Raw genomic sequence first — 122813 nt, forward strand, 5'->3', positions numbered from 1 at the left:
GTGTTTGCTGTGCAGAGGGAACCCCGAAGGCACCATAGGGGACCCTGACTCTGGGGTTGGGGGGGCGGGACTCCCGTGCTCCATCTGTCCTGACTGCTCTAACAGAGCCCTGAGTTAAATTAGAAGAGGCCAGAGGTTTATAAGGCCCAGCCAGCCCCACTGTTTTCTGATTTCATGTGAATGATGGGTTCACTGGTGGTGTGGGCTGCGTCTGCAGTCACTGAGCCCACGAACACTCGGCAGGCTCTCGGTGTCAGCCATTACTATGGAGACAGGAGCTGTGTTTAACCGAAGAGGGTGTGACTTGTATTACAGAACTTGTATTACCAAGGTGAGATATTTTAGCCCCTGTACTAGTGTTCTAGGGCTTCCATCACGAAGTACCCTAGGCCGGGTGCCTTAAACATCAGAAATTTATGTTCCTACAAACCTGGAAGCTGGAAGTTCAAGATCAAAGTGTGGGCAGCATTGGTTTCTTCTGAGGCCTCTCTCCTCGGCTTGTAGATGGCCACCTTCTCTCTATGTCTTCACGTGGTCTTCCTTCCTTCTGTGTGGTCTGCACCCTAATCTCCTTTTCATATACTAATCATATTAGTGGATTAGGGCCTACCCATATGACCTCATTTGAACTTAAATCCCTCTTTAAAGACCCTGTCTCCAAATATGGTCCTATCCCAAGACACTGGGGGTTAGAAATTCAACATTTGAGGGGGTTGGGGTTAGGGGGTGAATTCAGCACAGATCAGCCGCCATTCCAATAAAACCACAGTCCACATGAAGCTTTGAAATTAACAGTGCTCAGATTTGTGTCCACAGACGGATAAATGAAAGAGTGGGAACCAGCCTCCGTGCAAACTCATTCCTGTCACACTGTCCTGAAGATGAACCACTGCGGGCTGTCTGATGTCTTGCCTGAAAAGAATAGGCTTCCACGGTCAGTAGCAAAGGAGAGGACTCAAGATAACACCGGCGGAGGGGATGAAGGCAGGATACTTGTTGACTCAGTTCATGAAGTTTTGATAACACAAACCAACAGGAGTCTTGAGGAAGATTTCATGGGTTCATCCATGGGTTCATCCATGGGTTCATCCAGGCCAAGAAGGAAACTGACAAGCTGCCCTGCTCTTTGGCTGGCTTGACCTATGTTTTGTTTTTTGTTTTTTTCTGGAGAGAACTTTAAAAAGTCACTCCGTTTTTTGGTCTTGTTTTGTTGTTGTTCTTTTTTTATAGAGAACTCCGGCCTCTCGATTTACGAAGCAACGGAAGAAGTGTTTTACAAACAGAATCTGAAATTTTGCCTCCCTAATTTCTGGCCCTTGGCTTCCCCTCGTGTTCTCTCCTGGGCACGGCCCCTTAAAGCTCTCACCTACGACCTGCCCTTTCACACCACGGCTACGTGCGCCCCATCACAGAGCAAGAGAGGACAGGGGCTCGTGATCTAACTAATTCCTCTTTCCAAATTTCCCTCAGTAGGTTTCAGATGTCTGCTCAGGTCCCTTTTACCTGTTTAGACTCTCATTTTGGGATTGGCTAATTATGTCGCTACAAGGAAGGTATTCGAGCAGCGTCTAATTCCATTACATATTGGTCGCCACATTGCTCGAGCATGAAGCTTTCAAAGAAAAGTAAAGTGAGAAAAAATAAGATCTGGTATTGGTTATTAACTCTGCCTCAGGGTGACTTCTCTTCAGGGACAATTAAATAGCAGCTCTGGGCTGTTAAGTTTACTGGCTTTCCTTGTAGGTGGCTCCTCTTCTTCAAGGACAACTTTGGCTCAGATCTGCTTTCATTGTACGTGATAAAGCTGGGGCTGCCGCTGCAAAACCGGAGTTTATTTGAAATTGTAGGTGTGACCAACCACATACATGCGCTCTGACCTTCCTTCTTTAAGAAACCAGTTTTGCATTACCAGGTAAATGCCCTTTCCTGGGGATTTTCATGGAACACTGGTGACATCCTGTGGTCAGTTTGGTTTAAGGCAACGACTATCTCGGGGAATGAAGGAGTACATGTCCCACATAAATCCTAATATTTTGCAAAATCAAAAGGAAAAGAGAAAAGACAGTTGTATTCTTCATCTTTTCTTTTCTTTTTTTTCCTTTCTTTTTCTTTTTTCTTTTTTCTTTTTTCAGAGCAATGCAAGTTTCGAGCCAATGTGGACCAAGCAGTTTCTGGGAATGAGGGTTTTTGGTAAGGAGAGATGTTTCCTGGAAACAGAATACAGCTTCATCAGAACGGGGGATGAGCACTGCGATGTCAGCCCTCGTTCCACGATCCTACCTGTTTCCCACCATCTGCTGTGATCAGTTCTCCGTACCTTGGCTCCTCTTCTAGTCCTTGCGGGAGACAGCTTTCCGCAAAAGAGCACGCAGCGTGGCTTAAAGGGAAAACAGTGGGTATTTTGGCATTTTTACATCAGTGACAATAAATTGAAGCCATTTAGTTGTAAATGTGATATTACACTTGACGGTTTCCCTGGCAAAGCACAGAGCGGCCCATATTGGAGAGAGGCAGAGCGATGGGACTGGGGGAGCAAAGCCAGTAGCCAGAGTAGCCTACCAAAGGGGCTTGTAAAAGCATTTGTCAGTCGTTTAGAATCATAACTCAGCTCAACACTCCTGGTACCGGGAGCGACCGGCTGGGTTTAAGCTGCAGAGCGCGGGCAACGGAGTTTATGTTGTTCTTCTGTTTATTAAAAACGGATGGGAGCACTTGACAGAAAAATCAAACTTCTGGCCATGGCTCATTAATCCCTGTTGTATCTGTCAGGGGTGTGTGTGTGCGTGTGTGCAGTTCCAACAAGCCGCCAGGAGTAAAACCACTCCTGAGCTTGGGTACGCTCTCTAATTTTGAGCAGAAAAAGAGATGCCAATCACCTTGAACGGGAGAAAATAGGAGGTTATTTTTAACCCACCAACTTTGGTGGACATTAAATATAAGTGAGTTGGCTTAAGAAAAAAATGATTATGGTGGATAATTTTATTGCCAATATTTGTTGCTGAGCTTTCTCTGGGAGAGGCAGGAATGGAAAGACGAATGCAGAATAAAATCTAACGTTGTGGTTCTTCTCAAAAGCGCAGGTTGTGGAGAAAGATCCTTCGGGGGGAAATTTGCAGGTTCCTTCTGCCTGTATATATGGTCATCCAAGTACATTCGTCTATGAACTTACTGATCTGCAGGCATCAGCTTCCCCACTGGACGCGGAGAATAGACTCTGGTCAATTCTGACTGTTTACGTCAACCCAAAAGAAAGAACCAGCAGCATTCCAGTCCATCTGTTGAGAACAGCGATTATTCATAAGAAAATGTATGTTTCGTGACTTTCACTCTTCCTGATGCACCCTGAGATTGAGAAAGACCACAGGACCGGGGGAAATGCTGCTTTGCTTGCCAATGTGGGGCTCAGGCTCTGAGTCTTGTTTAAGCCCCAGCTCCCTTGGGCGTAAAGGTTTATCATAAGGACCACAATCAAGCATCCGCCCCAGAGGCTTTCCAAAGGAAAAATTAAATGAGATCGTGAGTGTGGGTCCCTTAAACGCAACACCTGGCTCTTGGAAGCACTCAGTAGAAGTTGCTCCAGCAATGATCAACAGTGACCCCATCGTCATTTGCATGGACGCCATTGTTTGCGTTCTGTGGCACCTTCCCCATGCCACGTTCCCAAGCAACATGGCAGGAGCAGGTGACGCGAAATCAGGGTGAGGTCGGAGAAGGGTCCTGCTAGGTCAACTTACTCCACTGGTAGGGGTGATTGTGAAGCAAATAATTTTGAACTACAGTCTGAGTTAAGGGCTGTGACCTATACAGAAAAGTTGTAAATGTAGTTTCTGCATTCAATAAACTTAAATCAAACCCATGTTCATGGGTACAGGAAGTTTTCTTGGGCAGGCAATCTTAAGTCAATAGCTTTAAAGTAAAGGAGATGAAGCCCCTGAAGGGGACCCAGGGCTAAGCAGAGCAAGAATTCCGGAGGGAGCAGGGGGTCAAACCTAGCACCTGCTACTCATTTGGGTTCACCCCCCTAGGAGCCAAGGACAAGCTGGAATCATGCACTCAAGGGTTTCCACCAGTGCCCCAGCACCTCTTTGTGTATTCCTGGTCCTTTTTCAATTTGGCTTTTGTTTAGAAATGTACCTGGTGTGTCCCTCTCTTTGGCTCGTATTCTCTGCCAATAGGGAGGGAAACCAAATCGTCTGGGAGAGGAGCAAGTCTGAGATAGAAGTCAGAAGCTCTAATAATACCTTTCATCATGGTACCTCCTTTGTCTATCACCTAAACACTAAGTAAATCCTTCTTAAAATAGTTACTGAACACCCACGATGGCGAGTGAAAACCTTGGTGCCAGACCTGGGGGGAGTTGCCCAGAAGGCATGGCTCTCCCATCAGGGGACCCGCACACCAGGCAGAAAGGAGCCTCCCATCCACAGAAGAGTACAATGTAAACCAGTAAATGTTTGTGACTCACCTAAGCCAGCAAAAAGGGACAGAGCAGAGAGGGAAGGGAGCCTATCTCCTGAAAGCCACCTGGACAGCCTTCTGAATTGAGAGACTGTGTTGAAGCCGGACCTCAGAAGGGACGATTAGTATCGGAGTGGGGGATACAAGTCTCTACAGAGGGCGTTCCAAGGAGATGGACCATCATGGCAGAAGTCTGGGGCCAAGACAGGAGTCGTTTATACAGAAAGGACCAAAGGAAACCTGCAAAATATCCTTTGGAACTCTTTTCTTGGTAAGAACAAACGAATATATTTCAAGCAATGCTTTGCACGGGAAGCTTTATCCCACTAATCTCGTCGGAACCAGAAAATTCCACCCAAAGAGATGACTCAAGATTCAGGGATCTAATTAACCCTATGGTTTTTATTTATGTGATAACTCAAACCTGGCTGTCCCTTCCTTTCCCTCCTGGCCAGAGCCTGCACCTCTGAGGCCCGTGGGCAGCAGGGTCATAAAAGAGCAACAGGGCTATGAGCCGTATTTTCAATTTTTATTAGCATTTCTTATTTGCCCACAGCCTGATTTCTTTTAGGCTTGACATAATTTGCATGATTGAGTTAATCCAAGTGTGAAATGCAGTAGAGGACCGATTCAGTGGGTGGCTGGGAAGGCAGCATTATGAGGACGGAAACTCCTGAGCCCAGCCCGGCCTCTGCAGCTCCAGGTGCAAACAGACTACAATAGGGACACTCGAACTGATCTGCAGGATGGAGAACACTCCAGAAGGATAAACTGTGTGCGCTCCGCATCAGAAATGCATTGTTCAAGGCGCTCCTTCTCAAAATATTTTCCAGGCGGGGCGCTGTATTTGCAGTGGGCAAACAGATGCTCTCCACGTGGCATCAAAGTCTCTGGCCTTCTTGTCAAAGGGACTTTTTCAGCACTTTATTTACTTTTTAGCCTTATATATTTCCTTGATTTTACATTGACAGGCAAGGACTACAGACAGCTCCATCGACCCTTCACCTCCCCTCCCCTCATGTTGACATATTACAGAGTAAACTTAAAACTGTAGACTCCGTTCGGACCTCCCGGTTTCTCCACGAATGTCACTTTATGCATTTTGAACAAGATGTGTCATCCCTCACTGATCTGGGTGATTTTCGCCATCAGAGAAAGACATTCTTGATTCCATTTTGCAAACGGATGGTCCTGCTTGAGCTTTGGGCCGACCGGGGGACAAAGCGCACTACCCACAAAGCTGAGCTGATCATTGGATCCCCCACGGGTGCCCTATGTCCTTCCTGGAATCTGGGAGGAGGACAAGTTTCTGCTCAGCCATTCCTAGGGCTTTGAGGCTGCCGAACACCAGCTCCAAGGAGCAGCTGTTAATTCGATGGTGATCAATCGATTCTGGCTACGGAATATTGGTGCTTTGCAGAGATCTTCAGACCCCAAGGAAAAAATCTCAAAGCATATGGCACAGGGACACTGAAAGAGGGGGCATTTGGTGGGGTCTTACCAAGCAGTGGTTCTTGCCTTTACCCTTTTTCCTGCAAACCCCTTTAACAGTAGTATATAATCCCTTAGATCCTGGATTTATTTTTCCAAATAATCTCACTGTTCTGTGATTTTTCCATTACCAATGTTTTATATCAGTCTTCTCCTCAGAGTCGTATTTTATGATCTTTACTTCTTATTACCTATGAAAAAGATTAAGTTTATCAAGATGCGAATAGCATAGGATGTTTCACTTTGAAATACCAGTTTGAGAACTGATTGATGAATTAATTTGGTCAATGAATCAATTTTCAAATGATGTATTTTCCCAACCTTGGAGACTGAATGTATATTAAAATGCAGGTTGAAATTTAACAACACATTATGGTGTCAGGTGGACTAAAAATCTATCCCATGGCCCAATAGTTAGAAATCTTGCATATTGCTCTTCAAAAATTTACTGGCTTGTGTTTATCACTTTCACTTTTTTTCCCATCCATGACAAGGTAAGAGAGAGCATCTCACACTAATATTTGTCAAACTTTGCAAACAACACATTGACTATATAAATACTTTCACATTTTTAATTCCCAGTAAATTAAAAGCCAAATGGGATATATTTTCTCTTTTTAACATTGAATTTTGAAGAGCTCGTGACATAGTTGTGTGCAATACGAGACATTCTATAGGTCGTATCAAGAGAATTTGCAGACTCATTGCCATTTTATGCTTATTAGTAACTATTTTGCAATGTCAATATCTGTTACACTTCTCTTTCCACGCAAATGGCCCAATGTAAGTTTAAACAACATAATGTATGACTAAGAACAAAAATTAAATCTGTGCAGTGGTGAAAACCATCCCGGAGTAGGATGTGTCTAAGTGGGTGATGTATCAGTTGGGTCAATTACATGTTCATGAGATCCCAAGTTTTCCCAGGCAGGCTCAAAGTGTCAAACCAGAAAAACCCTCCAAGAGTGATTTCTTCTAGTTAATCCATAGAACAATCTGACATTCGGGGACAACTGTCAATCTATCTCATCCCTCAATTGCAGAAAGATCCATGAATGGGGACCTGTGGACATCTGGGGACAGGGAAGGGAAGAATGTGGAGAGAAGAGAAGGATGGAAGTTATGGGCTCCCTTCACTTTCATCACCTTTGACCCCCTTACTTCCTGGAGTTCCTGTATCTGAAGATCCTTATCCTCCCCAACTCACAAGAATTTCCTACCAAAACTTTCTGACAGATCTCTCCACATGGGGAAGGACAGGTGGCCAGGTGGGGAGAAAAAGAGAAGAGAGAAACTTATATACTCAACAGAAAAACTGAAAAACTTACTATAGTCTCTAGCTGGGGGGGGGGAATATATATATATATATGGAGCTCAATCTGGTAGCAAAGGCTTAAATACCTGTGTAACACTAGACAATAATGAAATTGTCCATTGTCATAAACAGAATGCTATAAGAAGTGGGGTTATAGAGTTTGGCACTTTGATTTTGTTTCTATTTTTATTTTATCAACAGAAAAACCCAGATGCCAGTTCTGTTATCGTCTTTCTCCAAAATACAAGCCAGTATTTGAATCTCCAGGTTTTACTGCGTTCAAACTGTTAAAACTTCCTGCATAAAACTTCATAAAAGCATGTGATACAACTTTTAGCAAAATATACAATTTTTCTTTTTTTTTAAATCTTTTTTTTAAGATTTTATCTATTTATTTGACAGAGATAAACACAGCAAGAGAGGGAACACAAGCGGGGGGAATGGGAGAGGGTGAAGCAGGCTTCCTGCCAAGCAGGGAGCCCAATGCGGGGCTCGATCCCAGAATTCTGGGATCATAATCTGAGCTGAAGGCAGACACTTAATGACTGAGCCACCCAGGAGCCCCACAACTTCTCTTATGTTACAGGATTTAACGTGCAGTCTCTGGTAAGGAATTGTAAATGGGGAAACATTTGATTTGGGAGAAATTATAAAAGACATTTTTATATTTTCTACTCTCTAATCCTCAATAGCTACGTGACTTTGGCAAACTCAGGCCTGATCGTTAATTTCCATCTGGTATTTGAGTTGAGATTGGGCTACCGGTAGGAAGACAAATCACGGGCGTGTCTCAGGAGAGACCAGTAGAATAGGAACTTCCCAGGACTACCCTGGACCCTTCTATGCCCTCCTCACCCACTCATTGTTTGGGTTTGGGACCATAGGTTTTAAGAGGGCTCAGCCCTTGCCTGTTTTGCTCACTACTCTATGGCCAGTGATTAGTATTTTACTGGAACAGAGGACAGACTCAGTAAATATTTATTTCATAAATGAGTAAATCTACACATGAAAGGAAGGGTAAAAATGATGAAATCTACATGTCAAGCCAGTCGGTCACACAAAGAAGAAACTATTCAAAGGGCTTCACCCTTTCAAGGCCAGTCAATTCATAAATTCAGATCTGCAAATGCTATTAAGAAAAGCACAAACCTGCAGTGCACCTGCCTTGTGGACAGTGGGTAGGAGCAGATTTGTAGGAGAATGCTTTCTTCTCTTTTTACACATTTCACTTTTTATTATGGAAATATTTAAACATACACAGAAGTAGAAAAAAATAATGGAATGAGCCCCCAATCTACACATGACCCAGCCCCAATGCTTGTTATATAAGACCATCTGTTCTCCACTCACTCACCAACCCCCAACCTGTACTGGATTATTTGAAAACAAATCCCAGACATTGTATAATTTCATCCATACATAGTTCAGAATCTATACCCGTTACTATTATTATATGCAACAGAATTAATAAAAATTCCTTTATACCATCAAATTCTCAACCACCATTAAGATTTTCCACATGGTCTCATAATTTTTATTAAAACTTGATGTATGTAATGTTATAAAATGTTTAGAATTGTTGAATCACTATATTGTTGGGGCGCCTGGGTGGCTCAGTTGGTTAAGCATCTGCCTTTGGCTCAGGTCATGATCCGCGGGCCCTGGGTTTGAGCCCCGCATCGGGATCCCTGCTTGGCAGGGAGTCTGTTTCTCCCTCTTTCTCTGTCCATCCCCCCTTTCTCATGCTCACTCTCTCTCTCTCAAATAAATAAAAAGCTTTAAGGAAAAAAAAAAAAAAAAACCTCTATGTTCACTGTGCTTGAATTAAAAAAGGAAAAAATAAAACATTAAACTTAAAAAAAAACTTTGTTTAAATTAGGATTGAACAAGATCCTATCAGCATTTAGCTGATAAGTCTCCTAAATTTCTTTTAATCTATAAGTTCCCCCTTCTTCTTTTTCCTTTTTCTTACCATTTATCTGTTGAAGACAGCAGGTTGTTTGTTTGTAAAGTTTCCCACATGTGGGGTTCCATTGCATTCCCATAGTATCTTTAACGTATTCTTCTGCCTCCTGTATTTCCCATAAACTGGTGGGTAGAATAAGACACTTGACGAGACTCGGATTTACATTGTGTACCTCTTAATATATCACATCAGGAGGTGATGTTACCCAGCCGCCTCTCTTTTTCATGATATTAAGAATGATTAATAGGTTCAGGCATTATGAAACTGACCAGCCCATTGTTAGGTTTGTCACTAGCTGTTCACCTAGTGCCTTAGTCACCCCTAGTGATTATTAGCTAAGTACGTTCTTTTATTTGGGGTTTTTAAATAGTGATATTTTATTTTCTACCTTTTCTTACAAAAATATGTTTTTAAAAGATTTTATTTATTTATTTGTTTATTTGAGAGAGAGAAAGAGCATGCGAGCAGGAGGAGGGGTGGAGGGGGAAGGAGAGGGACATGTGGATCCCCTGCTGAGCACAGAGCCCAACGCAGGGCTCAAACTCAGAACACTGAGATCATGACCTGAGCTGAAATCAAGAGTCAGATGCTCAACTGACTGAGCCATCCAGGTCTCCCTGTGAAAACACATTTCTTAAAAGCAAGGTACTATTCTATGGGCACCTAATATCTCATATATAACATGAGAACAATAAGACGCACTTTACCTACCTCACGGAGATGCCATTGGGTAGCCACATGAAGCATTTGGTAAACTGAAGCCACTCTACAAATGTGTGGTAGACATCAAGAGCCTTTGTGCTTTAGAGGAAGCACAGACACGTCGTGCTGGTCACTGCCTTGAGAATGGGCTTGTCCCTCCATCCTTATGGATGAGCCATGAGGAGAACCTTCCCAAGAAGCTCCTGGGGAGAGGTTTTTCTTCTCAGATGGAACCAGAGGACATTGTTTCTCCTAAACAGTGTCATATCTGGAATGTCACCTGGAGTGGCTACTGGTACTTGCTACCAGCCTTGCTACCCCCACTGAGGAGAGATAGTGAGCACCTAGATCCTCGGTGACACCATTAATTTGCTGAATCAATTATCTCAACTCTGCAGCGCATCTGCAGAATGTCCTCATGAGATATATCGTATGTATGTTGACAGCTAATTTGAGTTGGGGTTTCCATTGCAATGACACTCACCCTAACTAGGAAAGGAGGTCAGGAATGATCACGGTGATGATGATAAGTCTCGCATTATAAAAAATCACCGAGCAGAAGGCAGTATTGGAGGTGTTGAATAGAATTTGACCATGTAAAATTCAATGTGAGCCAACACCTACTGTGTATATACTCCATACAAAACCTTGGACAGAATGCTGATCTAATTTGACAGAGATTTCAAGAAATGATCTACACATAATTTCTTAGGAGTGAGCAGAGACACAATCTGTTGCTCCTTTTGTGCTTCCCGTCTGAGCCCCTCTTGGGCAAAGCTCTTCTCCTTCTTCCTGGGACAGTGAGTTCTTTGCTGCCAGCAGCACGCCAGAGCTCAGCTCAGTGGAAAGGAACCACAGGCCAAAAAAGGACAACCTCTTCCTGCTTCTGCATCTTCACATTCTTTTATCTGGATGTCTGCTGGAGGTTGGCACACCCTGACTCTCTCACCTTCAACCGGACTCCCCAGGGCCTCTGCGCTGACTTCTAGGAGACACTTTGGTGCTCTTAGATGAGATCAAAGATTCCGTGGTGAGCATTCATCAAAAGATAATCCTCGAGCTTTCTCTTGCAAGCAACATCTGGGACATGGGTCTGCAGGCAACTGAGTTCTCAAAGGTCTGGTTGTAAGGGTCTGAGTCCCCTCTTCCTAACCTACATCAGGCAATCTCTTCAGGTGGCCCAGAGCCACCGGTGATTTCAAGGATTATTTTCATTTGTACTGTGGATACCATTCTTCCCCTTGTTCCCTCACTCAACAGATATTTATAGTTTGCTAGGTACTGGAACTGTACTTGTTTATAAGAATAAATAAAGCCACAGTATGTGCCCAAAAGAGCTCCAGCTCAGTTTGGGAAATGGAAAAGTCAACAACTGCCTGGAACACAGCGTTCTCAGGACCCAGAGAGCCTGGGAACAAAGAGCCATGGGAAGACAGGAAAGGGAGCGACTGATTCTGCTATGGTGGGGACCGGGATAGGGAGTCAGAAGAGGCTCTCAGAAGTGGTGACATTTTATTTGAGTTTTGAAAGATGCATGGGATTTTACCAGGCGAAGAAAGGAGACAAGGACAAGGACCAAGAGAAGGCTGTGAACCAAGGCATAAAGATTCGCCTCCGCCAACCCATCCCTAGTCCTTGTCTTCCGTAATCTCTGAACATCGGAGCCCTTGGGCCGGAGTTTTCTTCTCTCCTCAATCGTATGTTCTCATCAGTAGGCTCATCTGATCTCATGCATTTCAACCTCTGTGCTGGTATCTCTGGAGCTCTCCTCTGTACTCCAGCTCATTAGTCAACTGTGGCCTTGACGTTTCCCTCCGAATGTCCACAAGCTTTCAAAGATCACCCCACCCAAAAGAAATCCAAGAGGCTTCTCTCACTTCCATCCCAGTCACCCTCACCCCAGCCAATCTACCAGTAGGTCCTGCCGGCTCAACTGTCAAACTCCACCTTAAATTCACTCCTTCCTCCCCATCTCCACTGTCACTCTAAGCCACCTTTGTGTCCTGTCTGGACCGTTGGAACAGTCTGACAACTGGCCTCTCCAATTCTATTCTATTCTCCATACGGCCTCCAGGCTGAAGTAATTAAAATACAATTATTTACTCCCCAGTTTAAAATCCTTTAATGATTTCTCATGGCACTTAAAATAAAACCCTGCACTCTCCCGCCTGCCTTACAAGGGCTGCAGCATCTGGACCCTGCCCATCTCCACCAGTGCCTAGAACCTCCAGGATTCTTTCAGCTTCAGGGTCTGAAGGGTCTCCTTCTCCCTTAGCTGTACGTGGCTGACTCCCTCTTGCCCCTCGTGTTTCCTGTTCAGAAGGACTTTCCTTGACTACCTTGCCTAAAATACCACCCCCTCTGCTTCCTCTCCATACTATCCCCTTGTTGATTTCCTTCTTGGAACTCACCACAACACAAGCAGTGTGTGGATTTTTGTTGTTGTTGTTAATTTTTTTTAAAGGTTTTATTTATTTAATAAATAACAGAGAGAGAAAGAGAGCGCAGAGGGAGAGAAGCAGATTCCCCACTGAGCAGAAAGCCCCACATGGGGCTTGATCCCAGGACCCTGAGATCATGACCCGAGCTGAAGGCAGACACTTAACCACCTGAGCCACCCAGGCACCCTAAGGATTTTTAACTTAACACTTATCCTGTGTCTCCCTCACTAGAGGGCAAGCTGTCTCGTGCTCTATCTTCTTCCTAGGGCCTGGCCCAGTGCCTGACACAGGACAGGCTATACAGAGATGCTCCTTTGTGAGAGAATAAGTGAATGAATAATGGTTTTCTCTCTCCAGGCTGGCTCTATGCCTTCCAGGAGCATCCTCCTGGAAACTCAATCCTGTACCAGGTTCTACGCTGACTGATCAAGGAGGAACGGCATTCCTTCCAGTTTGCAGACAGGGGACTGACGTCACACATCACATTTGGAGCTCAAAACTTCTCCCTGAGTCCCCTTTATTGCCAAGTGAGAGAAGACCCAGTGCTGGCGGGGTGTCGATGGGGTGCTGATGGCGGGGGGCGGCAGTGGACATTCTCCTGAGTTTGGTTTGGTTTGTTGTTGTTGTTTTTTTTTTTAATGTAAGTCAAACTCTCCCCCAACCCTGCTTCTACTTCTCTCCACCCTTGTCCACGATGGCTCAGAGCCAGGACAGACCTGCTTCCTCCCTTGTACTTCGGATGCGTTAGATCGAAGTGCTTTTGACGGGAGAGGTTGAAGGAGCTGGTGAATTGCCTGCCTACGGAGTCAAGTCACACCAGGCGGTTGGACCCTTCTGACTCCTGCCCTTTCCCTGACCCTGCTCAGTGGGAAAGGAAGGCAAAAATAAAGATGAAACATGAGCAGTTAGAGCGGGAGAGTGAATATTAATATAATTATTTGTTCCCCTAGCAAGACCGAAGAACAGCCTTCTGCAGTTTCCATTTACACTCCTCCATTTTTTTCAAATTTACTTTTAATTTTCGACATGATCCTAATGAGTTGAAAAGAGAGAGAGATCTGTTTGGGAAATATGTAATTAAATACAGGATTTAATCTAACCATTAGCTGATATTCTCCTTTCTCAATTTATGTTGATTACAATCCACTTACTGTATGTGTGTGCAGTGTAATTTATGATGGTTCAACCTTTCCTGGATATATATTATATGCTGGGTAATAAGCATATGAGCCACAAGGGATCCAAAGATGAATTAGACACCCTCTCTGTCTTGAAGGAAGTTCAGAGGGTAGGCAAACATGTAAACAACTAATTAAAACAGTGTGATGTTTGCAATGGCAGGGTGTAGGCAAAAGAGGGAAGGGGGCGTGTATTTTGCACACAAGAGAGAGAGAAACAACTTGCGGCCACAGGTCAGACCGTGGCTGTTTGTAAACGTGGCCAGGAATCCTGAAACTTCTTTTAGGGAGAGATGGTACCTGCATTCCGTGCCCTTGAACCTGGGCTCTGGAACTACGGGACTGATAGAGAAGGAGCCCCCCAATAGAGACAACACGGGGTGTAGCCCTCAGCTTTCATGAAGAGAGAGGAAAAGAGAGAGAGATGCTGGCCAGAACCCCACCTCTCTGTCCTTACCTCCTGGGATCCCAACCACCGTCTGACTCAGTTCCACCAGGAAGTTCTCCTGCTGATCTAGCTGGAGTTTCTCTGCCACCGCAGTCAGTAAGTGGCTGGGGCTGCGGTCATCTGAAGGCTTGACACAAACACTAGGGCGGCTGACCTTTCCCCCTCTCTCGGTAGTCTCTCTGCCTTTCCATGATCTCCCTTTGCCTTCCTCATGGGGTGGTGGTGTCCAGTGGTAGTTGGACTTTTGACGTGGGCAGTTATCTTCCCCCAGAATGGATGTTCCAAAAGAATGAGGGAGAAGCTGCAAGGCTTCCTGTGACCTAGCCTTCCAAGGCTTGCTCTCAACCCAGAGTTGGCACCAAAGGGACCGCAAAAGGGTGATATGGCTGACTGTCAGCGACATCTCTGAAGATCAGATGGGAGCCTAGATATTACTTTACAGAGAACTGGGAGTCATTGAAGGTTTGAAGCAGAAGAAGGATCTGATTTGAGTTTTGTTTAAAACACTGATTCTGGGCCGCCGGGGGTGGGTACAATGTATGGGTGGCAGAGTCCGTTGAGTGTCAGACTCTTGGTTTCAGCTTAGGTCGTGATCTCAGGGTTGTGAGATTAAGCCCTGCGTTGGGCTCTGCGCTCAGGGCAGAGCTGGCTTCAGATGCTCTCTTCTTCTCCCTCTGCCCCTCCCCCCACTCACACACATGCCACCTGCCCCCCTTCAAATAAATAAATAAATCTTCAAAACAAACAAACAAAGCACTGATTCTGGGACCCATGGACTAGATCAGGAGGAAATGACCTGTTTCTCTTCTGGGTGAGACACCATGGCTGGGGGGCCTCTGAAATGCCTCGAGAAGGTACAGACCTGGCTGGAGATCCCGTGGTCCCCACAGCAGAAAGCCTCGGCCCAGATAAATTGGGCTGTCAGAGCCACCCGGACAGAGAAGCTTCAGGATGATTGAATTCTCTCTGCCACGTTGCAATGTAACTTCCTAAAGCCCCAGAGGAAGCCAAGAAATGGATGACGGATAGAAACAAAGTGGGATGTGGAACCAGCGGCATAAAGTTTAAGAGGCATGTCTTGGTTTATCTTTGTGGCTAGCTAGTGTGAACACCATAATTACCGGGGCCTGGGCTGGGGGTGGGGGAGCTAAGCTAAACACTGAAAGCAAAGGGTAATTGTGGCTCTTATCAAAGACGGCGAGAGTACTGCCATCCTCACCCCAACCCGGTCGGTTTCGCCTTGGAGGAGCAGATGCTTGGGGAAGGAGAGAGGCTGCCAACAATGCCGTACCTGCACTGGATGCCAAGCTTTACAGATATTATCTTATTTAATTTCCAGACAGTCAGTCAAGGCAGAAATCATCATTGTGTTTTTGGAGATGAGGAAGCCGGAACATAACTCAGCAAAGATCACTAAGTCTTAAAAAGGCTGGAGACAAACATAGAAACCATGGCTTTCTGACCCCACCTCCGTGCTATGGATTGTGTGTTTTTTTTTAATAAGCTTCTCTTTAGCATTTTGTTGCCAGAGTGTCTAATGTCTATAAACGAAGAAGAAAAGTACTTTACTGTTGACCATAGTTCCCTGAGTTCCAGATGTAAATCTGGCCACACGTATAGTAAGAGGGTAATCTGGGGCTTTGAGCTGCAGTCACTCAAACCCAGAGCTGAAAATTGTTTTATATTATCAGTTCCCTCTAGGAAAAGAAATCTCTGTATTCTACTATTTAAGAATTCTCAGGAGTGTCCAGCTGGAAGAATCGGCAGGTGTTTCTTCTACAGCTTCTGGTTCTATCATTTCTATAATGTTCCTATGGCATGGACCTTTTCAGCCTGTTAGATGAAAACTGAAGCTTGGCAGGACACAGAGGTTCTCAGCCAGCAGTGACCGCACCAGGCTGCGCAGTCTCCATCATCACAGATCCGTTCAGGTCACGTCTCGGCGACACAAGTCCTGATCCATGTAGTCTCGGGATTCAGAAGAAGGCTGACCTGTCAAAGCCCCACAGAAAGCAGTCAGTGGGTTACGAGAACTTATGTGTCCTTCAACGTCCAGCCAGGAGAGAAGACTACCTCTGAGACCATCTGACGTTAACAGAGATCATTTAACAGAAAGAAGCGTTAGCTGGATATCGAGAGTGGCAAAGGCAAAAAGGAAACACTAAGATAAGATAGCGGTAGCCACTGCAGGTTGTAGTCCCCTCCCCCCAGGGCTGGGGGTTGAGATGATTTAAACCTAGAGGCTCCAAGAAGAGGCTGTGCAGAGCTGGGACCTGGTGGTCTGAGAAGGTGCTGGCACTGTCCACGGGCGGGGAGGTGAAGCTGGTCCTGGGGGCATGAGCCCCGCCAGAGGTGATTCAGCTGTTACTATGTGAACGAACATTAGTGTGAGCAGAGAGGTGAGCCTGGGCGAGGCGCCACGGTTGGTAGATCTGCAGGCAAAGGCCAAAGAACCAGGAACCCTCTATACCTCCAAAGCTCCCCCCTCTTCGAGCGCCCCCTGTTGGCAAAGTCTATCCCGGCAGCTGCGGAGTTCCAGCCCCAGTATCCTAAAATATTACGCAAGTGGGTTTGCAGAAGTGGGCCGAGACACAATAGCTTAACACTTGGTACATTTAGTGAGACTTTGAAAATACAGTTGACCCCAGGACCCTAATCCCCCATCTCCCCGAAATCACAACCCTAAAAGACACGCATTCGGGAAAATGTTTTGAATTTAACCACTTGCTTTTTACATTAAGCGATTGCCTTGGTACTGGAAGGGGGAAAAAAAGTGTTACATTATTATTGGAAACCCTGCATTGAAGTAATGCAAATCTGTCTTCAAGTTCATTTAACAAAGTGACATTTAAATTACTAAGAAGAATGGAATAAACTCTATGTTATTTGCACTCTCCCAATACACTGGGATGAAATTGTCCTGGGATCAGCAACTGATTAAGCTGATTATATACCTCATACATGTAGGATGTGGTTTTCAACCGGCCACAATCAAAATACAATTTACTTCTGTTAGTATAATAATGTAGATGCTATAAAAGGCATCTTTTGGTAAGTGGTTTTCATTTACATTTCTCCTACCATTAGCAGGGTATTTTCACAGCCTTGCTCTCATGTTTCCCTGCTTCAATTCCAGATTCTTACTGGGGAATCTTTTGGCCCTCCCTGGGTCAATACGGTAAGGGAGCTCGATGGGAACAGGGTGGGGCCACGACGTAGGAAACACACACACACACACACACACACACACACAGGCCAGCCTGGCAAGCAGTGATCAAAGGTGGGTAGCTTCCAAAAAGCTGTTGACGGCAAAGGTGTAGACCAGCAGAGCAGCTCAAACAGCTCCTAGTTGAAATGGATCCACCAACCACAGCCATTCTCTGGGAGCATGTGTTCTAAAAGGAACGTGGGCACGAGGGCAAGGTTGCCCATGCACAATGGCTCGTCAAGAAAGAAGTCAACCGTATTGACTCACTCACCAGCCAGATGCCTGGACCCGAGCTTGCGGACTCTCCTCCGCTCAGCATGTCCAAGATGGGTGTCTACCCACCTCCTCAGATCACGGGAGAGCTGCGGGGCGTGCGAAAAGTGTGGACGGCTCATCTCATGTGTTTCTGGTCGGTCATGAGGGAACACACGCGAGCCATCTGTCTGTGTCCACTGTCACGACCCAGTCCGTGTGTCATGAGTCTTGCCTATTGCGTCATCATCCCGTCCTCGCCCCCTTCCAGTTATTCTCCATAACTCAGCCAGAGCGAGCTTTCGAAAGCTCTGGCTGGATCGTGCCCTTCTCTCATTTAAAAGCTTTCAGAAGTTTCCATGTCTTTGAGATTGAAATAAATTTTTTTTTTAGTAGAACTTCCAAGGCCCTGCATGATCTCATCACTGCTAAACCTGATGACTTTGTTTGCTGTAGTTCTCTTCCCAGCTCAGTCAGCTTTGGTTGTGTGTCGGTTGCTCCCCCCGGATTTCCTGCTTTCCAAAATGTTCTTTCTTCCATGTTTTGTGCATGTGACTCTTGCACTTTCTTCATCCCTGAGTTCAGAAGTCACTTCCTCAGAAAAGCTTCCCTCGTTCTACCTTTTACCCAATTTAGGGAAGATCTCCCACATTGTTCCTTTTCTTCCAGATTGTAATTATAACTCGTAATCCAAAGGCGTTTATCTAGTGACTAGCCTGTTTCCCATTAGATGGCAAGTCCCAGAAGGTAAAGACCTTGTCTTTTTCTTTCTTATTTTTTAGATTCTATTTCTGTATTTGAGTGAGAGAGAGGACAAGCATGGGGAGCAGCAGATGGAGAGGGAAAAGCAGGCTCCTCTCTCAGGGAGCCCGATGAGGGCCTCAATCCTAGGACCCTGGGATCATGACCTGAGCCGAAGGCAGCTAGCTGCTCCACTGACTGAACCACCCAGGCGCCCCCTCTTTTTTTTTTTTATTAAAGATTTTATTTATTTGTTTGACACAGAGAGAGATCACAAGTAGGCAGAGAGGCAGGCAGAGAGAGAGAGGGGGAAACAGGCCCCCCACTGAGCAGAGAGCCCTACAGGACACTCGATCCCAGGACCCTGAGATCATGACCTGAGCCGAAGGCAGAGGCGTAAGCCACTGAGCCACCCAGGCTCCCCACCCCTCTTTTTCTTTTTTAAATTAATTATTGTATTCCTGGAGCCTAACCCAAGGGCCGACATGCAACAGGTGCTCGATAAATACCTACTGAACAAATTATTGGTGTAATGACAATACAGCTTGACTTAGCAGCCCTCAAAAGTTTTGCCATCCACTGCTGTGGAGACGGCCAAGTTTATCCTTTTGTTCCCATGCTGTTGGTATCTTTTCAAACCACTTGCCCTCTGGGCCTTCCCTACGCCTTCCCTCCCCTCCCTGGCTGCCAGCTGCTAACATCCAAAGTCATACTAATGTATTCTCTGCCTCAGGTACACTTTGCACTTAAGCGGACCCCACACGAAGCATCCAACTTGCTTATCCACATTAAAAAATTGCTAAAGGAGGGGAGCTTGTGTGGCTCAGTCGGTTGAGGTTGAGCGGTTGAGCGTCTGCCTTCAGCTCAGGTCATGATCCCACTGGTCCCCGGGGTGGGCAGGCTCCTTGCTCAGCAGGGAGTCTGCTTCTCCTTTTGCCCCTCCCCCTCTGCTCCTGCACTCTGGCACGCTCTCTCTCTCCCCAAAATAAATAGGTAACATCTTTTAAAAAAAAAAATGATGGTTATCTTCCAAGTTTACTCTTACTATTTACTCTTACTCTTCTGGCCTCTCCCCATTACCACCTCTGGAAAAGCCCCCACATTGAGAATTTGTCCTCTAGACCAGGCTCCTCTAACACTGTTTCTATAAGTAAAGGCGTAATGGGGTATTGTTTGTACCTTTTTTTTTTTTTTAAGATCTTTCCCTTTTTTAATACCCAGGACAACCTCTTTAACTCACGCAAAAATTTTACTTCCCATTACACGTGTGCTCTAATGGATGGCGTCTAAACCCAGTCAGCTAGACGCTGGTCAGAGGAAAGGGATTTTTGTCTCTGAACTGACAAAAGCTTAGCCATTTGAAGGTGGATCCTGGTTCACTCATTCAAGGTGCCAGGCACGATGCTGATGAACCCCACAGACCTGACCACTGCCTGATCCCGTCCACCGTGTTCCAGTGAATGATGGGATAAGGAGAGAAGCTTCCCTCTCCTGAGGACTTGGTAAAAATGAAAAATCTGATTTTTTTTAGCAAGGAATTGATTACACAGTGAGAATTCCCTAAAACATACCAAAATATTTAAAAATTAAGGGCCCCAGGCTTTATGTCAGGAATATTTTACTTCTTATTTCCAAATATTCTAGTTAATATCGATGTTGTGGAGAATATTTGATCCCGGATAAGGAGATTTACAGTTCCATGAATACACATAAAAAAAAGTCCAAAAATACCCAAGAGAGACTCTAGTACTTTAACGATGACAGCAACGTCTCTGGTTCTGAAGGTGGGTGGCAGGATGACTTCACCTCCAGAAAGAAGAGGTTAAGGTCATGAGGGGAGGGTTTTATAAATTAGTAGTCAAGGCAGAATTAACACTTCAGTATCACCTGACACTAAACGAGTGATCATTGCTTCAGCGAGAATCAGGCTCTCCCCTGCTGACCCCGAGCAGGTTGCAAATGGAATGCCATCCTGGCCTCGCAAGGACATGAGCAAGTCCCTCCCGGAGAGAGCTGATGGCTCTGCTTCCCGATCCCAAGCACCAGGGAGATGGCACCGGCATCCGTCATACCTAAAAACAGAAGAAGGATACGCCATCACGAAGCCACTATAAAATAGAAACATTTGGTGCAGCGACTTAAAAAAAGCCAGGGAGTTTTCACTGCTACCAAATGTAAGCAGTTTGGCTTTCTTTTTTAAGCTGATATACTTAAAAACAGAGAAATCTGATCCGAATGGGATAATCATAGTTGGAGCTTCCATAAGTGCCTTTTTTTTTCCCCAAGGCTTTTTGCTTTCTTTACTCTATTCTGAGCTCTGTGTCGGAAAGAGGAGCAGAGAGAAAACCAGTGGTCTTTCCCAGGTCATTGGTTATAGGCTGAACCCAGGACTTGTCATCTTTAAGCAAACGTACTACTACTGAACCTACAATCCCCAATTCCGTGGCATTCCAGGAGGAGAAAGGGGGCCTTTCACATTTGAGCCCAGGAGAGGCCTGAGTGGTGCGTGGAGGCTGGTTAATTCCACATTGTGCAATTTAAAAGCATTTTTTTAGAGATTTTTTATTAGGAGGATTCTTGATCTAAAGAGGTACTTCAGGAAGTAATCAACTGTAATACTACCAGATTGAGATAATAGCTACTTCTCAGTCTATATAAACTTAAATAATATCCACATCTTGGCCTAAGCACAGGAGAATGAAGCATTTCAGAACAGACTGATGAGGAAGGGCTTTTTACAGCTCAAAACCCACAAGACTCACAGAGCGGGGGAGAACACATACTGATCAAGCAGATGAGATAAGAGGCAAATTTTATCGACATCAGTTTATTTCTTATTACTCAGTAAATGAGAGAGAGAAAAGGAGAGTAAGCAAAAGGAAATGAGAGAAAAAAACAAATGGGGATATAAAAGAACCAGCCCCAGGCTCGAATATAAAGCCTGTCTTCATTATTCCAAAACTTCAAGTTAGTTTAGATAATTTACTCAGTTTTAAAAAGTTATTTTTCAAAAAGATTTTATTTATTCATTTGAAAGTGTGCAAACAAGTGAGGAGAGGGGCAGAGGGAGAGAGAGACAGAAACCCAAATGGACTCCCCGCTGAGCACAGAGTCTGGGTTCCATCTCAGGACCCTGAGATCATGACTGGAGCCGAAATCAGGAGTCAGATGCTTAACGGACTGAGCCACCCAGGCACCCCTGAAGAGTCATTTAAAAATACTTTTGTTGGTGTGCTTCCTTTACTGACGATTTCATTTTCTTCTTTTTTTTTAAATATTTTATTTATTTATTTGACAGAGATCACAAGTAGGCAGAGAGGCAGGTAGAGAGAGAGAGAGGAGGAAGCAGGTTCCCCACCGAGCAGAGGACCCTATTTGGGGCTCGATCCCAGGACCCTGAGATCATGACCTGAGCCGAAGGCAGAGGCTTAACCCACTGAGCCACCCAGGTGCCCCTCATTTTCTACCCATTTCTAAAATAGGCCAAAATACGGAGACCTGGAAGTTGGGCTCTTATGATGTTTCATCATTCAGTAAAGCTGGCCCTTTGGGGTCAGCCCAGACCACTTCCATGAAGCCATAGAGGGGATCTGTGGATCCGTGTGGACAAGGGTATCACCTTGCAGAGGCGTTTCCAGCAGAAGCCTTTGATCTCTGTTTCCATTCTTAGAATATGTGTTGAGTACACTTGACATTACATTGTAAATTTCTTTCTCAGATTTTAAAATATTTTTACCTTTCTTAACATCGGTTTGTAAAACACGGCAGCATTCTTACAAAAGAGCTGTAATTTTTCTTCTTCATATTTTGCATCCTGAAAACTGAAGAGTGATGGGAGTTCCTTGAAATTCCAGAGAAAATTAAGGACCAAGGCAGAAGGGGATCAACCCAAACCAAACAAACAAAAATTCCTTTCCACCAGTGCACCTTACCTTCCACACTAATCGCATCATTGAAATTCCCTTCTGAACTGAAGCTAACATAAAATGAAGAATTCTACGCTTAGGGAGAGCTTTGAAAAATTAAGACACATTTCTTACTAGATTTAAAAACTTCCTAAAAGTACGGAATTGTAAGAAATGTTTTCGCTCGTTTTTCATTCACTGAGTAATAAAAGTGGAAGGAAGACAAATTGATCTAATCAAGCCATAAACTCAAAAATAAGACTTATCCTGCCTTTCAGGACCTATAGACTTCCTGCCTGTGCCTCTTTAATTACCCTTCAGCACCTAGATGAGCAGAGTTTAGTGCAAGTAACTACCTTTCTTTCTGATGAAAATGATGTTTACTTCACATTTTGAGCTGTAGTGTAATATGTCAGTTGTATTTACGGCAACAATCTTTCTAAAGATTTTGACTTAAATTTTCCTAGCCTTGGAAACGTTTTCAAGAGCATAGTTAGGCATTTATCTCTCATTTGCATGAGGAGGGGCTATCAGTTCAGTCAAAGGAAACAGGATTTCATTCACTAATCCATTCATTCATGTATTAGAGCAATGTCTACTACGCTTGCTAGCGGCTAAGGCTATGGCAGTAGGGAGAAAAAAATCAGTACACTCATCAGTGCCCTACATTCTAGATGGGGAGATGGGCAATAAATCAAGCAAATAAATATATAATAAGAAGATGATGGGGGTGCCTGGGTGGCTCAATGGGTTAAACGTCCAACACTTGATTTCAGCTCAGGTCATGATCTCAGGGTTGTGAGACAGAACCCGGTGTCAGGCTCAGCCCGGGGCGTGGAGCCTGCTTGAGAGTCTCTCTCTCTCTCAAAAAAAAAAAAAAAGATGAAGATGAGTGTTTTGAAGAAAAATGAAGAGGAAAATGAGGATAAAGGCTCAGGGCTGCAATTTAAATAATGTGGGCAAGGACGAGTCATTGAGAGGGGGACATTTGAAAATACTCTTGGGAGTGTCATAGAAGTAACTGTGGCAAGGCGTGAGTATCTGGGGTGTGAGGGACCCAGGATCGGGGAGGAGCAAGGGACAGGGCCCTCCATGGAAGCATGTTCAGCATATTTGAAAAACGGCAAAAAAAAAAAAAAAAAAAGTGGGCGTGGGGCGATCGGTGGCTCAGTTGGTTAAGCGTCTGCCTTTGGCTCAGGTCATGATCCTGGAGTCTGGGGATTGAGTCCCACATTGTGGGGGGCGGGGGCGGTTCTCTGCTCAGCAGGGAGCCTGCTTCTCCCACTGACCTCTCTCCTCTCATGCTTTCTCTCTCTCTCAAATTAAAAAAAAAAAAAAAAACAAAAACAAAAACTTTAAAAAAGAGTGGACATGGCTAGAGCAGGTGAGCAAGGGGACCCCAGTGGGGGAGGTGAATTAGAAAGGAAAGTGCAGGCTGGTGGGGGTAGGGAGTGGGGCAGACAGATCCCGTGGGACAGTTGTAGACATTGTAAAGATTTCCCTTTTACTCTGAATGGAATGGGAGTCATTGGAAGGTTTTGAGTGGGGAATGACAGGGTCCCACTGACATTTCAAGACAACAGAAGTAGAAGTAAGAATGTCATTCAGGAGGCTCATGCAACAATCTAGATGCGTAGTTTCAGCCAATTTGTGGACAGTGGAGGTGGGAGACATGAGTCAACACTACTTTTTAAGGTAGAGGCAACATGATTTCCAGATGGACTGAATGTCAGCTGTGAGACAGGAAGTCAGGAGTGCCTGCAGGTGTCTAGGAAGAGTGACTGAGCAGCAGGGCTGGGGGAGGGGCTAAGGTCATCCCACTCTGGGGAATGGTAAATTAGAGATGCCTACCGGACCCCAAGTGAGGGGCCACGCAAGGCAGTGGGAATTGCCAGCGGTGTTCTGACCTGAATATTCAAATTTGAAATTTGAAGCCATAAAAGTGCATGAGATTATCAAGGGAGGTGAGTGAAGCTGGAAAGGCATGCAGGTCTCAGGGCTATGCTCTGAGCACTCCAGAAGCAGAGAAATGAGGAAGAATGGGCAAGAGGAGGAGGCAAACCAGGAGCTTGAGGTAAGCTGGGAGCCAAATGAAGGCTGTTTCAAGGATGGGCCAACCAGCTGTGCCAGGTGCCGTAACATGTCACCACTGAGAATCAGTAATGCATTTAGCGAACTGGAAATCAGCATGGGCCTTGCCAGTAGAATGAGTTTAAGACGGGATGGGAGGAGAGCCTTCGGCAAATGATCCAGTGAAAGAGAGCAGAAAAATGGCACAGTGGCTCATAGGGAAGTGGGACCAAGGCAGGGGATGGTATGTGTCACACTGCCTACATGAGGTCTCTGTGAGAGTTTCCCGTAGATTTCGGTATATTTCGACATGGGTGGAACCAAGGAGCTAACGTGCTAATAACATTTTTTAAATATAGACTTTATTTTTTAATTTTTTTAAAGATTTTATTTATTTATTTGACAGACAGAGATCACAAGTAGGCAGAGAGGGAGGCAGAGAGAGAGAGGGAAGCAGGCTCTCTGCTGAGCAGAGAGCCCGATGCGGGACTCGATCTCAGGACCCTGAGATCATGACCAGAGCCGAAGGCAGAGGCTTTAACCCACTGAGCCACCCAGGAGCCCCTAGACTTTATTTTTTAGAGCAGTTTTTGGTTCACAAAGAGATTGAGCAGGAAGTACAGAGAGTTTCCACACTTCCCTGCCCCCACACAACTCAAAACGTCCCCACTATTAACATCCCACGCCATGTGGTACATTTGTTACAATTAAGTCACCAAACTGACACATTATACCCCAAATCCCTAGTTGGGGGTTTGCTCTTGGTGTCGTACCTTTTATGGGTTTTTCACAAATGTACCAACAGTCAAGGTAATTTAAAATAAATGTATGTGGCAATGACTTTTTTACTGTGGTAAGACCACTTAACCCAAAATCGGTCCTCTTAAATTTCCAAGTGCACAGTACAGTTTTGTTGTACAATGTTGTAGAGTAGAGCTCTCAAACTTGTTCATCTTGCATCACTGAAACATGACACCCCTTATACAACAACCCCCCATTCCGTCTTCCCCTCAGCCACGGCAACCATCCTTTTAATCTGTTGCTGGGAGTTTGGCTATTATCAAAAAACAAAAGATAACGAATATTGACGAGGATATGGAGAAATTGGAATCCTCATACACTGTAGGCGGGAATGTAAAAGAGTGCAGCCTCTGTGGAAAACAGTATGGAGGATTCCCCCAAAAAATAGAACTTCCATAGGCTCTGGTAATCCCACTTTTGGGTTTATATTCCCCCTAATCAAAATCAGGATCTCTAAAAAGGAGCCCTCCTATGTCCATTGCAGCAAGCCAAGATGTGGAAAAAACCCAAATGTCCATCAATGGGTGAATGGATAAAGCCAATGTTGTATAAACAAGCAGTAGAATACTATTTAGCCTTTAAAAAGAAGGAAATCTTGCCATATGCAACAATGCAGACAAACCTTGAGGGCACTATGCTAAGTAAAATAAGCCTGTTACAAAAAGACAAATACTGCATAATTCCACTGACAGGAGGTTTCTAAAGTTATAATAGTCAGAGTATCATTTTTAAATAATTAAAAGCATTTTAAAATAATGCAAGATAACATTTAAAATAATAACATTTTAGGGACGCCTGTGTGGCTTAGTCGGTTAAGCATCCAACTCTTGGTTTCATCACGTGGTGACCTCAGGGTTGTGGGATCGAGCTCCATGTGGGGTCTGAGCTCAGTGTGGAGTCTGCTTGTTCCGCTCCCTCTGCTCCTTCCCCCCACTAGTTGTTTTTTTTTTCTCTCTGAAATGAATAAATTATTTTTTTTAATTTTTAAAAATAAAAGATCAAATAGTAACATTTTAAAAAGTGGTCATTTTATCATACACTGTTCTATGGGCTCATCAGGATAAATGTCACTGACTAGAGTTTATAATTTCAAAAACAAAAGTACAAGCGTCCTGCCCTCAACCCCCTCAATCCCCGAACACCATATACTGAGCAGACAATGCAGTTCACCATGCTCTGTCCCCATAGAACCCACTTAGGTGTCGAACTGCCATACAGTGCTTCTGGCTAAGTGGTTATCAGCAGTACTAATGAGCCTAACAGAATGTAAGCACTAGTTCAATGTACAAATAAAATGTTTTACATAGAAAAAGAAAATTCTAGAGTACACAACTAAAAGATGAACTATACACATACATACAGGCATATTCTGGGCGAAGTACAATTATAATTATACCCACTATTTATGACACACTGACACACTATGTGCTAAGGAATTTACATTCTTAGTGCTAATTATCACCAACCACTTGCATTGTTGGGGCTATCGTCCCAGTGACACAGATGTGAGGCTGAAGTTCAAGGAGCTAGAAAGTGGCCGTGGTGCATTCTGGACCAAATTGTTAGTGTCTGACAGCAAAGCCCTTGTTTTTTCCCTCACACCCTGGTATCTCACCTAAAAAAACAAACAAACAAACAAAAACAGAAATAAGTAACTTTCTATTTGTGACACAAAAATTCTCCTGGGAAAAATGAGAATTGCACATTTAAAGAATAAAATACTACTTAAAGGCAAATGGACAGGGGGAATTCAGCAGTCTGTAGTGCCGAATGCATTCTATTCTTTCTGGAAAATACAAGACAGCTCAAAGGAGGCCCCGGACACAGTGGTTCACAAGAGGAGATGTTCACATACTTTATGAACTCAGCTGGTAAGATGGTAGGTATTTGAACAGTTTCATGCTAAGATTACTCTAAAGTGTGACCATGTCAGAGCCAAAGGAGCAAAGTATACCTTTGCTATATATATATATTTTTTTAATGCTTTGCATGATTCTGTCGTTTACCCAGAGAAACAAACATAGATAATATTCAGCAGTGTACCAAAAATCTAGACAGAATGGGTCAAGTTTCCACCATCATTATTACACCACATCATATTGCCGCTTCAGCAATAATGTCAGTCATTACATACCGGCTAAGGGACTAAATCCTGGTTCGCATCTATAATTTAAATACATATCATATTAAATAGTGTCATTGTGCAAAGCCATGAGGTATTCAGTGGTCGGTGTTTTTTCCCCTTCCTGAGACACAAAGAAGCTTATTCTGTCTCCAGAATGCAGGTGTAATGTTGGAAAGTGTCTTGAACATTCCACTTGTGCATTTGCCTGGGAAAATAACTGATTTTTTAAGTTGTAAAAATATACGGGCTTTTCCATCTGAGTCAGCGGATGGAAATAGGTGGAAATCTTTCATTTCCAGCTGATACATTTATGTTATTGAAGCCTTGAAAGCAGTTCAAAATCAACAGCCGTAAATAGTTAGGCTAATAGGCCAAAATGTTGTCATACTTATGTTTTGCCTTGAACCTTCACTCGTACACAGGAAGATAAGATTAAGACCATTTCAGTACATTTGCAACTTGTCTTTTCAAAAACTTATTTGCCATGGATGCAAGGAAAAAGCAAATGTCTTCTTAAACTCAAGCACAATAAATTCGTGGCGACCAAAGAATTTCAAAAACGCATGGATGGGAGATGGTAATTGTGCAGCAAATGCCTCCTCTCCCCGCACTCAGTGTTAGACAAATGGAAAATAGTATATAGCATCTGCATATGGTATCAGTGGTTGAACTTGAATTTCATTACAAAATGGCCTTGGTCACAGCTTGGGCTATTTACAGAAAGCCTATTTCAGTTCTCCTGGGCCCAAATTAAACAGTCCTAGAATGCGGTACTTATAAAAGGAATCAAAGGGCGTATTTATTTGATACTGTGCACCAAAAAAAGAAGACATAAATTGCATTAATCTCTCATCTTTCTATTCTCACTCCCTTGGTCCAAAGCAGCACTGCCTTCGTGATCTGGGCACTCTTACTCAGGAGGATTGTAAGTGGGCAGAGAAGTGATTTAACAACCTGTCTTATAGTCTGGCTTGGCTCTTCCTGGTTCCCTATTTTCTGTCTCTTGGCTTAGTCTCTTGGGGAAGATGAGAAGAAGGCATTTAGGTTAAAGCATTACTGAACATAGTCATAATTTGCAACTGCGCTCATTGAGACCTGAAGTGCGTCTCTCCAGCTCTTCAATTCAGGCTGTCTGGGACCGGCTCTGAACAACAGAATATAGGGAAGTGAGGTTGTGTGCGTTCCAAGCCCAGGCGTCAAGAGGTCTTGCTGCTGCTTCTGTTGCTGTAGGGAATGCCTTCCTTTTTTTTTTTTTTTTTTTTAAGATTTTATTTATTTATTTGACTGAAAGAGACAGCCAGAAGGGGAACACAAGCAGGGGGAGTGGGAGAGGGAGAAGCAGGCTCCCCGCTGAGCAGGGAGCCCAATGTGGGACTCAATCCCAGGACCGCAGGATCATGACCTGAGCCAAAGGCAGATGCTCAACGACTGAGCCACCCAGACGCCCTGCTGGGAACCCTTTGGCCACCATGTGGATAAGCCCAACCTGGCCTGCTGGACAATGAAACAGCATCTGGAGCTGGCCTCGCAGCTGTCCCAGACTTCCAGCTGAGGCTCTGAACACAGGAGGGTGTTTTGCCAAGAAAAGTCAAGCTGGGAACAGACCAGAGAGGCACCCCAGTGAGCTCAGCCCAAATTGCTCAAGTTTGGGGTGGTTTGTTACACAGCGGTCGGTAGCTATTACAAGCCCTACAGGCTATCACAGCCCTCTCAACCGGGATTCCCTTTCCTTAGTCCTTTCTACTGAAGGGAGGTTGTTTCTAACAGACCTTAATCTGCCAAGGGTGATTATATCAACAACTACTTTATCTGTCTTAAAAAGACAAGCTTCATTGTGAAAATCAAAAGGTTTCTCTAGATAAGGTATGCTGGTCAACAAAGAAATTAACTCTAATCTATTATACAAATTAAGTTGCAAGAAAAGCATTCCCCTGGGTTGAAAGAACTATAGCTTAAAAGGCCCCAGTGACAAGAATCTCCAAAGAATTAACAGAAATGCCCCCAAAATTAAGACTAAACTTGATAACTTCCAGGATCAGAGGGCAGCATACTGTCCTAGGAAAGTCGCAGTCCGATGCTTCTCCTCACTTACCACTCTTCTGCTCCCTCCTCCCTCTGCTTTGATGGGAAAATGGGGAGCAGAGCCAGGGGAAGGGAGAGGGGGCCACACTCCGTTTCCTTGGGCCTCCTCCAGAAGACACAGCTGGGTAGGGGAGAAGTTTGCAGCTAAGTCAAATTTAAAGTCTCGATTATTGCAGATAGAGTGGTACGTGTACGAGGATCTAATCCTTACCTTGAAGCTAGAAGCTCCCCATAGAGGGCCAGAATTTGCGTAGGTGATAACCAAGAACTGCTGTGATACTACATTCAGAAGGCAACTGGTGTGCTAACCACTTTGACTCACCTTTCCTTTCGGCGTCGTAAAAAGACAGTTTGAAAAGAATCAGAAAATCACTTGGCTCAGAGATAGCAAATTAGTTCTAAGCTTAATAGCTTCTAAAATGTTCCTAGGAGTGGTGCACCTGGCCATCTTGGGTGAAGGAGCATGGGACTTTTTATCATGGGATCATGAGTTCCAGCCCCACGGTGGGTGTAGAGCTTACTTAAAATGAATAAAAAAAATTTTAAAAAGCATTCCTGGGGGCTACATGTATCCATATGTCACATCAGTCCTGTATGTTGGAGAACTAGGCAGGAAGAGGAAGGAGAAGGTAGTGTGGATGCCCCCTGTGTTCTACTAGTGGTAATAGTCATGGGCTAGTATTAGTAATATAACTTACAAGATACGCTAGTCTTCACTTAGCAGCAAATTCAGTTCTTTATAAAAAAAAAAAAAAGATATGAATGGACCTGAATGTAAAATATAAAACTTTGGGGGAAAAAAAATAACATAGGGCAAAGTCTTCAAGTTCTTACACTGGACACCAAAGTTTGTGGTGTGACCTATAAAAGGAAAATGTAACAGATTAGAACTCAACAGAATTAAAAACATTTGCTCTGTGAAAGGTCCCATTAAGAGTATGAAAAGACAGGGGCACCTGGGTGTGCCAGTTAAAGGTTCCAAATCTTGATTTCAGCTCAGGTCATGATCTCAGGGTCGTGGGATCAAGCTCTGTGTCAGGGGTCCCAGGTCAGGGGAGTCTGCTTGTCCCCTTCTTCCTCTGTCCATCCACCCCACTTGTGTTCTCTCTCTTTCTTTCTCTCTTTCAAGTAAATAAATCTTTAAAAAAAAAAAAGAATATGAAAAGACAAACTACATAACAAGAGAAAATATTTGAAAACCACATATCCAACAAAAGACTTATATCTAAACTGTGTAAAGAAGTCCCAGAGCTCATCATAAAAAAAAATTCTTGTTAGAAAGTAGGCAAACTACATGAACATTTTACTGAAGAGGATACACAGATGGCAAATAAGCACAGAGAAAACTGTTCAATTTCATTAGTCATCAGGGAAATGTAGATTAAAATCACCACAAAATAGCATTACACACCATTAGTTGTTTAAAGCAACAATAAAAAACATAATGTTGCTCTGCCTACTTGTGATCTCTCTCTCTCTCTGTCAAATAAATAAATAAAATCTTAAAAAAAAACATAATATTGACACCAAATGCTGGTGAAGATGTAGAGAAGCTGGATCACTCAGGCCTTGTTGGTGGTAATGTAAAATGGTACCACTGCTCGAGAAAACAGTTTGGTGGTTTTTAGTAAAACTCACCCTGTAACTATTGTACAACCAGTAATGACATTCCTGACATTTATCCCAGAAAGATCAAAATTGACGAACACACAAAAACCTGCACATAAATGTTCATAGCTGTTTTGTTCACAGTACCTTAAAACTGGAATCAAACCAGATGATGGTCAATAAGCAAATGGTAAACTACCTGTGGTATGTCCAGGCCATGGTATACTATTCAGCGATAACAAGAAGCAAACTTTTGACCCACACAACAACTTGCATAAATCTCCAGGGATTCATGCTGACACACACACACACACACACACACACACACACACAAAACACTCAAAATCTTCACCTCATTCCGTTTATATAACATTTTTTAAATAATGTAACTATAGAGACAAACTAGATTGACCATTGCCAGAGGTTAAAGGGGTGGTAGTTGTGAGTAGAAAGCAGGAGAGAGCCTTTGTGGTTATGGAACACTTGTGCGTCTTGACTGTCGTTGTGAGTACCTGAATTTACACAGAACATACACTTGGACGTTACACACTCCCCTACCCCTCTGTCTCTCTCCCTCCAAGATCCCCGTTCCTTAAAATGCGTGTAGAACTCGTAAAATCTGGGAAGCTCTGTGGATTGTCAATTTCCTGGTGTGACATTCTTCTATAGTTGTGTAAGATGTTACCATTGAGAGGAACTAGGTGAAGGGTACCTGAAACCTGCAAGAAGGTTTTCTGCAACTCTTTAATCTGGAGCTATTTTGACTCTTTAACACTTAATTATATCTTAAATTTTGGCCACTCTATAGTGATTTCAAAGTAAAAATTTTAAGTTTTTGTGGGTTTTTTTGTCATTATTGTTGTTGTTTTTAGAGAGGGGGAAGCAGAGAGTGAGCGATTGAGAGGCAGAGAGAGAATCCCAAGCAGACTCCAATCCCCAACATGGAGCCAAACTCAGGGCTCGATTTCACAAACCTGAAATCACGACCTGAGCCGAAATCAAGAGTCAGACACTTAACCGACTGAGCCACCCAGGCACCCCTCAAAATAAAAATTTCCAACAAAACTAACAAAGAAGATTGCAGGATGGGTAATGAGCACAGGCAGTAAGAGCCAAGATGAGGTCTCGTCAAGGCCAGGCACAGGTTTCCAAATCCTGGTCATTAAGTCAGGATGGGTCCCCAGAGAAGGTGCTGAGTGGGGGTAGCTCACAGAAGCCTTCACCTGGTTAGATGTGTGCCTCTCATTCTCCAATTCACCAACAGGGGTTGTTCATCACTCAGTAAGTGATCTCAACAAGGCCCTGGTGCTAGTGCTGGTACGTAGACCCAGGCTCAATTCTATTTATCTTGGATCTCATACAGGTATCCTCCTGACGGATTCCTACATGTATTGGAAAGGGCGTTCAATCAACACCGCTGGCATCCCTAGGGGAAGCTAGCAGAAAGGCCACACAATTCACTGGTCCCCATCCTTCCACCATTGCAACGCCACGCAGTGACATTTACAGATAGCTGCCAAACACTCAGAACTGGGCCATGCAGCGAATTCAATCTGAACTCCGGAATATAAATGAGAATGAGATTCTAGCAAAATAAAAATGACCGATGCCTGGGGCCTAGGGAAATCTACACATCCTGTTAACTGCTAGGAACCAAGTCTTAGATGGACTCTTTCTCATTCTAGTCCAGTGTGTATGTAAGCACGTGTGTGTCCATGTGTGTGTGTGTGTGTGTGTGTGTGTCTGTACATACTTTTTTATTGCTCATTAGGGGATACAGAGCATAATTCTCAAAATACAGAAGGAAAACCTATTTCTGAAAATGACTGTAGAAAACAGAAGAAAGTTTAAGTAACAATTATGCATCTTATCAGGGTGAGAAAAGACAACTATGTTCTCAGTGATGAAAGAAAAAATAAATCATAATAAAATGCTATCCACAAAGCTAGGAGAGATCAAGATTTGTTAAAGGAACTTAAAGAGCCAATAGCACATTTATGACTTCAAGTTCTTAAATGGTGGGGCAAAGGGTGCCTGGGTGGCTCAGCCTGTTAAGCATCTGTCTTTGGGTCATGTCATGATCTCAGGGTCCTGGGATCGAGTACCGCATCGGATTCTCTGCTCAGCGGAGAGCCTGCTTCTCACTCTCCCTGCTTGTTCTCTCTCTCTCTCTCTCTTTCTCTGTCAAATAAATAAGTAATCTTAAAAAAAAATAAGATAAATAGTGGGGTAAAGAGGATTACCCTTCCCCGTCCTCAAAAATCATGCTGGAGGACGGGGAAAAAAAAAAAAAAAAAGGTACCAATGAGAATATTAAAAGAACGAAAAACAGAAGAAAAATCCATTTCCACTGAAATGAGGACACCTTTGTAACCCTGAACCATAGCGGTGAGGAAGGGCTGGCAAAGGTGGGGAAGGTGAAACAGAACTGGGAAGTGTCCAAAGATCCCCAGTGACCCACGCCTATCATGAAGCTGCTCTCAGCTTCCCACTCATCCTGTAGGGCTGGCATATTTCTCCTGCTGGAGTCTGCCACTAGGGGCGCGCTAGAAGAGGAACAAAAAGAGGAAAGGGTCTGTCCAGGGCTGGGGTTCATCCCAGTAGTGGCCGTTGGGTCCACAAAGAGTTGATTTCAGTCTCCAGATTTTTCTGCGTTCCTAGAACATCATGTTATCCCCTCTAAAATAGCAACCAACTGGCTGACATCCGTCTGCGGTCCGTGTCCCCCGCCCACCAAGCTCCTACGCTGTGATGACCCCAGGCTCTCTCCTGACTTCCTCCTGTGCTGAGAGTGGTAGGTGCCTCCTGCAGTTCCTATTGCTATGTTAAGTCGGTGTCCCTTTTCTCACTTTCCATCTTCCAGTATCTGTTTAATCAAGCTCAAATATTAAACTCACTCTGCTGAAATAACTGGTGGAATTCCGTTTTCCCCACTGAATCCTGATTGAAATAAAATCGCCATCCTCAGAAGTAAGTAACACACTCAGAGGGGCAAATGTAATCATTCTGGAGAGCTGTTTGTTGCGATGTCCCTGGCCTTGGTTTGATTGGAAGCTTTGAGAAGCAGGAAGAGTGATACTGGATAAACCATCACATAGATCACTGCTGTAGGAATTCTTGCCAGCCTGGAACATGACCCTGCCTGCTGTCTGACATGCACTTCCCATAGATAACTGGTCCAGGAAGAACTCATCTCATTTAAAGGTGAGCAACAACCCAAAATGAACTCGCCCTAAGTTATATGCAGACACATACCATGTTCTGCATGAGAAAACAATAGCATAAGAATAAATAACCAAAATTCTAAGAAAGATATCAGCATATATAGTCAAGCAGTAAATTTTACAATGATATAAAATAACTAAATAAGATTTATTTTTTGGATTGATAAGATGCTTCAGCATTAAAAAATTTAAAATGTGGGGCCCCTGGGTGGCTCAGTTGGTTAAGCATCCGGACTCTTGATTTCTGCTCAGGTTATGATCTCAGGGTCATGAGATCGAGCCCCACATCTGTTCTGTGCTGGGCATGGAGACTGCTTAAGATTCTCTCTCTCCCTCTGCCCACCCCCCCAATTTTCACACTCTCTTTCTGTCTCTCTTTCTCTCTAAAAAAAGTAAAATGTTACATTAATAAATCAAAAATAAAAGCCAAATAACTGGTAGTGATTTTTATAGGTACGAAATATGAATAAAATCCTATATCCATTATAAAAAATATGTAACAAAAAAAATTTTAAATACTACTTAAAGATATGATTGTCTACTTAGACCAAAACCACCTGAAATGAATATAATGTTACATGTCAATTGTATCTCATAAAGAATAAGCATTTTCAAGTTAATATCTTTTTTCTAATTAGCCATAAATAGTTAGAAATGAATTGAAAACAAAATCCCATTTGCAAAAATGACAACTAAAAAATTCAATAAGAAAAAAATATATATATATATGAAACTGTTAAAAAAACAAACAAACTATGCAGCTTTATTGATAAACATGAAATAAGGCCCCCACCGAATGGGAAAACCCAGTACTTTTAGATAGGAAGACTCAAATAACATAAAGATGTCAATCATCCCAATGCCATATATAAGCATCATGCTTTTTCTATCAAAATACCAAAGGAATTTTGAAGGAACTTAATAAATTGATCTTAAATTTCATCTGTATCAGTAATTCCATGAGAATTGCAAAGAAATGTTTGAAAAACTGAATAATGAGTAGAGATGTGTCTTATCAAATATGAAAATGTCCTCAGAAACTATTACAATTAAAGTAGCATGTATTATGCCAGTAATAGACAAATAGTTTATCATATCATAATATAATTCAGAAATACATATCCATTCGATATATGAAATATGTGACATTTTAAATCAGTAGGTAAAGAAGGAATTATTCAATATATGGATATGAAACCACTGAATATCCATTTTAAGTAAATCAGACTTAGATTCCTGCATTGTGAGATACGTATATCTCTATGTACATATGTGTATTTATCTGTGATGGTTTACAAAATTATTAGAGAAAATTTTAAAGAAAAGTTTTATTAAAAATCTTTATGGGAAAATGACCTTCTACATAAAATCCAGAAGCCAGAGAAAATTGAACATAATTTTTAGATTTTCCCGCTAAAATTTAAATTTGCTCTATGTCGAAAAAATACCATAGACAAAGTGAAAAGACAAAATGGATTAAGAGAGAGTGTTTATAACTCAGAGAACAGAGACGGGCCAGCAGGGTGCTGCGTTCTACCTTCAGTCTGAGAGCTTTGGTGACCTGGTGAGCCTAATCAGCAATTTTCAGCAGCTCAGCAGATAGGGGTGGAAGAAAAGGTCCAAAGTGGGGGCTAAATAGGAGCCTATCTCCTACCCCGCCAACCTGGAACATGAAAGGGTGACACTCTCACAGTAGAGTTAAACTAGAAATAACACTTCCTCTATTCATCGGACTGGAAAGACATGGCCAATCTCAAAAGTGGTTGTTGAGCAGCAAAACTATTATGCACCCTTAAGGCAATGAATGAAACAGCCTGAATTCATCTTCACTAGGGCTTTCAAAAAACCTCAAGGCAAGAATTTAATCTAGAATGGTCTGGGAGTGGAAATCTAGCAAAAGCAAACACAAATCCTTTCTTCAGAAATGCCCCTTTTTCCCAGGTCCCCAGAATTCCCCTCCCACTTCCAAAAAACAAAAATAAAAAAGCAAAAAGAAACAAACAAGGAAAATGAGTAGCTTTCGGTCAAAACCAAACCAAGCCACAAAAACACAAGCATCATGAGAGAGAGCACCAACCAGAGCCAGAAGAGCCTGACCTACAAATACTTCAGATGAGTTCTTCTCAAAACACAGTCCCTAGACTAAGCAGCATCAACATCACCTGGAAGCTCTTGGAAACAGAAATTCTGGGTTCTGCCCCAGACCTGCCAATCACAAACTCCAGGGGTGAGGCCCAGCCATGTGTGATTGAACAAGTTCTCACTTCATCCTGATATACGTTCAAGTTTAGGAACCATTGCCTGAAATATGAAATTTAGGTGCCCCTGGGCTGCTCAGTCGGTTGAGCGTCTGCCTTGGGCTCAGGTCATGATCATGGAGTCACAGGATCGCGGCCCACATCGGGCTCCCTTGCTCAGGGGAGAGCCTGCTTCTCCCTCTGCCCCTCACTCTACTTGCACACTCTACCTCAAATAAATAAAAAAAAAAAAAACAGTGTTAAATTTAAAGATCCAGTGTGTGGTGCAAGTGTTTTTGATGAGTTGCTCAAGAAAGAGTTGGAAATATGACAAAAGAGCAAACAATTCTGAATAAAGCCAATCAGGGCTTTCAGAAGGGAAGAACACAGTAAGCAGGATTTAAAATTCAACTGATCCAGGGGCGCCTGGGTAGCTCAGTGGGTTAAAGCCTCTGCCTTCGGCTCAGGTCATAATCTCAGGGTCTTGGGATCGAGCCCCACTTCGGGCTCTCTGCTCATCAGGGACCCTGCTTCATCCTCTCTCTCTGCCTACTTGTGATCTCTCTCTGTCAAATAAATAAATAAAATCTTTAAAAATAAATAAATAAAATAAAATTCAACTGATCCAGTTAGCAGCGGGTCAGCTCTCTTTCTCTCCTTCTCAAATAAATAAAATCCTTTAAAAATAAATAAATAAATAAATAAACAAAAATAAAAGATTTTACTTATTTATTTAATAAATAAATAAATAAGAGAGAGAGAGAGAGAAAGAGAGAGCATGCAGGTGTAGGGAGAAGGGCAGAGAAAGAGGGTGAAGCAGACTCCCCGCTGAGCAGGGAGACCAATGTGGGGCTCCATCCCAGGGCCCCAAAATCATGACCTGAGCCAAAGAAAGACACTTAACTGACTGAGCCACCCAGCTGCCCCGAAATGTCAAATTTCAATCAGGCTTCAAGGAAAAAGGCAGACTAAGTAAGAGTCTCGGCACTATGCTACAAGAGAATTCAAGACATTTATTGTCTAATAAATTGAAGAGTGTGAATTAAAAGTTGCCCATGGCAAGCAATTGGTACCAACAGTACGTACAAACAGCATTAGTCTATAACATGCAGGTTTTAGAAACTATATGGTTAAAACTAACATCTAACTGTAATGGGAAAATAAAAACTCTTGGAAAGCTAAAAACAGAATACTATCTCCTGGACATGATAAAAAATATCTAACATAAGGGGTGCTTGGCTGGCTCTGTCAGAAGAACGTGCGACTCTTGATCTTGGGGGTCATGAGTTTGAACCCCACACTGGGTGCAGAGACTACTAAAAAATAAGTAAATAAAACTTTTTATGAAAAAGACTACCGAACTTAAAACAATGGCCAATACCATACTTTCACATTATCATTATTAAAGAAGAAGAGGAAAATGGCTGCTATTTACAGATTACTCCCTTTTGAAAGGAAAACCAAGAAAACACACTAAACTTTCTTCTTGTCTTTTGAGATTCTCAATTTTACCATACTCTACTCGGAGGTAGAATTGATTTTATTACCTAGCCTGTGAACTTTTCCAACCTGCGGTCTTTCATTATTCCTTTCCTCCTAGAAAATGGAATATTAAATTCTATTTAATAACAGGCAGTTATTTTAAAAAAGAAACCAAGTGGAAATAATAATTGAAAACTGTAATTGCCTAAATCAAGAATTGAATGGGTGGAGTGAAAGTCAGCATGGATTCCACCGAAAGCAGATTTTTATGAGCAAAAGATCAGGTCGAGGAACCCTCCCAGCAGAAATTAGTAATTCTACCTCTGAAACTAATTTTAAAACAAAAGAAAGAAAGTAAGTAGTAAAGAGTCGATGTGCTGGTAACAGGAGTGCCGAAAGGACCAGGGGAAACACAGAGGGGAAGCATTTGAAAAAGAAAATTATGACTGAAAATTCTCAGACCTTTACAGAGAAAAAGCAAATCACATAAAAAGGGACAAAATATATCAGATTTTCAATATTGCTGGCATCAAGAACATAGGAATAACTATTAAAGACGCTCAAAGAGGATAGCTAGCCAGGCCTGCATTTCTTTCTGACTCTTGAGAGGCAGGTGGAGAGGAGAAGGGGAAGGATGTGGACGGAGAAGAGGGTGGGGGAGAGTGAGTTCGTCTAGGCTGGAGAGGATGCAGTGAAATGCAGCGCAAAGAAATGTACCACTTGGTTAAACAGCCAAAGACTATTTAAGGACAACAGTTGTGAATAACTCTGCCACAGTTTAGAAATTTACAGTAAAATATTTTCTGCTGAATGCTTTCTGTGAGTGAGTGAGTGTATGTGTGTGTGTGTGTGTACACGCACGTGCATGAAATGAACTCACAGAAGCAGCTGGATGTTCCATCCGGGTTGATGTGTAGCAGGTAAGATAGCCTCACTGAAATGAGAAGCTTGGAGACAAACGTGACCAAAGGGAAGTAAGCTCTCAGGAATTTCTAGAAATCTTGGAAAGCAGGGAGGGTAGGACATCCACAAAGCTTTGAGTCAACCCCGCTGGGAGAGCCAGGGTCTGGGAGACTTCCTTCCCGCTGACACCTGGGGTTCTAGCCCTTCTGCTTCCAGAACAGAAAGGTGCTCTTCGGAGTCATTCCTGCACCTTGGGTGCTCTCTGCCTGAGTCCCCGACAACCGTCTTCCAGACCTCTGGGTTCTCAAAACGTCCGGGGTTCAGTCCCTTGTACTCAGCCTGTCTGCTTTATTAACTCGCTTTTCCTTCCTTCCGTTTGTCCAAACAGCATTTTCCAAAGTGCCCTGGGGGCGCCTCTTTACCTTCTCCAGCTCACGGTTCCATGAGGTCACCCCCGCCCCAACCCCAGCCCCAGAAGCCATGGCTCCCAGAGTTCCATTGTAGGTGTACGTAAGTCACCTTGAACTTGAGGGTCCTGAAAGGCTGCAAGTTCATCACCCGCTGGGAAACACTTTGTTTAATATCCACTTCATTTCAAACTTTCCAAACTTTTCCTGTAAAGTTTAGGAACTATTTTAGATTTCACAGGCCATATGGCCTCCGTAGCAACCATGCCGTTCTGCCATTTTGCATGAAAGCAGCCCTAGATGATATGTAAACAAATAGTTATGGCTGGGTGCCAATGACATTTTATTTACAAAAACAGCCAGTGGGAAGGAGCTGGCCCACAGGCTGGGGTTTGATGTAAGCAAGCACTTGCCAAAATGAACACCGGGTCCGGATAAATGGCTGGATCTGGGTAATTTTGGCCCGATCTCCTTGTGGGTGTCCAGTCCCTCACCCCAGGTTTTTATGGATTTCAAGATTTCTCAAGGTGGGGACGCCTGGGTGGCTCAGTGGGTTAAGCTGCTGCCTTCGGCTCAGGTCATGATCTCAGGGTCCTGGGATCGAGTCTCGCATCGGGCTCTCTGCTCAGCGGGGAGCCTGCTTCCCTCTCTCTCTGCCTGCCTCTCTGTCTACTTGTGATCTCTCCTCTGTCAAATAAATAAATAAAATCTTAAAAAAAAAAAAAAAGATTTCTCAAGGTGAATTTTAGTTCTAGACCTTGGCTTTGTCTGGGTTTCCTCTGTTCTATACCTGGTCTGCCCTGGTTTATGTACATAAGACATTCACTGATTTGTGTATTTGTTAAACTATTCCCACCATATTTTTGTGACTGTATCATTTTGCTAGGGCTATCCCAGCAAAGTACCAAACACTGGGTGGCTTAATAACAGAAATTTATTTTCTCAAAATTCTAGAGGCTGGAAGTCCAAGATCGAGGTGCCAGCCGGGTTCATTTCTTCTGAGGCCTCTGTCTTCGGCTTGTGGATGGCCATCTTCTCCCTGTGTCTTCACATGGCCTTCCCTCTGTGTGTGTCTGTGTCCTGATCTCCTCTTCTTAGAAGGACACCGGCCATACTGGACTAGAGCCCACCCTAATGACCCCATTTTAATTTACCTTTCAAAGATCCTGATTCAGATACAGTCACATTCTGAGGAAATGGAGAGTTAGAACATCAAGCCCCCTACAATAGAAATTTAGGGATAACACAATTCAGCCCACATTTATGAGAATATAAATTCTATAAAGCCTTGTGATTATAAAATGGGGTCTTCATACGCATTACACAGCAAAGTTATTAAATTGTGTGTTAACTGTAAGGGCCTGGTTGGCCAGAGGGAGCCATTTTGTTGCAGTAAACTTAGATTGACCCTATGCAGTAAACTTAGATTGACCCTGCCCTTCCCAGAGGAACTTACTTGCAAAGCCCAGATACAAGGGCGGGTCAGGCCAGGTGAAGACATCCAATCAGTGGGGCGTGCATATATCTACTAGGGTAAATTGAAATTCAATTGGCCACCCGTGTGTTACCTAGCAGTTTTTTTCTGTGTGTGGCAGACTTAGCATGACTGTGTAGTTTTCTCTGTGTTTTGCAATCTCATTGGCCACCTGTGTATAGCCCTGCTAAACTACCTCTATAAAAGTTAGTCTGTGAGGCTGGGAGGGGTCGCCTCTTTGCAAGAGACGGCCCTGACCTGTCAGTTTAATTCTCGATGCTTGGCACGAAATAAAGCTTTGCTTGACCTTCGCTTTGTATCAGTCTTGCTCCTTTGATTACGGACCCTAACATTAACCATTTCTATTGTTAAAACCTTTTTATAAGGTTTTTATTTATTTAAATTCCAGTTAGTCGGGGCACCTGAGTGGCTCAGTCGGTTAATGTCTGCCTTTGGCTCATGGCATGATCCCAGGGTCCTGGGATTGAGCCCTGCATAGGGCTGCCTGCTCCATGGGGAGCCTGCTTCTCCCTCTCCCACTTCCCCTGCTTGTGTCCTTTCTCTCGCTGTGTCACTCTCTGTCAAATGAATAAATAAAATCTTTTTAAAATAAATCAATAGATAATTAATTAAATAAATAAATAGATTCCAGTTAGTCGACATACAGTGTAAGATTAGTTTCAGGTGTACAATGTAGTGATTCAACACTTCCATATAATACCCAGGGCTCATCACAAGTGCCCTCCTTAATCCTTATCACCTACTTAACCCATCCCCCACACACCTCCCCTCTGGTAACCACCAGTTTGTTCTCATGTAATAAAGAGTCTGTTTTGTTTTTTGGTTTGTCTCTATCTTTTATTCCTTCATTTATTTTGTTTTGTAGCTTAAGTTCCACATAGGAGTGAAATCATATAGTATTTGTCTCTGTTTGACTTATTTCACTTAGCATAATACTCCCTAGCTCCATCCACATCATTGAAAGAGGCAAGATTTCATTATTTTTCATGACTGAGTAATATCCCCACATATATATATATATATGTACTTTTTTAAGACACATCTATTCAGCTTCATGATCAGATTGTTCTATTTAGCAATCAATAGCATGGATGGAAAAAGAAAAAAAGTCTACCTTAAAACCCATTGTTGGAATGCATTATGCTTCCCACAGAACAGAAACTAAAATAACTTGTACAATTAGTCACAAATCCAGTCCTCAAGTTTTTTGCCAGAGCAGGTAGTATTGTCTAAAACCTGGCTTCTTTGTGGCAGCTAGGCCCTGCCCCCACTTGCTTGACAGAGTTCACCAATCTGTCATAACCGATGACTTTCCCATCCCTTTTCTGGCTCTCCTATCTTGCTAAGCTTTGGTTCCTGGCAGTGATTAAAACCGCCCACCACTGCCATCACTATTGCTATGCTGAAACCACCACAGCCATCTCAGTTTCGTGGTTTGGCAAAAAGTATTGGCCTCCATCCCCATAGGGGTCAGAGCTTCTACCTCCCAAATGTCCTCCTTTCATGGGTCCAAAATTTGAACATTGACTGCTGTAATTGCCAGAATCATTGTAGCTCCTGCAACCTCCATAGCTGATTCCATCACTATGAAATCCGTTATAGTCATCCCCACTGCCACCATATCCACCACCACCTCAACTGCCACCAAAACCACCTTGCCCACTGAAGTCTTCTCCATGACCAATGTTATCATTCCCACCAAATCCACCTCCACAACCACCACCAGAGTTTCCAGAACCACTCTGACCTCTTTGGCTGGAGGAAGCCCTAGCCATCTCTTCCTAAAATAGGGCTTTCCTTACTTCATAGTCGTGGCTATTCACAGTATGGGCTTTTTGAATGACAATCTTGTCCACAGAGTCATGGTCATCAAATTATAAAAAAGCAAACCTCTCTTCTTGCCACTGCCTTGGTGAGTCATGATTTCAGTCACTTTGATCTTCCCATACTATTCAAAATAATCTCTTAGATGATGTGCTTCAGTGTCTTCTTTAAGGCCACCAACAAAAATCTTTTTCAATGACGTGGGCACCATGTCTTCGAGAATCTTCTCTTGAGACTGCCCTCTTTGGTTCCACAAGTCTTCCATTCCCCTTTGTGTGACCTTGCATTTGTGGCTGCATCCACCTTCTCCACGGCGGCATACGTGACAAACCCAAAGCCTCTGGAGCGTTTGGTGTTTGGATCTCTCATGACCACGCAGTCCATGAGCGTCCCCCATTGCTCAGAATGACTCCTCAGACTTTCTTTGGTTGTTTCAAAACTAAACCTCCAATGAAAAGCTTCGACACCTGTTCAGGCTCTTTGAGAGACTGACTTTGACATGATGGCGGTGGGACTGGAGACTTTAACAATTCTTACCTGGTGGTGTCCACAGGCAGAAAGGACCATATCTTCTTTATCCATTCATCTGTCAATGGACACTGAGGCTGCTTCCGTAATTTGGCTGTTGTAGATAATGCTGCTATAAATATAGGGGCACATGTATCCATTTGAATTAATATTTTTGTATTTTTTTTTAAGATTTCATTTATTTATTCAAGAGAGAGAGAGTGAGAGCAGAGGGAGAAGCAGAGGGAGAGGGACAAGCAGACTCCATGCTGAGTGCAGAGCCCAACTTGGGGCTCAATCTCAGGACCCTGAGATCATGACCTGAGCCAAAACCAAGAGTTGGACATTTAAATGACTGAGCCACCCAGGCACCCCGAATTAGTATGTTTGCCTTCTTTAGATAAATATCTAGTAAGACTACATTGTAATATAGCTCTATGTTTAACTTTTTGAGGAACCTCCATGCTCTTTTCCACAGTGGCTACACCAGTTAGCATTCCCACCAACATACAAAGGTGTAAAAGCCTTTTTTGAACCATTCTGGATTTTAATCAGTTTCTGTTCCCCAAGAGGTGTCCAGATTTTCACCATCCAACTAGCATTCCTTTTTTTTTTTTTTCATCTCCTTCCCAAATCCCCAAATCCTTACCTCCTTCCTTATGCATGTGGTCACACAGTTGGCCTCAAGACTAAGGTCAACCTCATGGTGATCAATCAATCATGCCTATGTGATGAAGACCCAAGAAAGACCCTGGACACTGAAGCTCAAGTGGGCGTCCTAGAATTCATTGGACCTAGAATAACCAAAATGATATTGGAAAAGATGAGCAAAGATAAAGGACTTAAATTACCTGGGCTTTTAAAAATTAATTAATTAATTATTTTGAGAGAGAGAGAGAGAGAGAGAGAGAGCATGTGCCAGCAAGGACAGGCAGAGGGAGAAGGAGTCAGAGAATCCCAAGCAGTCTCAGCACAGAGCCTGATCTGAGGCTCAAATCTCATGACCCTAAGATCATGACTTGGGCCAAAATCAGGAGTCTGATGCCCAACAAACCGAGCCACCCATGTGCCCTTTAAATTATCTGTTTTTAATCTTTATAATAAAGTACAGTAGAAAAATAGTGTGGTATTGGTGTTTAGACAAATAGATCAATGCAATAGAGGTTCTAGAAATAGAAGTATACATATATGGTAAATTTATTTTCAACAAAAGTGCCAAGGCAATTCATCAACAAAAGGATAATCTTTTCACCAAATGGTGCTAGAATAATTGGATAACGATAGGCAGAAAATAGCCTCAATCTTTATGTCATACCATGTAAAGATATTAACTTGAAATCATGTATCTACACATAAGAGCAAAAACTAAAACACAACCAGAATAAAAAAAATAAGAGAAGACCTAGTGACCTTGGGTTCAACAAGGAGGTCTTAAATATGACACTAAATGTATGAATTATAAAAGGAAAAATCAAACCAATTGGACTTCATTGGCATGAAAAGTTTTTGTTCTTCTAAAGGCAATATTAAGGGGTTCCCAGGTGGCTCAGTCGGTTAAGTGTCTTCCTTCTGCTCAGCTCATGATCTCAGGGTCCTGGGATGGAGCCCCGCATTGGGCTCTCTGCCTGCCTCTCTGCCTACTTGTGATGTCTCTCTCTCTCTCTGTCAAATAAACAAATAAAAGCTTTAAAAAAATTTTTTAAAGGCAATATTAAGAAAATGAAAAGGCAAGCCACATACTGGAAGAAGTTACTTGCAAAACATATATCTGACAAAAGATAAAGGATAAAGAACTCATAATTCAAGAATAAGGCAAGCAATTTTTTAAGGGGGCAAAGATATGAACAGAAGAAGATATACAGGTGGCCAATAAGCACGTGAAAAGATGCTTTGTATTATTAGTTACTAGAGAACTTCAAATGAAAACCATGAGACACAACTTCATAGCCACCACATTGCTAGCCATAAAAAGACTGACTACACCAAGTGTTGGAAAGGATCCAGAGCAACACTCACTTCCTTAAAAAGTTAAACATTTGGAAGCATATGTCTGCACAAGAACTTGCATTGTATTTATAAATGACATACATATGTATATTTATAAATATATAAATGTTTGTTTATATGTATGTATATTTATAGATATATAAATACATAAATATGTATTTGTAAACTACATATATATATGAATCCAAGTGCCCATTAACATTAAGTGAATGGATAAACCAGTTGTGATTAATCTCTACCAAGGAATATTACTCAAAAATAAAAACAAATAAGCTATTGAGACAAAAGTATGTGGATGAATGTTTAAAGAGCGGAGTTAAAGCAATCAGAGTTCTCTCTCTGAGAAATGAGTATATACTGCATAATTCCATTTACAAAATATTCTAGAAAATTCTAACTCAACTCTAGTAACAGAAAGCAACTCAGTGGTCACCTGGGACTGGGGTTGAATGGAGGGATGACAAACATTTGGAAGCATATGTCTGCACGAGAACTTGCATTGTATTTATAAATGACATATATATGTATATTTGTAAATATATAAATGTTTATTTATATGTAAATATAAAAAGAAACTTCTGAGCACATAGATCTGTTCATTATTATGACTGTGAGGAGATTTCACAGAGGTATACATATCTAATAATTTATCAAGTGGTACACTTTATAGAAGTGCAATCTATGTGTGTCAATTATACCTCAATGAAGCTGTAAAAAATTATTAGTCCTTCATATCCGGTAAAAAAATTAAAATAAATACAGGCATCATTCACAAAGATAAAAAAGATGATATCTCATCGTGGTGAGTGAGTGATGAAGAAGCCAGTTCTGTCTCTAAAAACTCCTGGCCATGGTGAGAGAGCTATTCATGGTCTCTAAGAATGAACCCAGAACCAAATCAGTGTATTAGAGAAGAGAGGAGATGGGGTCGAGGAGGGGAAGGCGCACCAGTCCAGGAAAGAGGGACGAGCTCAGGGAAGAAGCCAACAACCCAAATGAACCCCGAAGAAGTCATACTGAGTGAGGAAGAAGGAATGGATGCCAGAGAGACTCAACAGTCCGAACAAATGCACAGACTTGGGTGTGCTTTGGGGTGGGGCTCCCGAGTAGCATCACCTCTTCTGGTAGCATGTTTTCCATATGGATATTCAGATCTGTAGACATACTACCAATCAGAGAAAATAGCGTCTTTCCTAACGTGAGCCCATTTTGCGCATCCTCGTTCTTTGGAAGAGTCCAGCCCTTTGATAAGCATTTCATTGTTTATGTAGCAAGCACTCTAATATCCACTCACATATCCATAGGACCCCAGGGCTGGGGAAGTTCTTTTTAAACGGAAGGTCCTTTCAAGACAGTTAAGAAAGACTAGTGCTCCTTTGGCTTCTGAAGGTACACTTGTAGCATCCTTGAAGTGCTCAAAGCCTTTTCATATAAAGTTTATTTTCTCAGTCATGTAAGAATCACATGTTAAAATAAAATACCTATGATATACAGGAAGAAGGGGAAAACTCCCATGGTCATGTCACACTAACCATCCATTGTTAACATTTTGACATTTCCTTTGAGGGTTTTTTTTTTTAAGATTTTATGTATTTATTTGAGAGACAGTGAGAGCACGCACAGGAGTTGGGGGCAGGACAGAGGGAGAGGAAGAAGCAGGCTCCTCCCTGAGCAGGAAGCCAGAAGTGGGGCTCATCCCAGGACCCCGAGATCATGACCTGAACCCAAGGCAGATGCTCAACCCACTGAGCCACCCAGGCACCCCTACTTGGAGGCTTTTAAGGCACTTTTTAATAGAGGGGTGACTAAGATATATATATGTTGTTGTTTCTTGCAAAGGTATTTTTTTGGTCCATAAAGGTAATTAATTAGCCTGGTGTATTTCTACTTTATATCTGGGAATTACATCTGCTCAAGTATAAGAAATTTATCCATTATTTACATTATTAAGCGATGGCCTGCCGCTCTCACACGATGCTTGTCAGTTGCATAAAGGACAAAATCAGTTACAGACGGCATTCACCAATAACATATTCAATACTATTCAATAGTAACTATATTAATATGCTCCTTTTTAAATCAGCTAATGGAAAGTTAAGTGTTAGCAGGGCCTGTTCCCAGATTGAACAAGAGTCATCAGCTTCCTGGTAGTCAACTTTTGGGTTGGAGAGGGTTTTCAATGGAAATGTGTGCATCTGATGAATGCTAATTACATGCTTCCAAATCTTCTTTAGCCAATCCGTTTGCAGCTGTTATCCAAGTTATTTTATAAACGTCTGAAACAGCTGTCAACATTCTGAGGGGGAAGCTCTTCAATCAATGAATTGACAGAAATGCAATACTTAGATTTTTCTGAGCAGAAGGCACGAGAACATAATATACATCTATTTAGTGATGTAGCCAGCAATGAAAAGCAACGATTGATACCGTTATTGTGTTTTAAAGTGTTGAAGAAAATTTTCATGCTCATGGGCATGGAAAGTACATCGTAAGAGTGCCCTACTTGGGGGGAGGCCCACAAAGTCAAATGGGATGTTTGAGTGTCCTAAGGATACAAACAATGCAATCTTATTTCCTATCAATAAGAACGCTTCTAGTGGTGTATCGCAACATTGTAAATCATATTTTAATTAAAATTTTAGTACTTGTTGATGTTATTTGTTTATTGTCTCAATAAAACATTTTTAACAGATGACATCTGGACATTTTGCTTAATTTCTCTTTTTTTCTTTCTCTATAAAATTCTTTAGTAAATCTAATTGTCGAGAAATGCATCAGACTGACAGCTCTGGAAAATGAAGCCTTTTACTAGGGCTCAGAATCTGTGTATTTAGAAAAGAACTACCTCCATGCTGCTGTTGGTCTCAATTCCTTACTGAGACTTGAAGGCTCAGGTCCCTTTTGACCTTCAGGTTGCATTCACTTCTTTGCTAAGGTTACAGTCTTCAGGGTGGAAATGAGCATCTCTTATAGAAATGCTTATGTGGCAGAAAGAAGATTGAAGCCCACTATGCCTTTCTACCTGCAACTGGTCCAAAATGATTCTTGAGCTCTTGTGACCTCTTTAAAAGTAACCCAATGTTTTCTTTGCATGAGTGGAAGAGAAATCCTGTCTGCCCTGATTTTTCATGGAGCTATGTCCCTGCACGGGCATGTCATGATTTTTCATGCCAGTAACCGAAGAACATAATTAGGACGTGTAAGTTTGCCAAAGTCAGCCTAGTTAAGTCATGCTGGCACAATACATATCCTCATCTCTGCAAATTTGATACTAATGATCACATATATGAAAATATTTCGCTATTGGTGTGGTTTCCTAATAGATGAAAAATATTAGCAGTTGTGGCATGATAGCCTGGGACAGTTTTTTGAAAACACACAAAATAATGTTTTAAACTTTCAAAAGTTTAAACGCAGAAAGTCCTTTTCATTGACCCTAAAATTTCTTCAAGCATTGCAGAATAAGTTGGTTGGTTTGTTTCCAATCTATGTTTCTCTTACTTTCTCTTTCCTCTCTTAACTAACCTACTTCTAGAGTTGGTTACCAGGGAGCCAAAGGAAGCAGATATCAAGACAAAGATAACCGTGCAAATGATTTATTTCTGGAAGTGCTCCCAGGAGAAACTAACGAGGGATGAGGGAAGCAAGACAGGGAAAGGGAAAAGGCAAGCGAGGGTATGATCTCACGCAAAGTTCACTGAAGAGAGGAACTAGCCTGACCTGGCAGGGAAACTGGGTTACAAGTTCTGCTTCAGTTTATCCCAACTACAGGCAAGAGAGCTGGGCTTTCATTGTCTGCACCAGTCAGCCATTGGCTGGGGCTTCCCGGAGGAGGCAAGACCTCCCAGGCATTTCCTGCTTTCCATATTTGTGCCCAAAAGTGACTTCGGCAGACCTTGGGCAGACCTCCAAAGAAAGATGCAGGTGTGGACAGTTACAAGCAAAAGCATACAGAAGCCAAAGGAGGGGTGCAGAAGAATAAAAGAGATCCAATTGAATCTGGCTGAGCCCCAACTGTGTCCAATACACAGAGGAACATTAGACAATATCCCGGAATTGTAAAATGAGGACAGTGCTCCTTCAGAAATCATAAGTTTTGTCCTGAAGAGTACAAAAATGCCTGAGGGGTCATATTTTGAGTGGCATGCTCATTGCCACAAGAGAAAGAGAGCATAGAGCAGAGATTCTCATGCTCGTTAGAATCACCCGGGAGCTTTTAGAACTCCCAAAGGCCAGAACATACCCTGGACCATTCAATCACAATCTCTGGGCCTAGGGCCAGACGGCAATTTTTTCAACATGCAGTCAATGTAAAGAACCTTTGGCATAGAATATGGTCTCAATATCGATGGCGCTTGCAAACGGATGTCTATTGCCTTTCTTAATATGGCTTTTGTTCATAGTCTATAAAAAACAAAACAAGCAAACAAACAAAAATCTGCTCCTTAATATGATACCATGTTAGTGGGAAAATGTCTTGCTTTGGGCAAAAATATCAGACTATTTCCCTATTAATATGTTATTTGACATTTATTTAAACATTATTTAATTGGTGCAGGGACACGCTAGTCAGAGTTTTGCAGAAATCTGCAAGGAAACGTTGCATTGTCTTAAAAATACTAAACAAAGAGAACTATTTTAAGAAATAATAAGAAAGCCACCTTGTATCTTATAAAAATGAAGGCAGGATTCTGGGAAGATGGCAGAGCGGGGAGCACCAGGAATCTGTCTCCCCACCTAGACAGTAATTGCACTGGCAGATTCTGTCTGCTATAACTATTTTGGAACGCTGGAGTCTATTGAAGGCTTGCTACTTCCAGGGGAAGTAAATTTTCTGGATGGTAAATTGCACTTAATTTCAGTCAATTTCATTGTAGCAACTACCCATCTCCCATCCTCTGGCCCTACAATAGACAGCTGTGCACATGTTTCAAGAGCAGCTTGCATACAGCTTGAGGGAGCCAGGGTGGATAATAAGGACTCTGCCTCCAAATATCCGGGATCTGTGCTCTGATCACCGATTGCTGTTTCTGATCACAGAAGAACAGGCGCAGAGTGCAGACACAGAGAGGCATTGTTGCCTTCGTCCCTCCACTGTTACAAGCCTCTTCTCTTCAGACTGAAATGACTGTCGGAGGATTTAAAGGGCCAAGGTCTTTTAAAATTTTCTTTTGTCCCCCCACCCCACACCTCATTTCCTCTTTTGGGAGCCAGATAGTTAAGCTCTAGGATATTCAAAAGCAACCACATATATAGTGAGGAATTTCAAAAGTCATGCGTGCTCAGGAAAAAGAGCAGGCTCAGAAAAAACTTGAGAAGACTTTTAGTTTATACCTCAGGCTGATCCCCAGGACAGAGCAGCCTACAACAATCAAAAAAGAAAGACAAAATCCCAAATCAGCAAACCCTGGGAAAAGGGAGAACCTGCTTTCCAGAGTTACCTCATTATTTTATTCAAATGGAACAGCGTACGACAATCAAAAAATAAAGACAAAACCCAAATCAGCAAACACTGGGAAAAGGGAGAATCTGCTTTCCAGAGTTATTTCATTATTTTATTCAAACGGAGCAGCCTACAACAATCAAAAAGTAAAGACAAAACCCAAATCAGCAAACCCTGGGAAAAGGGAGAATCTGCTTTCCAGAGTTACTTCATTATTTTATTCAAATGCCCAGTTTTCAATAAAACAAAACGACAAGGCATTCAATGAAATAGAAAAGTGTGGCTCGTTTCAAGGGGGTGGGGGGCGGGGAAACAACAGAAAGTGTCCCCAAGAAAGACCATATGATGGACCTACTAGACAAAGACTCTAAAATACCTGCTTTAAAGATGCTTAAAGAACTAAAGGCAGACATGGAGAAAATAAAGAAAATGATGTGTAAACAAAACAAAAATAACAGAAAAGAGATTTGAAAACCTAGAAAAAGAAAGAAACAGAAATTCTGCAACTGAAAAGTAGAACTGACATGAAAAATTCACTAGAGGGATTCAGAGGCAGGTTTGAGCAGGCAGAAGAAAGACTCAGTGAGCGTCAGTATGGAAAAATGGAAAATATGAAGTCTGAGAAAAGAAAAAAAAGATTGAAGAAAAGTGAACAGAGACTGAGGGACTGGTGGGACACCATAACCCAACCAGCATACACATAATGGGCATCTCAAAAGAGAGAAGAGAGACAAAGGGGAAGAGAGATTATTTAAAGAAATAATGGGCCCCAACTCCCCAAATGTAATGAAAGACATGGATATAAATGAGAAACTCAATGAAATCCATGCAGAATAAATTTGAAGGAACCCACACCAAGACACATTATAATCAAAGTGCTGAAGCCAAAGATGAGGAAAGAATCTTGACAACAGCAAGACAAGTGGCTCTTAACAAACACGAATCCTCAATAGAATCATCATCAGACTTGTCTTCAGAAACTTTGGAACCGGAGGCAGTGGGCTGATATATTCAAGCTGCTAAGACTGCTGAGGACATTATGCTAAGTGAGATAAGCAGGTCACCAAAAGGCATATAGGTTCCTTAAGTCATCAAATTCATAAGGTAAGGACAGAAAAGAGAATAGTGGTTGTCAGGGATTGGGAGGGGAGAATGTTTTCTCTAGGTTTGCAAAATGAAAAGAGTTCTGGAGATGGATGGTGGTGATGGTCTAACAACAGCTCAGATGTGCTCAATGCCATTGAACCTAAACTTTAAATAGTTAAGATAGTAAATATTACATTATGTGTATGTTACCACAATGAGAAAAAAGAGGGATATTAATATCAAGTTATGAGAGAAAGGGTTTATGTGGAAAGGATTATAAGTCAAAGGAAGAAAATGGCCAGGAAAAAAAAGGTGGGGGGGACGGCTATCTCAGCCAATTGATTTTCTAAATTCTTACTTACTCAGTCTTACTTAATATGAACTTGGAGAATAAGCTTGAACTCCTGGCCAAGGAAGTAGTCATGAAACCTGGATACCAATATTTAGGGCAAGTTAGTGTTTGCAGTCATGAAATTATATAAAAAAAATCATTGAAGTATTTTTTCACATTGTTCAGGGTATTTTGATTGTGTGTGTGTGTGTGTGTGTGTGTGTGTGTGTGAGGAAATTGAGAACATCTAAGAAATTTAAGAAATTCCATTTTCACAACCAATCTACCTAGATAATGTTTTATTTTTCCTTTGAAGTATTTTATTTTCATAGTGTTAATAGGTTTTTTTTCTTTCTAAAGATCAAATAACACTTTTCCAATGTTAATATGTGCTTTTGACACTTAAAATATGCAAGCCAGGGTATCCAAACTTGACAGTTCTTGGTATGCTTAAACTCTAATTAGATTGCTTGAGAATCGAATGAGGTAAAATACAAAAAAACCCTTTGAAAAATACAAGTTATTGAATAAAGTGTACATTTTGGTCTAGATATGGTTGTAAATCTAGTTTTGGAGAAAGACAAATCTTAGTGGAAATTTGTAAAATAAAACATGGAGTTGTGTGTAATGAGCAATCCATTTGCTTTAATTAATTCCTAAAGGTGCTGAACTTTGGGTACCTCAATTAAATAATCATTACAATAACTCATTTATGGAGATATGTACACGCTGGGTCTGCACACAAAAGATAATGGAGATGTCTGGACAGAAAATGAAACATCAGTGAAGTTTTTTAGGAAATGAAAAAAATCAGGGTTTTAATATAAGTAAAAAATAAGTAAAAAAAAAAACCCTCAAGTATTATGAATATGAAACAAAGGAGAGAAGCATTTGCCAAGAAACCGGCAGTTCTCCTTGTTATCCTTCACCCCAAATCACAGAGACAAAGCCACATGGAGGACATGCTGTTTGGGAAACAGATTTGAGGATCATTATTTTCTAACTCATCATGTTGCCCTCATCTTGTTTCAAGGTCTAAGATGCCACTTTCTAAGGTTAGAAGGAAGGCATTTTCTGAGGGGTAAAAATCATCAATGGTCCTTTTCTGTAATAAAAGTAGAAATGGATCCAATGGGCAGCCACACTGTTACTGTAGTGGCCAGTACACTTACACTGAGCTACCCAGGCATCAACATAAACGTAGCTGACAGTATACAGAGAAGGTGGACTCGAAAGTGCTCACAAATTCTCAATTTGTAGACCTCCTTAAGAAAAGGAAATCAAATGACAGAATTATCAGAGCTATCTATCTGACATCTAACAAAAATTGGAAAATAATCTGTATATGACCCTAGACTCCTGAAGGATGGCGGCAGTAGGAAAAAAGCTATTTTATGTTTCATGTAATCATTCATTTAACCAACAAGCGTTTATTGATTGCCTTGTATTGTGCCAGGCACAGCCCAGCTGGGGATACAATATGAACAAAACACACATGGACCCTGTGCTCGAGGGATTTGAAAAGGACTTCAGATTCATCTCATGTAAGCATCTACTAGAGGCTTAAGCCTCCTTTGTGATATCCCTATTAAGTGGTTGTTGCAAAAACCATGTATTAGCTTGCTCAACAGCCCTCCCAATTTCCTTCCTTCCACCAACCTGTGTATTCCAGATCCCGGGTACTGTCTGAAACACGGTTAGGAGTGAGCAGAGCAATTACAAAATTACTTTTTCCCTGTACTGCTAAAGCAGAGAAGTTAAAGACTCCCTTCAGCTTGAGTTCCAGGGATAGCTTCGTTTCGGCTGACCAGAGGTATCCATGTGAGACTGGAATTTGTAACTGGTTTAAGTGGGAGAAGATGAGCAGAGCATGAGGCATATCCAGTTGGCTGGTGCACGTAATAGCTATGTGGTCCTCAGGGAGATGTTCCTCAAAGTGCAGCTGCGGCTTGATCCACCGGCCCTTTCAATGAGTTTTTGAATACCTGAATAAATCCCTTTCTGCTCAAACCAGTTAAGAGTGGATACCAGTGCCTGAAAGTGAAACTGACACCGTGTAATTAACCCAAACTTGTACCTACTGTCTGGAAGGATTCCTCCTAGCTGCTAGGAAGCTGCAAATCTACAATGAAATCTACAATGTGTGTGTGTGTGTGTGTGTGTGAGAGAGAGAGAGAGAGAGAGAGAGAGAGATTGTGGACACACAATAGACAGGAGATCAAAACTAAAATCTTGTTTCTTTTCTTACATTCTCTCTTTCCAACAACAGGCCAAATGTATTTTAGAGACTTTGGAAGTCTTGCTACCTCGTACTATCAATTCTATCTTCTCTGGGATAACTGTACAAGTCGTTGAATTCTTAAACTGAACTCTTGATTCTGCTTACATAAAGAAATACATTTCGCTGATTGGATAAGAAGTTCTAAGAAACATGAATATTTGACAAGTGTGAGCCTTGAGGTCGGCAACCTATGTCTAAAAAGTGCCAGATGTATATATAAGATGACAGGAAATCACGGACTTACCACAGAGGCATAAATATTTGTAAGTTTCAAAGGTCTTTAAGAATGTAATTCTAAAAGCTTAGTTTTGAAAACGGATATGCTTATTTCAGGAATCTGTATTTCCCTGGATAAAACTGACTTTGAGTCTAAAGTCAAAATAACACCACGCAGGTGTTTACAATCTAATCACAGCAAACTATTCATAAAGAGATGAGGTAGTTTAATCAGACACTAGGCTGTGATATGCTTCTGGAAATTGGACACAATTTCAGATTTCAGATATGATACTTGATTTTTGAAAACACTTAGAAAATGGGCCAGCAATGTGTCTTCAGTGGAAATTGGAGAGAGGACATGCAAATGCTTAAGTGTCATTTAAGGATAGTGAAGAATAATTTTTAATCGCCTGATTTGATAAATTGAGATAGAAAATTCTACTTGGTAGGTATTATAAAATGGGGTAGGTTAATTGCTTTCAGAGAGGGTTTGAAAGTGATTCTGCATAGTGGTAAAGAAATGAGTTAGAAAGTTTTCTTATTTTGATTTGCAGCTCTATAAAAGATTTGGGAAATAAAGCCATCTTGATCCATTTGGCAAGAAGTAATGTTTTCCTTCTCAAACTCCCAAATTACTTTGCGGTTCTTTCATGACTATATCACAGTCTTTCTCAAATGATAGTTGTGTAAATATCTTTTTCTGCCTATAAGTTTATAAGCTCCTGAAAGACAGGTATCATATTAATATTCAGATGATTTCTATCACAGAGCATTGCAAATTGGTATCAATACATATTGGGCGATAAAGACACAATAGTTTTTGTATAGATTGAATTCTCACTTCAATTCCTAAAGTACTAAATTTCCACTTTTCAGCTGGGCAGCGAAGTCAGCAGAGCTACCAGGTGGGTTTATCTATGTCTCCAGATTATGAAATAACCAGTTCCTTGGTTGGCCCTTCTGGACAAATCCTTTAAGCCCTAGAGCCCCAGCATTCCTAGCTATCTTTGAGTCGGCAAAATCTGAATAGTGCTGGGGTTCATGTTTATATCAGGAAACATTTTTCAAGTTCATGTGTGTCGCAGTCACGGTGGGCAGTACAGAAAGCAAGATAGAATATGAGCATATGTGGGAACAACAGCCTGAAGTGGGGCTCCAAGAGTGGAGGGGACACGTGAATGGAGGGTTTGGAGGGTATGTGGTCAACCCGAAGTTCGCACATTTGAACTTCACACACACACACACACACCACTGTGCAAACAAAAGAAAATGTTTCTGAAGAGCGACGTAGACAGATGTATTCTCATGCCCTTACACAGGAGATGGGATGGGTGAGAAGCGTGAGAGCAGCAGACAGAATTAAGCAGGGTTGGATGCTAACCCAAGAGGACAAATGAAATGGGTCCCTGAAGAGATGAACAGCAAGCAGATAGAACATATAAAGGGGAGAGTTAGGGTTCTCAAGACACGCTGGTTAACTAACTCACAATTCTCCTGGGACAGGACATTATATGGAAGTGTGGTTAGGCATGAGTCTTCTGGTACCATGTTGCTCGGCTCCAGACCTTCCTAGCTGTAGGACCCTACACAAATTACTTAACACAGCCATGCTTCAACTTCCTTATGTCTAATATGAGGATAATAATAGTAGCTCCCTCGTAAGGATGTTGCTACGATCCAATGAGGCAAAACTTAGAATAGCCCTCAGTGACTGCCATGTAATATTACACAGTACTCTTTCAATTAATATTTTGTATGTGTTCACTTGCATACGATGTATAATTTATACAGTTCTCTTCCATATTTCTTGGAATTGCGTCTCATGGTCCATCGAAGTGCAGGCGCTTTCTCAGAAATGCTGGCAATATGTTGCTCTTACCTTCACTTCCTCAAAAGCGTAAAAATGAAGATTATACTTCAGAACGTCTCTTTTTTTCAGGGCCAGATGACAATCTTCTACTTATTTACATTTTCAGGCTGCATCAACTTCTTCCCCGCAATCCACTTTTAAAATCGACTCCCTGCTGTGTAAAGTGGCACCTCCTCTCTTTGTCCTAAAATAGTCTCTTTATGCCTGGAGAAGTCTATTTTGGCTCTAGTGTTCTGGCATTTGATTATTAAGTCTACATTTATTTTAGCCAGGCCCTCACTGATTTTATTGGTTCCAATTCTATTCCTTCCTAACCGTTTTTTGTTTTGTTTTGTTCTGAAATCCTAGTATCTTGACAATATTCGGTCTAGAAACTTGGCTGTTTAGCTCCCTTTTTCTAGACCTTCTTTACCTCTGTTCAGGGCTCATCACAAGGGAGTCCTGTACCCAGTCAAATCCATGCGAAGGGAGGGCATGGATGAAAGAAATACCCAGAACGTCGTAGAACATTCTGTACGTGCTACTATTCCTAACAGGGAAACCACTTCTAATTCCACCACCCAGAGTATCTACTTCTACTGGCTACTTGCGCTTAAAAAAAATGTCTTAATCCATGCAAAATAATTACAAATATGGTCAAGAAGACACTGGCCCTAAGCACGTTGCCGTGAAACTATGTATGTTGGAAATCATTTTCAATGCACAGCAAATGGTGTGATCGATCCACCTTTATGTTCCATGTAAATTTGTTTTATTTTTGATAACGAAGCCTGGAGAAATGATTCTTGAAGCATCATAACAGCCTTGACTGACAGCTCCCTAAGTGCTGTGTCTTTTATAGCAAGCATAATTGACAGCTCGTGGGTAAAGAGCATATGTGGATGGATTGGGTCCACATTGAACGCAGTGGGGGAAAACACCAAAGAAGATATTTGTTTAATTAAAATGCAATTAATATTGTAAAGTATATGCATTTGGGGAGAATAGATTTACTTGCAGGCTGAGATGGATTCAGTTTTTAAACCGTTACAGAAGCTTCATATATAGCAATTAGGTACTAAAATTACCTCTCATAAATATTTTTACACTTCAGTGAAATTTGCATTACTCATTTCCTTATTCCATGTGTACTGTGTATTTAGCTGGTCTAGATAATAAAAACTTCTTAAGTTGTAGATTTAAATTTCACTGAAGATGTGTGGGCACCTGCCTGGGTAGGTTAAGTTGGAAGTCTGGCCCCATTAAAAACATGAATCCTGCAATGTCACTTCTGGACATGTACCCAAAAGGACTGAAAGGCCGGGATTCGAATAGACACTTGTGCACAAGTGTTCATAGCACCATTATTCACAATAGCCAGAAGGTGGAAACAACTCACGTGTCCCGCGATGGATGGACAGATAGACCAAATGTGGAACCTATGTACAACAGAATACTATTGATCCTTAAAAAGGAATGAAAATCCTGAGACATGCTACCACATGGGTGAAACTCGGAAATGGTATGCTAAGTAAAATAAGGCAGGCCCAAATGGACAAATACTGTGTGATATCACTTAGCTGTGGTACTTAAAATAGTCAAATACATGAAGACAGAAAGTGGGAGGAGGGTGATTACCAGGGAGTGGGAAGAGGGAGACTGGGAGGTGTCTGATGGGGACAGAGTTTCAGTTTGGGAAGATTGACACGTTCTGGAGACGGATGGTGGTGCTGATTGCCCAACACTGTGACTGTATTTAATGCCACTGAACTATATACACTCAGAAATGTTAAAATGGTAAACTTTATATTATGTATTTTTTAACCACACATGCACACAAAAGGCACATAGGGATCTGCAGGGTCAGACCAGATGGCCGGGATGAAAGGATACTGACACCAGATGAAATGTAATGGAATCTGATCTCGACAAGAACTGTGAATGATTTGGAAGGCTTTATGCTGGGTCTCACTTCGAGATGTAGTAGGTCTGACTGGGACTGAAGAATTTGCATTTCTAAGGAATTCCCAGGTGTGTTTGTTATTTATTGCTGCATGACAAATTACCCCATATCGTAGTGGCTTCTTTTAAGAACATACATATATGTTCACATAATTTCTGTGGCCCAGAGTCTAAGATTGGTGGCTCTGGCTCAGGATCTCTCTTGAGGTGGTAATCAAGCTGTTGGTTGGGGACTGAAGTCATATGAAGACTTGGCTGGAGGACCCAGTTTTAGGATGGCTCACTCCCACCTCTCTTAGCAAGAGACTTTTGTGCCTCCCTAGGCAGATCTCTCCAGATGGCTGTCTCACCACACAGCATCTGAATTCTCCCCAGAGTGGGTGCTTCAAAAGACAGAGAGCAAGCAGGAAGACAGCTTTTGTGACTGGTATCCAAAGTCTATCCTTCAGAGACAGGTCATTAAATCCAGCTCATATTCAAAAGGAAGGACTTCACCCTTTAAAAGGAGGCATACCGGGGCACCTGGGTGGCTCAGTCAGTTAAGCTTCTGCCTTTGGCTTGGGTCATGATCCCGGGGTCCTGGGATCGAGTCCTGCATCAGTCTCCCTGCTCAGTGGGGACTCTGTTTCTCCCTCTGCCCCTCCTCTCACTCATACTCCCTCTTGTGCATGCCCTCTCTCTCAAATAAATAAAATCTTCTCTTAAAAAAAAAAAAAAGGAGGAGTACCAAAAGTTGTAGACATTTTTAAAAAACAATACACTGGGTATATTCCTGGGGCTGCTGTAAGAAAGTGCCATAAAATTGGTGTCTTAAGCAACAGAAATTTATTGTCTCACAATTCTGGAGGCTGGAAGTCTGAGACTTCCTAAAATATTATCATATTGGATTAGGACCCACGGCAATGACCTCTTTTCTACCTGGTTACCTCTGGAACAACCCTTATTTCCAAAAAAGTTCATGTTATGAGGTACTGGGTGTTAGGACTTCATCATCTTCTGAATTGGATGCAATTTAACACACAATATAATTAGGAATGCCGAGGTTCCTGCTCTGGGGACCATACTTTTGAGAACCACTGATCTCATCCACCCCTCGGTTACACTAATGAGAAATGTAGGTTTTCCATAAGCTAAACGAACCACCGAGTGTCAAAGAGTTTGTGGCAGAGTTCAGACGATAACACATATTTCTTGATCCAAATTCAGTGCACTTTCCATGAACCATGGAGTGTTTGGTCATCTTTGACCCAAAGTTCTCTGAAGAGCTCAGTTATCTGTGGACCCATGAAGACTTTGTGCTTTTTCTAGGCTAAGTTTTTTCACACTGATTCACAAAACTCTAGTTCCAGGAATCTTTTAAAAGGTGTGTGTGTGTGTGTGTGTGCATGTGTGTGTGTACGATTTTCCTGGAAATGACATCATTCTTCATTAAGCAATCTACACAGGGAAGGGGAAGAAAGAGATGAAGAAGGGATAATGAAGGAGAGAAAAGTAAGGAAATGGGATATGAGAAACACAGGAAAAAGAAATAACAATTGGTACCAATTTACACTCCCGCCATAGCCTGCCACATCTCCTGGTGTGAGTCACGGCGGGAGGTGAGATGAAATCAGCTCTACCTGTTATGTGTATCTATATTTTTAGAAATTCAAGGATAAAATGAACACCTGTAAGTCCACCAGTCATCTAAAGACAAAGAACATTAGCAGGAACACTGACACTTCTGTGTGCCCTGCTCACGGCATTCTCTCCCTCCTTCCTGGGTTATTTACTATTCCGAAGTGGGCGTTGATCATGCTCTTGCTTTTCTTTGTGGTTTTACTACAGATAGGGATAGACCCTTAAACAATATCTTGCTTCAATTTACATGGTTTTGAACTTTATGTAAATAGAATCAGACTAGGTAAGCATATGTGAATTATTTTTTTTTCCTCTACCTGGTGAAACCCATCCATATTGTGTGGTTGTGGTTCATTCATTGTCATTGACATCCATCCATCCTCTGATCAATAAATGGTTACTTTTGCTGTTACAAAGAAAAACTCCCACAAAAGAATGTTATGAATATTCTTATGTTTATGCACTGATGTGTGTCTGCTCCTTGGTGACTTAGCCACAGAGACTACACCAGGTGGAGCTGCCTGAGATCACGTGAATCTTTCCAAAGCTATGTCTCCCAGAGCAGGGATAAGGAGGTTCATTTTATTAGGGTTTGGGATGGATATTTAGAGGGGAAGGTTTCATCATCACATGCAATGGTCAGGCATAGAGTTACACATTTCCACTCAGAAAACATGTCTATACATATGTTGTATATTATGCTAATGAGGCTATGTTCCTCTCAGGGTGGGGATTTTAACATTATAATGAAACTCAGATACTTCATGATTCATCTGTCCAGGTGTCTGTTCTGGGGGGAGGGTCATATTCAAAGGTTTTTTTTTTTTTCCTTGTTCCAACCATTTGTTACTTTCTAAAAGATAAAAATTTACAGTTAATCAGAGCTTCTAGAAGTTTCCTGAGTTCAGGGGTCTCGCTGATGACATAGATACACATCTTCTGGTATACTGCCCAAGAATTTATGATAATACAGGCTATATACCTAAGACTGTAATTGATGGATTGTAGGGTGTACTCCTTTTAACATCATTGATTGGTTGGTTGATTTCAGGAGGGTTGTACTCCCACCAGAAACTTCTACAAGTTATCGCTACCTCACATCTCAGCAGCACTTGTTAGTTCATTTTGACTATAAGCTGACTTTAGAACCAAACCCTCACATTAGATGTGATTCCACCATATTGGACCTTGGGGACTTTATGATCCTTGTGCCTAGGATGCCTGATGCCACTGACATAAGAGGTGTTCAAAAATGAGAGGAAACTTAAATGAATCTAAGCTTTAGCTGAGTGGTAAAACTACAGTTTTGGTTTTTTTTTTTTTTTTACATATTTTAAAAGTTTACCAGCATGTTCCTGATTCCAGTCTTTTTTTCTGACTCCAAATTATGTACCTAATGTCAACCTATAATGGTTTATTTGTTCTAAACTCAAAGGCTACACGGGAAATTTCATGCAGCAGTCTAAGTGTTGCCCCTAGAGGCAGGAAATGTATTACATTCACTTTACTGTAATCTAATGAAAGATTGTAACATGGATTTTAGAAAAAAAAGAAAAGAAAAGAAAAGAAAAGAAAAGAAAAAAACCCCTACAATCCCTCACCTTAATTTCCGAACTTACATGTTCCAGAATGTCATTTTTTAAAAGAAATTGTAAAAATTCTGCTTTCACATATTTATTTGTTTTCTATTTAATTAAATACCCACAACTAAGTTAAAAACCTTTTTTGTGACAATGTGTGGGAACTGCTGTCTAAGGGCATCTATTTGAATGAGCTATGAAGTTTTTTGGTTCCCAAATTTGTGAACCTCTGCCAATTTCTGACGAAAGTTTTACTAGTCTAAAATGTAGTAACAGAACAAGAGTGAGTTTTCAATACCTCAAAATACATTCCATTTAAAAGAACACTGTTTTTTTTTCTGAGATTATGTCATTTCTACCTTTTTAATGACTAAATGTGTTTTAAGAAATGATGGTGTATGTATTTGCTTGACAACTTTGTGTGTTTGTGTTGTAATTTTACTGATCCTTCCATTCTAAATGTTTGGAAATCCTTTCAGAGCGGCTTACTGCATCATTTAAAAATGTATTTTGTAGAAAACACCCTGGGAGTTACTCTCAACGGCCCACAAGTCTCTGAAAGCAAGGTATACTCATTTTTATTCCATGACGGTGCATTTAATTCCGATTGGGTTTCAAGTGAGGCTTAGCGCTGACGCTGGGGAAAGGCGCGTCAACATGGCTAAGGCCGTTTCGTCCTCATCTGTGAATGGTTTAGCCTGCGCGTTATACAGTTCAACAATAGAAGTGTGAGCGCCATGGAAAGTAGAGTGGTTTAGCAGTTCTGGAGGCAGGTGGAGACCCTGGACCCGGAAAATGTGGAAAGGTAGAGAGAAGGGGAAACCCATAGTAGAAAGACATATATAGCAGCCAAGGCTTGGAGTTCATTCTTGCGTGAGCAAGAGAGCCGGCTCGAGGTGCAGCCCCAGGCAAGGGAAGGAAGGGCTGGTTGAAGAGCCACGTGAAAGTCGTACCGAGACTTCAACAACCAGAGAATCCAGCAGCCGCAGGAGAGGAAAGAGGCCAAGCCCTTCAGTTTAGGACTACAACGAACAAGGGGGTGGAGCCGGACACGCCCTGAGGGCTCACACACCCAACCAGCGACGAGCCGCTCCGGCCCGCAGAACACGCCCCCTGTCTCTTCCCGACAGCCCCCGGAACCTAGCTCCCACCCGCGCCTGCGCAGGCTTTATCAAGTCCTGCCCCTTTGCCCGGCCTCCGGGCTCTCCCGTAGCCAATATGGCGGCTCCCTGTGTGTCCTGCGGCGCCGCAGCTTTTTACCGGCTCTTTCTCGGAGGTAGGGTTAGCCTCACCCGGAGACAAGGCGTTTGGAAAGCCGCGGCTGCTGAGTTGCAGACAGGTACTGGATTCCAGGTAAGGGAGAAGCACTGGTCCGTGTAGCGCAAAGATGTGGAGACGCGGCCGCAACCTTCCCCTGGCGTCTCACGTGCCCTCAGACGGGGACTTAGGGGTCTGGGGTATTTAGTAGAGGTCTGAGATTGAGAGAGGAAGAATGGGTATTGGTTTGCAGCGGCCAGTCGAGGTTGTTTCTGGTTTTCGTAGGGTGCGGTGAGGAAGTTGTCTGCAGACGGAACTAGAGCGACCCCTCTTCCTTGAGTTGGCTGCCAAGCTAAGGGGAGTCCGTGCCTTAGGTGTGGTGTAGGGTCGGGTCCTTCCGGCTTGCCCGCGGTCAAGTGGGGAGGAGGGCCGCGCCAGGGAAGGTAAATGAGAACTGGACTCCTGCAGTAGGCTGGAAGACTTACTGGAGAAAGTCACAGTGGATAAGATTGACAGTGATTTTAAAAGTGCCTTGCATCTGTGCAGTTTCTGTTTTCTTAATTTTCCCCCAACATCTTGTCTCTGGAGAGATGGAGACCAGAACTTTCACATTTCCTTTACTTCTGAGGGCAGTGAGAAGCCAAGATTTTAGCTTCACGGAACTCAGTTGGATGATGGTGCCATTTGCTGACATGGGATCTCAAAAGGAGGGAAAAGTTTTGAGAGGGAAGAAAACGAGTTTAGTTTTGGATGTAATTATGTTTATTATACAGTTTTAATTGGGATGTCCAAGTGGAGATTTCCAGTAGGCCCAAAGATTGACAAATTATAGTTCAAGAAGAGATCTGATTTACAAATCCTCCGTTAACTTGTAGATAGTAATCAAGGCCTTGGAAGTGAAGTCAAACACCTAGTGAACGTGTCCTGAGTTGTTATAAGTAGAGGGACAGGTCCTGAAGGACAGCAGTCAAGAAAGAACATCCTAAAGATTGAGAGTGAACTGCTAAAGAAGTAGGGTGGAGACCAGACAGTGTGATGTTCTGAAAACAGGCGAATGTTTTAAGTAGGGAATGTGATAAACAAGTACCAAATATTGTAAAGAAGTCAAATATTATATAAAAACTGTTGAAAAAAGGAATGCTATGTATTTTTTATTATCTTTCTTTTATATTTTAATCTAAATCAACCAGTCCATCTATTCATTTATCCACCACTTATTTTTTAATACCTTAAAAAAAGATTTTATTTATTTGAAAGAGAGCATGAGCATGGGAAGACACAGGCAGAGGGAGAGGGAGAAGCAGAAGCAGACTCCCTGCTCAGCCGTGGAGCCCTACTTGGGCCTCCATCCCAGGATCTGAGATCATGACCTGGGCCAAAACCAAGAGTTGGATGCTTAACCGACTGAGCCACCCAGGCACCTCTTAATACTTTATTATTGGAAAATATGTTGAAACTTTCATTTTTTCATGCATCTCTTTTGAATATATTTTCCTTGCATATGCTTAGCTATAAACGGGGCTGTAGCATATAGAATGTTTTCATTGCTGACACTTTATGTGTGTATGTGTGGGGTGGGAGGGGTGCTAGCTTTCTTTCCCTCCCTCAGACTCCAGAATCTGTGTATCCTCTGTCTTTCTCTATGATCCTTTTTATCATATGCATACCTACGTGTCAGTAGTAATGGTTGATGGCCATTTATTTTGTTTCCATTTTCTTACCATTAATATGTTAACATTCTGTAATAATTCTTAGGTACTATTCCTTTTATTTGTGTAGAAGAGCATTCCAGTTGGGAGTTTATTGTTGCAAAGTATGTGTACATCTTACATTTGAATAGATATTTCCACATAGCTTTCCAGGAAGGCAGTAGCAATCCACACTCCATCATTGATATATGAGCGTACCCCCTTTTCTACTGGCATTAGTTAATTTTTTCAGTAAGATGGGTGAACAGCGATTTCTCCTTGCTACTTAAATTTTCATCTCCTTGACTGAAATAAAGCTTTTTTTCCCTTCCATATGGTAAATGTTTACTGAGCACTTTACTTGAGCCAGGCACTGTGAAGTAAATAAATCTTTATCAAATAATTAGCAGACAGTATTGACCCTTAGCACTCTCCAGGGATGATCCCGAGACTGCTGAATCCCCAAATTCCTTTGTAGTGTCACAGCTTATATTTTACCACAAGAAGCGCATCTCACGTATAACTGAAGGACTTAGCTGACCCCACTCAGACCCTTACTATTACCATATATGTGATTAAAGATATTCATAAAAGTTTTTTGTTTTTTATTTTTGGCACAGAGCTTGTCTGTCTTAAATATTAATACTCCTTCACTTCTATATCTAACATTAATAGTATATTTTTCTTGGGCTACCTGGGTGGCTCTGTCGGTTGGACATCCAACTTGATTTGGGCTTAAGTCAAGATCTCAGGGTCATGGATCAAGCGGGGGGCGGGGTGGAGCCTGTTTAGTGCTCTCTCTCCCTCTCTCGCTCTGCCCCCCACTCCTGCGCACACACAAACATGCTCTCTTTCTCACTCAGGAAAAGAAAAACATAGTTACATTTTTCTTAGGGGCCATATTTCTAAAACTATGGAATAATAATAATCAAATACATTTCATAGGTTATTTTTGCATTTTTTTATATGTATAAGTGTGTCCTAGGTAGTGATCTAAATAGTAGTTATTACTGTGGGTCACTGTCAAAAAAGTGAGAAACACTGATGCCATCTGGAAAAAGAAACAAGTTCCATTAAACTATGACTCCTGTGTGCTTAGTTGGGACCCTCACTAGCAGACTTCCTCTTGTGTACCCATCTTGTATACATGCTTTGTATTAATGCCACTACAATTGCAAATATCTAAGTGAACCAAATTTGGGATGGAGGAAGGAATCTTATTTGTGAATGGTGAAACTTCAGGTTATAAACCCCTGAATATCAGGGACCTACACACAGTTTACCATAAAGTTTTGCAGAGGTAAGTACAGAAGAGCACAGAAGTGCAGTACCTAGTGCAAATGAGTTGAAATGGGTAGAGTTATGGGCAGTGTCTCAAAGGAGATGTTACAGTCTTCAGGAGCAGTTAGGAGTTCCATGAAAAAAGAGAGGTGTTCTGTTCTATGATGATGTTAATAGGTACAGAAGGGACAGAGACCTACAGAGTCAGTGGATCTAGCAGCAACAACTAATTGGTTATAGCAGTTATAATTGGTATAATAATTGGTACAAGAATGGTGAGAGATATGAAACTTTGGCAAGGCCCAGATTATGATCTTTTTTGCTATACTAAGGTGCTTGGGCTTTTTGTTTTGTTTTTTGTCTTAAACTAGTGAGAGCCACACTGGCATTATAAGCAGGCTACCCATGGATTCCCAAATCCTCTGTCAATATAATGTAAGAATGTTAATTTAGCTTTCTGAAATATTTATGACTTTTTAAAAAAGATTTGTTTATTTTACATATAGAGGGAGAGTGTGTGTGAGCATGAGGCAGGTAGGTCAGAGGAAGAGGAAGAGAGAATCCTCAAGTAGATTCCCAGCCCCCCACTAAGCACGGAGCCCAACCTGGGGCTCCATCTCAGGACCCTGAGTTCATAACCTGAGCGAAACCAAGAGTGGGATGCTTAACTGACTGAGCCACCCAGGTGCCCTTGATTTTTTTTTTTTTTTTAAGATTTTATTTTTAAGTAATCTCTGCACCCAGCATGGGGCTTGAACTTACATCCCAGAGATCAAGAGTTGCATGCTCTTGACTGAGCCAGCTAGGCACCCCTTTGACTTTTATAATAAGGAAAACCAGTAGACCAGTTTCCTGTTTTGAAAGCTAGTATTATCAGTTATCAATGATACATCCTTTTAATTTTATTTTCTACCAGACACTTAGTGCTTAAACTTTCCGTGTTCACTGGGTCAATACCCGCACCCCCCCCTTGTTGAATCGGACTGTCTGCCAAGGAATGATCAGTGACATTTGGTGGCTTAGCCCTTGTGTATTTTGATTTTATAGTAAAAACATTGTTCTTGTCTTAAGTATCTGTTCTTTCCTTCTCTCATCTTATGGGCGCCTAGAGATTATAATGTCCTGTATTTATCATAGCATATAGCTGGTTTATGATAGGGTCTTAATAAAGTTTACTGATAAATTGCTTAAAAACTCTTTGAAATTAAAAAATTGACTTCCATTTGTATCAAATGCTGTCTGCAGCTCTGTAAATTGGTTATGTTTTCCCCTAGGTAACTTTTGAATTTCTTAAAAATCCCATTTTATTAGCAATGGATATTAAAACCCCTTTGATGGGATAAGAGGTTTTTTTTTTTTTAAGATTTTTTATTTTATTTTATTTATTTGACAGACAGAGATCACAAGTAGGCAGAGAGGCAGGCACAGAGAGAGAGAGGAGGAAGCAGGCTCCCTGCCTAGAAGAGAGCCCAATGCGGGGCTCGATCCCAGGACCCTGGGATCATGACCTGAGCTGAAGGCAGAGGCTTTAACCCACTGAGCCACCCAGGTGCCCCAAGGGGTTTTTTTTTGTTTGTTTGTTTTTTGTTTTTTTTGAGATCTCATCCTGTCCTTTTAAGGATAGAGTTAATGTACTAAATCTACTTGTATTATGCTTCATTGTTGTAAGTAGGATGATGAATTAATTAGTTACTTATTTCTGCCTAACAAGTTACCCCCAAATTCTGCACCTTATAAACAGCAGACATTTGTTATTTCATGGTTTCTATGGGTCAGGATTGCAGGCACAGCTTTGCCGGGTTTTCCTTCCGGGTCACCCATAACATAGCATTCCAGGTGTTGGCTGTGGCTCCAATTGTCTCAAGGCTGGAGGGTGGAAATCTTCCTCCCAGTTTGTTCATTGTGGGTGTTAGCGGGATTCATATCCTACAGGCTGTTGGATGGGCTGTTGGCTGGAGGCCACCCTCAGTTCTTGTAATGTGGGTCTCTGTAGTACAGCATACCACATCTGGCTTCCATCAGGTTGATCAGGACAGGGAAGAAAAAGAGGGAGCACAGTCTTTTTGTTACATAATCTTAAAGGTGACATTCTGTCACTTTAGTAATATTCTGGTCATTAGAAAGAGGTTACTCAAGCAAGTTACAGAAGCCCACGCTCAAGGGGAGGAGATTGAACAACAGGAAGAATACCAATGGTGGGGGGGGGGCGCCTGGGTGGGTCAGTGGGTTAAGCCTCTGCCATCTGCTTGGGTCATGGTCTTGGGGTCCTGGGATCGAGCCCCATGTTGGGCTCTCCGCTCGGCAGGGGCCCTTCTTCCCCCTCTTTCTCTGCCTGCCTCTCTGCCTGCTTGTGATCTCTGTCAAATAAAAAAATAAAATCTTAAAAAAAAAAAAAAGCATACCAATGGTAGAATTACTGGGAGCCATTGGAAGCTGTCTGCAACTATGAAAAACCCATATTTACTTCTTTTTTATGAACTAAGTGTCTTGTGTGTTTAGGTCTTTCCTCTATAGCTGTAAACCTCTTGAGATAAATAGCATAACCTTTGTATCCCTATTCTGATGCCTACTACAGTGCCCATAGATACCTCCTAGATGCTCAATCATTTTCTGAATTTGAACTTGTGAAGGGTTCTTACATATAGGGATATGTGCATGTGTACATGTGCATATGCACATGTGTATACATGTGAACACCTGCCACACTTCTTTTTGCCAGATAGATTGGTAACTTAAGTAAGAAAACTGCAATTTGACCATACTTTGTATTTCCTTCTCTCGGTATGGCAGTGTTCTCATTTTAACACCAACTCGGTTCTGCTTGATAGTTATTTCTGTTAGAATTCTATAGATAGCCTGGACCATAGTAGTTGCCCAAATTTGTCAAATGAACTTGTAAAATAGTTTACTTTTTAGAATTTTATTATGAAAAATAAAGCATGTTCTGTCAGGCATTTATAAAAACAATACTATAATGAACCCTGTGTATAAGTCAGCCGACTTCAATAATTGTAACTGTTTTCCAATCCTGTTTCATCTGTCTCCCTTTTTTTCCTGTGAGCTTTCATATAAATCTCACATTTCCCTGTATACACACACACACACACACACACACACACACACACAACTTGAATGTGCATCTCTAACAGGCAGTTTTTAAAAGGGGAAAAAAAACAACATGGGGGAACCTGGGTGGCTTAGTTGGTTAAGCATCTGCCTTCACTTGGGTCCTGATCTCAGGGTCCTGGGATCTTTACTTTTTTTTTTTTTTTATTCCTCAAAGTATTTTTTCTTTTGCCATTTCTATTCAAATTAGCAGCAGTTCTTCTTTGTTCCATTTTTATCCAATTGAACAAAAAGGAAACTCCTTACTACTCGTGATATCATTAAAGTAGTGTGTGGCACTGGCATTTGGCCAAACTTGGAACATCACTGCTCTGTCAGGATGTGTCTGCTTCTTTGGCAACCTGCTTGATTGAAATTATAGTTGTCTGACCCACTGATTACCTTAAAAAAGAAGCCAGTCTGTCAAGTTGTATCTATACCAGTCCCTAAAAACAAAGTGTGGGAAAAATTCGCAGTCATCGCTTTTCAGTTGGAAGTAGAACCTGTAGAAAATTTTGTTGGGGATTTGTACTTAATCAGCAAAGCATGTTCTCTCCAGGAATTGTGGCTCTTCCGAGCTAAAGATCTAGTTGATTCACATTCAGCCTCACCTTACTTAATGCATTGTACTAATGAATGATGACTCTTTTGAATGTAAATGTTTTTGTGTGAAGCATTGCTGGAATAATTTAGAACATTTATAAATCTATCCAGTAGTCTGGCATTGATGCTGTGATGGCTTTATAATAAATAGGAATTTCCAGAGTGTCATATTCTCCGGCGGTGTATACAAATGTCTTTGAAAAGATCCTAAAGATCCTAAAGAGATTTTATGAAAAATAGCAAAGTGGGGGCTTTAAAAAAAAACAAACAAAAAAACAAAAAAAAAAAACCAACACCTCTTTCTGAAGTGAACAACAATAAAAAAAATTTACAGTTTTTTAAACCTCATTTATATTAAAACTAAGAACCACCACATGTCACAAAGTCTGAAGAATATAGATACAAGATAATTTTAAATCAAGTGAAGAAATGAATCCTCAAGGCAATAATCAACTCTCTTGCTTGAGGTGATACTAAAGTGTTATTGGAACAAAAGAAAAGGAACAGTGTGGGAGAGAGAGATGAAGAAAACACAAAGGAATTTTACTCAACAAAATGGAAGAATTATTTTACTATAACTGTCAGGGACATTCTTAAAAGGTTGGGTGAGGGAGAGCCATATGAAACAGGTTATAAGACAAGATACAATTAAGGAAACGGTTAAGGAAAGATTTTTGGAGATAGACCAGTGATTTAAGAAGCTAAAAATTCAGAGTGACTGCAGAATTAACACTGCAGAAAACAAAAAACCCAAGGAGTAAAGGTTTAAAAATCATACAGGATGCAGAACAAAGGCATGAGAAATAAAACTGAGAGAAGCTGATATGGTTGGAGGACAGAAAAATAGATAATTTCTGTGGTCGAAGAAGTAAACAATAAGTGAGAATTCAGTGAGTATTACTTTCTGAAGTTGATAGGAGAAATAATTTAAACATTTTATTAAGAGACATATAGGTGATCATTATTAAAATCAAAGTAGGCTGTTTGGTATTTAAATTGCCGGATCAAAAGACAAGTATAAAAAAACTATAGACCATCTAGCAAAAGAAAGAAACCAGGAATGAAAACATAAAAACAATAAAGACAAAATAAGATGAAAAAATGAGACAGTATCTATTAAGTCCATTTAAATAGGATATTCTCATGTATTAAAAAAGTCAGATTGACTCAAAACCTGAAGTGATTCAAAATTTAAATGAAAAATATGGGCAGTGATATTCCAGGAAAAGGCAAAGAGAAGTTTGAAAGGGTTGCAATATTGTGATTCAGCAATTAAATTCAAGGTAAAAGTACTGCCTGAGAATGGAACACTTTATAATTTGAAGGTACAATTTGCCTTATGATAGAACTCTTCTGAACTAATTAGTACATTGAATGTACCACTGAAACATACAAAGGAAATATATAGGAAACAGGAAGAAAATTAATAAAATATTATAGCTTTTGTATGAATATAGATTCATAACTGTTTTTTTGGTATTATTCTCCTGGCCCACATCCAGTATAAAGGGGTGCTTAAATTTTTTTTCTTATTTTCTTCCTTTAATTGTTCTGTCTACTTTACAACCATTGTATCATCGCTCTTTGAATATGAAGTATTCAGTCCATCAAACCTGTCCCCCCACTTAACTCTGCAGACCCATCTCTTGTTCTGTTTCATAAAAATTATGGCCATAATACATAAGTAATATTATGCTTTCCCTCACAAACTGTGTTGTTTCTTTGCCTAGTAAAATAGATGTTTCTTATTCTAACACTAATGCCTGCCATTTCCCCTACTTAGATGGTGTCACATCATGTCCCATGCTGATTATTAACAAGACGGCATCTCCAGCTCCAGTCTCTCCTGTGTACACAACCACAGAGCCATCTGCCTCGAGGACGTCTATATCTCCCGAGATGCTCATCAAGCATCTCAAACTTTTCATGCCCCAAATTGAACTCATCACTTTCCTCCTAATCTTACTCTTCCTTTAGAGCTCATTACTTCAGTGAGGGGAAGTCTCCCGTATTCACTGGGAGACTCATTTCTCCTGAGGGCTGTAGTTGGTGATTGGTGAAAAGTGTAGTAGGCTCACCTGTGTTACAAATGGGTTCTTTTAGTTGTGGACAAAAACATTTTTGTCATATGACTTACAAAACCAGCCTCGTAATCATCCTTTTGGCAGGGGAACATTGGGGAAAATCACCTCTACCGAGTGACAGTAGCTTTCTCCTCCAAATCCACAGCTTTGCCACGATTCTTGGGGGCAGACAGGCATTTTCTCTTCACTTTGAACACGGGAAGCAACATCTTCCCATGTTCAAAGAAAACACGAAATCATTAAAAAAAAAAAAAAAGCAAACCCTGGAAAAAGTAAAAATATAGTAAGATGGCAAAACTCATAATGAGGATTTGGTGCTGTTGGCACTGGCAGTGGGGAAAGGTAGCAGGGGTGTACAAAGACGCTGTAATAGGGCAGGCTCACTGTACGTAAGCAAGTTGGGGTCGTGTTTTACTAATTGAGAGTGACACTGTATATTTATAAAGCATCTTAAGATTCTCAATTAATGGAATGCCTGGATGGCTCAAGTCAGTTAAGCATCTGCCTTTAGTTGAGGTTATCATCCCAGGGTCCTGGGATCAAGTCCTACATCAGGCTCCTTGCTCAGCGGGGAGCCTGCTTCTCCCTCTGACCCTCTTCCTGCTCGTGCTCCCTCTCTGTCTCTCAAATAAATAAATAAAATCTTAAAAAAAGATTCTTGATTAATAATATAAAGAGAGAAAATTCTTTGTGCTCCCCTGAGGAAAAATAAACTATATGGTTTCATGGAATTTTAAATGGCCCTATCTTATTTAAAAGTAACAAATCATTTTATCACTGTTTTGATTTGTGAGCATTTAAGAACATAATTTTTTTTTTTAATATTTTATTTATTTATTTGAGAGAGACACAGTCAGAGAGAGCATGAGCGAGGAGAAGGTCAGAGAGAGAAGCAGACTCCCCGTGGAGCTGGGAGCCCGATGCGGGACTCGATCCCGGGACTCCGGGGTCATGACCTGAGCCGAAGGCAGTCGTCCAACCAACTGAGCCACCCAGGCGTCCCTTAAGAACATAATTTTTACTATTAATAGGTTATTATAATATTTATCCTGTATTTTTTTCTTCTGCTTTTTATTGTTACTGTGGTGACAAATTATTAGTTACTTAAATCTCTGGTTCTCAAAGGGTCAGGGAATGGATGAGGCAGGGATGGTGTTGGTGATGGTATGTGCCAGAGAAAATTTATGTTAATAAAAAGGAAAGTGAAGGAGTTACTAAGAATTATAGTTCTTAAGGTCTGAATTGCTTAAGAGTGTTTAAAATTGTTGAGGCTGGGATGAAAGTAGAGAACCACAGATTAAGATTTTGAGGAAAGCCAGGACCAGAAATATCTGTTCTAGTTATATCCAGCCACTGAATGTGGCTGAACAGTCATTTGAAAACATTTTTCTGGTTCTTTAGCACCCTTTATTGTAGGTGAACTATTAATGCCTTGAGGGGAAATTCCTGGTGCTACAGCATAAAAGGATCAACAGCAGCAATTGTGATATCATTACTGATAGTTTAAAAGGATGGGAAAGCCCTTATTTCTGTAAATTAGTGTATTGAACCAAGTTAAGATAAATCTTGTCAGTGCTTAGTGAAGCGGTTTCTTCACTGTATCAACTTAAAGGACCACAGAATAGTCTCAAGCTAAGCTAAACTATTATTTTAAGGCCCAGAAAGATGGGCCATGTTTGTACTTTACAACAAGGTGACTACCAATAGCCAAAGTGTGCCGTCCCCCAGTACATGCTGCTTCCTTCTCTTGTCTTCTGCCTGCTTGGTTCTGTCTGCACGTGCATTTGCCTCTTTTTGAGGGAGTGTCATTTTACTTTTCATTGCCTGTGTGTCAAATATCACAACTGGTTGACATTGGCCAAGCGGTATCAAATGTGGATGTTTGTAGTAGATAAGGAGGTAGCATATCACTTACATATTTGGGGTTTTGGGGGTTTTAATGTGTTGAAATGCCAGTAGTTTAAACTGTAAGCAGAGGCTTTTAAAAGCAAGCTTTTGAGTGGAGTACAATTTCCAGTGGCTTTCTTAACAATCCTTTTTACCTGTTTCCAGACTCTTGCCAACTGAGTACTAAAATAAAGAGAACTAAAATAAAAAAAAATCTTTTGATTTACAAATATCTTCTCCCATTCTGGGTTTTTTTGTTTGTTTTTTTGTTTTTTTGGCTTCCTAAATTCCACATGAGTGAAATCAGATCATATTTGTTTTTCTCTGTCATCCTCTCCCTGTTTTATTTAGAGGTGGTGACCTAAAGATAATTCTTTAATTTAAAATCTTTTCTCTTTTTGTTTATATTTTTTGCTAGATATTAAGGCTAAGGCACACCACAGGTGTAACAACAAAGAAAAATATTGCAGCCTTAAGACGTGAAACTTACACAGTGGATTTTATTAAAAAGCAAATTGAAGAGTTCAACATAGGAAAGAGACATTTAGCCAACATGATGGGAGAAGATCCAGAAACTTTCACACAAGAGGACGTTGACGTAAGTGCAGTTACTCTGTTGGGAAAGTAATTGCTATAGAGTTTCTTTATGATTTATTTATTTTAGAGGGAGCGGAGCGAGCATGCTAGCGGGGAGGGGCAGAGGGTGAGGGAGAGTTTAAGCGGTCTCTGTGCTGGGCTCGGAGCCTGAGGCAGGGCTGGATCTCATAACCTTGAGATCATGACCTGAGACAAAACCAAGAGTTTTGTCTTAACCGACTGTGCTACCCCAGGTGCCTCTAGCTCTGTCAGTTTTCATCAAACTGTCAGAATAAGGACAACTACTACTATGCATTGCAAGTTGGAACCAAGGTTTCAAAGAGAGATGCTACTTTGTATTTTAAGCATTATGAATCATAATGAGTTTTAGATTTTAATCAGAAATGGATAATTTTCTTGATTCAAGGTCTTAGGAGCCACTGTGAATGCTCATACACAATTTGGAAACATTTATCCTATTGTGGAGTCTTAAACTTAGCTTTCTTAAAAATGGTAAAACAGATGGTGACGAAAATATAGTGAAGTTTATAGAAATCCCATAAGTAAACCTGAGTTGAGTGTTTTTTATTATCTCAACTATATATTTGAATTTTCAAAGTCAGGGCATGTTCTAAATGATTTGAGAATTAAAGTTAGAACTCTGTTATTATTCCACTCTTGAGTTGTTCTAACCCTGATAAAAGTAGTAATAATAATACTTTTATCTTTAAAAAAAATTTAAAAAAAAATAATACTTTTTGTCAGACATCCCAACATACCTAGCAAAGGTATTTAAAATTTAACCACTTTGAAGTTTGTTGTAACTTTTTACAATTTTATTTTGAATTCCTGTGTAGTTAATGTGCAGTGTTGTATTAGTTTCAGGTATACTATATAGTGGTTCCACACTTCCACACATCACCCAGTGCTCATCACAACAAGTGCCCTCCTTAATCTCCATCACCTAGTTCACCCAGCCCCTTCACCCCCTCCACTCTGATAACCGTCAGTTTGTTCTGTATAGTTTAGAGTCTACTTCTTGGTTTCTCTCTCTCTCTCTCTCTCTCTCTTTTTTTTTCCTTTGCTCGTGTTTTGTGGGGGGGTTTTTTGTTTGTTTTTTTGTTTTTTTGGCTTCCTAAATTCCACATGAGTGAAATCAGATCATATTTGTTTTTCTCTGACTTCTTTCACTCAGCATTACACTCTGCCTCCATCCATGTCATTGCAAATGGCAAGATTTCATCCTTTTTTATGACTGAATAATATTCCAGTGTGGAGAGAGATGTGTGTGTGTGCGCGCGCAACATTTGGACTGCTTCTGTGATTTGGCTATTTTAAGTAATGCTGCTATAAACATAGGGATGTATGTATCCCTTTGAATTAGTGTTTTTGGTTTTCTATTTTTTGTTTGGTAGATACTCAGTAGTGTGATTGCTGGATCATGGGGTTGTTCTATTTTTAACTTTTTTTTTTTTTTTTTTTTTTTAAATTTTATTTATTTATTTGATAGAGATAGATCACAGGTAGGCAGAGAGGCAGGCAGAGAGAGAGGGGAAGCAGGCCCCCTGCTTAGCAGAGAGCCCCATGTGGGGCTCGATCCCAGGACCCTGGGATCATGACCTGAGCCGAAAGCAGAGGCTTAACCCACTGAGCCACCCAGGCGCCCCTATTTTTAACTTTTTAAGGGACCTCCATACCGTTTTCACAGTGGCTATACCAGTTGCATTCCCACCAATAGGGCACGAGAGTTCCTGTTTCTCCACATCCTTGTCAACACCTGTTGTTTCTTGTGTTGTTGATTTTAGCCATTCAGACAGGTGTGAGGTGACATCTCATTGTAGTTTTGATTTGCATTTCCCTGATAATGAGTAATGTTGGAGCATCTCTTTGTGTGTCTATTGGCCAGCTGGATGTCTTATTTCAAGGAATGTCTGTTCATGTCTTCTGCCTATTGTTAATTGGATTATTTGCTTTTTGGGTGTTGAGTTGTGTATGATCTTTATATGTAATATATATATGAGATATAAAGAATGTACATTTTTGTTTATATATATAACCCCCACACACACGCACACTCTGATCCTTTATCAGATATGTCATTTACAAATATCTTCTCCCATTCTGTAGGTTGCTTTTTGGTTTTGCTGATTGTTTCCTTTGCTGTGCTGAAGTTTTTTATTTTGATGTAGAGCCATTAATTTAATTTTGCTTTTGTTTCCTTTGCCTCAGGAAACATATCTAGAAAAATGGTGCTATGGCCGATGTCAGAGAAATTACTGCCTGTGCTCTCTCTTCTAGGATTTTTATGGTTTCAGTTCTCACATTTAGGTCTTTAATCCATTTTGAATATATTTTTGTGTATGGTGAAAGAAGGTAATCCAGTTTTATTCTTTTGCATGTGGCTGTCTGGTTTTCCTAATACCATTTGTTGAAGATACTGTCTTTTTCCCATTGGATATTCTTTCCTGTTTTGTTGAAAATTAATTGATCATGTAGCCGTGGGTTTATTTCTGGGTTTTCTGTTCTATTCCATTGATTTCTATTCCATTCCATCTATGTGTCTGTTTTTGTGCCAGTATCATACTGTTTTGATTACTACAGTTTTGTAATATAATTTGAAGTCTGGACTTGTGATACCCCCAGTTTTGTTTTTCTTTTTCAAAATTTCTTTGGCTATGCAGAGTCTTTTGTGGCTCCATATAAATTTTAGGATTTTTTTGTTCTAGTTCTGTGAAAAATGCTATAGGTATTTTGATAGGGACTGTGTTAAATGCGTAGATTGCTTTGGGTATTACAGACATTTTAGCAGTGTTTGTTATTCCAGTCCATGAGCATGGAGTGTCTTTCCATTTCTTGGTGTCATCTTCAATTTATCAGTGTTCATCAGTGTTTTGTAATTTTCAGGGTATAGGTCTTTCACCTCTTTGGTTAGGTTTATTCCTTGGTATCATATTATTTTTGGTGCAGTTGTACATGGGGTTGTTTTCATAATTTTTCTATTTCCTGCTTCATTATCAGCATATGGAAACACAACAGATTTCTACACATTAACTTTGTATCCTGTGACTTGACTGAATTCATTTATCAGTCCTTGTAGTTTTTTGGTGGAGTCTTTAGGGTTTTCCATATATAGTATTATGTCATCTACAAATAGTGAAAGTTTTACTATTTCCTTACAGATGCCTTTTTTCTTTCTGTTGTCTAATTGCTATAGCTACAACTTCCAGTACTATTTTGAACGAAAGTGGTGAGAGTGGACATCCTTGTCTTGCTCCTGCCCTTAGGGGAGAAGCTCTCAGTTCTTCCCTTATGAGTATAATGATATCTGTAGGTTTTCATTTGTGGCCTTTATTATGTTGAGGTATATTCCTTCTAAACCTACCTTATTAAGGACTTTTATTATGACTGGATGTTGTGCTTTGTTAAATACTATTTCTGCATCTATTGAGATAGTCATATGGCTTTTATCCTTTCTTTTATTGATGTGATGTATCATGTTGATTGATTGTGAATATTGAACCACCCTTGCATCTGGGAATAAATCCATCACTTAATTGTGGTGAATGATATTTTTAATGTATTGTTGGATTTGGTTTGATAGTATTTTTTTTTAAGATTTTATTTATTTATTTGACAGACAGAGATCACAAGTAAGCAGAGAGGCAGGCAGAGAGAGAGGAGGAAGCAGGCTCACCACTGAGCAGAGAGCCCAATGGGGGGCTTGATCCCAGGACCCTGGGATCATGACCTGAGCCGAAGGCAGAGGCTTTAACCCACTGAGCCACCCAGGTGCCCTGGTTTGATAGTATTTGTTGTGATTTTTGCATCTGATACTGATCTATCGTTTTCTTATATGTTTCTCTGTCTCATTTTGATATCCGGGTAATATTTGGCCTCGTTCAATGGAGTTGGTAGGTGTTTTCCTCTATTTTAGAATTTGTGAGGAGTTGGTATTAATTCTCTAAAGGTTTGGTTGAAATCATTTGGCCCTGGGATTTTTTTGGGTAGTTTTCTTTATATTACTGTTTGCATTTAAAACTGGTCCGTCATCCTCTCCCTGTGACCTGTGTGTCCCTGAGTAACTGTTTTGAGCAAGAGGCTCCTACTACCCAACTGAGTTTACTACATTTTGGGGTGTACATGGAGCATATTTAGCTCATTGAAAGAAATAGAATTGTTTAACGGTTTTGTAATTCTGCCTGAGAAGATAACCATTTTCATAACATTTTAAAAACTATTTTGTTTGGAGTGGTTAGTTCAGTGCTTGGATCTTTAATCAGAATTATTTGTTTGGGCTGTTAAAAATATTTTCAAGATGATTTAACTTCCAGGTAGTCGACATGGCCTATAATTTAATTCATTTACCTGGTTGAAAGCCTAGGCTCACTGTATAATTTTCACATTGGTAATTTAGGTGCCATTGTATTACTATTACTATTACTATTAAATGCTGTAAGTAAAATCTACCATAATTTGAATCCTTCACTCGTTCTCTGATTGCCTTCGTCACACAAATCTTCCATCCCACCTAAGACTGTGTGTTGAGGGGCACCTGGGTGGCTCTGTGGGTTAAGCCGCTGCCTTCGGCTCAGGTCATGATCTCAGGGTCCTGGGATCGAGTCCCGCATCGGGCTCTCTGCTCAGCAGGGAGCCTGCTTCCCTCTCTCTCTCTCTCTGCCTGCCTCTCTGCCTACTTGTGATCTGTCCCTGTCAAATAAATAAATAAAATCTTTTAAAAAAAAAAAAAAAAAGACTGTGTGTTGAGAGTAATAGGAAGTACTGTTGAGCATATTGGTTTATCATGGAGTGATTGACAGTGGAGGTGGTGTCGTACACACAGATTGAGATCTTGTCTCACCCACCCTGAATGCATGCGAGGAAGTGTTAGCCCCTTTCCTTGACACCAGGGACGTAATTCTGCTGTGTTAGTAATTGACCTGCCTCACTTAAGTCTCACATTTTATATCAATGAACTCTTTGGGCATTTTATTAAATTTAGTGGACTCTCTTTGGCATCTAAGTAGATGTAAAAGCAAAAGAGGAAAGTGACAGCCAACTGTTACCAAAGTGTTAAAATTACATACCCATTGTGGTTCCTGGTTTTGTGTGTTTTCAAAACTCTTATCTTTGAGATCTGGCTGTTTGTATAACCTGAAAAAGACTATATAGCTAATGAGTCTTAAGTAGTGTTCTCATACTGACAGAATGCTTAGTTATTTCCAAAGACAAAACCAGGAAAATATTTTAAGCTTCCAGATAATTTTTGGAAGAACATCATGATTGCTTTTCTATATTTAGAGCTTGTAATGCTTTCTGTAATGTGTTTGGCTTTTAATACAGAATTTAAAACCAGGTACAGTAATTTTTCTCTTACTTTATGTGATCAGAAAATTAGATATTCCACACAAGTGAAGTTTCCAGATAAGGGAAACCTATTTTTAATTGTTACTTGTAATGAAAAATATCACCACTTATTGAAAACTTCCTATATACATTCAAGATGCTATCTGGGAGCCTGATTTGCATTACCAGATTCAATCTTTAGAAAAACATTATGGGGTTTGTATTTATTGTTATAAATAGGAAACCAGAGCTGTACAAGGTCTTCCTATACGCAAAGTCTCTTTTTTCACACTTTCAAAGATTAATTTTTTGGGTAATGTTTTCTAAAATAGGGTTCTCCCCAACCTTTTTAGTAGAGTACAGTGAGTATAATTTAACCTTACAGTGCCTCAGGATTTTCCTTTTAGTGTGGTTGTTAAGCTGATACCCTGGCTGGGGCTCGTAGTTTCTGTTTGTCCCTGTACTGACTGATTCCTGACATATCCTTTCCTGTCAGGATGTCTGTGCGTGGCAGCTCGCGCCTTCCAGGCTTCTAGCATAACTAAACTTGTTAGGCCCTGTGAATTAAAACTTAAGAGCCCTCAGACTTGGCGTCAGGACCTGTGTGCCCTTCCTACTAAGTCAAATCATGAATTTAGGTCATCTATTTTAGCTCTTCATAGGCTTTTTTTTTTTTTTTTTTTGGTGGATTTCTAGGTTTAGAACTTTATTCCAGAAGGTTGAAATTGAATAGAAATCTGGCCCCTGGCTTTACTGAGTCCAGCATATAGAACATGTGAAAATTACACAGGGCTAATCTTACATGTTAGTGTTCTTTCAGTTACAAAGGCTTTTAAAAAGAGTACAAATGTGAGTTGGTAAAATAGAAAGGATATGACATAAAATTTTGTGAATAAAAATAATTGTCATTTTTAATATTTACTTAAAAGATAAAGTTACTTAGAAGTTTATTATTAAAGCTCCAGCATTGTGTATCTGCTAGAATTGTTTCTGCAAAATTCCTTTTTTATATTTAATGCTCAATCTTGGTATTGCATTTATATGAAAAGTTATTTTTGGTTTGTGAAGCAACGAATTAACTGGAAAGAAATTAGTCATGGGCAAGTACAGATTTTCCCCATTTCAAGATAGTTTCATCTTTGCCTAATATTTTAAGTTCTTTTGAAAAGAAACAACCTATTGCAATTTCCCACTGAACCACTATGATGCCCCTGACCACCTGTGGGAGATATGGCCAGAGGAAAGCGGGTGCCCCCTTGTTGCCAGTGAGTAGTGTATATGGTGACACACATATACAGGTGTCCATGTATACAGTATACTTCCATTGCTGCAAGTGCTGACATGCACACTGTTTTGAAAATGTATCTTAATGCCATGGTTCTCAACTCCCATTCCTCAGCCTTTCATAGGTTGCTGCCAAGTGTTGATCAGTGTGTAAAAAATATTTGTGACTCTCACCCTATAGTTACCATGAGGAGAACTGAACCATCAGATTGAACATTGCACTGGAGTGGATTCTGTAACTCAGCTCAAAGTGGTTACAGTCTGGCCAAGGGAAGACTCTGCATGTTTGGAGACTGTAAAGAAATCAGCCCCAGAGCCTGTAACAGAGGCGGGGCCGCAGTGATTTCCCTCAGTGACCCAAAGGGAAAGCCTTGTCCGGTGACCCTGTAACATGTTATTAAGCTGGAGCAGACACTGGGTGACAGCAATTTCAAAATCGTGCTGTCAGCATAGAAGAAAGTTGAGAACCACTGCTGTTTGCATTTTCCTTTTTGAATGAAGGGATAGCAGTTACCAATTTTAAGTTGGAGACATCTCACTTGCATTAAGTATTATGGATACAAAATTGCACTTGCATTTACTAATGTCTTTATTTGGGAATTAAAGTTGAGTTCTCCATAACTATAGAATTTCAGGAAAAAAGCCAGCAAATTGATATATAACACTGCTGAAGTCTACCAATTACTTTTTAATTGGTATTATAGACCTCATTCTGAAACCAGAATGTTTTATTCTCCTAAGTGTGAATATGCTGTATGAGGTTTCTCTAATTGATTTGCTGTGCCCATTCCATTTGATGTATCATTTTTCACAATATTTCATAATTTGTGCTCACTTCTAATGAACAGAGTCGTTAGGACAGGCATGTCTAAGTGCAACTGACAGCTAACATTAGGTGCCAGATGCAGTTTATAAAGCTATGTAGAACTGTAGAGAACAGTTTAAATAAATTAGCACCTGTACATTAGTCTCACTTGCTGGTAATTTATAAGCGAATCAGTAGAGATGACATTTAGGTAAGTCATTGATCAAGTTAACAGCTGCAGACCCACTGCCCAGCTGGGATACCTAATTAATAGAGATTGCATTCCTGACCCAGTGCTCCTCCTGGGTTGAGCCTGCAATCCTTTTATACTTTGATTTAAGCCTAAGAATGTAGTTAAATACTTTGCCTTCATTTTAGGGAACCCATGAATTCCCTATATTCTAGTTAAAAATCTGAAAATGTAGGAAACATATACACAAAGGAGAATTGCCGTAGTCCATAATTTATTTGGATTAATTTTTTTTTAATTTATATTCTTTATTTTTGTCGGCATTTTTTTGTTTTAGATCCAGGCAAGCAGTACTATGGTCTAATAAATTTTTTAAGGTTCCTATACTTACCATTAAATGTATACTCCACTTTTTTATTTCCAAAAGAAGCATGGCTTTTTGTTTGTTTGTTATTATGACAGCAAATAACAATCGTTGATCCCTACTTCAAATATGAAACGACTTTTTCAAGTGTGACATAAGTTTAAAACACCTAAGAACTTTGCCACGTTGAATTCCATACAAATTTCAGAACTTAATATTGGAAATACTAAGCTAGAACTTATTATAGGAAAATGCTCTTTTTTTTCCTCTCTCTCTCCCTCTGGCTCAGAATTTCTTCTGAGTGAACTTCAGACTGAAAGAGGAAGTCATCAACAGCTTCAAAATCAGAGTAAGGCAATGATTTGGCGTTTGCATACCAGTGTTAAACTACAGTCTACATCTGGAATCTGGTTCCTAGACTGAGAAAATGTTCTTTTGAAACACAAATGCTAACCTAAAACAAGTAACAACATTAGGTTAGTAATACTGTTTTCAAGCTTCTTGAAGAGTTGAGTCCCAACTGATAGACAGTTGGCCCTTGAACAACACAGGGGTTAGGGGTGCTGACCCCCTGTATAGTCAAAATCCACATATAACTTTTGACTCCCAAAACTTAACTACTTACTAAAAGGCTACTGTTACCTGGAAGCCTTACCGATAACATAAGCAGTTGATAAACACGTATTTTTGCATGTGAGGTCTATTACATACTGTATAATCACAATAAAGCAAGCTAGAGAAAAAAATGTTACTAAGAAAATCATAAGGAAAATACATTTACAGTACTGTGCTGTTTATCAAAAAAAATCAATACAAAAACATCTATGAATAAATTTTATGTTTAAAATTTCTAAAAAAAAAAAAATCAGCACATACATGAATCCTCAGAAGTTCAAACTGTGTTGTTCATGGGTCAAATGCATCGATTTTTGTCTTTTGTTTTTGTGGAAGAACTGGGTGCTTCTCAGTTTACATAACCGTGTTTTATGTAGATTATTTAGAAATAAAAAGGTGCTTATTTCAGATAATTAGGAAATTTGTTAGTTCTGTTGTTGAAAAACATGGTCTAAGTGGGCAAAACCACAATTCACATGTGAAATGCCCGGTTTCCTCTAATTTTAAGATACTTGAAGACCTAGGCCATGTCCTGCTGGTACGTCTCTAGTGCCTGCTAAGTGCCCAGTGCACCAGGGAATCCGAGAACATTATAGTTGATAGATGGGTTAACATTAGCAGAGAGTCAAGTATTTCTCTCATCACCTTCCTCCTCTGATTTTCTGGTTGACTTAATTTCACCTTATCAAAATATTTAAATTCTGCACTTTTACCATCCTAATTCAGATATTTTTGAATAACATCAGGAAGATTGCTTAAAAATGAAGTATTTTAACACTTTCTTTGCCTTTCTTTCTTTCTTTCTTTCTTTCTTTCTCTTTTTCCTGGTACTTCTGAACCTTTCCCAACTAAATCTTTACCTTAATTAAAAATTTTATGGGAAAAGCCCTTATGCCGCTAACCACTTTTGTTACTTACTTTTTATTATAATTCTCTTCTTTGAAATACCATCCACAGCTTTATGTTAAACTGGGAATGATATTTTCCTGTTGCATATTTTGGAAAGCCCCAAAGACTCAAGAGATCAGCCCTTGGAAGACTTTGTCTTTCATGAAATGTTTTTCCAGTTTGGGCCAGAGGCTGTCAGTTTTAAGGAGTGAGGATGTTGTCTACCACCTACAAGGAAAGCTTGAGGAAGTCTCTTGAGCCTGTGGCTTTTTATAGAAAGCAACTGAGGAAGCCGAAGGGGCAAATTTAGTGGTGGTATGGAGGGAGGTGGAGGGTTAAATGCCATATTTGGAAGGGCTTGCACAAATGCCTTTCTACTAAAATAAGGTGTGAAGTAACTAAGGCCTAACAGACTGCTTTATGGGCATGGGATGTGCCTGCCACTGAGCTAACTTCTCCTCGCCTGACCTTGAATTAAAACCGAGTAATCCTGGTCAGGAAAGGCATAATCTTATCATTGAGGCTCCTAGGGTAAGAAGATGGTGTGAAAGGTGGGAAGCAGTAAGGCTGTTGTGCTGCCTGGTGGGTCTTGCTCCCACTGCAGAGGCCAGTGCCCTCATAGCTAATGCAGAGCTTCTCGTAGTTATCAGGAGATGCCGGGGACTTCAGTGAGGCCGTGCCAGTGAGGTTGGTTCTGGAACAGCAGACTGTAGCACACGCATTCTCATACTTGGCAAATGTGCAGAATGTCCAGGAGCCGTGTCCCTACTAGCACCAGGCTTTGGAGAGAAAGTTGACACGTGCTTTCCTCCCCTCACCATTCCTGCCTCTAAGATGGTGGTGGGGACAGTTACTGTGGACCTGGACTGAAGGCCCTGCAGAGTCTGGCTGGAGTGTCCCCTGGAGGGCATGTTGCAGACAAGGCTCTGTCCTCATGGGCTCTGGAGGATACCTTGTTCCTTCAGGTAGGCGTTCCGAGGCTTTAAGAAAGAGGTGGATGCTTGTCATTTTTGTCGTTAGTTTGGTTGGTTTTTTTGGGTGGTTTTTTGGGGGTTTTGTTTTTGCTTTTGTTTCTAGGAGAAAGGAGGTGCACAACAAGCAGGAATTTTCAGTATTGGTCACAACTGGACATTTATGTCTTTTTCTTTCCCGTAGCAAGTTAAGATTAATGTGGAAGGTGGGAGGAGGACAGTGGGAGCTGTCCTGAATCAATAAACACTGCAAGAAGACTCATTGGGTATCTGGAGTCTTTTGTGATGTTACTTTCATTTTGCCCAATATGAGTACTTGTATGTATATTATACCTATATTTTCCTGTAACTTCCTGTATGTAAATGTTTCTACTTCCTACCCCCAGCTCTGAAATCCAGGCTGAAATGAGGTATAGAATCCAAGTGCTCTTGCCTTAGACACAGGAAGTTGAAATCATTCTGGTTAGTAGAATAGAGCCTCAGTGGTTCTAAGAGAGAGGTCAGGAAATTCAGCTTTACACGTGGTTTCCATAATACTGAGTTCTCCATTCAAACCCTCGGAATCAAATCACAAATCTGAAGTATTAAAATGCTTTCACTTCATAAAGAGAAAAAGAGGGATGGCTGTCATGACCAGATTCATTCTAGAAATCTTCTATTCAAAGACAATTTGGTTGTTAATATTCTCTGTTATGAATGTGGGTATTTGTTGGGTAGACCAGTAAAATTAAATCACAGATTTTATAACTTTGTACCAATTTAATGGAGTTTGAAAACCTTGCTGAGATACACAGTAGTAACATCAGTGCAAGACTGTCCATGCTGCATGAGGGCTTTGGTTAAAATAGTCTAGAGCTGTGTGGTTGCCACTAGCTGTGTGGGATTGTTTGAAGTTAGTTAATGCTAACTAACATTAACGTTTAGTTCCTTAGTCTAATTCCTTAGTTGCACTCGCCATATGTCAAATGCACAATAACCACATGGGCTACATATCATATCAGCCCACACAGATTATAGGATATTTCCTTTGTTCGAGAAAGTTCTTCTGGACTGTGTTAACCAGAGGATTGCTTTGTGATCTCCCCACAAGTAAGAATTTGTATTTTTTTGCCTTGTGTTATTTGAAAGAAAGGGAATACTTTGGAAGTATAAGTAATATTCTGCAATTTCATTTTTATATTGTTTTTCAATGACATGATTCCAAATACCCGAAGAATTGGTTTTGAAAACAGTTCAAAAATACACTGTAAGAATAAATAGAAATTTAGAAATGTAGGAAATGGTTGCTTTTATCTGACTGAAACAACAGGTTTACTAAAACAATTTCAGTTGTTTGGTTATTCAATTATAGACGAACAAAAGCTTCATGTCTTATATGTGTGTGTATATATGTATATATGTCCATGTACACATACATACATACATACATACATGTATGTATGTATGTATATTATATGGGAGTAGGAACCAAAATTGAAAAACTGAAATAGTCTAAGCCAATAGCGATAGCCATAAACATTATTTTGTATGCTTTTTCTTATAAAAACTTCAGTTACACAGAAAAGAAGAAATAATTGTATAATGCATACCAAGAAATAATTGTATAATGCATCACCTAGTTTAAATAACATTTTGCCATATTTGCTCCCCCTATATATTTTGTGGCTAAACTGTTTTTTTTTTTCTTTCTTCCTTTCTTCCTTCCTTCCTTTCTTCTTTTTTTTGTTTCTTTGTTTCTTTTCTTCTTTCCTTCCTTCTTCTTTCTTTCTTAGAACATGGGGAGGGTATGGTGGAGGGACCAGAGGAAGATGGAGAAGCAGACTCCCCACTGAGCAGGAAGCCTGACCTGGGGCTTGATCCTAGGACCCAGAGATCATGACCTGAGTCTAACTGACTGAGCCACCCAGGTGCCGCTGAAGTATTTTCTTTTAAAGTCAGTTACAGACGTTATGACACTTTACCCCTACATACTTGAGTATACATCTCCAAAAAGTTAGGATATTTTCCTGTATAACCACAATACCATTATCACATTTAACAAAATTAATTTTAATATAGTCTGAGCATGGGACTCAGTATGGCTGAGTATATGACCGAGTATGGGATCATTTGTATATTAATCTGTATTTAAATTTCCCCAATTGTCTATAAAGTGTTAGTCTAGTTGATTCACTCAAGGACTGTGCAGTTTGCTTCTTTATTTATCCTTTGAGTACTGTTTTCCCCTGTTACCTATTGTCTCGCTTTCTGTGGTTTCTGTTACCCATCCAGAAGCAGATGATCCGCCTTCTGTCATATCAGAAGATCACTAGTAGTCTAACGTTACATCACAGTGCCTCCATCATTCGCTTCACATTATCTCATCACATAGGCATTTTAGCATCTCATACCATCACAAGAAGATGTTAGTACAGTACAATAAAGTATTTTGAAAAAGAGACCACATTCATGTAACTTTATTACAGTATATTGTTATTGTTAATCTCTTACTGTATCTAATTTATAAATTAACCTTTATCATAGACATGTATGTATAGGGAAGAGCATAGTATATATAGGGATCAGTACTGTCTGCAGCTTTAGGCAGCTGCTGAGGGTCTTGAAACGTATCATCCGCAAATAAGGGGGACTATGATACCTGCCGATGTTCTCCCTCTGGGGTGGGCAATTGGTGACTAAGAAACCAAGGTCCTTTGCCTTCGAGAGCACCCTCTACATGTGACCAAGGTAAAATCCAAAGAATTGGTAACAGGGCCTGGGAGAAAGAACTTTGAGGAGGCAAAAGTAAGTTATTTGAGGAGCAGCTATGAATGTGCTTTTAGGATGCTTCAGTGGAGCAATCCTAAAGACAAGGGACAGTTGGGAGTGGTTTGGAAACTAGAGAAATAGATTTAGCCTCTCTGCATGAATTTGCTTGACAGGAGGAGAATCAGAGATGGAACTCTGAGGGAACTAGCATTTAAGCGAGGAGCAAAGCTGTGTTTACAAGAGACCATGGAAGAACTTCGAGAGAGGTTGGAGGAGAACATGGCTGTGAGCAGAAAACAGCAACCTTCTGTGGTAGAGACCTGGCTGTAGGTCGTGAGGTTCCAGAAGAAGGCTTGGTGAGGCCAAGCAATCGCAGGATCAGAATTTGGGCTGAAGAGTAAGGTCGTTGAGAAAGTGGGTGTGTGCTTCTAAGGATAGAAATGGGAATTGAGGGGGGTTTATTGGCCTGGGTGACACTGGGAGTCTTGTGTAGGTGGCTCACACCCAGGGCAGGAATTGGTATGTAAATGAAAGGAGGCTAGCATCAGCCTTTGTGATTGCTACAAGAAGTGTTGAAGTTCAAGCCAGGAGGAAGGATGAGGAGAAAATAACAGACTGGCCAGTGATCTTCTGAAGTCTCTAGAGAGACTTGAGAGCTCTGTCCATTGTGACTGACGTCATAGGGAAGGAGACAAGTGTGGAGAGTGCTCCCACAGGTATAAACAAAGAAGGGAAATGACAGAGCCCTTGGGGAGTTAGGGGAGGTAGCTCTGGAGGGCTGGCATTTGAGCTAGGTCTCAAAAGAGAAACAGGAAAATGTTAAACGGAGAGATGGAACAATGGTATTCCAGGCAGAGAAGACAGTATGTAAAAGACCTGACTTGGCAAGGAACAAGTGACTGCTAAGAAAAGTCAGATGAAAAGTATTGCTGAAAAAAGCTCGTGGCCACTTCCATAGGTTCCATCTATGTAACCTAGAAATAGCTGCAGCACAGGTCCTGTAAAATAGCCTTTTACTAAGCCATGTTATTCCATGTGTACTGTGACAGTGACCCCCGTAATTGAGATTATGTATGCATCTGTCTCTGCTGCTAGAATGTGGTCAGGAACTATAGCTTCCTAAACTCACAGAGTCCCTGGAACTTAGGTACAATGAGTATTCGTTGAATAAAATTGGTCGAGGTAAAACTGATTCACAGTCAATGGTCAGTTTATTTTCCTTTGAGCACAGTTAGGCTTTTCTCCTGATTTTACCTCTAACTAGGTGAATGTCCTTGATGCCAGTGGAGAAGTAAATCCGTTTTCTGAGAGACCTAGGTTGGCTCCCTGACCTCGGCAGGGAAGAGCACATTCAGATACTAAATTTCAGGAGGTACAGGTTCTTATCTTTGCCACTTTAAGTCTTAATACAAAATACTGTGGAAAGTGTTTCACATAGAACATTTTCGTATAGCTAACATTTGTCTAGTGCCTGTGGGGTGCTGTGTTTTGCAAATACCTTATTTCATCCCCATAACAACTAGATAAAGCCGATGTTCTCACAAGTTAAAATCACTGGGAATGGTGTTCCTGGAGAATATTTTTATGGTTATAGGACATAGTAAGGGTCTTATGTTACTTAGATATTCAGCATTCTCTGTTGTGAATTCTGAAGTGCAATGAGAGTAAGGGTTTTACTATGTTACAGCACATGGTGCTCTGCTCCAAACACTGCAGCTTCCTGCACACACTCAAAATTCTCTTCTTCCTATAAACACTTTTTTTAAACGGTATTCACCTACTTGAGTTTTAACAACGGCTGCAGTCCCAGAAAGCCAACAAAATTATTTTTTCGTAAAATCCAGGTAGTCCTTTGTTAGCCTCAGAATTTGTCAGAAGTCTCTTCAGAGTGCCCGAAGGAGGTAAATGGAAGTGCTGGGTTACGTGGTGGTCGCACTGTCCCTTCCATGCTGGACGGATGATGAAATGTACATTCCTACTGTGCCTTTCCTGTTTTGTATCTTCTGTTTGGTTAAAAAGTAACCAGTTTATGACTAATATATCATAACTCCACTGGAATTAGAAAGCCTATTCCTCATAATTTGGTGTAAAAGATGTAATACGGATTTGGGGGGATAACTTTTATGTTCTGTATCTTCATTCATTCCTTTTTCTGCCATCCTTTGTTTTTTATTATTTTTACTGAACCTGTGATTTTGCTGTTTATCTAATGTGGTGTCTTACTCTATGGACCTTTTCCACAGTACTTAGTACAAAACCTACTATAATTTGGTACAAATATAATATAGTTGGTACAATATAGCAGAGTACCTTGTACATGCCCTGTCAGTAATTAGTAATAGAGTGTATAATATAGCATAATATAGTTAATACAATAGAGTGTAGTTGGTTGTGTTATTATTATCACCTGCGGTGCCTGGGTGGCTTAGTTGGTTAAGCATCTGACTCTTGGTTTTGGCTCAGGTCATGATCTCAGGGTCATGAGATTGAGCCCTGTGTCATGCTCACGGTCAGCGCCAAGTCTGCTTCCTCTCCCTCTCCTCCTGCCCACCCCCCCTGCATCGCACATTCTTTCTAAAATAAATAAAATCAACATTATCATCTAATATAGTGAGGAATTATGAATTAGTAAATATGTGTTTTTTCTTAGCTGAGGTTTTTGTTTGTTTGTTTGTTTGTTTGTCTAAGGCAGTGCTACTTTTCCTGATCCTTCTAGGAAATTTCAGAATATTTCTACCAAAATCTTTACTAACTTTTTTTTAAGTCAATACAGAGATTGCCTGTAAGACCTAGACACCCTTTGCAGTCAGTGCCTTATTTTCAAGTTCTACTGGTTAACTTCCTCATGACTTGTGTATGTCTTAGTTTTCATGAGAAATCTGCTGCGGGATGAAATTCTTTACATTTTCATTGCTTTCTTGAACTCTTTCATTAGTCACCTAGGTTACTAGTAATTTTTTTTTTTAAGATTTTATTTATTTATCTGACAGACAGAGATCACAAGTAGGCAGAGAGGCATGCAGAGAGAGAAAAGGAAGCAGGCTCTCCACGGAGCAGAGAACCAGATGCGGGGCTCGATCCCAGGACCCTGGGATCATGACCTGAGCTGAAGGCAGAGGCTTTAACCCACCAAGCCACCCAGGTGTCCCACTAGTAATTTTTATATTTGAAAATGATACCAGTGACAGCTTGAACCTGATTCAAAAGTTGATTGGACTTTCACCCTTGTAATCCTGGCGTGCTTACCCCAGGCTGCAGAGTTGTACATCCGTCTTCCATGCTGTTATTCTCACCCAGGCCTTGAGTCAGTAGCCCCTTGGCTAAGATGTCTGACCAGCCTTGGGAGTGCCATGGCTGATTGTGGGAACCAGGCCTGAAGGCCAGCTGGGCTACTATAGGTGCTGTAGTCTCATGGTGGCCCTGCGGAGACAGGTTAGATTTGGAAAGACCCGAGGGACTTACTTTTTAATTTTTAACGTTTCTCATCTTTTTATTTTCAAATTTTTCAAATTTCCAGAAAACTTGAATATTTGATGAATACAAAGACACTTGCACATACATACCTTTCACATAGATTTGACAGTTAACATTTTGCCACATTCCCTTTCTCTCTGTATATATAAAACTTATTTTGAGTGAGTTGAAAATGCAGTATCATAACACCTACCCCCTAAATGTATCCGCATTCACTTTAGCCCTACATACATACATCCTTCATACCATTTTTCCATGGTAACCACGTTTATATCTAATACAATTAACAATAAATCTGTAACACTCTATAATCTATGTCTATACTTAAATTTCCTCAGTTTTCCCTAAAATGTCTTTATAGCTAGCTAGTTTTGTAGAATCCAGACCACTTGTCTTATACGGTTGTCTACATTCTGGCTTTCTGCTTGCTCCTGGTGATTAGATTTAGAATGTATAAAGGGTAATACTTGTGTGATATTGTATACTTCTTGTTCCCTCACACCAGGAGGTATATAATGAGCTTGTCCCACTATTGATTGTACATCTGACCCCTTGGTTAATGTGGTGCCCACCGACCTCTTTATTGTAAAAGTGATTTTTTTCCCTTCATAACTAAGTCATCTGTAGGGTGATTATTTGGGGTCCATTTAAATATTCTAGTCCCCAGTAACCTTTCAGCCAATGACTTTATCATCCACTGGTGATCCTTGGCTGAAATTGAAGATTACTTTGGAGGTTATAAAACAGTGATTTTCTACTTCTTTCATTCCTTCTACTTTTATTAACTGGTATTGTTTCATAAAGAGGCCTTCCTTTTCTCCTTGCTTCCTACTTCAGAACCCTGGAGAGCGAGAGAGTGAGTGTGTGTGTGTGTGTGTGTGTGTGTTTATAGAGGCACACTCTTCAACATGTATGTATTGAGTATGTTACCAGGCATTGTCATTGTTCTTTTTGATGTTCACATTGTCACAAGTGTGGCCAGTGGGAGCTTCTTGAAGCTGGTTTCTCTGTCCTTTCAAGCACTTTCTTGTTTTCTGGCACAGGAAGGTGTCTCAGGCTTATTCTGTACTTTCCCTGCCTTAGGCCTAGGATTAATCCTTTTCCTGAGATGCTCTGTTCTTTATACTAGGAAACTGTGTTTAGAAACCAAGATTTGGATGCTAGAGGCCACTCCTTGATTCTAGAGTTTCATTACATCTGTGCTCTTTGAGGGGACAGAACTAAAAAGTAATCTCTTTTAAATATTATAGGAATAATCCAGGAAATAATATTTTTTAAAGATCCCAAGTATGTTTTGGTTTGTCTAATTCAAGCTTAACATTACATTTCTTTTATGTTTGTATCTTCTCTCCTGAGTAACATCTTGGTCACCATAAAATTGATACCTTTATTTACTTTATGCTATAACAGACACAAAATGTTTCAGAATTTTAATATTAATATTACTAACAATAAGCCTTCCAAGTAAAGTTAAAGAATTCTTTGCTGTTGTGGTGTTTTGTTGTTGTTGTTTTTGTCATTAGAAATTAGGTTTGTATAGGGCATCTGGGTGGCTCAGTTGTTAAATCTCTGCCTTCAGCTCAGCTCATGATCCCGGGGTCCTGGGATCCAGCCTCACATCGGGCTCCCTACTCAGTGGGGAGCCTGCTTCTCCCTCTTCCCATTCCCCCTGCTTGTGTTCCGTCTCTCGCTGTCTCTCTCTCTGTCAAATAAATAAAATCTTAAGAAAGAAAGGAGGTTTATTTTGTTTATATTAAGTTTTAGAGTTTCTTTTGAAAATGTTGGTCTTTAATATATACAGCATATTCGTGCTCCAAAGTTCAGCTGAATAAAGGCATCCCCAGGAAAGCCTTACTCATCCCCGTAGCTTTCACCCTGCTGCCACCTACCCCTTAATAAATGATCATTTTTATTTGTTTACACTGTACCGTTTCTTATGGAAAGAAACCTATGTATATTGTCCCCTATTCCTATATGTATTTTCTTATTTCTTTTTCTTACACCAAAGGTCACACTCTAAGCACATTTCCCTTGTGTCTTGCTTTTATCAATCTTTTTTTATGGCTAGAGTGCTTGGTGGCATGGACATGCCATCATTTATGCAGCCAACCTTGGGGGAGGGGGTTCTAATATTTTGTGGTTGTAAATCAGCGAATAACCTGTGATGGTGTTGGTTTTGCCTGTGGAGGTGTAGCTTATATAGAGGAATTCGCCATGTTTTCTCCTCATACTTGTTTGATTTTCTGTGTTCAGCCGTCTGACCCATCTGTGGCTTATCCTTGTATATGGTGTCGGGTTTGCGTCCACTTTTATCTTTTTCCAAATGGCAATCAGTTGTCTCAACATCACTTATTAAAAAGTCCACCTTTTCTCCCTCAGAGAAGGAAAGGCAGAGTCGCCCCTGGCTTTAAAAAAAAAAATGTTCACAAAATTAGCACTCTGCTGTGTGATCGAAGGGTTTCTTAAGTGTCCGTTTTACTGCCAGAAGGCCAAATGGGAGAATGAAGCTTGACTCAGAGACACAGATGGGCTCCCTAAGATAACTGAATTGATAAGCCCCAGGTTACAGACCCCTGACTTTCAGGGGTGGAATCCGGTCTAAGCACATTGCGTGAGAGGGCACAGAGGCCCATCCTGAGAGCAGCTTCTCCAACAGAGCAGCGCTGTGTCTACGTGAGCTGCCAGTTCAGTTAGAGTTCCACAGACTTCCCATCTGACACCATTCGAGAGAAAGGAAAATGCGTGTGGTTTGCTTTTGATTGTGAGGAGTGGTGTTGGCGAAGACATTGGCATGGCTTACACAGTTGTTCTCAAGTTGGTGGCAGTCCTGGGAGATGGAGGGCTTTTGGAAATGTGTGCGGGCAAGATTTGTCACAGGTGCTAGGGTTATTACCGGCAGAGATGGTGGAGAAGGGCCAGGGCTGTTAAGTGACCTACAGGACAGGGAAGGGCAAGGCTGCGTACAATTGAGCTGTCACACTCAGAATGCCAATAGCGTCCCCATTGAGAGACAGACATTTCAGAGAACCCGGTTGGGAAAATGTAGTATAAAAACCTCTCAAAACTTCCTAGGAAGAGTTCAGAGAGCATCTAAAAACACTGGGGCTATCATGGTGGGTGAGGCTTGGAGCCTGCTCTTCTCAGTATTTGGTCCAAAGCGGGGCTCCTGAGCACATTACCACAGAGGTTGTAGAGGGGCACCTCTTGTTTGCTTTTGAAAGAGGGATTTGGGGACGCCTGGGTGGCTCAGTCCCTTAAGCCACTGCCTTCGGCTCAGGTCATGATCCCAGGGTCCTAGGATCGAGCCCCGCATCGGGCTCCTTGCTTGGCGGGGAGCCTGCTTCTCTCTCTCTCTCTTCCTCTGCCTGCTTGTGCTCGCTTGCTCGCTCTCTCGCTCTCTCTCTGACAAATAAATAAATAAAAATCTTGAAAAAATGATAAAAAAATAAAAGAGGGATTCATGGGAGCACATGTATGTTTGAAACTGACACTTGAAAATTGTTAATAACCAGTTTAATAGTGACAAATAATTTTTCTCTGGGGGATGTGTATGTGGTCATTTTTATCTCCTGTTGAAAAGATTATGAGATCTCTGGCGTGTACTAAGCATTCAGAAAGTATTAGTCATAACATTAACTTGTGTTTATAACCATTGTTAATTAACCTTTGTGTATATTTTCAGAGAGCTATTGCTTACCTTTTTCCGAGTGGTTTGTTTGAGAAGCAAGCCAGGCCAGTAATGAAGGTAATTCTCTTCATTAATATTTTTAAAATTTCACTTAGGTTTATGTTACAGTAATTAATGCACTGTAATTTATTTTACAGCATCCTGAACAGATTTTTCCAAAACAAAGAGGTAAGTTTGCTCCTAATGAATGAGCAGTAGCTTTGCACAGCGGCAGTATCGTAGCCAATGAGGTTTATCTGAGGCGCGATTATTGCTGATTATTGTAATTGAAGAATGAATGAGCAGTGCTTCCTTCACTGCAATGTCAGGTTACATATCAGCAGCCACCCACATATGGTGGGGACATGCCCCTGTGTCATGGCAGTTGTGAGGCTGGTCAGCGATATTTTATAACTAACAATAAATGACTAGAATTTACAAATTATTTCTTTTTAATTAAATAATATTACAGTTAGATCAGGTTAGAGTTTATGCCTATACTAGTGTTACACTCATTTATCTGCATTCTAAAATGCCTTTTTGAGGAAGAGTTAGGTACAGATCTGCTGGAGACTAATTCACCTTTATTTGAAAATGGAAAATTTTTGTTCATTTTGGAAGCATATTTTCACTGAGTATAGACCCTCCCACCCCCCACCCCCCCCTTTCCTTTGTTGATATAATTCATTGTCTTTTGTCTTTCATTGTTTCTGATAAGCAGTTAGCCATCATCCTTGTCTGGCCTTCTGTTTTCTCTGATTTCTTCCAAGATTTTCTCTTTATCTCTTAACTATGTAAAATTAAATTTTGAAGAAAACATACATCAGGCTTTAAGGTTGCCAGGAAATAATAATTACTGTTTTCCAATTTACGTTAAAAGAAAGCCTATTAGCCAGTGTTGACTGGTGGTAATTATCGGTTAGTTTAAAAAGAGTTAAAGCTAGGGTGGCTCAGTGGGTTAAGCCTTGGACTCTTGATCTTAGCTCAGGTCTTGATCTCAGGGTCATGAGTTCAAGCCCTACACTGGGCTCCCTGCTGGGCATTGAGCCTGCTTTAAAAAACAAAGAAAAAAAAATTTAAGTACTAAAGCTAGAAATTACTTCTTAAGAACACTCAGTATAAATTTATACTTATTCATCAATCTTTTGCTATAACCCTAGATGGTTTTTTTTCTTTCAGTAGGTATCTGTTTCTCCCCATTACTTTTGCATAACCCTGCTGTCACTGACACATTATCAAAGTTTTTTAGTTTTGGTTTCCTCACAGTAGAACAAAGAACTTAAATTTCTAAGAAATCTAAATGCAGAATATTTCTGTATTTCTATAGATTTTTCCTCTAACTGCAATGAAGTGGAACAGACTTTTTTTTTTTTTAGTAGCTTGCCTTTCAGTTTTTCTGAAGCATTCAGTTTAGTTTTCACAGCACCAAAAACTGTCTTTTCTATTTCTACTCATATATCATCTGCTTATATAGTACTTAATTCATGTAATTACAGAAATAAATACAATTGTAATAAACAGGTTTGGGAATGGACACAGCTGACTCTTTATAAGCATTTAACTCTGCAGCAAAGATGTGTGGATTTCATAGAGAAGAGCCTGGTAGCCACAGATTCTTATTGTACAGGCTGCATTACTCAATCTCTTTTAGAGCTGATTCAGTAGAGATTGGTAAGAGAGCAGATATTTTAATAAAAAAATGTATTTGTTTTGCACTGATATATCTGCTAAGTCTTAACCTGTGTTCACAGCTAGGCATTCTTTTTTTTTTTTTTCCTTAAGATTTTATTATTTATTTGAGGGAGAGTGAGCAAGAGAGAGAGCATGAGCAGGGGCAGAGGTAAAAGCAGACCCCCTGCCAAAAAGGGAGCCCAATGTGGGGCTCGATGCCAAGACCCTAGGACTATGACCCGAGCTGAAGGCAGAAACTTAACTGACTGAAAGCCACCCAGGGGCCCCCAGAGCTAGGCGTTCTTTCATTCTACTTCTCTACTTCGCTCTTTGAAATGATAACTTTTATTTTGAATCTTGTTAAAAAATTAGGGGCCCTTTTATAAATACATTGTCTTTCATATTTCTTCATTTCTCTGACATAGTTGATTATAAACTATAACATCATTTCAATTGATAGCTCTTGGGGAGATAATAAATGAAGATAATAAACAAGTGCACATCCGTTTTAAAGGTGCAACTCAAGTTTATCGAAATAGAACTGTATATACAGGACATAGAAACTTAATGGCTTTTTCTGTAAATGTGGTAACTGAATTTTTTTTCTTATTTTTAGTAGCTTCTCTATATTTCAGCCTCACAGGCTCCTCACTTACATGTCCTGTCTCTTTGTCTCTGCATCTCTCGTATATCTGTGCCTTTAAAACTGTTTCTTTCAAATCATACCAGCTTCTCAGTATTAGAAATTTGTCATTACTATCAGCTAGAATGTAACAACTGAAACTTCCAGACATCCCTGCAAAATGCTCCTGTTATTTTGTCAGTATTGGTGGGGTTTTATTACATATTGCAGTTAACTATATTTAGACAGAATTCCTTTAGAATTAGCAAAATATTTTTTGCCACCTACCTACCAATTTTGCTGTACTTTGTAAACATAAGACAAACTAATTTTTATGTTAAAAAAATCAGCAAAATTTAGATTTGAATAGATTATGATGCTTGTGAAGTGCCACCACTTCCTTTATTAAAAGATAGAAGCTTCCAGATTGAGTTAACATAAAAATCTTGCTCTACTGTTTAAGGCAAGTGATAAAAATGTCAGAAAAACAAAGATATATGCCAGATTGATGACAGACGCAAGGAATAGCACCTAACACAAGATGAAATGGAATTCAGGGGGGTCGAGGAGTGGTTCGATGAGACAGGAATGTTAATTGATATTGATAGAATCTAATATCCTTTAAGTGGATTTGATGACCATGAACCTTTTTGTACCATGCATTTAGCATTGAAATGTTCATAGCAAAAGCTGTTAAATAAGGCTCTAAAGAATTCGAATAATACAGCATGATTTTATAGCTTACACATATAAGTACAAAAATATATTTTTCTGTATGGATGCTAATGGAATATTAATAGAATTATGATGTAAGAGGTCATAGAGAAAATCTAACAAGTTCCAAAAAAGTAGAAATTATATAGGTTAGATCGTCTGACTTCAGATCACTAGAACCATAAAACTGTTGGATTAAAGAGGAAATCAGAATTGAAATTGCAGGTTATTTAGAAATGTAGAAAGATGAGAACAGTTCATATCAAACCCTATGGGATATAGGCAGGTATTATGCAGAGGCAAACGTATTTAATAGACATTAACAGAGTCTGGAAACAAATGAACTCAGTATTCATTTCAAGAAAGTAGGAAAGGAATGAAATTGATGAATGAAGAAATTTTAAAGATGAGGTAGGATAAATGAAACCAACTAGTTCTTTGAAAAAGCCAGTGAGGGACGCCTGGGTGGCTCAGTGGGTTAAAGCCCCTGCCTTCAGCTCAGGTCATGATCCCAGGGTCCTGGGATCGAGTCCCACATCGGGCTCCTTGCTCGGCAGGGAGCCTGCTTCTCCCTCTGCCTCTGCCTGCCACTCTGTCTGCCTGTGCTCCCACGCACTCTCTCTCTCTAACAAATAAATAAATAAAATCTTTAAAAAAAAAAAAAAGAAAGAAAAGAAAAAGCCAGTGAAATTGATCAACATCTGGCAAGTCTGGTCAAGGAAAAAAGAAAACATAAACGGACAATATTAATAATTTTCAGTAATGTTCAGAAGATATTTTTATTTATTTTTACTAATTTTTAAAGGTTTTATTTATTTATTTGACAGAGAAAGACTCAACGAGAGAGGGAACACAAGCAGGGGGTGTGGGAGAGGGAGAAACAGGCTTCCCGCTGAGCAGGGAGCCCAATGTGGCGCTCAATCCCAGGACCCTGGGATCATGACCCGAGCCGAAGGCAGATGCCCAATGACTGAGCCATCCAGGCACCCCTTCAGAGGATATTTTTGAAGTAAAGATTGTTGTGGGTAGCTTTATTCTAATTAATTTGAAAAATATCCTAAGTAATAACTAGTATTTATTGAAACTTTGAGTGGGCCAGGCGCAGTTCTGAGTGCTTTGTGTGTATTTGCTCATAATCTTCACAACAGTTTTATTAAGTAGGTACTGTTATGTGCCCCATTATACAGATAAAGGAATTAAAACCTGGAGAGTAATCTACCAAAAACACAACTGGAAGTGGCTGAGGCAGAGGGGGTAGAGTTAAGATGGTGGAGGAGTAGTGGGACCCTAAGCTTGCATCGTCCCTCAAACACAGCTAGATAAATAGCGGATTGTTCTGAACACCCTGGAAATCAGTCTGAGAGAACAGAACTGCAGGTCTACAAGGAAGCGGCTGAAGCAGGATATAGGTAGGCCCTGACAATCTCAACTGCAAAGCACTGCCACACTTCCCTGACTCTCAAACAGGTAGTAATTATCTTAGGGAGAATACTGGTTAGACTAAAAGCTGGGGAAGGCAGAGGTCATCAGAGAGGCACCAGGCCCCGAGGTTCGGTAAGTGAGTTCTATACTTGAGAAAGCTTGACCTTTTGCGTTATGTGAACTGTTGCAGAGCAGAAAGATAACAAAACCTTCAGGTTCTCTTTAAAGGCTCAGACAATTACTAGATCTGGACACGAATTGCATAAAAACTTGTAGTCTGTTCTCACTAAATAAAATGATAGCAAATGAAATAAAGCATTATATTAAGAGAAAATACCAGAAGGCCTTTTTACTCCCAGGAATATAAGGATGGTTTAACATTAGGAATTTATTAATGAGTTGCTTGAGTCAGGGAGTAAATATTTTCATAGATGAAGAAAAGGTCATTAAACAAAAGTCAGCATTTTTTGATGAAACTCTTAAACTAGAACTAAAAAGAAACTTTATTAGTTTGAGAAGAACTATCATGAGAAACAAACACATTAAATTAAAAAGCATGGCACTGGAATTACTTTATCTTAAGTTCAGGAATAAGATAAGTATGCCTGCACTTGCCTCTGGTATTCGGTATTGTTCTGAAAGGCTTAACCAGTGTGATTAAAAAAGGCACAGAGGTTAGGAATAAGTCTGTTATTATTCATGTTATGTTAAGATTGCCCACCTAGAAAAAACAGACCAAACTAAAAACCATATTAGAATTACAGTAGAATATCCTTATTTGGATATCTGAATATTGAAAATACTTAAACTATGTGAGTTGTAATTTTTTTTAATGACACTCTTTTTTTTTAAAGATTTTTATTTTAGATAGAGCACACATGAAAGAGAGCGAGTGCTTGCAGGGAGTGGGGGAGAGTAGCAAAGGGGATGGGAGAGGGAAGAGGGGAAAGACTCAAGCAGACTCTATGCTGAGTCTGACTTGGGGCTCTGTCTCGGAACCTTGAGATCATGACCTGAGCCGAAATCAAGAGTTGGACGCTTAACCGATTGAGCCACCCAGGTGCCCCTTAAGTGGTACTCTTATAAAAACATGCCACAGTATAGGTGAAGGGCAAAGTGCTAATTGTACAGAGATGATATGAGCATCCTGCCAGTTGACAACATGGTGGCCAAACCCACACAAGTCAGTATGGAATGGAGTGTAATGATGATCTAAGTAACACGATGATCACATTGGTAACAAATAAATTGTGATTTTTCTCACCTATATTTTGGTGGATAGGAACTGTTTCAGAAACATTGAATTCCAGCTTTACAAATACATATCTATATACACATAGAAAAATAGTTATCTGGTGTATTTTATTTTTTCAGCATTTCTTTGTATACACTTCTTCTTCATCTTTGTTCTAATTTTACAGCTATAATTAAATTATTAAACTCCTTTTGTTAAAGTTTCCCTTGTCATCTCTTGGTTGAATGGAGTTCATTTTCTAGTAGATTCTTCGAAGAGATGTCATAGATTACAAAATTTCTTGAGCACTTACGTGTTTAAAATTATTTTCCTATAGCCTTGATACTTGAAGGACAGCTAGGCTAGAGGGAAAAATCTTTGGTTCACACTTTCTTGAGTTTCTTAGACGTGCTGCACTATTGTTGTCCTGCTTTGTCTGTTGTTTTTGAAAGTCTCAGATCAGTCCAGCTATTCTTTCCTTATAAGTCATTTAATCTTTTTTCCTGGTGGTCCTAAGGATTCTTTACCTTTGTTTAGTAGCTTTGTGGAAGTATGACATTGAGTTGATTATGAAAAGTTAGCTTACTGTGCTGGCAGTGAGCTCTTTTGGTATTGTAGATTCAAGTCCTTTATATCCAGGAAGGTTTTTTTTAATAGTTTTAAATATTAGTTCTGTTTCACTTTCTGTTTTGCCCCTTGGGACTCCAGTTATGTAAATGTTATTCCTTCTTCGGTTGTTTTCTAGTCTGTCTTTCTGACTCATCTTCATTTTTTCTTTGACTCATTTTCATTTTCTTGATGGTCTTTGTAGTTTTTCCTCCAGTGTCCTTTATATGTTTTCAATCTATTTCTTCTTCTAATCTATTTCTTCTTTTAATCTGTTTCTTCTCTATAAGTCAGTCTACATTTCTGATGATTTTTAGCTTTTTTCCTAATTCTTCTCTGAGTTTAATCAAGTTGTTTCATTACTTTCAGTTTTTTTGTCCATTATGAGCTCATATTTTGAAGATTTGATTCAGAGTATCCTCCAGTAAACCCAAATGCTTGTTTGAAAATATTTAATTCAGTTTGGAGTGTTGCATTTCACTTTCCTTCTGTTTTGTCATTGGTTTTACTAAGGATGATTTTCTTCAGTTGAACATTTGGATTATTCTCATTTTCTGTTTTATTTTTGTAGCAGTCTTTAAAAAATAAATGGAACGAGGCATCCACATTTCTGTGGACAGAAGTGTCCCCTCCCCCCTTTTTTTTTAAGATTTACCTATTTATTTTAAATGAGAGAGAATGAGCACAGGTGGGAGGGGTAAGGAGAGAGAGAGAGCATCTCAAGCAGACTGTGCACTGAGAATGGAACCCAACACAGGGCTTGATCCCATGATCCCAAGGCAATGACCTGAGCTGAAACCAAGAGCTGGGCACCCAACCAGCTGTGTGCCACACAGGTGCCCCAGAAGTGTCCTATTTCTTAATCCACTCAATGGAATGTAAAAAAAAAAAAATAGAGTGTATCCAGAACATGACAGAATTGGGTCAAGACTTAAAAGTTCATTATGATTTTGGAATTAAGAAGTTTACACTCTAGAATAGAATTAAAGTGGTTAGTTGAAGGATAAACGTACAACTATCAAATAATGGATAATATTATGTCCTTAAGTCACAAAAAAATGAAAAGGACAAAGATCGGTAAATTACCTATTTTAAAATTCAAAACTTCTCTTTGGAAAAAAAGCAGTATAAATTTAAAAAGCAAGCATCAGGGGTACCTGGATGGCTCAGTCAGTTAAGCATCTGACAAAGTAGGCAAAGGGGAAAATAGTCAATTCATAAGTGAAAATACAAGTAACCAGTAAACATAGGAATTATCAGATCAGAAACAATGTTTTATAAAACAATGATAGATCATTATCACTTACCAGATTAGAAATTGTAAATAGTATATGTTAGCAAAGAATTAGAAACAGTCTAAATGTTCACTAAATAGGGTTAGCTAACTAAATGTCGGAGAACCTACTGTGGAGTAACATGCTGATAATCAAGAGAGAGCTAGTTCCAGGCGTGCTGAGTGGCTCAGGCTTGGTTAAGCAGCCAGCTCTTGATTTTGGCTTGGTCATGATCTCAGGGTTGTACGGTCGAGCCTTGTGTCAGGCTCTGCACAGACACTGGAGCCTGCTTTAAATTCTCTCTCCCTCTCCCCCTACTCCTTGCCCCTCACTCACGCGTTTCTGCTCGCTCTCTCTCACTCCCTCTCTTTCACTCCCCAAAGTGAAAGAGAAAAAGGCAGCTCCAGTTGCATTAGTACAAATGAGACACACTGTTGGGTGAGAAAAGGAAGTGAAAATGGTGTAGTGTTTATCTTAGTCCATTCAGGTTACTATACACTGGGTGGCTTACAAACCAAAGAAATGTATTTCTTCTAGTTCTGGAGGCTGGAAGTCCAAAATCAAGACACCAGGTGAGAGCCTGCTTCCTGGTTCATGCACTGCTGTCTTTCCCTTTGTTCTCACATGGCAAAGGGGCCCGGGATCTCTGGGGTTCCTTCTGTGACAGCACTCATCCTATTTATGATGGCTTTACCCATATGACCTGATCGCCTTCCAGAGGCCCCATACCAAAATACCAGCATATGGAGGATTAGGCTCCAATATGAATTTTGGGGCCAGGGGAAGACAAATAGTCTGTAAGAAGTATGTAATGTAAATACAGCTTAATACCATTGTGTTTTTAAAAACATGCAGACAGTCCTTTGTATTTCAGTAGGTAGGTAGACATAGGTAAATGAACTGAAAGAGTCTAGAACAATCAACTTGAGCCTTGTCTGTGGCAAGGGAATTCTGGTATTTAATCTTTATAAAAACAATAGACAAAAGTGTTCAGAGGGAAATTTATAGCATTGTGAAAGTGTATAGTAGAAAAGAAGATCTAAAATCACTTGTCTAAGCTTCCATCTTAGGAAACTAGACAAAGAAGAGCAAATTAAATCTGAAGTAAGTAGAAGAAAAAATGATAAAAATTATAGCAGAAGCCAGTGAAGTTGAAAACAGGAAATCAGTGAAGAAAATCAACAAAAACTGGTTCTTTGATAATAGATTTTATACGTCAGTTTTATTTTATCAATAAAATCGATGAGCTTCTAGTCAGGCTAGCTGAAAGAAAGGAGCGTGGACACAGATGATTAGTACTGGAAATGAAAGAAATGATACTGCTACAGATCAGGGACATTAAAAAGACAATCAAGGAATACCATGAACAACTCTATGCCTCTGGAAGTGATGACCTACAAGAAATGGACCAATTTCTTGTAGGTTAGATACAGTCTGCCAGAACTTACACCAGAAGTGGACAATTTGAATAAGTCTGTATCAATTAAAGAAATTGAATCAGTAATTAATAACCCAGGAGACCTGGGGTTTGGCTATGGCTTTTTATGTACAACACCAAAGGAGAAGCTGGATTTCATTAAAATTCACATTTTCTGCTGTGAGAAAGACACTGTCAAGAGAATGAAAAGACAAGCCAACAGATTGTAGAAATATTTGGAAAAGACGTATTTGATAAAGAACTGTTATCCAAAATATACAAGGAACTCTTAAACTCAACAGTAAGAAAACCAATGACCCAATTTAAGAATTGGTCAAAGTTCTTAATAGATAACACAGAAGGTATATACATGGTAAACATATGAAAAGATGCTTCACCTCAGGGAAATGCCAATTAAAGCAACAGTGAGATACCACTACACGCCTTTTAGGATGGCCAAAATCCAGAACACTGACACCACCAAATTGTGCCAAGGATGGTGAGCAACAGGAGCTCTCATTCATCACTGATGGAGATGCAAAAATGGTACAGCCACTTTGAAAGAAAGTTCAGGGGTTTCTTAAAAAATTAAACGTACTCTTCCCATACGATCCAGCATTTGTGTTCCTTGGTATTTGTCCAGAGCGGTTAAACACTTAGGTCCACACAGAAACCTGTAGACAGGTGTTTATAGCAGCTTGATTCATAATTGCCAAAACTTGAAAGTAGCCAAGATGTCCTTCCATATTTGAATGGGTAATGAAACTGTGGTATGTAGAGATGATGGGATATTATTCAGCACTAAAAAGAAGGGTGCTGTCAAGCCACGAGAAGACATGGAGGAGACTTAAATGCAAATGTCCGAGGGAAAGAAGCTAATCTGAAAAGGCTACCTACTATGTTCTACGTATATGACATTCTAGAAAAGGCTAAATTACAGAAACAGTGGAAAGGTCAGTGGTTGCCAGGGGTTAAGGGGAGTAGGTGGAGCACAGAGGATCCTTAGGGCACTGAAACTACTCTGTATGATATTATAGTGCTGGATCCAAACTCACCGAGTGTACAAGAGTGAACCCTGTTAACTGTGGACTTAGGGTGATAATAATTCTCCAGAGAGAGTAGGTTCATCACTTGTAACAAAGGCACACTGTCGGGATTTTTTATGATGGAGGTGGCTGTGCATATTTGGGGGCAAAGATGGTATATGGGAAATCTCTACCTTCCTCTCAACTTTGCTGTGAACTGCTCTTAAAAAAAAAGAAAAACGTTGAAAAAATAGTGAAAGAAGGGCATATCGCATAAAGTTAATTTTATAGAAAACATAGTTAAATGAGGGGACAGTATCAAGAACACTAAAAACTAAAATACAGGTAAAACTTAGAAAAATATGCATGAGTTTTTATGTAGAAAATTATTATGTAGTAAATATGAAAATTAGTAAAATTATAAACCTCATAGGTGAAAGTCTGAATAGCTAGAAAAAAGATTTCATGTTCTGTAAGAAAAGATACTGGAAAGTTACTTCCTTAAAAATTAACAAATGTAATATAATTTTGTTTGTTTTTTTAAGATTTTATTATTTATTTGACACAGAGAGAGACACACACAGCGAGAGAGGAACACGAGCAGGGGGAGTGGGAGAGGGAGAACAGGCTTCCCAGAGCAGGGATCCTGATGTGGGACTCAATCGCAGGACCCTGGGATCATGACCTGAACTGAAGGCAAATGATTAACAACTGAGCCACCCAGGAGCCCCCGAACGGAATATAATTTTAATCCAAGTCCCAGTAGGACTTTTGGGAGATATTTATAAGCTTAATTTGAAAGGGTAAATGTGTAAGAAGCAGAGAGAACTTTTTAAAAAGTAAGGGTAATGTAGGAACGTTACCTTAGCAGCTATCAAATGCAGCAAAAGCTTATTTTAGTCAAAGGGTGGTGGTGATGCCGTGTCAGGACAGACCAGTGGACCAGGTTATTCAGCAGCAGCATGTTTGTTAATGTCATATTTGGTGAATTCCAAGACAGTTTTTCAGTTTTAACATTTTTGACCACAGGATTAATTTTACAGTTAATGTAAACCACGATGTTCAGCATTTTCTCCTCCCTCCTTTGGGTAAGATACATGATGGGGCATCTTCAAATCTGTGACATCTTGGATTGAATGGAATATTATGAAATGAAGTGTATCCACACGCATGTCTATATACTCACACACGAAATGAGGCCCGCTCGGAAACCCCTCCCGAGTTTCACAGTAGAGTCTTATGTGCAGCCGTGATCGTTGTCTTTCTTAGGCACTTTCTGACGGCTTCGGCACTACATACAGTGCAAATGGACTGCTTAGTGAAGTTCCAGCTGTGGGAAAATATGCAGGAGTTCGTGAGGTCTGAGAATGATGTTGGAGAAGTATTTAATTTATCCACTGCCTTTGGCGTATAAGAATCTAGTTTTCTTTTTCAAGCTAAAATCCCTGTCAAGACTTTTCTTCAGAATTTATTATGAAATTTTGGTCTTTGTTTTAAATATATTCACTTAGAGTGGCCTGAGTGTCATGTCGGTTACCCTCAGAAGCAGAAATATCCTACTTTAAATATATTCACTTAGAGTGGCCTGAGTGTCATGTCCGTTACCCTCAGAAGCAGAAATATCCTACTTATTGTACAGATGGTATTTCAACACAAGAGCGTAGTGGGGCATCTGGACGGGAACAGTCAGTTAAGCGTCGGACTCTTGGTCTTGGCTTAGCTCGTGATCTCGAGGTCATGAGATCGCGCCCCACTTTGGGCTCCGTTCTCGGCATGGAGTGTACTTAAGATTCACTCTCCTCCCTTTGCCTCTCCCCCTGCTCGTGCTTGCTTGAGTGAACTCTCTTTCTCTCTAAAATTAATCTTAAAAAAAAAAAAAAAAAAGATTGACTCAACAGAAGAGTGTAGTATCAAAAAACTGATGGGACAAAGACTCTCTTTGCTGCACAAGGTAATAACTTGGATTCTGCCTGATGAACATAGATTTCAAATAGATGAAATTCTGAGCATGAAAAAAAAATAAAAATTCCAGAAGAAAATATAGGAAAATAGTTTTTAGAAATCCCAAAGTGTAAATGGATTCATAGGAGGTCAGAAAAGTCTGAACTCTTAGAATGTTTACGACCCTCCAAATGACCTCTGTATACATCAACAGATCTACGGTATGTTTGTGATATTGAAGTTTCATGGGGAGGAGGCAATTAGGGAAAAAGATGTCTAGCAAGGCTCCTTAGTAGGGGTGATAGTGAGAAACAGCCAGTAAACCGTGCTATAGAGAAAAGTGACAGATTCTACAGTATGCATATATTTTAAACTTCTTGACTATGAAAGACACTGTAAACCGAAGTAAAAGGTGGGTGACAAAGGATTTCAACACATTAAGGCTGTCTGTGTTTGTCTCACATACCCTCCCCATGAAAAAAAAAAAGATAAAGGACCTCATTCCTTTAAAAAAAAAAAAAAAAAGATGCTTTCTCTAAAAAAAAAAATTTTTTTTTAAGAAGTGAGTGAGTGATTGGGAGAAAAGAGTTTTCAACTTCTGTAATTGACAGAGGAGTGTACCTTTAACATATTGAAGTTCCCACAAATGGTTAACCAAGAAAGAACAGTAGAAATAAGGGCAAAGGATGTGGAGTCAGGTTTGGTTTATTTACTACAGTGAGTCCATTCCTCAGTTTGTTTGGTGTTTATTAGATGTGAATGACCATCTGTATTTCAAAAGGAATTACACATAACACCTTGTGGGGGCCCTTCTGTTTTAGACGTTTGAGCTCTCAGAGGTGTGTTACCACAGAGTTGGAACAAATAATGTGGCATGGAAAAATCCATTTAGTTTTTTCTTTGTTATGTTATTATGCCTTTTCCTAATTTCCTGAATGTATGACAGCATTGACTTTTTCAGCTTCCCTTTTTAAGAATATGGGAGTGTGTTTTATTTTTAGCCAAACCTAAATTCTTTGTTCTAACAAGATGATTTTTTGCTATTTTATGTGTGTTTATTTAAAACAAATTCTAGAAATTCTCATGGTGAACTGCACAGGAATATTTTATCAGATACAAACACTGTTTTATGTTAATGAGTGTGGAATATTAAATATCCTAAATAGTTTACAGCACATTAAACATGCTGAACCAAATACTAAAATTCCAAATATTAATGCTGTTTTGTCATTAAAAGTTAATCAGAATTGTAGATATGTCTCCTAACTTCAGTTAAATATACCTATAAATTTTTATTTTTGTTTATTTTCATTTCGCTTTTTATTAGCGATCCAGTGGGGAGAGGATGGCCGTCCATTTCATTTTCTCTTCTATACCGGCAAACAGTCGTATTATTCATTAATGCATGTAAGTATATTACATCGATGATTAATAATATGAACTGTAAGCTAAGTGACTGTACCAGAGATCTTGCTCGGCTTCAGGATTTACCTAGTATGTTTCAGACTGAGCAAAACTAAGATCTCTAGAGGTAAGGCAGTATGTCGAAAGACTTTATATCTTACTAACTCATTTTTGCTAAAGGTAAATAAACACCATAGAATTTATGTCTGAATGTCTGGCCTTAAAATGCTGGTACTTACAAATTGAGATCATTTTCGGAGGTCAGTGCTCCGCTCAGTCATAATGCAGGCACGTGTGTGGAGGGTAAGGCTGCTGTCAGGGGCTGTAAGGCGTTTACCACGGGCGAATTGTTGTCTGTACTTTTTGTTTATCCTATACAGTTTTTGCCTTTTAGAGGCCAATGCAGCGTTATGAGTCTAGAATTTGTGCCCTCCAAAGACCTAAGAAATGGTTTTATTACACGTTGACTTGCAACTGCGTTTGTACTGGGAACAGCTTTTTCTCGTTGTTGTTTCAGCGCTCTAAGTGTCTGATAGCGTGCAAATTTGGGGGTTCCCTAGGGTATTATGAATAAAATGGCTAGCTGCTAATACCCAGTTTTGGACAACAGAACCTATCTTGCTTTAAGAACTCGGTGTCAAGTTTTATTTTCTTCATTATACGGTTTTTAAAAAATTGCAAAAGCATGCACTGGGCTTCCCCAGCCTCAGTCAGCTTTCAGGTTGCTTGAATCCCAGGCACACATTCACTCGGCTTTTTTAGAACTCTCTGGTGTTTATTTGTGCTCCACAAACCCAAAGGACAAAATCCCCACTTGTCAGGTACATTTATTTCTTGGGGAAAAAAAAGAAAACCTTCTTTTCGCTTTTTGTTGACCTTGGGCAAATGAGCTTCTTGCCCTGGCAGAAATGAAATGAATGATAAATGTAGAGTGTGTCTTTGCTGACTAATGGAGCTGCGGCTGGCTCTCCGCCGAGCCTCCCCCGCAGCCCGAGGCTGCCCGAGGACCCCTGCTGTTCATTTAAATAGGTATGTCAAATCTGCCTCCAAACGCCGCTGGTTTGATCTGTGGTAATATTTGTGAAGGTTCCATATGGACTTGAGCCCCCTGCAGTGCTAAGAAATAATGTACAACGCTTCATGGTGCAGACGCAAATTTTCTCTGAAAAGGGATGCAATGCTGCGTTTTAGCTGTCGGAGGGGATGATGGAGCTGACGCGCTAGGCCTGTCAACTTGTTACACGGATGGGTTGCACGCAGCGAAGCTGTGGAAAATCTGTGCCTTTTAACTTTTCTACTTAATCACGGTTGTAGCATTGCCTTTAGACTGTATGCTACATTAATTCTCTTCCTGCCTTCTGCCTTTCATCCCGAGTTTCACGGAAAAAAGTAAAGTATGCAGGTCTTGTAGGGGAGCCTTATCAAACAGCTGTCAGCTGACAAGCCATTTGCATTTGTTTGGGCTGAAACTGAGCAACCCAAGGGCAAGATATTTTGTTGCATTCCATCATAATGAAGAAATTACACATTGTGGAAGGGCCCTAACGCAGGTTTGGGTTGGTTTCTGTTTTAGGAAGGTACTGCTCAAGAAAGCAGTTGGTTTCACTACTGTAGTCTGACTGAAGATGTCAAATTACAACTGATTAATAAAGGGTTTTCTTTCTTTCTTTCTTTCTTTCTTTCTTTCTTTCTTTCTTTCTTTCTTTCTTTCTTTCTTTTTTTTTGTTCTGAGTAATACAGTTTCTGTTACGTAGATCTGAGTTCTTCAGGCTTTTCTGTTTTCGTTCAACTCCGTAATTTAGGTCCATTCATTGTGTGGGGTGTTTTGACTCCCCAGGCGGTGTGGGGCTCGGCATTTGTTGTACTGCTCATCAGAACAGTTTACATGTATGAATGACAGATGGTTTGGTTTAACCTGAGTGTTTTAATTCAGATCACTAATAAAACCTTGTGTTTCTAAACCAACTTTTTATGGAATCTTAAAGTAAATGTATGCGTGGAAAAAAAGGACAAATGCTTTCCTAAGTCTGCGCCCATCAGCTTCCTGTATGGCCGATGCTCTTAACAGCTGTGGTCGTGCCAGCCTCATTTCCTAGATGGTGCAGGTGATCGCCCTCCTAGAGACCCTCTGCTACTCTGAAGCACTGTGACTAAATATCCACTGGTCACTTGACAGAAGTGGTTTTGTAGGCAAGTCAGGCATCGGGTATAAAGAAAAAAAGGATAAAACTTGAAACTGCTTCATGTGTTTACTCACTCCTTTGTTCTGCCTCCTCTTGGGGCGGGGGGTTCAGATGCCGTTCGATTCTGTGGGAGAGTGATCCCACCGCAGCAAGGAGTCGACCCCCAAAGACTGTGGCAGGCCTTAAACACTTGGAAGTGTATCTTTGCCGTTGCCGTTTCTTTTGATACAGGTTCTTACATGTGACACGGTAAAAAGACCCTAAGCCAAACTAGGTTTCTGCTTAGCTAACTAATTTTGGGAGGCATGGCAGTCGTGGGCCAAGCTTTTCGACAAACAAACAAAAAATCTCACGGGTCTCAAATATGTGTGCAGTTCTGCCCAGGAGACCTTTCTGACATCAGTTAACCTTTTTGTCTTCTGTAATAATGCCAATTCCTCTTTTTGGTGTTTGGTCACTGTTGGTGTAATAGGCTTATGTATTACCTCACAGCAACTAATACAAGAGAGTCCCTGTGTGGCTTACAGTTAAGGATAACCTCCAGTGCTTTAGTGTACACTGTTTCCAATTGGCCTGTCATCAGTCCATCCCATCTTTGTGGAGAAGCAGGGAGGTTTTTGAGGGAAGATGAGGATGAGAAGAAAGAAGCAATTTATTGTTCCTGCCCAGATGTGAACCGTGATAGGAAAGCGTGAAGTGCAGTGGAGGAAATGTGCTGATCCGTAGCGGTCTCAGCTTTTGTAAATGTGTTACTTTCCAAAGGTTGTTGCCCCCTTCCTTGGGACTGCCTTTCTCCTATGGATACAATATGTCTTCAGGTTCCTGGGAAAGTCCGTAAAAACCCACTTATTTTACATTGTAGTGAATGTGGGATGCATATGTAATGTAAAAAGTATAGGACAGAACAAACAAGTAGTGTCTTAAGGAGTAAAAAATAGTTTAAGTAAAAAGAAGTAAGAGACTTAAGGAGTTTCTCAGAAGGTCCTTGAGTACTGAAAAGGGAGCTCCACGCTTGATGGCATTGGCTCATCTGTCTTTTCTCACCCGAAATGGATGGCTTTCCATTTCCTTAATGGCCATGTGACGAGTAGAACTTGTATACCTCTCAGACATGATTTCTTTAGAGTTTGAGTTTAGGGTTTCAGGAGCAGAAGGAATGAACAGAGGGAGAAAAAGAGAAGTTTCCTGAAACAATCGAGCCGAAGTGTAAAGGAAAGGGAAGACTTTATAAAGAGGATAAAGGTATGTGTGCAGAAAAGAAAATGCTATGCCATGGCACAGCTGAGCTGTGAATAGCTTTGGTCTAGATGAGGGAGAAAGCCATGTGTGCACAGTCAAGGGACAGGGCGGAAGGGTGGTCTGTCTGCCCTTGGGGCCTGCCAGTCTGGCGGGGCAGAGGTGGGGGGTCGGCTCCCCTTGCCCACAGCAGCTGGAGCCTTTCCCGGCCAGCCATGCAGGTGGTAAAGAAGGTTTTACCCATGAGCGAGACATTTACAACCTGGACAGCCATGGTTGAGTTTCGATAGGGACTTTACTTGTAGGAAAAATGTTAATTCAGATTTATCATTAATATATACACATTCTTGAAAAATTTTAAATTCACTCACTATAAGCGAATTGAAAATTATTTAAAATTCATTACGGGAAGGGATTATTTGACTCTGAAGTGGAAACCTTTTATAAAATATGATCCATTTAGTCTGGGCTTGTCTACTGCACCCTTTCCCAAAGTTTGCTAAGAAACACAGGTAATAAAATATTCTTCATGAAAAAGGTTCTGCCGTGAAGTGAGTTTGGCAGTGCTGCCCCTTGAGTCCTGGGAAACTCCACCAGGAGCTACGGGATAGCATGATAAAGTCTGGCAGTAAAGAAGCCTGTTGCAGTAACCCACTGCTGCTCAAACATTGGGTCATGGAACCTTTGCTGCCCGGAGCCCCTTTTAACATTCCATGAGACCAGTGCTTGGAAAAGGCCGTACAGACATTGAAGAAATCAGTTATCAAATACCTTGGGCATTTGCTGACATTTCACACGAACTCCCTTACCCCAATTTCTATGATACGGTTGTTTATCTCTTTTTGATGCAGTTTTTACTGTACCAGGAGTTGAGCCTCTTAAATCTATAAACCTCATTTATATTTTAGGATTCACTTTACAGTAAACAATGGAATATTTTCAAAGGATTTCTGTAAATTGAAGGAATTACATGGCCACAGATGAAATCTGTTCCCAGAAAAGTTTGAAGTTAAGGAATAAGTAGATCATTATATATTTTTTAAACTACTCTGCTGAAGTGAAAAAGGTTAAAATTTGAAAGAAAACCAAGTAATTCTAATCCTGATAACTTATGCATAAATGGGATTCATTTGCCTTTTGAAAGAAGCCTGGCTTATTTAGAAATTCTCTGGTTTATTTTAAATGACTTAAGTAACCGTCTGTGTTCATAAAGCATGAGAACAGCAGCCCTAGAAGCGACTTCACTATGTGAAGATCCCAGACTTCAAGAAACAAAAGTCCTGGGGACTTAGTGCCACAGAACTCTTACGTAGTTTGCATTGTCTTTGTAACCTTGTGAATATTTAAAATTTCTTATTTTGTGCCCTTATCCTTTAAAAATGGAGTTAAAACAGTGACCCTTCTCGAAATGAGGTATTATGAAATAACTCCTTCAAACTGTGCAGAGTGCTGATTTTTAAAAAGCTGCAGGGTGGTGCTGACATATTTCTGCCTGCTCTTTTAAGGCGATATATGCAGTGTATTGTATTCACAAAGTGATAGCAAGGGTGTGTGGTATGTCACTTGAAACATTAGATAAATAGCAGTAACTGTGATAAGTGAATTCTGTATTATGTTTATTTCATTTTATTTCATTTATATGCCAGTAGCCAAAAAATTGGGATGATTGCTACTTAGGAAATCTGATTTTTTGTGATTTTTTTTTTTTTTTTGACAAACGCATATTTTAAGTCCATTACTTTCCTCTTATTTAACTAGTATCTAAGAGGATAGTTACTGTCAGTTTACTGTTGTATGTTTTGGGCATCATTTGGGTATCATATACTTCTATACCACCCCCACAAGAAATTTTATTTGTTTACCCTTCCTAAAATTGGAATTTCTACATGATTAACATAGCCAAAACAGATTTAAGAAGGATACTAAAAAATCATATTGCTCATGCTCTTGGAAGGATTTCGTTTAAGCATCCCTTTTCTGCAACCTGAGCATCTGGTATTTTCAAATTAGGCACCTTCTAAATTTGACTCATACATTATGGAAATATGATGACATGAGGGGTGGATAGGCTTGCTTTGATTTTATGAAATATTAATCATAGCTGTGATTAATGATTCAGCATTTCACATCTGGGTTATTCCTGTCATATTTGAAAATTATACTATTAAATACAGTATATAAACTTAGTATGGGTGGGGTCACGCTAATTCTCTAGTGTCCTTTAAAAATTAAGTGGAAACTTAACAATATACCAGAAGCTACCAGTGATAATCTGTGATGCTGACAGTTCCTGACATATTTTATACCCTCTGGGATTTTTTTGATGCTGGTTAGTACACATCTCTTCAGGGAGCTGAAGCTATAGACTCTACTTTCCAGAGAGCTGTTGTCTCTAACTAACCAAGATAGAATCTCTAGAGTGGTCTTATTATATAGAAGAGAAAGAATAAATACAAATGGTACACCAGTAAAAGTGTTTCCATTGTTAGACTCTTGAATGCCATCCCTCCCCCCTGCTGTCATTTCTTGACCATTACCATGGGTCAGGCACTGCGCTAAATATTGATGCATGTTTTCCTATTTAAAGAAATGTATGGGGTGCCTTAATGAGAATTATGTAGTTCGATGGATTACAACCATCAAAGTGTAAGCATCTGCTGTAAATGAATTTACCATGTTTGAAATTTTACATGTACTGTTTTTGGCTGGTTTTCTCATAGTACACATTTTTTTCTGATTATCTCACTTGCACTATTTACAAATGATTATGGAGCTAAATATAACCATGGAAGGTAATGGCACAGTGAAAAAAAAATGTGAAGAAGAGCATGGACTTAAAGTTGGTCCAGAGTCATTAGAAAATGATGATTACTTTAGCAGTCCACAAGTGACTCAAAATTTGATTATGAGGCAGGTTCATTATTATTACTATTTTCTAGTTGCCACAGTTATTCCAGAAATTAACAGCCTTACAAACCGGAGAAGGCATCTTATTACTGTTGTTGGTGTTCTCTTGGATTTGTTTTGTTTGTTTGTTTGGCTGGCTAGATTTGAAAGATACTACATCTCTGGCTTCCGTACCCTCAGAATGTCCAGACTCTGGAGCGGACCATAGAGACCTATGCTGTTCCTTCCCCAGATCCCCAAGGTGTAGCAGTGTGGCTGGGCCCGGCCTGCCAACAGCCTGGGGCCAGGTGCACAGGGAGGGAGATGCCGTGTGCGTGGAGTCTGTCTACTTCTTGTGGGTTCTTGTCTCTTCCTTTATTTTACCTGGTCAGAGCGTTTGAGAATTCCTTTCTAGAAACAGGTGTACAGAAATTTTTCTGATACGGTATCCAGTTGGGGTCACAACCCAGTACCTTAGCTTTCTAAAATGAGTTAAAAGTCAAATGAGACTTACCAATTCTTGGGAGATAAATTACACAACCAGTCAAATGAGGCTTACCAATTCTTTGGAGATAAATTGTAGAGTTTTAAGTTGAGTAGCAGGTATATATATTACATGTGGATGTTTCGCATTCATTTTTGCTTTCTTGGGGGTAGACTGTTGTAGTTCTGTTGCCACAGGCAATGGATTTGTACTATGGATATAGCTGTAGAGATTGTTACACTTAATAATGAACAAGAGAATAGAATTAACTGAATTTTCCCCTTTATCATATTATGTTGTACTAGGCTCTTGGTACTTCTAGTGTTTAGATCCAAAAGTCAGTGTGTGTAACTTGGAGTCATTAAAACAGATCAGTGGGCTCCACCCCAGAGGTTCATGATCTGAAAGTCTGGGTTGGGGCCTGAGAAATTACAGTTCTAACCAGTTCTACACTTGTGCTGCTGCTGCTTCCCTGAGAACTGACCTTTGGAAGTTACCGAGCTGGTGATGGTTTCACTTTGTTTGAGATCCCCATGTACGCCATTAATGTACACATGCTCATACAGACAGAGACCTGTGCAAAAAGACACTTTCCATTTTTTTAGAGCAGACTTCTTGAGCAACCTTGTGATATATACGGCAGCTTAATCAGAGCCCACAAGAAGTTGCCCTTCCAAAATCTGCAATTATTAAGACTGGGATATGGATCAACGTGTCTACAGTAACAGGTTGTATCTTCATTATTGGACAGTAGCTGGTGATATTGGAAGGTGACATGATCAGCAAGGGAAAAAATGTCGTTTATATCATCTCTGGCTCATCCTTTGAAAATGTCTACTCATTAGGTATCAGTGTGGTAGATTATGTTAAATCGTAAGTGAATACACACATACTGCATGTGAGTCCTCAGTGAACACTTGTTAAGTCAAAAAACTGGGAGACAACTTGCATGATTCTACTTTTGTAAACTGATTTCCTGGAAAATGTATTTTATTGATACTGTTCATTGCCAGATTATTGCATTTTACAAGTTCTAACAAAATGGCACTTTTCCCCTGTTTATATTACAATTTAACAAGTGACATACATTTACAGACTTTGTTGGGAAGTAAATTAATGGAAAGAAATCAAATAATAAAACAAATATAATAGAAAACTTTTTAAGATATAGACTAACATGGTGAGGACTTAAATATTATATAAATACTGAATATTAGATAAGTAGTTCAACTGTAAATACCATACCTTTGCTGGTTAATTCCCTGAATTTAAAGTGCATATTGCTATATAAATTATGATTTTTTTTAACAGGATAATTTTTGGTCCTGTTTGTGGAACTTAAAGAAAAATAGTTTGTAGCTTTCTTTTGTGTTTACCAACCTCACTGGAGTTTTTTTTTTTTTAATAGAGTTCTTTATAGAGTAAATATCTTACAGAATTATTTTAAAATCAGTTAATATATGCTATTGTGTATTATACTAAATTCTCATTGAAATTACACCACTGTCCTTTAGTTTGAGAAACAGTATAATTAAAAAGTATTTTCAGTATTATTTGCTGTGCAGCCAGATTCTGTGAGGAGGTCCCTTCTGAACTGAGGAATGCTCACAGGGAAAATATGAAGTAGAAGTCATAATGTACCGTAGCTCTTATTTTAGCGCATGTATTTTATTTGCCACAGGAAGCATATGGAAAGCTACTAGAAGCAGAAAAACGTCAGAATCAGTTGCAAGCCAAAGGTCTATTTTCAGAAAAAACTGAAACCAAGTAAGTTCTTCTCTTGCATTAGAATACATGAAAATTTTGAATGAAAAACATGCCACTTGTCATTGGTGGTGTTTAGGCATACTTAAAGCTTACAAGTGTGTTCCCTGTTTCAGCATTGATCATTAAAGTTAGGGGTCAAAATAACAGGTGAGTTTTTTGTGAGTTTTTTGTGAGTTTTGGGGAGGAAGTAGATGTTACTGCTGTTATTTTTATCTTCATTCCAGGTTTATTTATTAAATGGCACTTATATTTGAAGATGAGGTCCTCAGAATTTTTGTTTATATAGCTGTATATTTACTAAAATGCCAAAAACAAGGCCTATAAATGTTAAGATTTGGACTTCCACTGGACAGACAGGGATAGGATAGATCTGTCAGCCTGGTGATTTCAGGCTGCTGCTTCACTTGCTACTTCTTTTTTTTTTTTTTTTTTTTTAAGATTTTATTTATTTGACAGAGATCACAAGTAGGCAGAGAGAGAGAGAGAGAGAGGAGGAAGCAGGCTCCCTGCCTAACAGAGAGCCTGATGCGGGACTTGATCCCAGGACCCTGAGATCATGACCTGAGCTGAAGGCAGAGGCTTAGCCCACTGAGCCACCCAGGCAGCCCCCACTTACTACTTCTTATGCAGAAGACACAAGTCTTCGAGAATCCCTTTTCAAAATTGTACACACCACCGCTAGCTCTTTATTTGGACTTGATGATTAATTTAGTCTGCAGGCGGGCCAACTCTGCGTCCATTGCTTCACCTTTGAGGTAAATAGTGAAAAATAAGTGCAGTGTTAATTTTTAAGAAACCTGGTAGCTTGGTGTATCAGATGAGTTCCACAAGAGCATGTTTAAGTCCTCCAGCAAAACATTTGCTAGACTGGGTGTCTTTTTTAAAGTAGAGTGAGGGAATGAAATAACACTTCTCAAAAATAGTTTACTTGGGTGAAATTTTAATGCTCTGGAATACAAAAATTTGTTTCCCAATCAAGAATCGCTACTATATGTGGGATCTTTTGTGATAGAACTCTAATTGCATGGTTAATTTAAAAGAGAATATATGTGATATTTTAACAGAGACCTGATTGGCAGCAGATGGCTGATTAAGGAGGAACTAGAAGAAATGTTAGTGGAAAAACTGTCAGATCAAGATGTGAGTAATTAATCTTTTAAATTTAAGGGGACCTCGTACCATAAGAATGTAGACAATTGCTGTATTTAGGATCTCACAGCAATGTTTCTCAGGGGCAGGTGTTCGTTAAGACAGTTCCCTTTCTGAAACTATTTAGAGTCATTTTCTGCCATGGGTCCTTATTGCGGTCAGGAAGGTGACATGCCTGCTGTCCAGATCCTCCTATCCACAAGTGCCCTTACAGTCCTCTGCCAGCAGTTCTTGGGAAGCGTGGCAGGTGTCATTTTTCATCTCCTTCAGTAAAGCAGAGAGCTAATTTTACAAGCTAATAATGACAAGTGTAAGGACTTATCACAGGTTAAGTAGAAAAAGAAGGGAGCACATGGTTGCCTTCGTGCACTTTGCCGCTCCCTGGCCTACTTGTGTGCAGTTTCTAGAAGGGCGGTATTTTTCATCTTGGAATCTGCAAAACCACCTATGTCAGAATCACTTAAATGCAGCCAGAAAACGGATTAGAAAATGCAGTTTCCTAAGATTCAGCCCTCACTCAGAATTTCCAGGGGTGTCACCCAGGAATTCATATTCTTAAACCAGCTCCCCAGGTGAGTCTTCTACCCTATAAAGTTTGGGCTTTAGGTTTTAATTGGAGTGCTCTTTTGCTAAGTGCTCTAATATGTGCCAGTATTATCTGAGGAAATTTGATGGTTTTATATATGTTGATGTTCTAAATTTAGGTTATTTGTAGAATATTTGAGTGTAAGTTTCACAGATTGTTCCAAGAAGGGTTTTTCCTTCCATGGCACTGGTTAACATTGTTAGTACCTTACCACCCATGTTGATTCTAAGTCGTGTACTTAAATTGCTCTTTTTCTCATTTAACATATTGGAGAAATTAATGATTTGGAAACGTTGCAATTTGCTTAACAAGGTGTCAGGCATTTGGTGAGTGGTAGATCTGGAGTTAATTTCTAATATCCTAACTGCCAAGTCACTATTGCTGCATTTGGATCTAACTGAAAAAATCTCTCTTTGCTTCTTCATTAAGTGTATCATTTCATTGTTTCCTGTGTTTTTTGGCTGCTTTGATTTTTTTTTTTAAATAATACAAATTTGGCTTTTGTTTTTTGGTTTTGTTTTTCCATTTCGAAAACATCCCAAGGACTTTTTTCAGAGGTGTGCAACTGGGAAAACAAAACAAATATATGCATTTTCTGTATATACACGTAATGATCTGTATATCTCTTGTGCATAGACAGTAGATGCATAGATGATAGTCTGCTATACTTTGGGGTACTGGATAGCAGAAGAAATCCTGAAGCTGCTGGCTGGTATCAAGATGAGGAAGTAGGGACTTCTTAAACCTTACCCCCAGTGCATCAGAAAGGCCGTGCCAGACTCGTAGCTTCCCCTCTGTACGTTCATGGTCGGTGTGCAGTAGAAGTGAGAGAACCGCTGAGAGCAGAGGGCACAGGCCTGGAAATGGAGGGAAAGAACAGAGCTGTGTCAGTCCAGGAACCGCAGGTGGCGAAGTCTGTCACCCTTACCTAGAAAATTCCCCTCTTTTTTATTGTGACAGCACAGGAAGCAGTAATTGAAGCAATCTTCTTAAACTTACTGTTGAGATTTCCCCACGTTTCAGATTATTAATGGCAGATATTCACGATAAAGTCAGAGGCGACAGAGGCGTATGATTTTTAGGGTTGACAGAAACACAAATAAGGTTATCAAAAATTGGGTCTCACACTCCACATTAACTAAGGATCTCGAGTATTAGTTGTCTCCTTCTGCATAAACACTTTAGAATGATTACTCTGGCGTCTAATTTTAAGGGGTTAATACCAAGTTGTTTACTTTCTAATCACATGTTCGAGAACTATTAAAAAAAACGTACAGAGTAGCAGCGATAATTTATTTCAAGAGGTTGCCCTTTAAGTCAAGTATCTCTTGAATTTTTAAATAGCTTGATTGTTCGGTTTTAAAGGAAATCATAAACATTAAAGTAACACAGCTTGAACAGCTAAAGATATATTTGCCAAATGTATTATGAAATATAATTTAAGAGGTGCATTTTCTCGAAATCAAACTCTCCCCATTTTACTATACATAACTTAACTGGAAATTATTTTTAAACCTCCTCTTGATCCGGCTAATAAAAGAGTAGAAATTACACTTGAAGATCATCTAAATATTTTTTGAAAATGAATTTAAACCTCAATTTCATGTAATTATAATACAGAGAAACTGACTTTTCTTTGCTTGGTAAGTCTCTTTTGTTTCTCAAAAGAAAAGATAGGGCACTGAGGGCTACACAGGGGAGGCGCGGTGTCTGCATGCTGTGTTTTAAAAGCAGCATGAAGGTGCAGAAGTGTCATCCTGTCAAAATTCATCAGGAAAAGCAACATTGGAAAGATCAGGTATACAAAAATAGAAAAAATTTAGCAAATGCAATTACACTTGCATCTTCTAATGAATTTTGATTTTATTGTCTGCAGTATGCACAGTTCATTCGGCTGCTGGAAAGGTTATTGACGCTGCACCGTGGTGCCGAAGAAGAATTTGTACAGAGATTCCGTAGGAGTGTAACTATTCAATCAAAAAAACACCTGATTGAACCTGTGCAGTATGACGAGCAAGGAATGGCCTTCAGCACCAGCGAAGGTAATGACATTCCGTGGGGAGAAGATAAATTTCGTGAAAACTGAGAAACAACAATTATTTTTACTTGCTATCGCTCCCTGGTATTTAGTTGATTCATTTGGTGTTTTTTGTTTTTTGTTTTTGTTCTGTTGCTACTGCTACATTGGATATCCTAATTCTTAAGACTGTTGAGGTTTCAAAAATCTGAACCTTCTCATGTCCCAAGAAAAAACGTGGATGCATACCTACCCCATCATGTTAACACTTTTTAGTTTTACAGATTTATGTGAAATCTTTTTCTTTTCACATTTTCAACTGGCAGAAACAAAAACTGTTCGTAGTAAAGGTTTCCCCTATAAAATGCTCAGGGAACCTGCTTATCAGATAGCAAAAGTATGAAACCTGAAAACTTGAGGCCCTCAACCTCGCATGTTCCTTGGAGCCGCGCAGACATTCATTCTGATGCAGCTCTTAAGGCCTGACCTAGTGAATGACAAACCTTCAACTCTTCCTTTGGCACTTCAAAGAAATGGGACCTTTCCTGGGGATTCTTTTCATTTCTAACAATTCTGTTGTATCATACTACCCATACTTTGTTTAAGTTCTATGATTACATATATCCTTATTATCAAAGAAGACCATTGTAAATTGCTTGTTTTTCTAAAGTAAGGTTAATAAATATGAATTACTTCATCGCTTGTTGATACTAATTTTAAATGATTGTGGTGTTCCTAAAATAGAGTTGAGGAACAAAATTACCCCATAGTAAGCTCTATTACATCGATTATGGTGTAGTTTGCCTGTTTTATTTTTGTTTGACTTGTAATCCTCGTAGAACTTTGCTACGTACAGTGTAATAGTATATTGTCCTTCTGGGGAAGAAAATCTAATGTCGTTTTACCTACCTCAGAACATTCGCCTTGAAGATTTTTACTAATAGAAATTTTATATTTACAAAGGTAAAAGAAAGAGCGCAAAAGCAGAAGCAGTTGTTTATGAGCATGGAAGTGGAAGAATAAAAGTAAATGGAATTGATTACCTGCTTTACTTCCCAGTGACACAAGACAGGTTTGTTTCTCGTTTTGCATTTGTGTTTTGTCTTTTTATTTATTAAAAAGGCTTGTGATTTTCTGATTATATATGTCTGAATGATATAATTAATTTAAATCAAACTAGCTAGAGGGAAGCTGTCACTATCTTTTTTATGCCATTTTCCAGATTTTGAAAAAGCCTCTGTAGAATTCCTCATTAATTGAATCTTCCTGTCTCCATCAGATCCTACTGGAAGTTGAGTATTTTAGATGTATCTTTTTTTCTGAAATGCAGACTGAGCCAAAATGAGAGAAGAGTCGAGTCCCACCTTCTGTTTCCCTAGCTGGGGGGCATATGTGCACAAAACAACACAAACCAACCTTGGCCCTTAACAGCATAAGTACCAGAAAAAATCTGCTTTATCACTCTGAATTTTTTTCCTACTCAGAGGAAACTGATTACATATTGAGCAAGCAAAGAAACCTGACGTTGATGTGTTAAAATAAGAGCTCATCAGGCTTTGCTTTAGTTCCCGGTGCCAAATATGGCAGTTTTATTTTTTGAGCTTTGTATCCTTGGAGAAATAGACATTAATCATAAATAAGTATTACAATTCATGTCCTCTAAATATGCTCATCTTTGATCTCTGTGAATCACTATCTAAAGGCCTCTTTTGGAGACAGTTATTATTTTTCTAGTAGTTACTGTCATTATCCACAAGTAACACAAGTTCTGCATGATTAGGCCCACCTCCATAATCTTCCTGTTTCCTGAATGTGTAGTGCACTATTTAGGGTGAAAAGGGGCAAAAGCTCTGCTGATTCTAGTGCTTATGTAAGGAAAAGAGGACACTGTTAATGTCGTGTAAGTTTCTGGACTGAATAATGACTTTGGGAAATGTATGTTTATTTCATTGGTATGTGTGACTGTGTCGAGGAGTAACCCACTCTAACTCCGTTCAAATGAAGTAGACTAATTCTTCCATCCTTCTCACAGGGAGATGGGTAGAGGAAGCTCTTCTTTCCCTTAAAAGCCAGAGAGAGGCCCAGAATGTCAGCACAGAAAACTGCTTGGGGAAATGGCATTTGACCAGTTAGTTTGCTTTCAGATATAACTCCTGATGGTTTAACGATAAATCTCAGTTATGGCTTGATCTCATCATTCAGTGGTATCCTTAGAACGTATTTTCCAGTTTGAATTCAGCAGGCATTTATTGAGGACTGTTGGTGTATACTGTCTTGTTCTGGGCATTGTGAAGACAGAGCTATTTAGGATATGATATCTATCATCAAGAGACTTCCTCTCTGACTGGGAAGCCTAAGTCAAGAGTGTTGGCAGAAATGGGCACCGGGACCATCTCATCACATTAAAGTGGTTGTAGGGATTGGGCATGGCTATCAGGTGATCTCGCTTCTAGTTCTGTCTCCTAGCGTAGGAGAGCAGGACTTGATCTCTACAGTGCTCACCTGTAAGTCAGCTGGATGACTAGCTAGCTGTCTTTGCAGAGTCCTTTCTTCAGGTTCTTTGCACAAATAGATCATTGGGAATGAACGTTGACTGTGTTGCCTTCACAGTGTTATCAGAAAATTCTTGTTCATTCATTCCTTCCTTCACTTATACAACAGACATTTATTACTAAGTGCCCAATACTGTGGAATACCGAGATTAATAACCCTTCTGATTTGGAAAGGCCTTTGCTCTGTCAGCCAACCATTAACGCAACTCTTGATCATCTGTCCCAAAGAAATACGTTCTTCACACAGCACTAGCCATGTAATAAGGGAGATAAGGTTAGCATTCTCAGCAATTGAAGAAAAATCAAAAAGATCATGCATTTGTACATATGCTGAATTGTAGGCTTTTGAATTGGTGCCATAAGGAATTGTGTTCAGAGTGGATAGAAATTCGATTTTTTTTTTGTTTGTTTTTGTTTTTTTCAAAACAACTTTGAGTAGATAATAAAGAGCAAAATAGATCTGATTCTTTAAACTCAGGATTCCATCGGAGATGCCCTAGAGCAGAGGAAGACTGTTTTTGCACAGATTTGTTTGCAGTCCAGAT

At 40.3% G+C, this 122813-nt stretch overlaps 1 protein-coding gene, 1 non-coding gene and 1 pseudogene across 2 annotated transcripts; 2 read left to right on the forward strand and 1 right to left on the reverse strand.

Moving 5' to 3' along the window:
- Positions 1-41905: 41905 nt before the first annotated feature.
- LOC116862644 lies at positions 41906-62075 on the reverse strand (annotated as a pseudogene).
- Positions 62076-62428: 353 nt separating this feature from the next.
- LOC116862645 (28S ribosomal protein S9, mitochondrial-like) lies at positions 62429-121407 on the forward strand. The gene is made up of 9 exons (XM_032849994.1): positions 62429-62601; positions 73572-73751; positions 94094-94156; positions 94237-94267; positions 107332-107411; positions 115879-115964; positions 117029-117104; positions 119576-119741; positions 120680-121407. The coding sequence occupies exons 1-9, from the start codon at positions 62467-62469 to the stop codon at positions 120832-120834; spliced, it is 972 nt and encodes a 323-aa protein (XP_032705885.1). The 5' UTR covers positions 62429-62466; the 3' UTR covers positions 120835-121407.
- On the forward strand, positions 94296-94435 carry LOC116862646. Its single transcript, XR_004381672.1, has one exon. It is a non-coding gene; the product is annotated as a U4 spliceosomal RNA (small nuclear RNA).
- Positions 121408-122813: the final 1406 nt, after the last annotated feature.

The sequence above is a fragment of the Lontra canadensis genome, unplaced genomic scaffold (assembly GCF_010015895.1).
Source record: "Lontra canadensis isolate GAN:19392208 unplaced genomic scaffold, GSC_riverotter_1.0 scaffold288, whole genome shotgun sequence".
NCBI lineage: Eukaryota > Metazoa > Chordata > Mammalia > Carnivora > Mustelidae > Lontra > Lontra canadensis.

Coding starts and splice junctions, on each gene's coding strand:
- LOC116862645 (XM_032849994.1), top strand. CDS start 62,467: ATGGCGGCTCCCTGTGTGTCCTGCGGCGCCGCAGCTTTTTACCGGCTC. Junction 94,157..94,236: donor AAGCCAGGCCAGTAATGAAG/GTAATTCTCTTC, acceptor TTTATTTTACAG/CATCCTGAACAGATTTTTCC. Junction 94,268..107,331: donor GATTTTTCCAAAACAAAGAG/GTAAGTTTGCTC, acceptor GCTTTTTATTAG/CGATCCAGTGGGGAGAGGAT.